The sequence below is a fragment of the Panthera leo genome, chromosome B2 (assembly GCF_018350215.1).
Source record: "Panthera leo isolate Ple1 chromosome B2, P.leo_Ple1_pat1.1, whole genome shotgun sequence".
Lineage (NCBI taxonomy): Eukaryota > Metazoa > Chordata > Mammalia > Carnivora > Felidae > Panthera > Panthera leo.
In genome coordinates this window covers 56,913,629-57,057,807 of record NC_056683.1, presented here as the reverse complement: position 1 = coordinate 57,057,807, position 144,179 = coordinate 56,913,629, and the positions used below count along the sequence as shown (strand labels likewise).

Below are 144,179 nucleotides of genomic sequence, written 5' to 3'. Positions count from 1 at the left end.
CTACTGGGTTATCTGAAGCAACTGCCTGATAAAACGTCATTGTATCCAAATATATTTTGGCGTGCATTGCTAAATGATAATTTATCTTTTTGAAACGTACCACAATATTATTACCATACCTAAAAATTGGCAATAATTGCCTAATGTTATCCATTCAATCACTGTTCAAATTTTGCTGATTGTCTCCCGAATTTTTTCTTTAGTACTTTAGAGAGAGGGTCAGGGAGAGAGGCCAAGGAAGATAATTATTTTAAGCAGGTTCCAAGCCCAGCATGGATCCCACCTCAAGGCTCGATCCCACGACCCTGGGATCATGACCTGCACAGAAATCAAGACGCTCAACCAACTGAGCCACCCAGGGACCCCAATCTCATGAGTATTTTTTAAAATTGTTACAGATTCACATAAATTCCATGCATTGCAATTGGTTGGCTTTTTTTTTTTTTTTAATTTATAGATTCTCTCTCAATTACTTTCTTTTCCTTTGTAATTTATCTGTCGAAGAAATTGAATTATTTGTCCTTATTTGAATTTTCCTTATTCTGAATGCTGCCTACTGCATTCACATGGTATCATTTAACATGCTTATCTGCTTTGTTTTTTGTGTTTTGTGTAAAGTGTTAGTGATAAAGATTTGTTCAGATCAAGATTTGTTTATTCATTTATTTACTTTGGTAAGATGTCATCATAGGTACTCCTTTTAAATTCTGAACCATGTCAATATATTTAAAAATAAACATATACAATTTTAAAACCAGTTTTCTTTCTGTGAAAAAAAACCAATCATGGTGCTCGGGGCACCTGGATTGCTCGGTCAGTTGAGTGTCTGACTCTTGATTTCAGCTCAGGTCACGATCCCAGGGTGCTGGGATTGAGCCCTGTGTTGGGTTCCTCGCTGAGCATGGAACCTGCTTAAAATTCCCTCTCTATCTCTTTCTCCACCCCATGACCCTGGCTTGTTCGTGGACATGTGCTCTTTCTAAAAAATAAATAAATAAAAAATTAAAAAAAATTTTTTTAAATCCTTAAGAAAGAAAAGCAATCACGTTGCTCAAGTAAAGCATAGCCTGAAACTTCTCCAATTTATTTGCAGACACTGATTAAGCATGATTTCATTTAAAAAAGGTGAGATTTGCTTGCCAATCCTTAGAGAGCTGGTCTATTGAAAGTTATGATGCTAGGGGTGCCTGGTTGTCTCAGTGGGAAGGCATGTAAATCTAGATCTTAGGGTTGGGAGTTTGGGGCCCATGTTGAGTGTAGAAGTTACTAAAAAAAGGAAAGAAACTTGAAAAAAAAGAAAGCTATGATGCTAATGAGTGATACGGTAAATAAGCTAATACTTTAGACTTGATAGATTTCTGGAGTGTGCCTTTCAGGACAAATATTCTTCCTCTCCCCCTCTTTTTTTATTTTTTATAAGTGTTTATACATTTGTAAAAGAAAGAGGGTAAGTGGGAGAGGGGCAGAGAAAGAGGGGAACAGAGGTTCCGAAATGGGCTCCCCTGACAGCAGCAAGCCCAACTCAGAGCTTGAACCCACAAACTGTGAGATCATGACCTGAGCTGAAGTCAGATGTTCAACCGACTGAGCCACCCAGGTGCTCCTCAAGAACTAATATTCTTAGTAGCTGGATTTGATCCTAAAATGAAGGGTCCTATGTGTTTTCTTTTCTTCAAGTCACCTGCATATCAGAACACACAATTTCTTACAAAGTTATACTTTTTTATTTTCTTTCTGTGAGTCTTAACAAAAGTATATGTGGCAAATATATAGCTGGTCTGAGATCAATATCAACCTCAGAACGCCTTTAGCATTCTATGGTTTATTTAACTGGAATATCTTGTCAAATCTTTGACAAGACTAAATGAAATTTCTAGAAATCACTTAATATTTTTCCTGATAAGGGATGTGTATGTTTATTTAGATTTTTTAAAATGTTATGTGCTCCTCAGAGGAACAGTTATTTCTTGAGCCCTGTGAAATATAGTTTGGTAGTGAATTCAAGATGGATTTACCTCAAGTAACTAAGGAATGGAAGAATAGCTGCCCTATTTATTGTCTTTCCTAGAGTTAATCAAAATGGAACATATGTATCAAATAACATATAAAATATGGTAGTGCTTAAAAATTTTATGTGATGCAAATGATAGAGATTTTAGTCATATTTCTGTCTATTCTATAGATAATCGTTAAGTGAAATAATTTAGATAGTAAAAATATACCAAAAAAACCTCACAAAAAACAAAAAACAAAACCTGGGGTGCCTGGCTGAGCATACAACTCTTGAACTTGGGGTTGTGAGTTCAAGCTCCATGTGGGTGTAAAGATTACTTACAATAAATAATATTTTTAAAAATCCTAAGACACTCTTGATTGCCTATCCTACAGCCACTTCTGTGAACTTCCCTGTACAGAACTCTTTTTTTTTTTTGTTTGTTGTGCAACAGCTCCAGAGAATGAATCATGTTTGATCTAAGCCATGGGAGAATTTTACAAATACCAGGGCACAACCCCAGAGCAATTAAATCAAAATCTGTGCAAGTTGGGCACAGGTGAAGATATGTTCTAAAAGCTTCCCAGGTTATCCTTATATGCAGACAGGAAGTAGGGCCACAGGGCTAAACCAATTATGGCAATCCAGTCTCTTTGTCAGTGGCCAGAGGAAGATGTGTAAACGCTGTTTTGTCTGAAGAGACTTAAGGAAGATTCTGCTAAGGGCTTCTGGTAAAATTTTTCCCTGAAATAGGATAAGAAGATAAAAAGAAAGATTTTTACGTGCCAATACTCCTGCTACTTGCTTGTGGCAATGTCATGTGAGAGCATAATGGTTGGTTGGTGGCCATTTGCAGCCATGAGGAAAGATATTATTGAAACAATAAAGACAACAGAGCAGAAAGATCAAAAGATTCCAAGTGTATCAGTAGGAAAACAGAGGCAGTGTGAATATAATGAGGATTGGGTATTAATTATAAGAAACCCAACTTTACACAAATAGAAGAGTTTCAAAAGTAAAGGTTTGGTAAGGGAGTCAGAGAATCAGAAAAAGAGATAAGGTGTGAGTGGACAGATTGGAGAGAAATCCAACAAAGCAAGTTCAATTGCTTGCCAAGTGAGACTGCACAGGGAGAACTCACAGAGAAGTCTCTTCAACTTGTCACCCTATAGGAAATAGTAGCGTTTGTGTAACTATCACCTCTGGGTCTGCAGCTGTGTCCAGTGGTGGGTCAGGGGCTGCTATTGGTTAGTAGGGCCAGTAGGTGGCAAAAGAGGCAAGACACTGATTGGGGATTTAAAAAAAAAAAAAAAAAAAAGACAAGGTAGGACTCACTAGGTACCTCTACCATCACCGATTCTGACAGCAATGACCTGAGCTTAATGGTTTCAGTTCCATGCACTTTGATACAAACTCTGCTTTTGTCCAATGGAATTAGTTTTGCTGATTGTTTCCTTAGCCGTGCAGAAGCTTTTCATATTGATGAGGTACCAATAGTTCACTTTTGCTTATGTTTCCCTTGCCTCTGGAGACGTGTTGAGTAAGAAGTTGCTGCAGCCGAGGTCAAAGAGGTTTTGCTTGCTTTCTCCTCTAGAATTTTGATGGCTTCCTGTCTTATGTTTAGGTCTTTCATCCATTTTGAGTTTATTTTTGTGTACGGTGTAAGAAAGTGGTCCAGGTTCATTCTTCTGCATGTCTATGTCCAGTTTTCTCAGCACCATTTGCTGAAGAGACTGTCTTTATTCCATTGGATATTCTTTCCTGCTTTGTCAAAGGTTAGTTGGCCATATGTCTGTGGGTCCATTTCTGGGTTCTCAATTCTGTTCCATTGATCTAAGTGTCTGTTTTTGTGTCAGTACCATACTGTCTTGATGATTACAGCTTTGTAATATATCTTGAAGTTCGGAATTGTGATGCCTCCAGCTTCTGTTTTCTTTTTCAGGATTGCTTTGGTTATTAAGGGTCTTTTCTGGTTCCATACAAATTTTAGGATTGCTTGTTCTGGCTCTGTGAAGAATGCTGGTGTTATTTTGATAAGGATTGCATTGAATATGTAGATTGCTTTGGGTAGTATCGACATTTTAACATTATTTGTTCTTCTAATCCATGAGCATAGAATATTTTTCCATTGTTTTGTGTCTTCCTCAATTTCTTTCATAAGCTTTCTATAGTTTTCAGTGTATACAATTTTCATCTCTTTGGTTAGGTTTATTTTATGGTTTTGGTGCAACTGTAAATGGGATTGATTCCTTGATTTCTCTTTCTGCTGCTTCATTATTGGTGTATTGAAATGCAACCGATTTCTGTTTTGGGTTTTCCATACAGAGTATCATGTTGTCTTCAAAGAGTGAAAGTTTGACTTCCTCTTTGCCTATTTGGATGCCTTTTATTTCTTTGTGATTGCTGAGGCTAGGACTTCCAATACAATATGAATAATAGTGGTGAGAGTGGACATCCTTGTCGTGTTCCTGACCTTTGGGGGAAAGCTCTCAATTTTTCCCCATTGAGGATGATATTAGCAGTGGGTCTTTGGTATATGGCTTTTATGATCTTGAGGTATGATCCTTCTATCCCTACTTTCTTGAGGGTTTTTATCAAAAAAGGATGATATATTTTGTCAAATTCTTTCTCTGCATCTGTTGAGAGAATCGTGGTTCTTGTCTTTTCTTTTATTGATGTGATGCACACATTGATTGATTTGCAGATATTGAACCAGCCTTGCATCCCAGGTATAAATCCCACTTGGTCGTGGTGAATAATCCTTTTAATGTATTGTTGGAACCGGTTGGCTAGTATCTTGTTGAGAATTTTTGCATACATGTTCATCAGTGAAATTGGTCTATAGTTCTCCTTTTTAGTAGGGTCTTTGTCTGGTTTTGGAATGAAGGTAATGCTGGCTTCATAAAATGAGTTTGGAAGTTTCTTCTATTTCTATTTTTGGAAGAGCTTCAAGAGAATAGGTGTTAACTCTCCTTTAAATGTTTGGTAGAATTCCCCTGTAAAGCCATCTGGCCCTGGACTCTTGTTTTTTGGCATATTTTTGATTACTAACTTGATTTCTTTACTGGTTATGGGTCTGTTCAAATTTTCTGTTTCTTCCTGTGTAAGTTTTGGTAGTGTATATGTTTCTAGGAATTTATCCATTTCTTCCAGATTGCCCATTTTATTGGCATATAACTGCTTATAATATTCTCTTGTTATTGTTTGTATTTCTGCAGTGTTGGTTGTGATCTCTCCTCTTTCATTCTTGATTTTATTTATTTGGGTCCTTTCCTCTTTCTTTTTGATCAAACTGGCCAGGGGTTTATCAATTTTGTTAATTCTTTCAAAGAACCATCTCCTGGTTTCATTGATCTGCTCTACTGTTGTTTTTTTTTTTATTTCAATAGCATTGATTTCGGCTCTAATCTTTATTATTTCCTGTCTTCTGCTGGTGTGGGTTTCATTTGCTGTTCTTTTTCCAGATCTTTAAGGTGTAAGGTTACATTGTGTATCTGAGACCTTTCTTCCTTCTTTAGGATTGCTATATACTACCCTCTTATGAGCACCTTTGCTGCATACCAGAGGTTTGGGGCTGTCATGTTATCATTTTCATTGGCTTCCATGTACTTTTTAGTTTCCTCTTTAACTTCTTGGTTAACCCATTCATTCTTTAGTAGGATGTTCTTTAATGTCCAAGTATTCATTGTCTTTCCAAATTTTTTCTCGTGGTTGATTTCAAGTTTCATAGTATTGTGGTCTGAAAATACGCACAGTATGATCTCGAGCTTTTTGTACTTGTTGAGGGGTGATTTGTGTCCCAATATGTAATCTATTCTGGAGAATGGTCCATATGCACTCGAGAAGAATGTGTATTCCACTGCTTTAGGATGAAATGTTCTAAATATATCTGTTAAGTCCATCTGGTCCAGTGTATCAATTAAAGCCATTGTTTCCTTGTTGATTTTCTGTTTAAATAATCTGTCCATTTCTGTAAGTGGGGTTTTAAACTATCCTACTGTTATGGTATTATTATCAATGAGTTTCCTTATGTTTGTGATTGATTGGTTTATATATTTGGGTTCATCACGTTGGGGGCATAAATGTTTACAATTGTTAGATCTTAGTGGATAGACCCCTTAATTATGACATAATGCCCTTCTTCATCTCGTTACAGTCTTTATTTCAAAATTTAGCTTGTCTGATATAAGTATGGCTACTCCAGGTTTTGTTTGTAACCATTAGCATGATAGATGGTTCTCCATCCCTTTACTTTCCATCTGAAGGTGTCTTTAGGTCTATAATGGGTCTCCTGTAAACAGCATATAGACAGATCTTGTTTTCCTATCCATTCTGTTACCCTATGTCTTTTGATTGGAGAATTTAGTCTATTGACATTTAGAGTGAGTACTGAAAGTTATGGATTTATTGCCATTGTGTTGCCTGTAGAGTTGGAGTTTCTGCTGGTGTTCTCTGGTCCTTTCTAGTCTTTGTTACTTTTGGTCTTTTTTTGTTTTCTTTCATCTTTTCTCCCCTCAGAGAGTCCCCCTTAAAATTTCTTGCAGGACTGGTTTAGTGGTCATGAACTCCTTTAGTTTTTATTTGTCTGGGAAACTATCTCCTCTTGTATTTTCAATGATAGCCTTAATGGATAAAGAATTCTTGGCTTGGCATATTTTTCCAATTCAGCACATTGAATATAGCCTGCCACTTCTTTCTGGCCTGCCAAACTTCTGTGGATAGGTCTGCTGTGAACCTGATCTGTCTTCCCTTATAAGTTATGAAACTTTTTTTCCCTTGCTGCTTTCATAATTCTTTCTTTGTGTATTTTGTGAATTTTACTATGATATGCTTTGTTGATGGTCGGTTTTTGTTGAATCTAATGGGAGTTCTCTGTGCTTCTTGGATTTTTATGTCTGTCTTTCCCACAGGTTAGGAAAGTTTTCTGCTATGATTTGCTCACACAAGCCTTCTACCCTTTTCTCTCTCTCTTTATCTTCTGGGACTCCTATATTTCAGATGTTATTCCTTTTTAATGAGCCATTGAGCTCTCAAATTCTTATGTTGTGCTCTTTTGCCTTAGTTTCCCTTGTTTTTTTTTTTTTTTTGTTTCATTATTCTCCATAATTTTGTGTTCTATATCACTGATTCGCTGCTCTGTTTCATCCATCCTTGCCACTGTGGCATTCATTCGATATTGCATCTCAGGTATAGCATTTTTTTAAATTTATTTTTATTTATTTTTTTAACGTTTATTTATTTTTGAGACAGAGAGAGACAGAGCATGAATGGGGGAGGGTCAGAGAGAGGGAGACACAGAATCTGAAACAGGCTCCAGGCTCTGAGCTGTCAGCACAGAGCCCGACGCGGGGCTTGAACTCACGGACCGCGAGATCATGACCTGAGCCGAAGTCGGCCGCTTAACCGACTGAGCCACCCAGGCGCCCCATAGCATTTTTTATTTCATCCTGACTAGATTTCACTTCTTTAATCTCCACAGAAAGGAATTCTATGCTTTTTTCAACCCCAGCTAGTATTCTTATTATTGGGATTCTAAATTCTAGTTCAGACATCTTGCTTATATCTGTGTTGATTAAGTCCCTGGTTGTCATTTCTTCCTGTTCTTTCTTTTGGAGTCAACTCCTTCGTTTTGTGGTTTTGGAGGAAATAAAAGAATAAGATTGTGGTGCCTTGATGGCTCAGTTGGTTAAGTAACTGACTTCAGCTCAGTTCATGATCTCACAGTTTGTGAGTTCAAGCCCCACATGGGGCTCTGTGCTGACAGCTCAGAGCCTGGAGCCTGCTTCAGATTCTGTGCCTTCCTCTCTCTCTGCCCCTCCTCCACTCACACTCTATCTCTGTCTCTCAAAAATAAATAAATGTTAAAAGAAATTAAAAAAAAGAATTAATAAGATAAAAAGTTGTAACTAAAAAAATAAAAACAACACAAAAAATAAAATAAAGGAAGCTAGATCCTAGGTGTGTTGTGGTCTGGTTGTTGAAAGAAGCTTGATGGAATAGAGAAAAAAGGGAAAGAATAGAAAAGAAAAAGAGTAAGAAAACGTTTAAAAATTTAAAAAAATGTATACAGTAAAATAGAATAAAATGAAGAGAGTAAAATAGAATTTAAAAATTTACAAAAAAAATAAAAAATGTAGTAAAAAGATTAAAACTTTTTGATAAAATGGAAAATAAAAATAATTTTTTTCTCTTTCTGTATGCAAGAAAACAAAAAAACCCCTGAATAGATGGACCAGTGAACAGAATGAAATTCGAATGACATTACATCCACTTTCCCCTAGAAATCAAACTATGAAGCACTTTATAGTCTGTACACTAAGCAGGCAGAGACTTGTGGTGGTCTCTAGGGCATGGTTGGCACAGTTGGATGGGGCTTGGTGTAATGGCTCTGTCCCACACTAGGTGGTGCTACTTAGCTTACTGGGGTGAATCAGTGTGGTGTGCGTGGTGTATATGCATATGCATGGGAGAGGTGAAAATGGCATCACTTGCCTTCCCAGTCTCTAGCTCCAGAACTCTGCGCTCTCACGCCCGGGCCATCAAGCACCCCTCCTTTGTCTCCAGCTTCCATCCACTTCCTGCTTCTGCATTGTCTGTGTCCAAGCCTTCAGCCTGCCAGGCGGCACCTCCTTCCAAAATTTTATCTCAGATGGGGCTGTTTCCAAACCCCTCACTTCTGAGGTCCCTGTGGCTTAGACCTGCTCTGACCCTCTGGGGGAGAATCTCGCTGAGCAATGGCCTGGTGCCAGCTTGCCCCCAGGAACGTTCCTGCGATCACACTGCTACGGAGGCTCAGAGATTGTGGCCAGGTGCCAGCTTGCCCCAGAAAGAGTTCATGTGATCATGTACCGGCAGCGGTTCAGGAATTATGGTAAATGACAACACACAACCAGTGCCAGGTTTCAGAGCAGGCTGGTGTCTTTGTTCCAATACCAGCAATTGTGGCTTTTCTCCAGGGTCTGCTGAGGCTTTGCCTGTAGGGAGGTTATACAGCCTCTACCAAATGACCTCCTAGCAGGGGAACAGCTTCTCCCTGTGTGGCCCACAAACACCTTGGACCTCACTGCCTGTTCCTGGGGATTCAACCTTCCCATCAGAGCACCACTAGATATTGAGCTGTGGAATTTGCGAGTCTGGTTTCCCCTGTATATAGAGTCCTAGTGGTAATGAAACCCTCTCCTTTCTCCCCTTCTTCTTCAGTCACTTGTGGGTGTTTCCATTCTTTCTCTCTCAGCTACTTTTGCAGGGTGGGGTGGGGGGGGGGGAGGTGCCTTTCCTGTACTCTCCCCCATTCTCTGTCCTCTCTCCACCAAAACAGCTCCCTACTCTCCGTGGTTTCTCTCACCTCCAGTTCACCTCTCCATGCCGTGTACCTGCTGAATTCTGTGGCTCGTTATGCAGATTGTTATGTTAACCCTCAGATCAATTTTCTAGGTGTGCAAAAATGGTTTGGGGTTGATCTAGCTGTATTTCAGGGACTAGAGAAACAGAGAACTTCCATGCTACTCTGCCATCTTGGCCAACTCATCTGGATTATGAAATTTCTGGCCTTGAAACATACAAAGCCAAATGTAATGGTTCATAGTTTTGATGATTAAGGGTAATTATAAATACGTGTACTTGTTCTGTGTTCTGTAGCACTGATGTGTCCTAAATGGCTACTCTTTGAATTCAGCTTAGTTTTGTTTTTTTTTTTATTTTTTTTTTAATGTTTTTTTATTTTTTTGAGACAGAGAGACAGAGCATGAGCAGGGGAGGGGCAGAGAGGGAGACACAGAATCCGAAGCAGGCTCCAGGCTCTGAGCTGTCAGCAGAGCCCGAAGCAGGGCTCGAACCCACAGACTGTGAGATCATGACCTGAGCTGAAGTCGGATGCCCAACCGACTGAGCCACCCAGGCGCCCTGAATTCAGCTTAGTTTTTACAGTCCAAGTCTGTCAACATCAGCTTGACAAGTAGATTTTATCCGTGTGCTTCTCTCCCCATGCTCTGCATCTTATCTACTATATCTAGTCTGGCAGGAAGCCAAATTATCAATGCTGGCTAGTTACTTGATAGTAAGATTAAATAGGCTTTATTTAAGCACCTTTGGTTCAATGAGCACACCCTTTAATGCCTAAACTTCATGACACGTATTTTGGTTGCTTGGAACTTTATTTCCTATCCTTGATATTTCAGCTATGTGAGACGGTACTGTGGATATACTCTTTGGGGGAGCCTGGCTGGCTCAGCCTGTAGAGCATGAGAATCTTGATCTCAAGGACGTTGACTGAAGCCCCTCATTGGGCACTGGGCTTAATTTTTTTTACTTTTTAAACTTTGAGAGGTAGTGGTTTCTGCTGTGTATTTCTGCCTTTTCAGCACAATAGAATTGCATTTGGTGCTGGGTGGCTATGTGACCAGTTCTGTACGGTGAATTTGATAGAAGTGTTATGTAGGATTTCTTAGTCAAGAACTTAATTATCAAAGCCCTTTTGGCCTTTTGTCACCACTAGCATTGTTCTAGAGAGAAGATGCTCTATCAGTTTGGGTCCCTGTGATGCATATGAAGTTCAAGGATGCATATGAAGTTCAAGGAAGTTCATATGAATTTTCAGGGTTGTTTCTGCAGCATTATTTTAGCCTATCTTGACTTACTTCAAAAAAAGTGCAAAAAAAGTAAAACGTTCAATCTAAATGAAGAACTTTACAAAAATCACATGGTTTTCACAGAGAACACTTTGTTAAGGAAAATGAGTTCCATAGGCAGTTCAAGAACTCATGAAACCTTTTGTAGTCAGGCATACATAGTCCTAGCTGTGTGGTGTTTTACAGTCACGTTTGAATCTCTGCATTCTATTTATCAGTTACCTAACTGGAGCCTTAGATCCCTTATGTATAATATTGGGAAAACAGGATTTTAAAATAATTGAATTATGAAAATTACCTGACAGGAAGATCTTTAATAAATGGTAGCTATCATAACAGCTATATTAATCAGTTAGTCTGGCAATGTAGATCTAATTGTAGAGTTACTGTTAATCCTTCCATTCATAACTTAATGCACATAACTAGCTTAATTCATTGAAGGCAAACATTTATTTTCCTTTTCTTTCCTTCCAAGATTCTGTTTAGGCTAGTTACACCAAACATAATGCAGAAACATTGTGTCGGACATTTTTAAACCAGTCTTTAATTTCCAATTCAGGTATTGTAACACACACACACACACACACACACACACACACACTCAAGAAAATCAGGGAATATACAGTATAAACATGTATAGCATATCCTACCTTCATGCATTCTTTTTAAAACATACTTTTAAAATGAAGTTCTTTTAAAAGTAAAAGAATTAGAAAACGTAGAAAGAATTACTTATTCTGCCACTTCCCTTTGGAATTCCATTGTCTTAAATTCTAATAGAAAGTGTTCTTAACTATGGAAAGGGCTAGGATATTCACTGGAGACCAAAATCTGGTGATACCATCTTTTATGTTCTCTGCTGTACTCTCAAGTGCCTAGAAACAGTAGGTATTTGTCAGATAAATAGAATAACATTTAAAAACAAATCCCAGAGATAAAGGTTCTGAAGCCTAGTTGGGGGACCACAGTATCATTTTGAAGTGCTCTGGCTAAAAAGGGGATGTGACCAAATGTGATCACATGCCTGGGCTGGATACTTCTAGGCATAGAGCTGTGAAGGTGTGGGAATAAGTGCACTGTTCTAGAAAAAGGGGGGCATTAGGAGCAATAACAAATGAAGGTTACAGTATACTGCAAAATGACCAAGCTCATTTCTAGGTTTTGCTTTCAACTAGAAGATTGCACGGTCTCCTATGATTCAGTAATCATATTACTCCTCAGCATTATGGTTCCTAGACAGGCTTAGTCAACGTTATGATTTACATCATCCTATTGAGGGAAATTGTTATCCAAAACCAAGTAACCCAATTCTTGAACACCATCTGAAAACTTTTTATATTCAAGACCTCATTATTTCTATTTTATTTCTTATTAGATATAAGGAATCTTCCAGAATGTATTGTGGGTATTCCTATAATTAGTCATATTTACAAGACACAAAATATTTGGGTAAAAAGCAAATTTCATCATTTGTATACTTACAGATGAGGTTTATAAATTGATTTTAAGCACCATATATATACAATCCAATACTACAAACCAACGTTTCAAACTCAAGATGCTTCATTAACCATGATGCCACCTCGTCTCAATAAACAAATGCTGTTTTATGGGCTATGTGAGAAAGCAATCATCATTTAGTTATCAATTACACAAAATTATCTTCAAGGGTAGACTGTATTTAAAAAAGAACAAAACAACCAAAAAAGCCAGGCTAAATAACTAGCCCCAATTATAAAAGATCAAAGATATAAAGAACTAAGGGTCCCCAGAGACGCCCTCATTCCTTTTGCCTTGGCTCTAAGTTTCAAGAATGGTGCTAAACTGGCATGAAGAGATGGAAGCAAAATCTTTAAAACACAATGTGGAGTACCTTTTTGAATCTTACTCAGTTGTAACTATTTAAAAAAAAAGTTCAGATAAGGACATCTGTCCTTTTTAGATTAACATGAACTACACAAAAGAAGCATTTTAGATTACTGAAAGAATTTTAACATTTATTAAGCCCTCATGTGCCAGATACTTATGTTCAAATATCAAAACCTACAAAGGGATCTATTATTTGTAAATGATAAACCGGCTCAGAAGTTGCTCAAAACCAGTTATTAATTGTTGGAACTGAGCTTCAAATTAAGGCCTTCCTCTAGTTTAATTCAGGATAGCACACTGGTTGGCAGTGTACTAAGCCTGTAAAAAAGAAAGTCTATAATGGAAAGTATTTTTTAATATTAAGCAGTTCTCACGACCTTAACAAATTGTATCTATAAAGAGCTTACTAAATGTCAACTTCATTTAATCCTTCATTTGTTAAAGGAATAAAAAAAGAGGACATACTTCAAATGGCACTAAGTGAAGCATACTTCATTTATATCATTTTCTACAAAATAAGTTAACTTTAAGCCAAACAATTTCAATGATGATAAATGCATTTCATTATTTATTTAGATGTTTAAGCTCTCGCACTAGATTTTTACAAGCTGGTGAACACTGACAAATTATTTCTCCCACAGAACTATAACCACACATTCCCAGACAGTATAAATATATGGTTGAACTAACATTAATACACATCACCATTTTATCAATTACATAATAAAACAAATTATCAAGTATCCAAATATTAAGTTACACAGCTCAAAAGGCATATAAAATATTAGATGTCTGCTCAATTCATTAGCAGAAACCCACTTTTTTTTTTTTTTTTTTTTTTGCAAGAGAGGTTGGGAAGAGAAGGAAAAAAAATCACACTTCAAACAAAAATAAGTTGGTAAACAACTTCAGATAAGAAAAAAAATACAAGAATTTCAGAAATTTTATGATTAAGAATTGTTTTAGCTACAATAACAAAGCATCTCTACCTTTTAAAAAAATATTTACTAAATTAAAGAGCATATTCTACATGTTCTGCACAAGACAAAGGCAACATTTTACTAAAAATACTTAATAGCCCCCTCCCATTCTTTTTTTCAGGCCCTCCCTGTAAGTTGCACCCCAAAGTGCAAACATTAAAATTAACTGTAAGGCTTTTTTTGTCTGGAGACATTAAAGACATGTGCTTCTGTACAATGTAGATTTTCAAAATGGAGGTTTTCCTTAACAGCACAAAATAAAATTTGTAGAAAGACATGAAACAATCATTGTTAAGACTTGGTAAAAATCCAAAAAAAAAAAAAGGTTGAGCAAACCTGATGTATACTGGTACAAATGTGGGAGATGTAAACATAAAGTGAGCAGGCAAATAACCATATAGGCCCTAATTTCTATGTTTGAAATGACTGAAGGAATAAACCACATAAGGTCCAGAGTGTTCATAGTTCCTGGGATTTTAGTTCTGTATAACACTAAAAATATACAAGTATTGTGCTGGGTATTTTGGCACCTAATCTTTCTAAATTTCATATATATTGATAAGATTCTGGCATGGGAATAGATTTAAAGACATAACTCAATACTGCATGATTTTAGGAAAGGTCAATTGGTACAAGTGATAAGCACATTTTAAATGCTGAACAGCAAGAATCTTTTGCTAAGTGTCCAAAACAGGTTGATCGTAACCCAAGCATGGAGGTTGCAATTCCATCAAACTTGTGGCCTGATAAAACTGCTTTCCAATACTCCTATGGAAGCTTCATTAGACTTATTCACTAAGCCAACATGTTGGCTAATATGTATGACAAATTAGGTCCTGTTTCAAGTTCCACTTCCAAGGCAATGACATCAGGCACCCCAGTTTTATTGAATGCAACAGTTGTTTCTATGACCATTGGAGTCTTTGAAGCGCAGCCGCATTTTAGGACGGTATTTCTCCAAATACAAAAGTTGCTTGCTGTTAAAAGCTCCACGCCGCTTTCTGGATGGAGAAAAACAAAAGATGAAGCAACTAAAGCAAAATCCCTCTGTATTTCCATTTACCATGTTATAGGCAATTAATTATTATCTCTCTTGTGGCAATTAATCTTTTGATTAGTATGTTGTGACTTAATGCAGAAATATGGATAGGCATACATGTGTAAATGAAAAAAGGGTAGTAAAGTTCAAAATCTTGGGTGTTTAGTTACAAAAGTCAAAATTTATATATCCATTTACATGAGGTGCAAGAAAAGACAAATTTATTGGATTAGAACCTCTGTAATATGAGCAATTACATGAAATTCAAAAAAGGTAAGATCTTTATTTCCTGGCTTTAATACTGTCTTAAAAATGAACTTAATGGTTAGGTGGACCGTGGGGGAAAAATTGTAATATAATTAAACTCACTAACAATGATGAAAAAAAATTCATTACACACTTACTGTCTTATGAACTGTACTGCATCTTCATATTTCATTCCACCTTCAATTAACGCTAGGGCAACAAGCACTGGAGCTCTGGTAAGGTAAGAATTTTGGTAAATCACTTAAAAAAAAAATCAAATCCTAGGAAATTCAATACTCCAAATATTCCCCAATCCAAAAGTACTATAATTTACTACCCTTCCTATGTAATACCTTATAATAAATCTTGACTTCATGTTAAAAAATTAATAAAGTATCAGCATTTTCCTACCAAACCCAGATTTTTACCTGGAACCAAAAATGAAATATGCCTTGAACTGTTGCAAATAAGTCTAGAAATTAAGATTTGTATTATTGGAGGGCAATTTTGAAAAAATTTAGGAGGGTAAATCTTGATAAATGCAGACAATTTTTTCCTGAATTCCAAGCAGTGAAAAGTATGTTCCGTTAAAAAAAAAAAAAAAAAAAAATTGTTTTTAAAGGTCACAAACTCCTCTCCTAAAGATCTTCTGCAAATGTTTGCTTTAACCCCCCTGCCCCCCAATCACTGGGCCATCAGTGTTCATTTTACTTCCCTCCACTAGAATAGAACTTTTTTTTTGGTGGATGGCATGGAGGGCAGTGGTAGTGATGCACAAATCTGGACATGAATATTTTGGTATTACTGGGTAAGGAGTTCTCATTGAATCAGAATTCAGGATCAAGCACTCTATCAAAAGCACACCATATGCAATGCGAATTACCTTAGAAACGATTCATAGTTCTTTTTCGCAATGAGTTTGGACCATGACTCTAATACCATTGATATAACCTAGCACACACGATTAACTCTGTAAATAATTGTGCCCACAGAGACAAGTGTAAATTACAACTATAGCGTCTGTTAGTTCCAGACTGGAATAATGTACTGGAATACATTATAGTTACATTCATTTACCTTTTTTAAAAAATTAAAAAAAAAATGTTTATTTATTTAAGACAGAGAGAGACAGAGCATGAGCAGGGAAGGGGCAGAGAAAAGAGGGAGACACAGAATCCAAAGCAGGCTCTAGGCTCCGAGCTGTCAGTTCAGAGCCCAATGCAGGGCTTGAACCCACAAACTTGAGCTGACGTTGGGTGCTTAACCAACTGAGTCACCCAGACACCCCCACCTACTTTTTAATTTAGTTTTAATATGTAACGTAACAAAGCAAAATGACTCAAAAAATGATAACGGAGTCTTTACTGGAATCAAAATCAAGTTTTTACTAGAATTAAGACCAATACCATCAAACGGATTTAAGAAATTCTCTTACCTCCCAAGACCTGCAACACAATGAACAGCAATACAACAACCAGGTTCTTCACGAAACTTAATTTTTACAAGACTTAACCAGTCATCAACAATCTGGTTGGATGGTGGTGCACCATCATCAAAAGGCCAATCCTAAGTCAAAAGAATATTTAAACAGTTTAGATTTTTTAATAAAATACCAAACTAGTAATTCTAGTTTCTAATACTCCAATGTCTTCAGAAACATTTTAATATGTCTAAACATGTGTTTTATGAAACCCTACTGTCAATGAAATGCAAATAAATGCTGAATCTTTATAAAGATCTCATTACTTCAAAGCTTTACTTAGCTTTCACCTTTACTTAAAAATTAAGATAATGCATTCTCTTGTAATAACTTAAAAAAATTAGGCATTTTGAAGTCGGTCATTTTTTTTTGTAGCATAGTACCATAAACACATAGGAACTATTATATACTTACGAGAACATGGATGCCTTCTTTCTCTACAAGAGTAGTGTCATAAGTTGCTTCACATACTCTTACTATTGTGGTAACACCATACTTCTTAAGTTCCTGGATAAAACATACATAAAACACACTTAATAAGTCTTTACAACAATGTTACTATTGCTCACCAACTGTCCAACAGGTATTGCTAGTTAACAGAAATTCATTCATGGAATCACTGATATAACCTAGGTATGTTTAATAGGGAAGTGAAATAAATCAATGTATCATTTTTTCATACCCATCCACTTTCATGACTAAACTCTGGGAAGTGAAATCTTGTTTTAAGTGACAATACCAGAGCAGCATAAAAAAGGGGAAATACTAAACATCACATATTTTTAACAAATGAGACGTTAAAAAAAAATCCTATGGCCCTTCATACATGGAAGTTGTTTATAGTTATGGTAACACAAGCTAGATGGAGATAAAGTACTACCAAAAGAGGATTAGAAGCAATTCAGGGACAAAGATAAATAAAATAGAACCCAAAGGAATCACTCATGACTATAAGTAATCTGACCTGACATGATTACATTAGTTCCTTAAACTTTTGCTCATTTGCAGTACATACTGTAATTTAGAACCTTAGAAGTAAATTCAAAGACTCTAAAATCCTGAAACTACAGTGTAAAAAAACCAACATCATTTAAAACTACAGGGTATAAGACTCATAATCCATTATTACTAATTATAATTGGTAGCTAAAAATTGGCTTCTAAGCATCAAATAGGGTCCAAAACATAAGCTAACTTTGGTTATGATATTAGTCATTAGGCTAAGCAGATACATGAAAAATGTCTAAGTGGTAGCCTTCCTCCTATAAATTTCTTGTGAAAACCATACTGTTACACCGCCCTCACAGAAATTTAAATAAGCAAACTGTGAGGCATGAACAACTAAATTATCTTATTATAAATCCAAACTAATTCAAGTACATGTCCTTCTTGAGATGTATAAAATAACCTAAAGGGAAAAACCTGATATTTCATTTCTGGGAATTGAACTGCAGTTATACCAACAGAAATTTTCTTTCTTTTTAACATTTATTTATTTTTAAAAGAGAGAGAGAGAGAGAGAGAGAGAGAGACACAGAGTGCAAGTGGGGGAGGGGCACAGAGAGAGGGAGGCACAGAATCCGAAGTAGGTTCCAGGCTCTGAGCTGTCAGCACAGAGCCTGACAGGGCCCTCGAACTCACAAATTGTGAGATCATGACCTAAGTGGAAGTCGGACACTTAACCGATTGAGTCACCCAGGCGCCCCGCTCCAAACACAAATTTTCTAAACTAATATTTTGTTAGATAAAAAGTCCCACCACCAAACTGTAATCAATATAAGAGTATCAAACCTTACCTCTATAAATTTGTTTAAGGTCGCATTGGTTGGATTGTGTGTAATGAGAAATCTCATGTTCTTGTATGTGACTTCCACAGGAGCTGGGCGGTTCATTCGAGCCATGTTAATTTTGTTAAAAACACTCAATAAGGTTATGAAAGAATTTTAATAATTGAAACAGAAATGATGCAAAGAAACTGAGTCTACTTCGATATACTCCACTTGAAATTCTCAGTGCTTTGAGTATGAAGTTGGGAGTAATGGGAAATGAAATGAACCTCCTAACAAGAAGCAGCAATTCTTCAATCCAGTAATACTGAGGCAATAGAAAGGAAGTGCACTGAGGTTTACCCCATCCAGGTCAGAACTCTTGTAAAATGCTCTGTGGATTTCAATTCAACACTCTGTGTCCAGGTTAACCACTCTTATGGGGGCTTCTTGGTGGAGTAGTAATGAATTTCTACAGTTCACTTGTCTGCATAGAGGTCGTGCTGTGCCTGGCAGTAATCTCCACTGCCCTTCAGAAACTCCATAAATGTGTGACCAAGAACACCACAGAACTGCTGTTTAAAACAAAAAAAGAGAGAGGAAAAAAAATTGTTTTCTAATTCAAAGGAATATGTTACACTTTTGTAGTATTTAAGTGCACAACTATCTTCAAATATGGGCCCAACCCACCTCTTCAACTTTTACTGAAAATACAAAAATATAAGAGTGATTACAGATTAAAGCAATAACCATAAAACAAGCATTCACAAGTAGATTACTTTAAATTGAAATTACTGCCCTAAAACAGAAAACCCTCAAATACCACTGTTACCTTTGGTCAATATCACTTACATGTATTTTTCAATTAATTATTCATTTTAAATAGTTATTGGCTTTACACTGTTATAAGCTCTACCTACGAACAGCTTTCTATGTAGAGTTTTCCAACTAATAAAATATTTTTACATATTGTAAATTTCATGAAAAGTTTGGAAGCTGTTAGTTCTTGCATAGTTTACTTACTCCTCTAAAGACTCAACCTGTGTGTGTGTGTGTGTGTGTGTGTGTATGTATTTTAACCTTTATTTTTAAAGTAATCTCTGCAACCAACATGGGGCTCAAACTTACAATCCTAAGGATCAAGAGTCACATGTTCAACTGACATAGCCAGCCCAGCCCAGCTCCCCTCAACCAATATGTTCTTAAGAGGAAAAACAGAAACTAGTTTTCAAATTCTTCCAGATACACTATCTCATTTGATTCTTAGCAACCTAATAATTCCCTTTCAACAGATTTTCCTTATCTGAGTCTTTGAAAGTCAATCAACTTATTATATGAAGTATCATAAGGATATACATTTATTAAAAAAAAAAAAAAAAAGACTTGTGTTTGCGTGTGTGCTTAGGAGTAACGACAGGAATAAGAAAAATTCATAGGTTAATAAAAGCACCAAGTACCAGGCACTGCCTCAAACACTTTATATGTATTTCCAAAGGCAAATTACCCAATAAAATGTATTCTTTTAAGAATAAAAGATTCCCCTAAATTTAAACATTTAAAAGGCTTAAAATCAAATTCAATCTATCTATTTTCATTTTGCAACTTTAAATAGCATTTTGCACCATGCCAGTTATAGGCTCCAGAATAACTTTGCTACATTTTGAAGAATTCACATATGGCAAATCATTGAAACATCAAGTCAAAAACCCAGTTCATTTTTTCTGTCAAAACAAAGGAACTAGCCTCAGGAGTCATTTCTTACAAGATTGTCCCAGAAGAAAGAGGACTTTCATTATTCCAAATTTGTTTAAATGAGCCCTCAGAGGTTATTCCTTCACCTATTTGCTAGCTGGGTTAAAACATTAGTGACTACCATTAAGGACTTTGCTCTACTACAGCAAACACAGACTGCAGTAATCTGGAAAATAATTTCAATTATATGTTTTCCTCAAATCCTAAATATTATTTCCTTAGAATTGAAAAAAAAAAAGTGATTCTGGCAGCTTTTCCATGACATACAAGGAATTTAAGAATCTTTGTAAAGTGTTAAGTGCAATGGCTCGTGTAGTTCGGTATTCTGATTTCCAGATACTCTTTTGTCAACTGAAAGCAAGTATGTAAGACAGTATTTCACATCATGATCTCCACATTTAACAGCTAAAATTCTTGTCACAGCTGAGTCTGGACACATCTCTTCATATAAGCAACTTTCATCAGGGAGCAAAGAAAGCAACAGAAATAATTCACTTAGTGGAGCCATCCAGTGGCTGGGGGGGAACTTCCACCAAAATAGCAGTGACCACAACTACCTAACACCTTTCCTTACTGCCTAAGACATTTCCTCATTACCAATTTCCTTTCCACAGGAGAAACTATCCACAATAGGCTGCTCAGAAATACCAAGGAATGTCTTTCCCCTTCCACCTAGCAGTGCATATAATCACAATAATATACACAGAGGGAAGAGAGCAATTTCTGTGCAGAAGCTTAAGTTGGTCTGTCAGACTGCAGTCAAAGCAATTAATCTGCAGGACCACTTTGTCCAGTAGTTCGTTGGAAAGTTTGTTTCAGATCTACTTGTATCTTAGGTAACGCACCTGGTACAGAGCGTATGTGAAATGCATGGGAATGATCTAGCTTTTTGGTTTTCAACCGATTTACTGCCATCAAACAAAATTCATATAAAAAGAATAACAGGAAGCATTGCCTCAGAATCTGGATCCCAAGCAGGTCGACGGTTCCAACTACAGTGCAAATAACAACTTAATACTCTTGGAATGGCAGAAGGCTTCCACCGACAGAAGATAAACCTCAGAATTCTGGCTCTGGTTGCCTGCCGTTGCCACAAGCCAAAAGCAGGCAACAACACATTACACCAAGGATTTCAGGAACAGTTCTAAATAGTCCCCTATTAAAAGGCGCCATCCAGGGCCCCAAAGATTGGCAGGGAAAGTGCATACTGGTGCCCGGCCGTGGACTCCTTCGCTTCAGTGCAACAGTAGTCCTGGCAGTTTCCAAGGCGCTCAGACCCAGACCATTTCTCCACCGACTTGTCCCAGAGAAAGGACAAGACTCGACTTGTTCCCATTATCCAGAGCCCGAAGTGGGGCGTTAAATCCGGAACAGCTCGAATTACCAGGTGGAGACTGAGGGAGCAGGGCGGGGCAGGGAGTCGGTGTCCTCACCTAGCAGAGCCTCGCACTAGCCCCCGTAAGGCTGCAGCTCGGGGAAAGCCCCCGATGGCCGCAGCTCAGCACACGCGGCCGTGCGCGCCGGGGCCCGCCCGCGGCGCTCCCTCTCCGCGCCGCAATCACGGGTTCGCGCCGCGCCTTCAGTCAGGCGCGGACGCCGAGGCCATTTTGTCTGAGGCGCCGGTCGGGCCGCGGAGCACAGGGGTGGCTGCACCAGGCTCCTGTCCCGCTCCGGGCCGCGAGCCCGGAGACCTCCCGGTCGAGACCGTTATCAGCCTCGCCCGCTGCCCCGCCTACTCCACGCCGGCCCGGGTCTGGTGGCGACCCCGCCGCCGCGCCCTCCCCGTATCCGGCTCCGCAGTGACACGCGCAGCCCTTGCCCCACCCCGGGCCACGTCTCCCGCTTCCCAGGCGGGCCGCTCTCTTTCGGCCAAACAAAGGGGACTCGGGACGCCGCGGAGCCCGCCGGGCCCCGGCCAGGCGCGCCAGACCCGAGGGCCAAGGGCGGAGGCGGCGGTCACAAAGCGGCTTTTGTGCCGCCCCGCCCGGCCTGCTGCGGTGGCCGAAACCGCCCCCGCCCGCCGCGCAGGCCCGGCCGCACCGCCCCCACCGTCCCCGGCTCGGCGGGGATGAGGAAGCCGGTGCCTCTGGCAGCCAACCGCCACTCCGCAGCCCCGTGGACCCCAGCGTTCGCCTCCCCGCAGCCAGCCCCACCGGCCGTCCACAGGCCCGTAGTCCGGACCCCTCCTGCCAGGGACCCACCGGAACTGCGTGCTGGGGCGGTGGGGAGCGGACGCCGGGCTCCGAACAAAGGCGACGGTGGGGATGGGGGGGCCGGCCGTGGAGCCCCGGCCCCAGAGGCGGCTGTGCGACGGATACTCACAGGAATATGTTTACTCATTGAAGATTGTGGCCTAATCATACAGCCGGTCCCGAGGCGGCGGCGACACAGGCGGTGGCGGCGGCTGCAGGGCAGGGGGTAGCGGTGGTCTTCGCGGGGCGGCGGCGGCTTTGCAGGCGGCGGCGGGGGCACCAGACTCTACCATGCAGTGAGCGGCTCCGAGGAGAGCGCGTAGCCCAGCCGGCCCGCAGTACGGGGAGCCAATACGCGCGCCGAGGCGCCCTTGCGTCACAAACCCTCTCCTTTATAGCCGGCACGACGTGTGAACTCCCGGCCACCAATCACGGCCGGGGGCCCCAGGCCGAGCGCCGACGAGCGGGGGCGGAGACCCGCCCCTTGCGTACGTCACCGCGCGGCGGCCGCTGCCGGTGTGAACCGGTTGATGAATGGCGAAGCGCTGGAGTCGTAGCATCTCTAGGGCGGGGGAGGGAAGGGGCAGTGGAGGGACTCAGGGGTGGACCAAGTCTGGGGTGGGGAAGGAATGGGAGCGGGAGAAGATTTCGATCGACTGTAAGGAATCACGCCGGAACCCCTGGTTGTCATAGTTAAAATCGCCGAGGAGTGCGCAGATGTCACATGGGGAGCTTTGAAGTTGCCTCAAACTTAAAATGCAATCCCTTTAGGGCTGGAACCGTGCCTTAGCCCCGACCCTACTTTCTTCTGCCATAAGTCCAACCACAGTCATCTTTGTCAGCGGTTTACCTTGGCACCTGCGCCACTACGATCTCCGTCATCAAATAATATTTATGTCGCACGGCCGCTGTACCCAGTGACTCAACACCTTGAATGCCACGGCCCTAGGCTCGGACAAGGTGGATACTTGTCGCCGGGGGCACTTTCAAGCGGGGAGAAACTTCGCAAACTTCTGCTAGGGGAGACTGGGAGAGTACCTTGTGAGGCAGATAAAGCCCCATGCTTCCTATAGTCTTTTTTGGTCACGCCTCCATACTACACACGCGGGCGACTGCAGTTGGCTCAGTTGTGGCATTTCGAAATCACATGCATCCTTTGTACTGCTGCTCACTTGATGTGTTGTCACAGATAATGAAAGGTTAGTCACTGCTAGAAGGAAGCGTTTTAAAAATTAAGAATCTTTGGTTATGTCAAGGACTGCTGTAATTCTTTGCGTCAAAGCTAAAGCTTTCTTTCTTTCTTTCTTTCTTTCTTTCTTTCTTTCTTTCTTTCTTTCTTTCTTTCTTTCTTGTTCATTTTCAGTTCTGTTGTTCCACTGTTTTCATAATTTAGGCCCTTAAGAAGTAAAGCTTTATAATTGTTCTGTGTTACACAAGGGCAACTTTGTCACAATCTGGAAACCCTTTCTCCGCTACTTTATGGAGGGACTAAACAGGACTTTTACCTGCTTTGAAGAACTCGGTTTTCTACTAACACTGAGGCCTTTTGTTTGCTGTTTTCACAGAGCAGTAGATTGAAAACGGCTTTAGGGATCAAACTGTGTTCTCGGTCAGTGTAGTGCACCATTTTAGGATTTATTAGTACTTCTATTCAGAGACCGTGCTTGGGTACTTATTCAACATTCTTATAAACATATACGCTGTAAACAAAGTAAGTAAGCACTTTTGAAAAAAGGAATTGGACCAGGCTCTTACCGAAGCAAAAATAAAATCATCTTCATTTTAAAGAAATTCCTCTCCTAGGAAACTTTGAATCCATCTAAATCAAGGAAAACTACAGAGCTGAGAAATATATAATGTCCTTTTACAAATACACTGTAACAGAAGTAAATATTTTAAAGTGTTATGTAAAAAAAAAAAAAAAAAAAAAGGAGTATTAAAAAAAATCTTGGGGTGTGAGGGACCTTCCTAAGTAGGTCAGGGAACTCAGTCACACAGAAAAGGATTTTCATTATATAAAAATTAAAAACTTGTATATGGCAAAAACTTTTAATAAAGTTTAAATATTAATGCACACTATGAGAAAATATTAACAACATGTCATGGGCAGAATTAACTTCATAATAAATGCAAAACTTGACCAACATGTACAATAGTGTAGTTGAAAAACATTCAATCAGCTATTCTCACTTCAAAGGTGGTCAACACAGTGATGCTAATTGAAATGGTGGAAAGTTTTTCATGTAATGACTTTTCAAAAAATGAATATGCTGGACAAGATATAAATTCAACAAATAGTAAGCAGAGACAAATCAGCCTTAGCCAGTTTTCCTGCAAAACTTGTGATACAAGTTGTGAGCCTCGTAAGGCACACATCTTGTAATTGCCGAAAGTAGTACTGACATGAAATATCCAGTCAGTTATGTTCATCAACCTCTAAAAGCCGGGCCCAAACTCACAAATGGATTAATCAGCTTCCCGACGTCTTAGCCTCTCAGATGAGGCACCACCTTCTTCTATTTTGAAAAGGACATAGGTCAAGGATGAAAAACTAGAGAAAGCTTTTGCTGTTGAGAGAAAGGACACACTTTAAACGAGATATAAATATGGTCTTGCTCAGGGTAGTCATGGGCCTGTTACTCTGGCAGCTGTCATGTTTACAAGTGTCCTGTGCCATTGTGGTTCACTGCTGTGCTGAGGGTGTCTGCTCTAGTCAGCCCAATGGTTTAAAGGTGTTGACTCTCACAGAGCAGTAGTCCATCCCCACATTGGTCAGAGACTCCTGTGGTCTGAAGACTCACTAACCTCTATTGATTTGCATTTGGAGCATCAGCACCTGCACTTATTAGCAAAAGGTCTCCAGACTGAGCCAATGTGCTTGCAAATAGTGGTCCAGACTTCTACAGGTAAGAAAACCTAATGCTGAAAGCCAGTGCTTTTGCTAAGCTCCAGAAGAAGCCCTGAAATGGAAGACTTCTGCCACTAAACAAGACGCCCAGCTATAAGTTACTTTACTTACCAAGCATGTCCTTGAGCTCATCAAGGTAGGTAGGACTTTTTATCAACATATTCAAAATGCAAAATCCGACAGTTGGGAGATAAAAATGTCTATAAGACCATTATGAGGAAGATCCTTATGGAAGAGGAAATACCACAGAAGACAACAAATCAGCAAATCCTGATGTTGACGAACAGAGAAATCCTTACAAGTGTGGCAGATCTCATAGTAAACATGGGATGATTTCAGTTATACCAGACATATAAGAGGAATGGAGGATTTCATCCCTTTCAATCTCCTTAGGTCGATTGAGACAATAGAATGGTGATTTGGGGCTGTGAGGAATTCTGATTAAAAACATTTAATAGGGGCACCTGGCTGGCTCAGGAAGTAGAGCACTTGACTCTCAATTTCAGGGTCGTGAGTTCAAGCCCCACATTGGGTGGAGCCTACTTTAAAAACAAAACAGGGGTGCCTGGGTGGCTCAGTCAGTTGGGTGTCTGACTTTGGTTCAGGTCATGATCTCACGGTTCGTGGGTTCGAGCCCCATATCAGGCTCTGTGCTGATGGCTCAGAGCCTGGAGCCTGTTTCAGATTCTGTGTCTCCCTCTCTCTCTCTGCCCCACCCCTGCTTGCTCTCTGTCTCTCAAAACTGAATAAACATTAAAAAAAAAAAATTAAAAACAAAAAACAAAACAAAAAACCTTCACATTTAATATGGTATGTTTATTACCATCGCAATGATAGAAAGATCAAATGTGACAATACCAACCCAGAAACAAACACTAGACTTCAATATATAATAATGTGCCGAGTATACTTAGTAGAGGCAAATACTACAGTGGGTGTCTGGATACCAGTACAGAGGTCAATCTTAAGTATATTCCCATACTTAAGAAGTGTCCTAAAAATTTAGGGACACAACCATAATTACACCACTGTAAAAGTTTTGTTTCCTTTTGCTGTTATAGAAAAGCCTATTATACTTTACATCTAAAATTAATCTTCCTATGTGAATGTAAAAAAAATGTTAAAAAATGTAGAGTACACTTAAATTTCTGTGAACATGTAATTGTCAGCATGAATGTTTAAAACTGAAGCATGCTCTATGTTAAAAAGTTTTCTTTCCTTAAGAGACTGATTTAAAGTTTTATCAAGTCTTTTTTTATGTATTTGTATGTATTTTGGTGTATTTATTTTACTGAGATATAATTGACATACAACATCATATTAGTTTTAGGTGTCCAATCTAATGACTCAATATTTATATATATATTGTGAAATAATCCCCACAGTAAGTCTAGCTAACATCCATGGCCATGCATAGTTACAATTTTTTTTTTTTGTGATGAGGATATCAAGTCTTTTTAATAAGTTTGATGAATAATAAAACCGAACAATAGTACCACATCATTTCTGTGGGAATTTTAGACACAGAAATCTCCAAACAAGCACTTAAGCTTGTCACAACAAACCTTTCAAGGTCAAAGTCCATTGGCTAATCACTGTACTTGGGCTATTGTGTTTTGTGTATGTCAGACATAGAAACTGTCAGAGACCTAGGTGGATGCTAAAGATGTAAATATCTTTAGGTAAGTGAGTCCTGCTGGATCAGAAATAAACATTTTATTAAGTCATCAAACCCAATCATTAGAAGTAATATTTTCTCAGTGAAATTAAGTTTTCAAACAACTTAAAGAAAATTGTCCACTTTAAGAAATAATTCTCTTCAGTTAATCTCTATTTTGTCCATCGTCTGTACCTTTTTTTAAAAAAAAATTATTTGTTTGAGAGAGAAATTGAGAGATTAAGAGAGAGGAGGAGGAGGAGGGGCAGAGAGAGAGAGACTAAGAGAGAATCCCAAGCAGGCTCTGTGCTGCCAGTTCAGAACCCAAAGTGGGGCTCAATCTCATGAACCTTGAGATCATGACCTGAGCCAAAATCAAGAGTTGGATGGTTAACAGACTGAGCCACCCAGGAGCCCCATCCCTCTACTTTTCATAACTAATTTTAATCAACTTAAATACAAACCTGGAAATTGCTTAGGTAAATTCAAATCAGATGAAAATGTGTTTTCACCTTAGAGATCCTGCCACTTAATATAGTATTTACTTCTGTGGAGGTTCAGCATGCATATTACAATGTGATGGACAGATTAGTCAAAAGAATATTTACATTTGCATGTTGGAAAGAACTGCTTCCTTGAGACAGTGTATAAAGGACTTATTATGGACCTATAATAATTCATAGCATTTTCATAGCATGCCATTATTATGACTGATTCACATACTGTTACCTGGAAGAATTTAGCTTGAGAAAACTCTTCTTATTTAGTGAACTTCGAAAAATTTCTTTTGCTGTTCTAAAGTCTGAATGAAAATCACTTGGGAATTGGAAATCAGGAGGGCCACACTTTCCACAGAACGGTTTAGAACATATTGAATTATGCCACAGTCTGGAGTGAGTAAAAAATTGCTTAGGAAAGGAGAATTTAATCTGGACAGAGAAAGGGAATGGAGTATAAATAAATTTTAAAGGTTGGTTATGCATGCTATGGCAAAGCTGTCACTTGACAGGTTTAATTTACAGAGTTGGCATTTAGGCTGCAGATAATCCAGACAGACACTGACCTAAGCAGCATTACTGGGGTAAGCCTTACATAAGGAGAAATGTTCTTGAACAGTTTCTGACAAACATAATAACCTTTATTTAACTAAAAGCTACAGTAGCCATACTTTTTTTTTTCCTACTCTAACACAATTTTTTTTTAATAACCAGGCATTTTGAACAAACATTGCTTTCTTAGTGCATTTCTCATTGTAAGATACTGAGTATGAGTGAAATAAGTAAAATAAGTCAGCAGAGAAGAATGAGTATCATATAATTTCACTTATATGTGGAATGTAAAAAACAAATGAACAAACAAAAGCAGAAGCAGACCCATAAATACAAAGAAGAAACTAGTGGTTGCCAGAGGGGAGGGGGTCTTGGGGGGTGGGCAAAATAGGTATCGAGGAATGGGAGTTATAGGCTTCCAGTTATGGAATGAATAAGTCAAGGGAACAAAAGATAAAGCATCGGTAATATAGTCAGTGGTATTGTAATAGCAGTGTTTGGTGAGCACAGCATAATGTATAGAGTTGTATAATAATTTTGTTGTGCACCTGAAACTAATGTAACATTGTGTGTCAACTGTACTTCAATTTTAAAAAAGGAGGAAAATTAGTATAGTAGCATTTTGAGATTTTTTTCTATTTAAGGACAGTTGTCCTATTATATAGCCCTTTAATCCTCACACATATTAATATACATAGTAGACACTCAACTAATATTTTTTTGGATATGATCAGGTTACTTTTTCACTTAAAATCCTTTTGGGGCATCCCAGTCCTAGTTTTCCCAGTCCTAAATTTTCTTTGCAGGCACCTTTAACAATGGTGTTCGCTGGTGTTTTGTCCTTCGGTCTCTAGGCCCCATTCTGTATGCTCCCTGGGGTTTTCACCTACCATAGCTTTGGCTCTTGATCTTCCCTCCCTCCTCAACACTTCCGGCACTCTGCTCTCTTATGAAGAACAATGTAAATGTTGTTTTTGCCTCCAATATAACTTATATACAGACGAGGAAAGAGAAAATAGCAAGCGACTAAGCAAAGAATAGAAGTATAAGTTGCAATATGTGTTGCGAAGGAGGTAAGCAGAATAGCTGGTGGGGTGACTTACTTTAGGCAGGGAAGTCAGGGGCGGTATCTCCCAGGAGACCCAGACCTAAATGACAAGAATGAGTCACGGTAAGAGGGAGAGGAGGAGAGATATTCTTGGTGGAGAAAAATGACAAATAACTGAGGTGGGAAAAGGTTGGTGGTGCTCAAAAAGATGAAAGACCTGAGGAACTTCAGCACAATAAGGGAAGAAAGACAGGTGTCAGCCTGGAGATCTGGCAGAGACCAAATCATGCCAACCTTGGTAAGAATTTGGATTTTTATTTTAAGAACAATGAGCAACAGCTGTAGACCAGGAAATATATGTTTTAAGAACATAATTTTTCTTATTCTGTGGAGTGTGGATTGGAGGGAGTCCTAGAGTGGAATTAGTGTCATGTGGTCAAAGACTTGAGGTTTCCTATCTTGCTAAATGGGGGGAAATGATGGTGTTGACTATCATAGGACAGCAGAAATGGACGAAAGTGGCTAGATCAGAGATACAGAAATACAACTGAGAAGGCTAGAATCACAACGTGCCCCATGGCTTCTAAAAATTTTTGTTAATATCCCAACAAGGATGTAAGTCCATTATTGTAAGCCTGTTTTATGCTATGATACTGAATTGTGGAAGCACACTGACATAAAGTTCCAAAATTCACATGATCGTTTTCATTAGCACTATGTTTTTGAGGACACACTAGAAGCTTAAAAGAAATAAAGGTACTCAAAGTATGCTTGGAGAAGGGCACTATTTGTGAGGATTTTAAGAAACATAAGAGTGGGAAATCCTAAAAATTGTATATTTAGGTTTTCAGAGAACAATCAAACTCCTGATATATAACTATGATAGTAAGAAAAACTAAAACTTATTGTGCCCTTATTGCTTTCCAAGCAGCGCTCAATACACATTTGCATTTTTTTAAATTGAACTTGTTAGAAAAATCGGACTCTGAGGTAGAAATTTGTTAAAGGAACCAACCCATAATACGTGACAGAGTTTGAGATGTCTATGTAATGAAACATCTGCATAATGACATATTCTTCAGATATTAAAAGTATCCTTTAATGATTTTAACTTGGAGAAAATGCTTACTTTGTAATGTTAAATGAAAAGAAACAGAATACACAGAATACATGTTATATAATTTGTATGATTACAACTATGTAAAAATACAAGTTAAAAATAGAAAAAAATATAAACTAAAATGTTCACCATGTTATAGCTGACATTTAAGTGCTTTGCAGATAGATGTGGTGAACAGTTTTTGTTCTTCATAAATTTGTATATTTTCTAATTTCTTTCCAAAAATGCTACTCTTATAAAGGGGAGAGATAGAAAATGAAGGACTAAAGGAATTTAATCACATCCAATATTCTTAATATTTTCAGAATTTCATGGAATATTTTCAGAAAATGAGTGTCTAGAATGTTATTTACATAGAAGCAATTTGAAACATAACTGTACGATGACTATTCAGAAGAAGAAATGGTATTGTCCAAGAAAATGTTGTTCTCATAGGTCTGTAGCCTTGTTATCCCTGCAGCAGAAATGGAGGCACCAGGTTATGCTGGTTATGCTAAGCTGACTCCAGCTGTCAAAACATCACATACATTCTTGTTTTGAGCTCCCAGAGAATTAATCTCATTATAATTTGTTTTTAATGTAGATTTATTTGCCATCAGATGTGGGAATGTAATGCCCAACCAGTGAGAAGCTCCCTGGGAACTTGAAATAAAAGGAAATATGGTTGCCTTCAGAGAATTAAAACAGAAACACTGCCATAATGAAGGTGATTATATACCATATTGTGGTTATAAACCAAACGATGGCCTATAAATGTATGTCTAAGATTTGGAAACATGTAAAACTTGAGTCAAGGTGACTTGAATGTAATCTTAGGGAAGTTGTACTGGAATGTGTAAGCTGAAACAGAATCAATTTTTGTATCTGTCCAGAGGAAGATTGTGAGAGCAGAAGGAAGAGGATAACTATGTACTCAGAAGAGTAAAGTCTAATGACTTGAAGATTGTCAGTGTTTATCCATCTCTGTCTAGGGAACACACACTGAATCTGTACACCATAAGCATGCTGGTTGTTGCAGAAATATGTATTATTATAGGATGGTAATAATAACATCAACTGACATTTATTGAATGCTTACTATGCACTGGGTACTGCATTAAGCACTGTTTCAATCCTTTTGTAAATCTGTCTACATTGATATTATCGCCATTATAAAAATCAAGACATAGAGCCTCACAAAGGTTAAGGTCACGCAAGTATCATATGATGCAATTGGGATTTAAATCCCAGTGGCTTGAGTGCAAGAGTCCCTGCCTCCGCCACTCTGCCAAGCTGCTCTCCTTGTCTTGAAATATCCCTTTAAGGTTATTTACTTTTTTATGCTCTGGTTCTTTGCTCAACCAACTTTTATTTTTATTTATTTATTTTTAGTAATTTCTATATCCAATGTGGGGCTCGAACTCGTGACGCCAAGATCAAGAGTTGCATGTTCTTCCAACTGAGCCAGCCAGGTGCCCCTCAACAAACTTTTAACTGTCATTTGGATTCCCACATATTCTAATTCTAGAAGGAATTATCCCATTGCAAATGAACTTGCATTCTGGGTTTATATGTCATCTTTTGATGAGTTGATTACGAGTGAATCATAAAATATGATTATGTAGTAAATTACTGAAAACCCATCTCTTGTTCTCATGAATATTTCAAGGGAAATTGCCTTGTAGGTAGTGCTACTCAAAGTGTAGTTTGTGAACTGGTGCCAGGTATCGAAGAGACAAGTATAGAAGTTGAGAGCAAGCATTTAGAAACTTGTATAGCAATTGATAGGGTAATTTTATGCCTATCAAATTTAATTTTTAAAATTAGATTTGTATTTTTAAGTATTTAAAATTTTTCATTTTCTAGTCATTGTTTTATTAAGAAACACTGCTGTAACAAATGAATACTATAGAAATTAATTAGTTATAGGGGCACCTGGGTGGCTCAGTTGGTTAAGCGCCCAACTTTGGCTCAGGTCATGATCTCATGGTTTGTGGGTTTGAGCCCGGCATTGGGCTCCATGCTGACAGTGCTGAGCCTGCTTGGGATTCTCTCTCCCTCCCTCTCTCCCTGCCCCTCTCCCATTTGCAGACTCTCTCTCTCAAAAATAAATAAATAAACTTAAAAAAAAGAAGAAATTGATTATAAAAAGCATTACTGTGAGTACTTTCTTTAGTCTTTTGTGAATGAGCCTACTCCATGATCTTTTACAATATTATTTATTCTTGGTCTGTCCATCCTGGGTTTCTGTCATCAGGAAGAAAGAAACTATACTGTTTCTCAGCTTCCTTCAGTAAGCTTTAAATAAGAACTATGGTTGTGGTTTTACAAATATATGAACATATTTGTGTTGCTACATTAGTGTGCATCTGTCAGGACAATTTAGAGTTACCATAGCACACTTCCATAGAGTTCAAAAGGGAACTGAAAATATTATTGACAACAGATGACAGTGAGGAAAATTATGTCTATAACAAACTTACAGACCAATGATTATATTACTTTCTGTTGCTATTTAAGCTTTTTTCCTTTTATTTAATATTCATTGTGTAAACTAAACTCACTATTTTAAAAGATGTGATGGATATGTTAACTAACTGAATTTAAATAAAAATGTAGAAAGAAAAAAAACAAAAATACTTTGAGGATCCTTATAACATTTTCTGTAACAGCATTTTGAAATATGAAGCTTGAGCCAGGTGTCACCTTGCGAATGCTTCTAAGAACTTCTACAGATTTCTCCAGAATAGATAGACATCATTGACCAGAAAAATCTCCAGTGTCCTTTTAAAAAGGGAGCAACTCAAGAAAAATGGCTCCAAGAAGTCGAGGAATTATTAAACTTCACAGTTAAAAACTAGAGCCAGGGGGCGCCTGGGTGGCTCAGTCGGTTAAGTGTCCGAGTTCGGCTCAGGTCCTGATCTTAAAAATCCTCCAGTGGCCTTCAATTAAGTTTTGGAGAATTTCTAAACATTTTAGCAAGACATTTGAGACCCTCCAAAATCATGTCTTTGCCTTACCTGCCCTACCTTCTGCTCTGCTGTTACTCTTCTAGCCTTTGAAACCCATTGTGATTTCCAAAATGCATGCTGTGCTTTCTCACACCTTCATGTCTGCAACTCCTTTTACCTGGAAAATTCTGTTTCTACTTCCCCTAAAACCTCAAAATTAATTCTTTTGTGAAGTCTTCTTGACCTTTCCATCAGCATGGATAATCCATTCCCTGTGCTTTCATAGTAACTTGCACATACCTCTATTGGCAGTATTTATGGCATTATGGTAATCATTTTTGTAAACTCCATCTGTCTCCTTTATATATTATGAAACTCTCCAAGGCAGAGGAGTGCCTGTGCCTAACACGGTACTTGGGACATGGGAGGTATTTAATGAGCAGCTAGTGTATTTTGTGCTATTATTGTTTTGTGCTTGATTTAAGGATGTTTGGAGGACAATACTAGTGTTTGGTAGGCAGAGAAACCCTGAGAAATAGGATCTGGCAGCAGACAATGAGATTAGAAGGTGAAATCAAGAAAGTGATGATGATAACAGGCTGGCTTATCTTGGATGGTATCATCCAAGAGGACAGATTGTTTACTAGCTTTTTATTTTTATTTTTTTCTGTGTTTGAGAACTTCTCCTAAAAGACTATAATTCACTTTTACATTAATGTTTAGGATAGTCTTACTTTTTACTCCTTGAAATGAATAACAAGACAAAAGAACTGACAAATAGTATCAGTGACTCAGGAATAAATTATTGATCTTGTACAGATTCACCCAAAGTGATAGTGACATGCTGATCTCTTTGGCAGAGGCTTTGAACAGAGAATTCTAGAGTTAACTTCCCCTTTAGTATCATCCTCCAATTTGTGCACTATAAGGCAGACAGAAACCATGCCTTGAGAAATTATTTAACATGGCAAACCTAAAGCAAGTTTATTGTAATATTTTTTTAAAGTGTCATATTGTTTTAATGTGATTAAACTTTTAGATTAGAAAAAAATGTGAAATGGATGAGTGGACCAACTTTTGGAAATTTAAGGGAAACATTTCCTTTGTCTTTATTTTGTTTGTTGTACTAAAGAAATGCTAATTAACATTAAAATTTAATTGGGCAGAATGTGGCACATGTTCATTTGGCTGTTGGGTAATCTTTACATACACTGAAATTGCTGACCAATAAGTGATAGGGATGGCTATTTAAGAACACATTTTACAATGTTTTAATTTTTCAATTTTTAAAAATTAAAAAAAAATCTCAGCCACTCTATTTTGCTTTATTTTTCTAATCCCTACACCCAACATGGGGCTCAAACTCACAACCCTGAGATCAAGAGTCACATGCTCTACTGACTGAGGCAGCCAGGCATCCCCAGATTTCACAACATTTTTAATAGTTTTCCTTCAATTAATCTATTTTGAGAAGGGAAAATCCTGGCTGGTGACTACTGTACATAGAGGGATTAATTTAAAATGGCAGATATCTTGGGGTATTTGCATTCTATCAGAGTTTTATCCTGCAACCATGTACAAAATCTGTATTATGGAAATCATTAAAAATGGCCCTTCATGGCTCTTAGTTGCTTTTTATTCTTGGACCCTTGGCTTCTACATAACAATCTTTCATTTAAAACATTTTTTTAATGTTTACTTATATTTGAGAGAGCGCGCGCACGCGCGAGAGAGAGACAGAGCAGCAGAGAGAGAGGGAGACACAGAGTCCAAAGCAGGCTCTAGGCTCTGAGCTGACAGTTCAGATGCGGGGCTCAAACCCACAAACTGTGAGATCATGACCTGAGCTGAAGTCAGATGCTTAACTGAATGAGCCACCCAGATGCCCCAATAATCTTTCATTTTTAAGGGGCTTTTATCTTTTCAAAGCACTCTAACCACATGGTTCAGCCTCTCTCTCTGCCTGCCATGGTCACTGTAAGGGGAAATTTGAAGTGTTTATGTCTGCATGCTGTGTTGGAGGCACTGAGATTCTGAGCTGTTGGAATGCTGAAAGTCAGGAAATGCAGCAAGGGGTTGGAGGATGGAGTTTTTCCAAATGTAAGAGGATGAAACCAATTTTGAGCCATGTAAAGATAGAACTGGAAAGGCCCGGAAGTTAATCCAATTATGCCTCAGAGAACAGACCTCTGGAGAGGATAAGTGACTCATCCAAGTGCTCACCGAAAGTGGCAGTCATCTCAGAGCCAAGGGGAAGTCCTCCTAACGGGAATGTACTTTGCATTTCCATGCAATTTGACTCCTCAGATAATTCCCTTTGTATTATCTGATCACATCTCTTACCTACTCTAGCAAGGCATTGGGAGGAGAATTGGCTATCCCACCTTATATAAGGAGAGATTAAAACAACACACTTAGTAAATAAAGGAACCAGTCAAAATTGAAAACTGCTCCCAGGCTTATTATTCTTTCCATAATTTCAGGATCCACGTGTCCCTTAAATAATGCTCAAATCTTCTCTGATGCCCTGGCTCCTTAACCCTTTAGAGGTACTGCGGCTGATTCTGATTATTTACAAGATGAGGTCTGTGAATCTCTAAAAAAAATTTTTTTATTAGTTTTCTTTTTCTTTTTGATTGGCAGAGAGAGACAGAGCGCGTGTGGGGGAGGGGCAGAGAGAGAGGGAGACACAGAATCCGAAGAAAGGTCCAGGCTCCTAGCTGTCCGCATGGAGCCCGATGTGGGGCCCGAACCCAGGAACCGCGAGATCACGACCGATCAAAAGTCAGACACTCAACCGACTGAGCCACCCAGGCGCCCGGAAGCCTGAATCTTAAAAGCTGAGGGTGCTGGCTGCTGTAAGCTCATCATTACTTGGCAGATTCCAAGCACACCTTTGGTCATACAAGGTAGGTATGTTACTCAGGAAGACAAAATCATCCATTTCTAGTACAGTGGGGCACAGAAGCTTCCTTGTGGTTCTAAGAATTATGATCGCATTAGCAGCTACAGCAGTAACAGTAATAATTCTGGTATCCCAGACCCCATGCTATTTCTACAAATGTGTATCTGAAGACACAGGAGAGGAGCTGACAGTGATTTCAAGGATTTTACCTCCTTTAGGTCTATATCAAATGAGTGTTGACAAGAAAACCCAATTCTTTTTTTTTTTTTTAATGTTTTTTTTGAGAGAGAGAGAGACAGACAGACAGAGCACAAGTGGGGGAGGGGCAGAGAGAGAGAGGGAAACATAGAATCTGAAGCAAGCTCCAGCTCAGAGCTGTCAGCACAGAGCCTGATGTGGGGCTTGAACTCACAACCTGCAAGATCATGACCTGAGCAGAAGTCCCAACACTTACCCTACTGAGCCACCCAGGCGCCCCAAGAAAACCCAATTCTTAAATACTCTGATTTCCAGGGAACTCTTTCAAGGTCCTTGTCTGTACTCTGAAAAAATCTGACTCAATCCTTTAGTGATGGAGAAGGTTGCCATGGTGAGTCATACCCGTACCTCCACCTATTTTGACAGCCTCTAAAGTTTCTTTTGAGCCTGTTTCCTTTGCTGAGCCAACTATGTTCTCCTTGGAAGAAGGGAGGAACAGTCAGCACTATGTCTATTACTAGAAATAAACAGCAGTTGTTCTGGGAGTGAAGAGATGAAAAGAAATGGAGGTACGAGTTTCCTAGGAATACATGGAATCATTGCTGCCTTGCTTAGCTCTGCTCCAATATCAACCACAAGTTAACATCTTTAGCAAAAACCATACTGTGTGTTACAGAACTGCCCAGACTGCCCCTAAAAACATTTTTCTCCTTATAAGATCCTGACAATAATTTCTGTTGACATTTTCTATGCACTGGTCTAAGAGGTGAGTGTGCAACCACGATAAGGGTGCTGTCCTCAAAAGCTACCCGTTATGTAAACAGCTACAATACTGTGCAATAAAAGGTATAATGGATGTTTTCTGTCATGTGCTATGGGAACTCTGCAGAGTTCTGCCTAGTTCTGCCTGGAGGGTTGGAATGGGGAGTAAAAGTGAAGTCAGGACAGTATTCCTAAAGAGGGACTGGAGTCTAGAAGAAAGAGTATGAGAATTCCTGGTCCCAAGTTTTGAACCACATGCTCCCAGTATTATGGTAATTGGATAAAAAGAACATAAATGGTTTTCATATGTGTTGAGATTTTCCACAGGGATCAGAAACTTGACAAGGATAGAGAAAAATTCTACTATAATGAAATGTACTTGGATTAAAAAAAAGACTGCAAGACTGAATTATAACTAAATACATTTCTGGTGAGAAGAATTGTAGTCTTTTTATTGCCTCTGCTGCGAGAAGTCTGCCATCTGTTAATCTGAAAATTTGTGCTTCCAGTATTCTGTTTAAAAAAAAAAAAAATTAGAGGTGCCTGTCTGGCTCAGTTGGTAGAGCATGTGACTCTTAATTTCAGGGTTGTAAGTTTGAACCCCACATTGGGTGTAGAGATTACTTAAAAACAAAATCTTAAAAAAATTAAATCACTGAATTATCCCTCCTGCCAAAAAAGGATTGTCTGTGGAAGTTTCTAGATTGATAACTAGAAATTTCCAGCTGTGCTTATAAGTTTCTTAAAACAAGGCCAAGGAATATGACATCATTAACTTTGATAGCTTGCTATTATTCTTTCTTATTTTCTGCTTCAAACAACTATAACCATTATCTTCTAAATATCTTGAATCAAATAAGTTACTTTTATCCCATTGCAATTACACTCCCAAACTGGACAATAGTTTTGTTTAACTATTCACACCATAATTTCTTCTTCCTTTCCCTTGTCCTACTATCCCTTGTGATTTTTATTTTACTTTTAAAAAATATTTATTTATTTATATTTGAGGGGTGGGGGCAGAGTTCAAGGGAGAGAGAGAATCCCAAGCAGGCTCTGTGCTGTCAGGGCAGAGCCTGGACATGGAACTCAGACCCACAAACTGTGAGATCATGACCTGAGCTGAAATCAAGAGTCAGACAACCAACAGAGCCACCTAGGTCCCCGCCCTTTGTGAATTTTAGATCATGCTTTGCCTTTTCTTGCTCCTTTACACAAAAGCACTGAATTCAGATTCCCTTCTGATCTAATTAGAAATAATGCAATCAATTCTTCACCAGTAAACTATACATTCCTTAGCTGTGACTCCTCATTGGGGCATCTAGATCTAAAATATGTACTAAAGGCCAGAGAAGATTGACAAATCTAGCTACACTGTGACACTAAAATAGCTGTACTACATGACAGGATTCCAAGCTTGCTGTCATTAACCCATCTTAGCCAACAAGAACTCTATTTTTAGGTTACCCATGTAATTGGTTATTTATAAGGAGGAAGCACATTGACATTTGGTTTTCACTATGGAGCATGGAGACCAAAACTGTGTGTGCAAACCATTCAGTTATTACAGCAGGTTCTATTCAAATTTGAATAACAAACTACCTTTTAAAACGGAACTTTGATATCAAGAGGTTGCATTCAGTAAAGTCATAGCACACGATTATTTGGGACCTATTTGATTAGGCAAAATATGTAGTTTAAAGTTGAATAGAATACTTTAAGGAAAAGATGGTTTGAGTTTAGTCAATATTCTAAGATATACATCTTTTCTTTACTACTTTAAACTTTGCAGACCAGTTAAATACAATCTGGTAAATTTGTATGAAAAGTTCTATACAACTATTTATGTCACATAATCCTGCTTTTGAAACAAAATATTTGTATAAACATAGAAAAAAAAAGCGTCTGGAAAGAGATACATGAAAATGTATATAGTGACTATTTCTGAAGTTGAATAAATTATGGACATTTTATTTTCTATTTTCTATTTTTCTTTATCTTTCAAATTACCTACAGTGGCTTATATTGTTTTTATATATAACAAGAACACTATCAACATTTTTTTAAAGGTCTACGTAATTATGGTCAAGTATGTTCAATTAGATTTCCAAAGAAAAATTAATTTCAGGTCATAAAAAATAAATTGTGGTTCACTTTTCAGTTATCAGATTGATTGATTTTTTTAAATTATAAAAAATACTGATTTTTAAACTTCCAGTGATGAGATATTACATTATTACATAGCACAGCTCTTACTGGACCTGGTTTCAAAGTTTGATAATCTTAGGTTAATCAAAATATAAATTTTGTGACCATAGTTTCTCCAATTATCTGGGATAGTTCTGATGTCACATATTTGTCTTACTGACTGACCTTAATTTGGGCCGTAAAATATGATTGAACACATGTGTAATCTGGAGATTAAATTACTTCTTTATAAATTGAAACTTTTTTTGATAGAAAAAGTAATCATGTACACAGTTCTACAAATCAAACACGATTAGAGATGCTTAGAAACAAACCCCCCAACCCACAGATCTACTTCTTAGAGAGAACCGCTGTTCTAAAGGCTGAGGAGCTTGACTTTGGGGCCCTCTTAACACACCAGTTGGTGTGGGTCCACTCACCTTGTCTCTAAAGTGTTCTCTTGGGGTCGGTTCGGTCGGTTATCAGGAGAAAGTTCCACACTTTGTGGCTTTTCTCTCAGCTCTCCAGGTGGATCACCCAAGCCTCTTCCAACTCCTTTTATAATCCTGAAGGAGTGGGCAAACTTTTCCTCCTCAGTTGATTAAATTATCTCTAAAGGAACTTATTTTCACACCTCTGTTGATAGCTCTGCTTGAAGAGGCACACAGAGCTCTTTGTTTTGAATTTATTATATAGATTCAAAAAGCAAACACTGTGGGTTATATGCTTGCTGTGTGGTTCCTACTTCCCAATAAGTTTTTTTAATCCTTCAAATCTTGTCAACATTTGTCTCTGGTTGCCCGAGGGAAGGGGGTGTGTGTGTCAAGGTATGGGCAAAATGGGTGAAAGGGAATGGGACATACAGGTTACCAGTTTCATAACTGGCCCAGAAATAAGTCACGGGAGTAAAAGATACAGCATAGGGAGTATAGAAAATGATATTATAATAGCGTTGTATGAAGATATGTAGTTATACTTGTGATGTACTTGTGGTGAGCATAGTAGAATGTATAGAGAAGTTGAATCACTGTGTTGTACACCTGAAACTAATGTCATTGTGTGTCAACTATACTCAGTGATGTATATGAAAGGACAGTTCTCAAACAAAAGGTTTTTTTTTTTAAGTTTATTTATTTGTTGAGAGAGAGAGAGAGCACAAGTGTTGAGTAGGGGTGGGGCGGAGGGAGAGGGAGAGAATACCAAGCAGGTCCCTCAAATAAAAATTTTTGACAGAAAATAAGTGAAGGTCAACTATTACCATTTTAAACCAAAACTTCTAAAAGCCCTTGTTTCTGGCAGGGCACCTGGGTGGCTCAGTCGGTTGAGCGTCTGACTTTGGCTCAGGTCATGATCTCATGGTTCATGAATTAGAACCCCGCATCCAGCTCACTGCTGTCAGAGCAGAGCCTGCTTTGGATCCTCTGTCCTCCTCTCTCTCTGCCCCTCCCCGGGTCACTTGCTCTCTCTCAAAAAGAAACATTTAAAAAACAAAACAAAAAAACCCCTTATTTCTGGCAACATCTTTTTGAATAATCTCTCTTTAATAACTCTTTATTTCAATCCATAATGCTTACGAGTCTTAAAAACCTATTGAGATCACTTACTTGCTCATTAAATAAATCATTATCAAGAGTCAATTAGGTGTATGGATCTTGTGACAGAAGGGGAAATAGGGTGATATGAGACCACCTTCTGGTTCAGGGAGCCTACTATCTTTGTGTCATTCCTTATTCAAGAACGCTCTCAAAGACAAAAAAAAAAAAAAAAACCTCTAAAATACTGAAGCCTTGATTATTTCAGAACTCTGAAACTACTTTCTGAATTTCTTGAATTAAGAAAGTAAGTAAATGTATTTTGCATAATGGAATCAGGTTTTTCACTGCCAGAAAAGGGGAGTTACAAATGTGGAAAATGGGAAGGCTGGGACATTGGATTGGGTTTTGAACACACCTAATGTCCAGATTTTGGTTTCTGAAAAGCATTCTTCTCTAAAGGAAAACAAGCCTCTTTGGAGAAATGAATGGTTCCTGGGCTGAGTCTGGGAAAATACAAAATGAGTCTAGAACAACTTGAGCTAGAAATTTAAAAAGTGCTCAGAGATTAAAGGAAACCTATGTAAAGGAGTTAGAAACCAGCTTGAATGGACTCCTACTGGCCAAATCTGGGATAATTTGGTATCAAAATAAGTAAGGATAGTAATCTATTATAAACCATTGAATAAAATGAGAATCCATGTGTCCATATTGAAATACACATTTGAGGGTGAAGAGAAAGATCTTCCTTATTGTACAACGCCAATTAGTATATGTGGAAGAAGTGGAATTAGCAAATCATCATTTGGCAACTATCATGGTAATAATTCAGAAAATAATCACCAATGCTAAATCTAGTGAGTGAATGTTTGATGTGTATAGGGTATATAGTCTCAAAGTATCCTGCTGGAGACACTTATTAATTCCAAAGGAAAAAGTAGTTACTTTAGCGAGGGAAACCTGATAGTTTCCCTTGACAAAATGAGCAAGATTAGTATCATCAATAATGGGAAAAGCTCACAAGTGCCTCCCGAGCACAAAGAAAAAAAAACAATGTCACTTCAGGGGTGTTCTTGCCAAATATGCATAACCCAAATCTAATCATAGGAAAACATTAGACAAACCCAAACTGAGGCGTGTCCTAAAAACAACTGCTTATACAGTAGTCCCCACTTATCTGTGGGGGATATCATCCAAGCCCCTTAGTTGATGCATGAAACTGCAGATAGTACTCAACCTTGTGTACAATGTTTTTCCTTTATAAATTAGGCACAGTAAGAAATTAGCAACAATAATTAATAATAAAATAGAAGAATTATAATACCATCATGTAATAAAAGTTATGTGAATATGGTCTCTCAAAATATCTTATTATACTGTACGCACTTTTCTTGTGATAATGTGAGATGATAAAATGCCTATGTGATGAGATGAACTGAAGTGAATGATGTAGGCATTGTGATGTGGCTATGATGGTCCTTGTGACAATACATCAGAAGGAGGATCATCTTCTGGAACTCAGTTGAACGTGGGACACTGAAAATTCAGCAAGTGAAATTGTGGGTAAGTGGGAACTAGAGATAGTACCCATTAGAAAAACCAAGGTCATGAAGGATTAGGAATAACTGAAGCACTGTCAAGATTAAAGCAAACATGACATGACAACTGAATACAGTCTACGATCCAGGATCTTCTTTTGCTATAAATGTTATTGGAACTATTGGAAAAATATGAATGTCTGTGAGTTAGCTAATATTATTGTATCAGGGCTAGTTTCCTGATCTTGATTATTGCACTGCAAGTAAGTAAGAGAATGTTCTCATTCTCGTTTTCAGGACTCTGGGGTTTTAGTACAATAAGGGGTTAAGGGCATCATGTTTGCAGTTTACTTGTAGTTTAGAGAATAAAATGATATGTATACATACATATAGTATTGTGACAGAAATCTCATTTTGTGTCTAACTTTTTTTCAAAACCAAGACTAGATTTTAAGAACTATCTATGTTTCTATGTGTACATCTAGTCTTCTGTTTCTTCTGAACGCATGATGGTATTTCAAGGAGTAATTGCTTCTACCACATTGTGTTTATCCACTCCCCAGTCATGGATACTAGATTGCCTCTGACTTTCATCACAATCTTTAAACAGGTCTCCTTTTTTCTTAGGGAAGGATAGTCAGGAGCTAAATTGCAGGGGGCACAGTGTATACCTATATTGATTTGACCAAGAAACTGGATTGTTTTCTAGAAGGTTACATCAATATACTCTTCCACCAGTAGACACAGACACTCCTGTCTCCCTCTGTATCTCAAACCCTCCAGCACTTGGCACTAGCCAGCTTCCTAATTCTTTCTTTCTTTCTTTCTTTCTTTCTTTCTTTCTTTCTTTCTTTTTGAGAGAGAGAGAGGAGAGAGAGAGACAGACAGACAGAGTGTGAGCAGGGGGAGGGACAGAGAGAGACGGAGACACAGAATCTGAAGAAGGCTCCAGGCTCTGAGCTATCAGCACAGAGCCTGACGTGGGGCTCGAACCCACGAACCATGAGACCATGACCTGAGCCGAGGTCAGATGCTCAACCAACTGAGCCACCCAGGCACCCCCAGCTTCCTAATTCTTGACCATTAAATGGATGTAAAGTGTTATTTCATAGTTTTTAAAAATTCTGTATTCCTCTAATTATTAATAAGTTTGAACATTATATGTTTGTGGATCATCTTTTGAATTTCTTCTGAAAATAGACTATTTAGATTCTTTGCCTTTAAAAAAAACTTTCCTGTTTCTTGTCAATTTGTAGTTCTTTGCAAACCATAAAGAATCACGATTAGGGGTGCCTGGGTGGCTCGGTTGTGCGTTTGACTCTTGATTCCATGATCCCAGGGTCATGGAATCAAGCCCCACGTTGGGCTCTGTGCTGAGCATGGAGCCTACTTAAAATTATCTGTCTCTTTCTCTCTCCCTCTGCCCTTCTCTTCCCTCCCCCTCAAAAATGAAAAAAAAAAAATCACAATTAAACATGGAGGATAATGATTATCCCTAGGTAAGTTGGAAGAGGAATAGAATCCAGAAAAGATATATAGGAGAAACTCAATGGCATTGTAATGTTTAATTTCTTAGAGTAGGTGGTGGTTCAAGGATATGTATTGACTTATTCTTTATGTCCTTGTAAATCTTATGTGTTATGTCATTTTAAACAAATCGTACATGCTAGAGTTTAATCAGTATTTTAAATCAGTAATTCTCAAAGTGTGGTCCCGACAGCAGTACAGCATCACCAGAGAACTCAGAAATGCAAAATTGACCTGCACTGCAGAACTCTGGACTCAGAAACTCTTGGAGGTGAGGCCCAGCATTCTGTTTTATCAAGGCTCCCAGATGATTCTTCAGCAGTTAAAGTTTTTGAATTATTGTTGTAGGGAGAAACTAAAGCACATTTTGATGTTATCTTAAAAATAAGAAATTTTCCTCTTGAAACCCCCAGCTATTCTTTTTCTTTTTTTTTTTGAATGCCATATCTTGGTACCTGCAGGATTTTATATGCCTGGTCCATATTTCAAAACTTTTAAATCATTTATTGCTTCTGTAATGCCACCGCTTAAAGACTGGGACATGTAACTTCATCACCAAGAGTCCTCAACTGAACGTTAAGCCAATTTAATTTCTATCTAATCTCTTTTAACTCAGAATAGTCGACACACATCTTTTATAATTGAATCGGTAAGTTATTGTCTCAGTGTTTGTATGTCTTTTCTTTTTTATGAAGAACGGAGATCCAACAATGCTTGTTAAACTTTCAGTACAATTTCTTGAAATCTGGGTGATAGAGAAACTAATAGATCAGCTCTGGGAGTTTCTGTTTCTTTCCCTTGATGCCAGCTTCCAACCAGAAACCCAGGAAACACTATCTCTTCAACAACCTATCATTTTGCTAGTAAACACCCCAGCTCCTATTCTGAGGAACCTTTAATGGGGATGATAGGGCACAGTTCTGCTGAGGTAGTGCCTGGAATTTGCATGTACATCTAATGTCAGCACATTTTTAAAAGTTTCCCCACTATCTGCAAAATAATTTCAGAGATAATTTATCTTTGTATCTGACTAATCTCCATTTGGCTGTACAAGGCTAGCCTCAGGTAAACTCTGCATGATGCAGAAGAGATTTGTCTGTGACACCATATCCGCTTTTTATTCTTTTAAATCCCTGTCTGGGCCTGCCTGTACTCTTATGGTAGGACTCTCCCTCATTCCCCTCCACTAGGGCTGTGGCCCTTTCTCCAGATTCTCAGTTGAGGTGTCCTCACTGTGCCCCTTGGGTCAGGATGGTCATCTTCCCCTCTTCCTTTCATCAAATGAACCTGTAGAGTCCTTATTACCTCAGGGTTAGGATCTACTGATAAAGGTGTTAATGGATTTATGTAGAATGAATCAATCCTGGCTGTGCTCAGCCTGTGGTTTTCAAATCTCTTTTAGGAACATCTATCATTGAAAAAGAAGTAAACGGGTTCAAGATTCAACTAATCCTGTTTTAAGAGGATTAGTTTTGGAGCTCAGCCAGTTGGCTCCTTTCTCTGGGGGTGAAGAAAACCCAAGACTGATTCTCTACCCAACATTTGAAGCACCTGGGGAGTGTTGAAAACCATATTGATAGCAAGGCCCCATCCCTAAAAATTCTGATATAATTGGTCTGAGATGGGGCCTGAGCATTGGTAGTTCTAAAAGCTCTCAGGAGTTACTAATATGGTTCTCCACCTTTATCATGCATAGAATTATCTGTAGAGCTTTGTTAAAACTTGATTACCAGGTCCCACCCCTTAGTGGCTGGTTCAGTAGGTCTGGGATGGGGCTCTGTAATTTGCAATTCTAAATTTTTTTTTAATGTTTAGTTTTGAGAGATAGAGCACAAGCAGGGGAGGTGCAGAGAGAAAGAGGGGGACAGAATCTGAAGCAGGCTCTAAGCTCTGAGCTGTCAGCACAGAGCCCAACGCTGGACTGCAACTCACCAACTATGAGATCATGACCTGATCCAAAGTCTGACGCTTAACCAACTGAGCCACACAAGCGCCTCGATAATTTGCAATTCTAACAAGTTTCCAGGGGATGCTGATTCTGCTGGTCCAAGGACTACATTTTAGGAACCACTGTTCTAGTGAAAAGTTGAATACCACTGTCAGGTGACTTTTGTCCCCCCCCCCCCCCCCCACCATGAAATGTTACCACCCTCCCTTTAAAAGATACTTTTTAAACTTAAGAATAATTAAGAACATTATTCTCCTTACTTCCTTCCATTTATCATCAGTCCATGAAAGCTCTTCTCATTTTAGTTTTTTAAAAAACTTTTTACCTTAATTTGCAATTCTTACTCCCATTCCTTCCTCCTCTACCAAAGACATTCCCTCTCTGTCACTGATATGTGCCCTTTTGTAATAATGTAGAAATACAATCTTTAAAAATCCTGCTTGAAGTAGTAACACCAATCCTGAGAGTTACAGTCACAGAATTTGCTCAGAGGAGAATTTAAAATCTAGAGTGCTTTAGGGGGTACTTCAAGTTAGAGAAGTGTACTATTTGCTGACTGGTTAAAAACTGTACACCCCCAAACTTTAAATTCATTATTATTAATTTAAAAAGGTATATAAATAATATAATAAAAATTACAGTTTCTTTTTTTTCCTTTAGGTTAATTTATTTATTTTGAGAGATGAGAGAGCGTGAGTAGGTGGGGCAGAGAGAGGGGGAAAGAGAGAATCCCAAGCAGACTCCGCACTGTCAACGCAAAGACTGATGTGGGGCTCGAACTCATGAACAGTGAGATCATGACCTGAGCCAAAATCAAGAGTTGGTGCTTAACTCACTGAGCTACCTAAGAGCCCCACAGTTGCTTTTTTTTTTTTTGTAGTTGGTTTTCTTGATACTTATTTTGTATAGAGCAGAAAATTGCTTTAGAGCATTTGTTATATGTAAGAATAAACACAGTAAATATGTATGTTACATTGGGGAGACATTGTAAATCATTCATAGTTTAAAAATGGATAAAATGATGTGGATAAAATATAAACAGTGATTTGTTTCCTATGGGGTTTCTGGGTTCAGATGTTTTCTAATTCCTCTATTTTAAACCAAAATTTTTTGTGTATTTTACTCTCTCAGCAAAGCTAATGAGACATCTTTAAACTTTTATGCCTGGCTTTCAAATACCAGCAAAGCATAGTAATAAAATGACTTGTGCCAAAAATAAACATGTATTGATTTTTAACTAGCCCAATGTTTTGGAAGGCTGTCAGCTTTCTGATCCTTTGATATGTGTGGGGCATAGTCCTTGTAACTAATTCATCAAAGTTACTCTCAGTGTGTTTGTGATATTGCTCTGGGTATCACACTTATTTTTATAAATATTTCTATATTTATTTGTATTAACATTCAACTTATCTCATAATATTAACCTTGGAGAAAATCGTATTGACAGGTATAATTGACAAATGTCACCATTTTTAGTTATGGAATAAGTGAAATTTATTTTCTATTTAATAAGGAAGAAAATGCATATTATTACTGGGTTTTTAAAGTTTATTTATTTATTTTGAGAGAGAGAGAGGGTGAGGTGGGGATGGACAGAGAGAGGAGAGAGAAAATCCCAAGCAGGCTCCATGCTGTCAGCACAGAGCTCAAGGCAGGGATCCATCTCATGAACTGTGAGATCATGACCTGAGGTGAAATCAAGAGTCAGACACTTAACCGACTGAGCTACCCTGGTGCCCCTATTACTGTGTTTTTAATCCTTTCAAAACCTCTTTTGCCCACAGAGAGCATGCCCTTTGTAGCTTATTGGCTGTAGTACTTGATACAAAGTTATATATAAATGTTTTACAAGTACTGGTTGAACAGACCCCAATTTTAGGCCCCTTTGACACTACTCTGACATTCCTTCCAGCCCATGGAGAAATCTAACAGATGCAGAAGCTCTGTAGTCAAATGCCTTGAGAAAATCATTTTCTCCTGAGTTAAAGTAAACCTGATCCATGAGAGATTGCATGGAACCAGACATAGTGAGAAAATATATTATTTTCTGTTTCCTTCCAATTACACTGTTGTTAAACCACCTCCAAAATGAAGCATTTTAAAAATGTAATGGCTATACTTACTGATGTGTATTCAATTTGTGATGGATGGTGGTTTCTGCGTTTAAAAAATGTTTGTTCAAGAAATTGGTACATTTTGTTTGTGTAGTTAAAAAAAAATCCTAAGTGTACTTCCTCACACATTTCTCAACACAATTGCTCATCAGTCTATTTATATGACTCTTTTTCCAGCTTTGCAAGGTCATTTAGAATTCTAATCCTGTCCTCCAAAGTAATAACCACTTATTCCAATTTGCTATTATCTGTAAATTTAATCATCGTGCGCTCTAGTCCATCAACCACACAAGTGATGAAAATGTTAAATAGCTTTGAATCCAAGATGAAACAATGCACACTAAAGTTGGGTAGGCACTATTCCTTGCACAACATCAGTATGCAACCAACCAAACTCATTTTCAAATAGTTTTAGCGTAGCCTTTATTTTTTCATGCAATTAACATGTATAATACAAAATTAAGATGTTCACAATGCCAACCTATATTTACTTTATTGTTTACTTTTTAATCTGCCAAGTATTTTAAAGCAGAAAATGAATGCCTATAAATTTTGATGCCCATATCAAGTCATTAGTTCTTCAAAATTAAGGTCTGGTGATATATTTCTATATCTATCCCCTCCTGCCTCATGCCATTGGATGTGGGATCACACCAGGAATGTGATACATTAACCACTTATTAACTAGTTAACGAAGAAGCACATGTAAATTAATCATTATAACAAAAACTATATTGTGTACTTTTTTTTTCTTTCTAGACAATAATTTTGATCACTTCTCAAATAGATTGCATTGTCATGGGACCTAGATCCTGATTTAACATGGTAATGTTAACTCTCATTGGTTAGGACTGATTTTTCATTCACTCTCCAACTTCCTCTCCATCACACTTGCCCTGCAGTTGGGTGATGTGCAGTGGTATAGGGAATTTTTGAGATCCAACTGAGGGAATGGTGAATATAGAATATTTTTGTTTGGGTTTAATGGATCATATTTAACCTGGTTTGCAATTACTCCCATGTATAGTCAGCTGCCTTGGTGTAAAAATGGCTTCCAGAAATCATTCATTGTGCTGTACCAACCAAGGCGTGGGATGTAGGGAACCATGAGCAGGTCCTGTAGTGCCTGGTGTTGGGAATGTGTGGACAGTAGAGGAGATTTAAAATTTGAGAACTATTGATCCAGAAGCTAAATGGTGAAGAAAGATTTTTCCAATAGCCACATAGCCATATGTTAAAAAAAAAAAAGACAACTTAATAGAAACCTACCCAAATTTGATAACATTCCTGAAAATGTGTACAACATCACTGGTAACTAATTGTGATGCTAAAAGAAAGTTACTGAAATTATCAATACAAAAAACTCAAATTATTTTTTGCTAGAGGAAATATTAAAATCTGTTTATATTTTTTCTTTATGAATGATTACACAATTTTCATAGGAAGAGGCAAAGAGTATGAGGCCAAAAAAATTGTAAAAGGGATGTGATGAAAATGTGTCAGGAAGTTAATGAAAATATTATATTCTCTTTTCTAGATTTCATGATGCCCACAGCATCTTGCATTTTCAAAAATACACATTTTTTTTTATTCTAAAAGTTCATTTTCATAATGAATTTGTATTTTTAAAAATTGTTTTACTAAAAGAGAACACCTGGATTGTATAAATTCCAGCCCTCACAAAACCTGTATTTGTCCTTGATTCCACCTGTTTCCCTCTGTAGCAGTGATGTAACCATCTCTGGTCCAGGATAAATCCTGATTAATCTAAGCCAATCCCTTCCTCTTGGTTGTCATTGGTTTATGGACAGTCTTTCTTTCCATTGGCTGTGAACCAGGAATCATGTCGTCCCAGTTGCTGGGGGAGGTCTGAGGTCTAAACTGAAGCCAACCCAAGAGGTAAGCAGCATTGAGAGAGCACTGGAGTTGAGGAAACTGTAGTTGAAATCTTTTACTTTTGGATGTGCAGTATTCCAGCTCTTTAGTATTTAAAATCAGAACTTTCAAAAGCAAAGCTAATCCTTAAATTTTATTGAATAGTTTAAAATGCCAAGCTAGTTAAAATGTAAACACATGAAGAAAAATGGTGCCCAGCTTTTCTAAAGGATTTTACATCTGTGGTAGAAACCATTCTAATCCTTACATCTTTGACACTTTAAAACATTGAAGCTATCAATAGTATCAATTTGGGTATTTTAAGCTACTAATTTATTAAATGCTGTTAATTGATTAAAAAGCTAATTTAGTCAATGTGAAAATACAGAAAATTAGGAAAAATAAAAAGTGAATTCATGCATACTTCCAGAAATTTTATTATTTTCACATAGCTTCTGGTCATTTTTCTATGTATATGTTTTATTAGAAAAAAAAATCACTATCAGATTTTATATATGATTTGATATCCTGCTTTTTCTCTTTTTCTATATGACTCCAGCAAGTTACCACAGAAGGCCCTCCACAGATATAGGGGTCTCCTTTCACACTGTAGTCTATGTGAATGGCACTCCCTGTCGTTGTACAGTGAATAGCCCACGTACCCATATGAAGCAATCCTATGTCTGGGTGCCTGTCTTCAAGGTAACCTATAGTATCTTCTTGGGCCATCCATTTAAACCATAGGCTTGGTAATAAAAGTCAGGGCAAACCTTTCCTGGCTGCCTTCCAGTAACACTATATAAATTCAATATTTAGCCTTTGTGCCCTTTTCCTCAGGCTGGCTTTGTCTGTAGCTGTGTCCCACAGCTCTCCTCTTACAAGGTTACACCTATATCTTTTCTTCACCTTGGGATAATCTGCTGACTCCCATGGATGAAAAGGAGTGTTAAGTAAATTAACCTCACGGCTATTTTAATGATTGCATTTCATCGTTCCTCATTTCGCATGGTTCCAATTTGACTTCCTTCTGCCAGTTTGTTTGGATTGATTTTCTATCTACTCATTTTCAGGAATCTATACTGTTATTATCCTTGCCCAATCTCTGGCAACAGTTAGTCTTCATGATTCTAATTTTCTTTTTGTCAGAAAATGAAATATTGCTCATAATCTTATAAAGGCATCTAAATAATGGTGAAAAGCCAAAGTACATAATTATTTATAATGGCAAAATATAATATTTCTCTAGTAATGGAAATACTAACTTGTTGGTAATTGCGAACATATTTTTACACCTAACTTATAATTTTTAGTCCTCTGATAGTTCCTGCTTGCTCCTCTCAAGCACATATTTCACCAACAGAGGATATGTGTGGATGAGGGATTATTCAGAAAAACCGTACCTAGTTCTCTGCTGATGGCATGAACTCAGGGATGATGGACTGTGTGTTAACATTCAAAACTCTACCCTCCACCCTTGGTTCACAAAACCTAGCTTTCTAACTTTTATTTTCTGCAAACAAGATTGGCTCCTTAGACCAGGCTTTATAGAAAGTGCAGCAAACAAAGCAGTTTCATCAAGGTTAAGTCTCTATTCTGAAAATGAAAGAAAGTGGGGAGAATCAGAAGGGTGAGAAGTAGAAGGGAAAGACCAGGAGGTTAGGAAAAGAGGTAGGAGAGGCAAGAGTGGCTGAAGGAGGGGCAGGAGTGAGAAAGGTGAGGCCATCTGGGCAACTTACACTTACAATTTTGAGAGACATTATCTACTCGATCTGATGATGCAGGAAGTTAAGTTTTACCAGGTTTGATGTTTGTTCTAATCTAACATTTGCCTTGCAATAAGGCCATCTTATGTATCAAATATATTATAGAAGAAAAGTAGACACTAAATTATAATGTTTTTCTTAGGACTCAAAAGAAGCTGGCTACCTTTTGAAATTATCTGAAAGCTCTGTGAAATTATTAGCAGATATTTTTATAAAACATGTTCTTTACTACAAGTCTGTTGAGAATAGCCCCAAAGGTGTATATTAACCCTATTTTTCAGACAGTTCAACAGGAGAGGAAAATATTCAGTGTGCACTATATGCACTATGTCCCTCTATGTTGTTAGTGTGTTTGAAATTTTGTGGACAAGTAAGAATTCCAGTGGCTCACTAGACTTTATGAAACAGCACATAGGACTGGGTTACCCAGCGACCACTCTAACTTAAGATGGGAAGGAGGAGGACATGGGAAGCCACACTTACCTCTCTGCTGCCTGCCTTCCTCCTCCCATAGCCATGCTCCTGGCTGGGGTGAAGAGGTGGATGGGGATCCTCCAAGGGCCGCTGTACTATCACCAGCTCATTGGGTTCCTTTCATAAACACATAGATGCTTTTCTAAATCCAGCAGAAATCTGACTCCCTGGCCTGATCATTACACTTGTGGTCAGAATCCTAGCACATGAACTGGCACTGCTGCTGGGAATTGTGAGTCATTCCTTTCGAGTTGTTCCTGGTGTTGAAGCGAGTCTCTGCAGAAGAAGAAGAGCAAGCAATCTGTCAGGTGAGCTCATCACTGTCATCATGATTGTCTAAGCACCAACTTCCCGAGAGACCATGTAATGTGTGTGAAAAGAACCCTTGCCAAGTTCCAAGAACATCACTGTCTCATTATGTGACCTCGGACAAGGTCACTTAAGTTCTCAGAGCCTTAGTTTCCTTGATCAAAGTGGGAAATAGCTCCACAGACTTGGCACCAAAGTTTAAACAGTTAATGTATGGAAAGTATTCTGTAGATTTAGACAAACGAAAAAATTTATTTTATAACACTGTGGACATAGTATAAGACATATTGGATATTATTCATCTTCTACATTTGTAGAAGAATTTGAGATATCTGCAATAGAGTACAGGAGAAATGACGGACTCCTAAAAAAAGTAGATGACTCTTCATAGGTCATTTATTCACTCAACAAATTTTAGTAGTCACTGTTCTATGCGAGGTCTGTGGGGGCACTGTGAGAATACACAGATGTATGATCTATGGCTTGTTCTTAAAGAATTTATAGATTGGAAGTGTCTACAAGCAATTCGGAAGATAACCTTTGCTGCATGGCAGTTCAAAACAGAATAACCCTGAGGAAGGCTTAATGTAGAAAGAAGGCAATGAAAACCAGTTCTAACATGTGTTGAGTTCCCATTATGTGCACTACTCTAGATATATATATATATATATATATATATATATATATATATATATATATTCAGTGAGGACTCCTAGGCAGAGAAAACTGCCTGAGCCAACGTGGGGAGGCAGGAATCCATATGTAAGATGTGCCAGGGAACAACTAGCCCAGGAGGAAGCAGCATCCTAATAAAGATGATTGAAATGAGTTTGAAAAATTTTGTAGGTGTAACTTCATGGGTGGCTTTTAAATATAAGGCCAAGGTTTGGACTTTGTCTTGCAGATAATGCAAGTAATGCTTCCTATGAAAGCCCTTAGGAAGAATAAATATCTTTTTTGATAAAAATTTTTGTTCTGCTCCCAGACTGATAAGTGGGCTACTCCTAGATAAAACTGGTTAGCTCTGAGTCTGGGAAAGACTATGTGAGAAATTTTCATTTTCAATAACAGAATTTCAACTTTCTTATGTGCTTATCTGGAACTCAAAGCTTTTGGAAGTTTCTTAAGGCAATAATATGTCGTAGTTGAAGCTCTCAGTACCAGGCTTTTATATACTGCTACCAAAATAGGAGTTTAAATAATTGATAAGTGAGAGGGCCCTTGGCTAAGAGATACGTTGTCACCTCCTTAATCCTTCAAGTCATTAGAACTCAATTTTTATTTTGTTTCAAATTTTAATTTGAATTCTAGTTACTTAACATATAGTGTAATATTGGTTTCAGGAGTAGAATTTAGTGATTCATTATTTACATACAACACCCAGTGCTCATCACAACAAGAGCCCTCTTTAATGCCCATCACCCATCTAACACATCTTCCAACCCACCTCCCCTCCAGCAACTCTCAGTTTGTTCTCTATAGTTAAGAGTCTCTTAAGGCTTGCCTCTCTCTCTTTTTTTCCTTTCCCTATGTTCATCTGTTTTGTTTCTTAAATTCCACATATGAGTGAAATCATATGGTATTTGTCTTTCTCTGACTGGCTTATTTCACTCAGCATCATACACTCTTAGCTCCATTCACATCATTGCCAATGGCAAGACTTCATTCCTTTTGATGGCTGAGTAATATAAAGTACTGAGTAATAAAAGTACATACATATATATGTATCTTCTTTGTGCATTCACCTGTTGATGGACGTTTGAGCTATTTTCATAATTTGGCTATTGTTGATAGTGCTGCTATAAACATTGGGGTGCATTTGTTCCTTTGAATCAGTACTTTTTAACCTTTGGGTAAATAGCTGGTAGTGCAATTATTGGGTGGCAGGGTAGAACTCAAATCTTAACATTTGTATCATCAGGGGCAACTCAGGAAAACAAACCCTGCCAGTTATTTTAAGAGAGAATGTATATAGGGAATTGGTTATATAGGTACTGGAGGACTGAAAGGGAAAAAAGGAACCAATCTCACACAGAGTAATTGCAGGAAGCAGTTGCCACCGCTAGGCCTGGGAGGAGAGCAAGGGGAAAAGGTTGGGTTGCTAGAACCTAGAAGCTTGGAGAAGGAATCCAGACTTCTGAGGTGAGGAAGCTGCCTGGATGGTGCTGGTGTCTCAGGAACTCAGAGGAGAGCCTGGTAGAGCTGGAACCCAGACTCCAGAAGATGCTGGTGCTCCAAATGAGCACCATGGGCCTTGCTTTTGTAAGATGGAAATGAAATGGAAAATGGAACCAAGTGCTACTGGAAACAGTGAGACCTACCAGGGTGAAGGCTATAGCTGGGTGACACTGAAAGGAACAGCAAGCAAACCAGGAGCATGGTCCACCTCCTTGCACCTAGCTTCCATGCTCCCTCTAAGTGCCCCCTATTGGCAGAAGTGAACAGTGAGCCAGGTGGCAAAGAAAAGATTTGGTTACAGAGACTCCGCTTCAGCATCACGAAGCCAAATATAGACGAGTGGGTTTGATCCTGATGGTGTTTAATAACCAAACACTACAAGCACACAATTCAAAAGGAATACTTACTTACAATTGAGATTCCTAAGGTCCACACCTGAAATTCTGATTCTGTAGCTTTAGAGTGTGGGCCAGAAATCTCCACGTTTGAAGAAGAACCTGGGATAATCTGATGCAGGGAATCTTCAAGTCACACTTTTAGAAGTGCTGCTCTACTTTTTCTGAGCTAAATCCTTGAATCAAGTTAGGACAAGAGATTGTGAAATGTTAAATTCTACTAATTTAGTTCTCTGAGACGATTACACTCATAAATGAGTTTTGCTTTCTTATCTGTTTCCACTTGAAGAAATGTTAATATGGAAAGTGCCTCTGTAGCATCTGTAAGTAACAACTGCATTTGAGAGTTTTGTGCATTATAATATTTGACATCTATTATTTTGGCATTTATATATAATTCTTCCCTTGATTTAATACCAGGAAAAGATAAATATATCTTTTCATATGAATTTGTATACATTCTCTTATCAGGCAAAAGGAAAGAAAGAAAATAACACTTTGAATTTCTCTTTTGCTTTGGCTGCCAGGAATCTCAGAGTCATTTAGTATAATTGTTTCCAAGGCTTCTGCTTGATCACCTTGTTTTTATACTTTTTAAAGTTATGAGTTACCTCACCTATTTTTTTTTCTTGAGATGGGCTGGACACAAATAAATAAGTGTAATAAAAATTATACCTGTTATGTTTTCTTCCAAATACTTTTACTTATTAAAAGTGAAAAGTTAAAGTTCCCCCTTGATTAATTCAAGGTGAAACAAAAGCCAAAATTGATGTCCTTTTAGAGGAAATGCAACATCTGTGGCAGTTTTGAGAAAGTACCAGGCTTGAATAAGAAATAATTTTTCACATGAATGTAAATATGTCCCCCAGGCCTCTGTGCACTCTATAAACCAAATTTAAAACCTATTTAGTAAAATTCTACCTTTTCTACATTTAATTTATTTTTACTATTTTTATAATCTAACCTGGCAACTTGGGAATGACAACAAAATACTTTTATGCTAGATATAGACGATCCCTAAAAATTCAGACAAAGAATACTCCAGGTAAATAAGATATCTTGGCCTTGTTTTCAGGGGGCTTACTGCTGATTGATATGGGATCTCATTTATAAACATGTTGTGTCTAATATCTGAGAAAGCATATAATCAACAGTGAGATAAAGTAAATACCCTGGACCCTTATATTACGGTTGTTTCTTGATGGTTCTCAAAGTTGATTCTCTCCTAAAGGAGATCATGTAACTACCGTTATGTCTAAACCCCCTTCTGTGGCAACTCAAGCAGACCCATTGCACTGCATTTTCTACTATAGCAAACGGTATTACGATATCGCCTCCACTGTCCAAGGAATAGCAACTCTGAATATATGTATGAACAAATGCTTGTTTTTTGGCTATTACACTATTTTACTTTATAGTGCTATTGTGTTCTTTTAACTAATACAAATGATATAATTTGGGGGTATATTCAACTTACAGAGTCTTTTTCTATCTCAAAGAGAAAGCACTTCCCACTGTTCTCTTTGCTTATCAAAAGCTTGTCATGGAAACAGTCTTGGTGAGAGTGACAAAGAACTCTGGCATTTGACAACACCTCAGCCTATTTCATATGAGTTGTAACTAGGATCTCTAGTGACAATGATCCACTCTAAGGATTATTTATTTGTTGTTTATCATTTTTTCCTCTCACTGGCAGGACTATTTATGATTGCTAAGATATGGTAGCAACCTAAGTGCCCATCAAAAGATGAATGGGTAAGGAAGATGTGATGTATAAACACAATGACATATTATTACTCAGTCATAAAAAGGAATGAAATCTTGCCACTTGCAACAGTATGCATAGACCTAGAAGGTATTATGCTGGGTGAAATAAATCAGACAGAGAAAGACAAATATTGTATGATTTTGCTTACATGTGGATTGTAAAAAACAAACAAAACAAATAAAAGAAAAGACAACAAAACAAATGAACAAACAAAACAGAAATAGACTTATAAATACAGAGAACAAACTGGTGGTTTCCAGAGGGAAGGGAGGAGGGGGGAATGGGCAAAATAGGTGAATGGAATTAAGAGGTACAACTTCCAGTTTTAAAATAAATAAGTCATGGAGATGTAAAATACAGCATAGGGAATATAGCCAATAATATTATAACAAGTTTGTATGGTTACAGATGATAACTAGACTTATTGTAGTGATCATTTAATAATGCATATAAATGTTGACTCAGTAATCTATACACCTGAAACTACTATACGTGTCAACTGTTCTTCAATGAAAATTTTTTTTTAGCAGATAGGTGGTGATGATTCCACTTTAAAAAAAAATTTCTTTTTATGGGAGCTTGCATTTTACTTTGTATAGCTTGTAGGGTATGACTTTTTTTTTTCAAAGAGCACATACCCCTTTACAATCAGGGAAATAACTGGAATCCTGTGATGATTCCACTTATATCATGAATATCGTTTCTGGACCTCTTATCCTCCTCATAATTATGCAAATTATTCAGCTAAGTTCAAATAAATAACAGAAACAATAGTTTAAATTTGCAGTACAGCTCTTGAAATGCTTTGGAGAAAATATGATATAAAACCCCATAACATCAAAAAAGCAAAAATGTTGCATTGAGATGAAGAAATTGAAGAGCCCAGTGTGGAAGACAGACTTCACTACTTCTTTAACAAAAGGTTCTACCCAAATGTTGTGATCCAGTATGTGAAACATGATCTGAGGGAGACTGTGGGAAAGACCGCTGGAGAGGGAGTTGGATGACTTGAGTTCTAGTCTGGGCTCTGCTGCTCAACGAGTATGTGCCCTTGAACAAATTAATACTCTTCAGCCACCACTTATTTCATCTAAATAATCAGAGAATTAGATTAGCACATTTTGCTTTAATTTGAAAGAGAGAGAGAGAGAGCACGAGCAGAAGAGGGGCAGAGAGAGAGAGGGAGAGAGAGAATCCCAAGCAGACTCCATGCTGTCAGTGCAGAGTCTGAGGTGAGCCTCGATCTCATGACCCTTGAGATCATAACCTGAGCTGAAATCAAGAGTCGGATGCTTAACTGAGTCACTCAGGGCCCCTGGGTCAATATATTTTATTATAAGATTTCCATTGGTCTCTAAGTACTCCACGTAAGACCCACGTAGGAAAATTTTAGAGTTACTTATTTGGTGAAGATTATTTGGAATTTGTTCTGCATATGGATACTGGAAAAAGCAACAAAGTGCTTGGTGGAGCTAGAAAGTGGGAGGACATAACTGAAACTGTTAATGAGTTACTTCAGGGGAGGCAGTGAAATAGTAGGCACTTATTTCGCTGCTTATCTTTCAATTTGTACAGGTCAAGGGACACTTTCTAAAATATATGCTACTTGTTTCTGAACTTTGTTCCCTTAGGAAAGAAATAATTTTGGTGATTAATGATAATATTTATAAAACTTAGTTATGACATTTAGCCATCTGTCATTTAGCCTTTTTACGGGTGGTGTTTGTATCTTTTCTGGTTTTGATGTAATTAGCTACTTTTGTGCATTTCTACACAGGAGGGTGGCTGTCTCTTTGTCATACTACATGAGCTTCTGGTAGAATAAGATTGGGGGAAAAAATTGAATTGAGAGCTGATTAAAAAAAATGATTTTATGTTAGGATATGACAAAGCCAGAAATTATTTTCTAGGCAATAATTAAAAATTACTTTGGTTTTTTCTTTTCTTGCTCAGTTATTTTTTATTTTATTATTTTATTTTCTTATTTTGTTTCAAAATGGGTTGTTCATGCAGCATGTTCTCTACAGCACATGGTCTACTTAAGTGGTCTCTTTACTATCTATTTACAAGGCAAAAAATCAAAAACAGCAGTAGCCATTGTCACATTGACAATGCTGCCATTAGCACAGGTCACAAGTTTATTAAGAAAAATAATTATGCCAAAGTCGCTGTTCAGATGTCTATGTACATTTTCATTGTTTTACTATTTTTCCTAGTTCTTACCAATATTGATTGATAAATCTCCTGAAGATCAAGGCCAACATATTTCAACATTTGAAAATAATGGGAAAATAGTTTCAGTTGTAGAATCTAGGAAGACTGAACATAAAAGGAGACTTAGAAGAAGAGAGAAAAATATCAATGCAATACTAGAGTAAAATGATGAGAGAGATTTAGCGGTTAATTTTTTTGATGAGTATATGCTTACTTGCAAATTTATCTGTAGTTTTAGAATTTGTTGGATCCAGATATAGAGGCTTCTCAACAAATGACGAATGATAACACATTAAATCACTCCACAGGTTTATACAGTTACAGGGTAGAACAAGTTATTTGCTAAATTTTATTTTATTTTATTATATCAGCTATTTTATTTTTACTTTTTTGAGATTTTATTTTTAAGTAATCTCTACACCCCAACATGGGGCTTAAATTTACAACCCCCAGATCAAGTGTTGCATGCTCTACCAACTGAGCCAGTCAGGCACCCGTTTGTTGGATTTTAATGTGCTGAATGTTTACTTCAAATCTATTTGTCAAAGTAAAGAATGGTAACAAATGCCTTTAATCTGAACAGGATGGATCTTAATGAGACATTAATGATTGAATTTCAGGGACTAATAATCTATTTACAGTAGTTCCTAATTTTCTCAATTGTTTATTTGCAAGTTAAATGTAAAACTTGGAAGTTAAGTATAGCTTTAACATTGAATTAGAACAGTCACACATGAATTACTTAATAGCTTACCTGGATTTTAGTATACTGACCTGTATTTCATTTTCATGGCCTACTTTTAAATTCAATTGAGTCACATAATGGACTGTAATTGAGTCACAAAACAGGAAACAAGCTTGTGCCAACTATATGGGACAGACTTGGCATATGTGATGTCTTCACTCTGTTAGTGGAAAGTCAGTTCTGATAATCAGTCAGTTTATCATAAGCATTTCCCTCACCTGGTGAGACAGGACATAGTATAGGTCCATGTCCTTTACCTGTAATAATGAGATCCAAAAAGCTCTGAAAAGGGGAAGTATTTTAGAAATGCAAAACCTGATCTGACCTGAACTCATTTAGCAGTAAAAACTACTGAACTGACATGTGACTTGTATAGCTTCTCATATGGTTTACTACAGAAATATTAATGTGTTTGATAAAGGGGTGCTATCTAGATCCTGCTGGAATGTGTCATAATATATGACATATGTACCCTTTTTTTCTTTCTAAAATCTGAATTCCAAAACATATAGGGCCTCAAGAATATCTTTTCTTTGATCTGAAATCTCTTAATGACTATTTCTCAATGTTGAGTCACCCTTTCGCAAAAAATCTTTTCTGCAACTTCCCAAGTACATTCATGATTATTGCATTACTATTCCAAGTGTTAAAGGCAAAATCTTGCTTTTATCCTCTCTGTGGTGGAGGCCAAATGGCTTGCTGAAAAAAGCCCAAGCTATAGCGTTAAAGAGATTTAAAATCAGATCTTGTTTGGGCTATACACAAACAAGGTGTGGGATCTTGGTCAAGTTATCTAATACCTCTGAGCATTACCTTTGTTTACTTGCAAAATTTTGATGCTGATACCTACATCCCCTCCCACCCTCTTTTTTTTTGGTCTCAGTCTCAAAATATGAATCCTGGTGAGGTGGAGTACGGTCCTTAGCCTTTACATAGTTAGATTCCATTGCTAGTTCTTTGCAATGAGGATGCTTAAAAATGCTAATTGTATGCATGCATAGCAGCTGTAAAATTTACTCCTGCCTTTTCTGCTGGGGCTTAGATACCTAGTTTAGGTATAAAAAACTAGAAAAGTAAATAAACAGAATTGACATTGGAATTATTAGGGAAAACAAGCTAGTCATCTAAGGTATGCTCTGGCAGCAGAATTATAGGAAAGAGGTAAAAATCATGACAACGGATACTTTGAAAAATTATTGGGTTGCATTAATAAAAAATCTTTTATGACATTATTTTGGACATAATTTCTGATTAGGGGTGGAGGGAGGCTGCTCTGGAATCTTCAAATTTTCCATCAATATCTCTGATGCATAGTATGTAACTTCAAAGGATTCATGACAAATTATGGTGCAGAAATCAAATATGTATTTAAATTATTTATTTATTATATATATATATTTTTCCTACTAATGGTCCTTGTTTTGAGTTTTTAATGTTTATCTTTTGAAAATTGTTTCTTTTCTTGCATAGTGCTTTTGTTGACAGGTGAGGTTACCATTAGGAGATCCATCACCAGTCAGAAGGTTTTGCTTTACAGCAAACCACATGTACATACTCCATTTTCAATTACACTCATTAATATTCAAGGTCTTTCAGACTGGGAACATTGGATGACACTTGGTATAAGAAATCATATGGTTACCATGGAGATTTGGAGCTATTCTAGGTATTTGACCTCTTTTCTTTACTGCAGGTAATTTATTTTATGACATCAAAAGTTGCTTCCCAGGATAGAGTTTACTCTTTGATAAGTGTCTTTATAATTCCTTAATGCCACTGGTCTGAAAGGTATGTTTTTATAGATATATTTTGTTCTTATGTGTTTTTAGTCCATAATATTATCTTTGAATATTACTAATAATGATAATGATAATAGGCATCATTTATTGGGCACCTACTATATAGCTCACACATGATCTTATTTAATTCTCAAAACCTTTCTTTGTGGTAGTATTATCAATTAGGATTAAGGTTGACAGAGAGAGAAGAATTATATACCACTAAACAATGGCTTAAGTAGATGGTTTATTTCTCTTTCCTGTTCCAGTATTCCAGAAACAGTCCAGGGATGATATGACGTAGTGGCAGGGATTCAATCTTTGTTTTATACTTCTGGCATACGTAGCTTTCATTCACAAGGCTACCTCAAGGACAAAGCAGGCTGTTATAGCCCTGCCATCACATCATTTTCCAGCTGTTGGAAAAAGGAAGGGTGCAAGAGGTCACACCCTCTTTCTTTAAAGACACTTCCCAGAAGTAGCACATACCATTTCCACATATATCCCAGAACTTAGACCACACCTAGTTGTAAAAGATTTTTTTTTCAATCATTTATGTGTCTAGCTAAAAAATTAAGATTCTGTTGCTGAGGAAGAAGGGGAGAATGGATATTGAGAGACAGCAGTATCTGTTGCATTTGAACTATTATTATCCCCATCTCACAAATGGAGACACTGAATCATAGAGAAAGTAAACTAAGATCTCACAGCTGGTACAGCCAAGATTCAAACCCAGATCTATCAAACTTCAGAGCCCTTAAGCACTACTTTGGAGTACCTCTACCTTAAAACAGTTATTTGACTTTATTCTGTCTCTTCATCTAAATTAGTATAAAGAAAACCTTTCTGGGGCACCTGTGGCTCAGTCGGTTAAGCATTCAACTCTTGATTTTGGCTCAGGTCATGATCTCACAGTTCATGGTTTTGAGTCCCATGTGAGGCTCTGTGCTGGTAGCGTGGAGCCTGCTTGGGATTCTCTCTCTCTCTCTCTCTCTCTCTCTCTCTCTCTCTCTCTCTGTCTCTCAAAATAAATCCATAGACTTAAAACCAAAAACCAAAAAAACCCACCTTTCTGACTAAGTTGCTAGGTCAACCTATTGAAACAATGGAATTCTTTATTTTACTAAGTGTTCTTGGCAAACGACATAGTATTGGTATCAACTTGTGCAATGAAGACTTTACTTCTGCTGACCTTTTGGGTAAGTGGATTCACAGAATTTAGTGACAGGTTTAGAAAATTGCCGAGCTGACAGATTAAAGTCTTATTGCCAGTCTTCTACTTGTTCAAGGTTGCAAAAGGTTTAAGTGTCATTAAAATATGCTTTGCTATCTTATTGATGGTTTAGATTTTAAACAAGGCAATAAAAAACAAGGTTTCCAATAGGATCAATAAGAATAAATAGAAGGAATATTTACTGTATGAAAAAAACAGTATTATTATGATTTATTCTTCAAAGATAAAATTTTAAGTTAATGATAGCAATTCTTAGAATAAATCAAACCATACTTTTTCTAAGTTATTTGAAAATTATCACATTTAGGTGGTTAACCTGTGATTCTCTAATATCTCACTTGAGTAAAAATCTAAATCATACAACATATTATGAACTAAGGCTCTCTTCCTTCCTTCAATTTCATAGTTTTTTGTTTTGTTTTGTTTTGTTTTGTTTTGTTTTTTGGCTCCAGTTTTATTCAGCTTCTTGTCTCTGCCTAGTTTGTGAGGGTTTTTAATCTTTCTTATGTCTGCCTATCCCTCTGCTTTTCTAGCGAGAGCATCTGCATGTGAATGAATACATCAACAAACAGGTAAATACCATGTTTTATAAATGTCACAACTTAATGTTACTTTGTTGCTTAAACTTTTCAACATTTTACAGAATCTCTACACATTTATCAATACTTCTCTCATCGCTCCTCGGCCTTTTGTCTAAGATCAAGTGTCTAAGATCAATCTTCTCAAGAATACTATTAAAATAAATTATATATATTATATTATATTATATTATATTATATTATATTATATTATATTATAAATATTATTCAACCGAAGTTCTTCACTTAATTAGTTACAACAATACTAGGGATACTGAGTGACTAAGGACAAGATTAATGATTCAGTGGTTTACCTAGAAGTAAAGTGACATTTCCACTGCTGTGACAATTTGCAGAAAAGACATTTCAGTATGAAGAAACAAAATTTGGGTCCAAGATGGTAATGGAGGAATCTCTTTGCAGATTCATCTTCCTTGGGGCACAGAAAAAGAGCCATGATTTAAAGGTCTCATCAGCCCTTGAGTGTCTAAAATGGCAGGGGACATGAGGACTGCTCTTGAGAGTCAGAGGGACTGGTGAGCACCATTGTTTATGCTACTTCTCCACCTTGATAGCATAGACAGAACCAGGGCCCGGGCATCCTAGCCAGCCTGTCACTTCAGTGAGTCCTGGGCCCCTAGCCCATATCACCCCAGCTGGCGCCCCAGGGCCACACACCTGCCCAAGTTCCAGCCATAACACTAAGGTGGTCCTAGCATGGTGCATACCAGAACACCTCTGGACAGTACCCCTGGAGCTCCAGTTGTCTGGCCAAGGCAACAGGTGCAAAGCACCCTGAGACATACCTAGCCCACATCTGCTTCAGCTCCACCAGGGCACCCTCTGTATGGAGTGCCCTGCAACCTCCTATCACCCGCCCACTGCAGCTCTAGCTATCCTACCAGTCTCCCTATACCCTCTGTATCTCATACCCCCATGCCCCTATATCTCAGCTCCAGGTGTCCTGCTAGGATAACCCTCTTTGGAGCACCCCAGGACCATCCAGTCTGCACCTATTTCAGTTTCAGTCATCCTGCCAGGGAGCCCTCTGCATGGAATACCCTGAGATCTCCCCTTGCTCTAGCCTGTACCTGCTTCAGCTTCATCTGTCTTGCCAGGGCATCTCTGTGTAGAGTGCCCTGTGATCCTTAGCCTGTGCCTGCTATAGCTCGAGCTAGCCAGCCAAAGCCAGGAATATGCAGTCTACCCAAGGAAATGCCTAACAAAGCTATTCCTTTGAGACAGGAAAAAGTGCTTTTCCATTTAATTCATAGAAACAAACATAGAAAGTCAATCAAAATAAGAAGACTGTGCTCCAAATGAAAGAACAAAACAAAAGTCCAGAAAAAGAACTCAACAAAATGAAGATAAACAATCTACCTGAGAAAAGCTTCAAAATAATGATCATAAAGATACTCAGGGTTGAAGAATACAATAATTGAAATGGAAAATACATGAGACGGAATCAACAGCAGATTAGAAGATGCAGAAGAATGGACCAGTGACCTGAAAGACAGGGTATTGGAAAGCAACCAAGCTAAACAACGAGAAGAGAAAAGAATTAAGAAAATGAAGATAGATTAAAAGATCTCTGGGACAAAATCAAGTCTACTAACATTGTCCTTATAGGGGTTCCAGAAGGAAGAGAGAGAGAAGAGAGAGAGAAAGTAGCAGAAATCATTTGAAGAAATAATAGCTAAAAACTTCCTTAACCCGGGGAAGTAAACCAAATCCAGGTCCAGGTAGTGCAGAAATACTATAAAAAGAAAAAACAAGGAAACCCCCCCAAAAAACCCCAAACCCAAGGAGGTCCACACCAAGATACATATAATTAAAATGTCAAAGATTCCAGATAAAGACAGAATCTTAAGAGCAGCAAGAGAAAATCAACTGTTATGCACAAGGGAAACCCCATAAGGCTATCAGCTGATTTTTCAGCACAAACTCAACAGCCCCATTGGCTCCAGGTGTCTCTGATGCCCAGGCATAGGCAAAGGATATGAGACTAGCACAATTGGCTTGAATCAAACAAGACTGATTTTCCTGGGACCAAAGAAGGGTCTGTCCTCCCTTGGATAATGTGCTGAAGGATAAAAAAATTTGAGCTTTTGTTAGCAAGGATAAAGCAGTGTAAGGCAAACAAAATTTGCATTGCACATTTTATTTTTAGAGAAATTATACTCAAGATAGAAATTCAATATAAAATAAGTACAATATCTTTATCACCCACAAGTTTAGGTATGGTGCTTGGTACCTGATCTAAAATCCATTCATTCTTTAGCCTTTCAATAACTATTCTTTGACCACTTACTACATGTCAGCCGCTGTTCTCAGTACTAAAGTTAGAGAGATGAACAAGTTAGATATTTATCTGTATTAGCAATGCTTTCAGCAGCAAGTAACATAATAAACATTTTAAAATGGCTTAACTCATAGACACATGTAATGTTTACCTAACAGAAATTGAGGGCAGGCAGTCCACAGTCCAACCCCCCTAAAATGTTACCAAGGATACAGATTCTTTCTTCTCTGTGTCCTTAGCATGCTGGCTTTTGTCTTTATTCTTGCCACCTCATTGCTCCGTGGTTGCCACAGCTCCAAACATCTCATCTGATTTCAAATCAGAAAGAAGTAGTAAAAGGAAGTTCTTCTCCTATTGCTGTTTTTACAAGCATTGAAAAAGTCTCAGAAGCCTCCTGACAGATTTCCATGAAATCTCATTGGCAGAACTGTGCCACATTGGTATGTTTAACAGAAATAGGGTCTGGAATAGTAATTATCTTACAAAGTACTATGGGCTGTACACGTTATTGCCCCAAATAAAATTGAGAATCTGTTCATAAGGAATGACCTGGATGATGGTTAGTGTATTACAATGTCTTCCACAGTCCCCTTCTTTGTGGAATTAGTTCTCTGTCCACTTCGTGGAAAGGTAGAGATAAAACATGTATATTTTTTACACTCTAGTCTTAGAAATTCTATCTGAGGGATTTATTTAGTGTTTTTTTGTATAGTTTAGTGTTTGTTTTCTACATTCAGACAGAAAAGCTGTTTGCTTATATAAGCTTGACAGGAACTGGGGATTGGGACCCGTAGGGCTTCACTTGGTTTCATCCTGTGGCTCTAAGATGTCATACAGAGGGATAGAAATGTGGAGCCAGCCACTTGTGTTAAGTATCAGCAGAACATTCCCTGGTTTCCACATAGTACCACCCACATCTTGTTGCCATCATCAGCTTATTTGTGTAGCTGCTTCTTCACTAGATAACGAGTTTCTTGAGGGAAGAGACGTTTATTTATTTCTATATTCCTACCCCTGAGGATGGTGTCTGGCATGTAGTAGGTGCTCAGTGAAGGTTAGAGGTTACAGATTATCTCTCAGAAAGTAATAAAATGTGGGGAGGAAAGTTAGAATATTATATATTAAGGAACTAAAACTTGAAGCGTTTTGAAAACTAATTTAAAAAATGAAGAATAGGTGAAAGAGTCACAATTAGCATTTGTCTTTTTTATTTATTTATTTATCTATTAGTAGTTTGTCTCTTTTATTTATTTATTTTTTTCTTCTCTCTGGGAGGTACAGTTGAGGTCATGTGGTGTTTGTGCAAACTGCTTGGGTCTACATGGCACAGAAGTGGGGCTAAAGTACGAATGAGGTGGAAGTCAGAAGCAGCCTGTCCAAACAAGCATGATCGAAAGCAGTTGCCGTGTAGGCTTTATCATTTTTATAGCAATAAAAGCAGTAATGATGGACTTTATTGCAGTCACAAGCTACCATTACCATGTTAGATAAGTGAATTCAAGCAGGTCTTCTAGAAGTCACAGAATGTGTTATTGTTCTTGCTTTCTTTAAAAAATTCAAAAATAAAATCTCTCCAATGTTAATTTTCAGCATTTGCTGTTGCATTACAAATTTACATTTTATTGGTAATATTGCTCAATGATAATTCTCATAATACTCGCGTTCTGGGAAAAGTCAGTAAAACTTTTCTTAAAGAGCAAGGCTTTGTGTTCACCCTCCATGCAATGCATATATCAGTGTGAGAGGGAGGAGAGAAACTGGGCCCTGTCCCAGGTCCAAGACTACCTAATCTTGGACCGTGGCCAAGTTCAGTTAGCCTATCTGCTGTTTGGTTTCTACCTCTGAGAAATAGAGGTATGTGAGAAGATGATCTCATGATTTTTCTCTAGCTCTAAAATGTTATGATTATAACCCATTAAATGCCTACCTTGATGGGCACTGAAGAAGGAGAAGGGTTAACACAGTGCTTACCTGGCAAGTTAGATTTATCACCTCATCTCTGTAATATTATCTTACAAATTATGATGTTGTACATTTAAGCCAAGAGAGCAGCTATATGAAATAAGAAAAAAACGAAATACAATTCACGTTTGGTATAGTTATTGTAATGTCTATTTCTGCAAATATCCACTGTGCATACGCATACCTGGAATCTACAGAATTGTGTACCTGCCCTTTTTCCACTGAATTTTATATTGTGAGCATTTTCCCAACCCATTAAAAAATCCTTCAAAAAACAAGAGTTTTCTTGAGAATGTTTTATATTGTGAAATATAACACAGATACAGAAAACTGTATAAAAGAATCAATTAGTGTAAGGTAAGCACTCTTGTAGGAACCACCTCTCTCAGCCACCTCTCTCTACCTCAACATAACCTTCTCTACTGCTGCTGAAATTTTATTGCCCCAATGACTTTTATGGTAATAATTTCTTTATTTTTGTTTGTATTTTTACCACCCAGTGTACATCCCTAAATGTTATCATTTAGTGTTGCCTAAAAACATAATTTTTACCAAATATTTATTATTCTTTCATACAAAGATACATCAACACAGTTTATTGGATTATTTACTTGCTTTTCTGAAAGCTGATGGTTTTATTTTATGTTTTGAATTGGCATCTGTTAACATAATGCCAAATTTTATTTATTTTTATTTTATTATAATTTTTTTAATGTGTATTTATTTTTGAGACAGAGAGACAGACAGAGCATGAATGGGAGAGGGTCAGAAGAGAGGGAGACACAGAATCTGAAGCAGGCTCCAGACTCTGAGCAGTCAGCACAGAGCCCAATACGGGGCTCAAACTCACAAACTGTGAGTTAACCGACTGAGCCAGCCAGGTGCCCCAACATAATGGCAAATTTTAAAGCCTCAAAGGAATGCATTGAAAAGTGCTCCTCTCACTTCTGTTCTCCAGCAACCTAGCTATCTCTTTGACTAGTTTACAAGAAGGTGTTTTGAGGAAAAAGGAGTTTAAGAATGATATTGATATTTTCTCAGTTTTAATGTCCTAATCTAAGTAGCTACAAAAAATATAATTCTCACTAAAGCATAAAAAATCCATGTAATTGATTCTTTTTTTTTAAAGTTTATTTATTTATTTTGAGAGAGGGAGAGAGAGAGAGATAGAGTGCACACACACAAAAGCAGGGGAGAGGCAGAGAGAGAGAGAGTGAGAGAGAAAGAGAATCCCAAGCAGGCTCTGCATTGTCAGTGGTGGAGCCCAATGTGGGGCTTGAACTCACGAACCATGAGATAATGACTTAAGCTGAAATCAAGAGTCAGTTGCTCAAATGAGTGAGCCACCCAGGCGCCCCTGTAATTGATTCTTTTATATGAAATTAACAGAATTTCAGGAGTGGATATGTAGTTTCACACTTAGGTTAGTTAAATGCATAGCATTGAATGTTGTGTGAATTGGATGTGAAATAACCACAGAAGGAAGCCTAGGATCAAATTAGATGTAAACAGTGTTGTTGTTTTACTTTGCTTTATTGTAGAGGCACGAGACCCAAGTTGCTTTTTCTCTTTGGCACAATGGGAACTCAGTTTTCTTATGTTTTGCTGTAGCAGATCAATAAATAATGTCATGATGATAACATATGCTAATGTGAAAATACATAATTCAGAACAAAGGAACTAACCACTACATAACTACCTAACCTGCCTGACCAGTACACAATTTTCATATATCAGAGATTTTTGGTTGCAAGAAACAAAAGCAGACTGCTTAATTTAAATAAAAGGAATTTGCTAGAAGGATTCAGGTACTCATTGTTTAGGAGAAAGGCTGGAGAATCAGGCTTTGAAGTGGGCACAGCCAATACAACTTAGGAGGTTCAGGAAGAGGAGATAACAACAGTGGTCTCAAATGGTATTAAGTTGGTTTTGGATGTTTTACTAGATGCTGGTCGAAATTGTGTGCCCGATCACGGAACGTCAGGTGACTAAACAACTAGAACTGCTGTTATGCTATTATCAGACACAATGAGTGATAAGTTTGGTAGCTGTATCAGCAGACTTATGATAGAAATGAAAAATTGGGGTCCAGCCTGAACATGCCCAGAAGGCACAAATAAATTACACATCCATGTATTTCAAACTCTCATGGCACCTGCCACAATGGACTTCCCTCAACTCACATCTGGGGCCTCATGAGGTGTGAGAGAGAAGGATTGATCCCCTGTGACCAAGTGAGAGAAGAAGAGATGACAGGGCCAGTTTACACATGAATTCTCACCATACATTAGTGCCAGCAGAAAAATAGATTACTCATTACAGCCCCACCCAGGGATGGAAGGACAGGCTTGAAAGGAAATTCTCCCTGTAGGCAGTGTCATGAGCAGTACAAATGGTCATTGACTAGTATGGAGAGAGAAAAGTGTACTGAGTTGTAGGTATACAGGGACTCTGGGGCCGGTGGGAATGGCTTGGCTGCTTTGTCAGGGTCTTGGAAGAAGCAAAACTGGAAGGTTGTCCTGGTAGGTCATCCTTGGACTGGCTCTCCCATCTTTCTGTCCTCATTCTTCTGTTTTCTCTTTCTGGGATTGCAGGGATACTAATAAAGGTAGTATGACATGAACTTTTGCTTCAGCTTTGAGGGGAGCTAACCTCTCTGAAAAGTTCAGTGAAGTATTTGTGGGCAATTCAGACTCCCAGACCAAATCATACATGCTGTGCCCAAACAAAGATACATATCTAATGATGCCTCAAACTATTGTTAGGACTATTTCTTAGCACTTGAACTGAGAAAGAAAATGAAGAGAAGCTTGTCCAGATTATTTCTGATAACTTTCAAGTATACTCCTCTGAAAATCTAACTTAACCATTTATGAAATAATTGGGTTAGCAATCAGCAATAGAATCGTATCAATGAACAGACTGGATAAGAAAATTGGCTCATCAACAAAACAAGAGGCTACCTCATTCTCCTTATCCTAAGAAAAATCAATATGTAATCAAAATTTTTATTTTTTTCTTAAAACTATTCCACAGGTTGAATTTGACTATTTCTCAATACTGTCAACTCTGCCAAAAACCTAAGCAAAGAATGTAATTACCTTTTAAAGTATTTCTCCTATTCTGCTCCTTGATGAGTCTGAAACTGTTAAACAACCAGCCAGCGTTCTCCTGAGTTTAGTGTTTGGCACACACATCTCCTTTTTAAGGTTTTCTGTTCCCCCTATAAAAATAAAGGATGGCAGGATTTCCTTACTAAGAAGATAGTTAAGGGGCACATAGCTGGCTCAGTCCATAGAGCATGTGACTCTTGATCTCAGGGTCATGAGTTCAAGCCCTATGTTGGGTGTGGAGCCTACTTAAAGAAGAAGAAGGAAGAGGAGGAGAGGAAGGAGAAGGAGTAGATATTAACAAAGTGGAGAAAGCAAGTTACCAGCAGGAACAAGGAAGCAACAGAGGGAATCAAAATGTGGGATGAACTGGACATTCTGAATTAATACAGGACAGCAAAGAAGAGAAGGAAGGCCATGTCCACGGTGACGACTGGCCAGTTGGCGATATGAAAGAGGAATGAAGCATAGCTGATCATATTGTTTTGGGTGACATCATTCATACCTTTCACACTCAACATAATGCACAACAAGCCACTTCATCAAATCAACTGGTTGTGTCGCCACTCAGCAATGGGGAGAAAACTCCATTAGTGAACTGACTGTATCATGAACCCTAGAGCTTTCCATGATCAGAACTCCAGCTTGAATAAAAGCCACTTAGCTCCTCCCGTACTTCAGTGACTGAGGCCATCAAGCAAATGATAAGGAGCTTTCTGATTTTTCAGAATGGCTGCAAAAAATTATTTCATTTAGCCATGAGTTGAAAATAGGAAAGGCAGTTTACAGAAAATGGTTAAGAATGGTGTGTTGGGCATCTTAAATCTGTGACTGCCAACCATTCATTTCCCCTTCTTATTTTTTAAATGTTTGTTTATTTATTTTGAGAGAGAGAGAAAGAAAGTGCACACGCATGTGCACATGCATGAGTGGGAGGGAGGGGCAGAGAGAGAGGGAGAGAGAATCCCAAGCAGGCTCTGAGCTGTCAGCACAGACTCCAACATGTGGCTTAATCTCATCATGACCTGGGCCGAAATCAAGAGTCAGACACTGAACTGAATGAGCCATCAAGGTGCCCCTCATTTCCCCTTCTTGACACCACATTCCTTTTAGAGGAATTATAATTATAATTATTATTACTATTATTATTAGTTTAGCCTGGTAGGATTGTACTCCAGGATGCCTACAGTTTCTTAACCAATATTTGAGTATATGATTGAAAATAGGTTAATGAAACACTTATTGCCTGGAACTTAAATCTTGGAGGAAGATTAAAGACAGAAAATGGTAGGAATTCATCTAATCCAGGAGTGAGAGTCTAGATTTTTGCCACCATGACACTATTCCTGTCATCCCCAGATCCTGGACTAATAGGGATACCTTGGGTCTGGTTCTTTAGCCTTACTGTCTGATAATGAGGGCTGATATCTTTCAGTGTTTTCTTTGTGTAAATCAACTGGAGCCTATTTCTGTTGTTTGCATCTATAGGACTATGACTCATTCAGAAAGTGTACCTTAGCAATTAGGCAGGTTAAAGAAAAGTTGAATTTATTGCTATAAGATAAGTAATATGGGACTATAGCCAGAAGTAATACTTAATTATTTATACTTAATTATTTAAACAATTTTTTAAAAGCTTTTAGAAAATACTTATTAATAATATAACAATTTCATAGAGAAAAAAACAGAGTGGAAAGATATGCAATATTGAACAAAAACCAGGAAATACATTTCAACAATTATCTCATGGCAAAAATATGAAATAGATGACAATAGGTTTTAAAAAATATCTGACATTGATTGATTGATTGCCATTGACAGATTAAAGCATAGGTCTTATTCTAGCTGGAGTGATTTCCTCATTACCACTCATTCCTCTTTATTTAAATCCCACACACATTTTTTTAGGTAGCTCTGTATCATTAGGTATAGAGGTATAAAATTTCAAAGCAATGGAACTTGATTTGACTCAAAGCCTCCTAGAAGTGAGAATTGAATAGTGAGTTTAGTCAGATGGGATTTAATAGGATCCAGAGTTCAGGATTTATTTCTTTTTCCCTTTGAAATGGTCAGCAGCATTGATGATTTTATGAGGGAAGAATCTCTTGATGTATCATATTAAAAAAAATGTGGAGGCCTGATTGCCTGTCACATTCCATCTGTATCATTATTGTTAAGGGTCATCAGGTATAATCCTCTTTATCAACAGACTTAATGTATTTTATTACCTTTCTTTGTTTTCCATGTGCTTTTTTTTGGCAATGGCAATGAAAGCTTATTTGTATCCTGTATCTGAATTTCATCCTCACAGAAATTATGTAAAATAGAATAGAATGAGCCATAGAATATCAAATACCATAATCTTTTTATTACAGAAGGACTTTGAGAATTATTGCCCTAACAGGTAACCAGTTAGCGTAAAGAAAAGACTGAATGGAGTCTGATGTGACAATTCCACCTAGACTTAACTCTGCTTTTTCTCAGAAAAGCCTCTTCAAAAGACACCTCTATCTAAGGAGAAAACGTTCTAAAGTCTTTGTTCTCATCTTACAGTGATAAATCTCCCTTTATCTGATGTCTGTGTGATTATGAATTTGTCATATGAACTGTACTCAGCATAGAAAATTTATAGTAATGTCTAGTTAGTGGTCAATTTTCCATATTGTATAGAGAGCTTCCTTAAAAGGTCTCTCAAACAGCAGGATCTTCCTTAAGAATGACTTTCTTTAAGGAGTGCCTGGGTGGCTCAATTCGTTAAGCTTCATTGGACTCTTGATTTTGGCTCACTTCCCAATGTCACAGTGATGAGATAGAGCACCCCATCCCCCTAACAGTGAGATAGAACCAGGGACTCAGCATGGAACCTGATTGGGATTCTCTCTCCCTCTACCCCCCCCCCCCCACACACAAAAAAAGAAAAGATCTTTAAAATATGATCACACGACTACTTTGCTACATCAGGAATGTTTTCAGCTGAAAATAATAGAAAAATCTAAAGTTACTTAAGAATAGTGCTTTTTTTTTCCTCACATGAGACAAAGTCTGGCAGGCAGCAGATTTCAGGGCTGTCCAATGACTCAATAAGTTCATCAAGGATACATCTTGTTTGCATTTTTTTATTCAGCGACACATAGCATGTTTGCTTGTTGCTTCATAGTCTTAAAATAGCTGCCACAACTCCAGGCATCACTTCTACACTGAAGGCAAGAAGAGGGAAGGGGCAGTGACAGTAAGCTCTCCTTTCGAGTTTTCTGCTTTAAAAAGAAGCAAAACTCTTACAGAAGCCTTCTATCATATCCACTTGCCAGAATATAGTTTCACACCCGCCCTGAAACCAATCACTGGTGAAGGGGCATAGCATTACCATGATTGGTTTTAGGAGGAAGAAGTTTCCAGGGAATCAACAATCCCTACATAAAGGGATTTTATGTGCGCTGATTACCAAAACACAAAATTGGAAAGAAGAAAGGAAGAATGTTGTTCTGCATGGAGAGATATTCTTTCCACTCTTTGCTCATCTGGTTTCTTCTCACTCTTTAGGTCTCTATTTTTTTATTTTATTTTATTTTTAAGTATATTTACTTTTGAGAGAGAGAGAGAGAGAGAGAGACAGACAGAGAGAGAGAGACAGACAGAGAGAGAGACAGAGAGAGGCGGAGAGAGCACAAGTGAGGGAGGGGCAGAGAGGGAAACACAGAATCCGAAGAAGGCTCCAGGCTCTGAGCTGTCAGCACAGCCTGATGTGGGGTTTGAACCCACTAACCGTGAGATCATGACCTGAGCTGAAGTCAGATGCTTAACTGACTGAGCCACCTAGGCGCCCTAAACCAGAACTTATTTATCTTTGGATGTGGCAAGAAAAACAAAACAAAACAAAACAAAACAAAACAAAAACCAGAAACAATATGTGCACAAAGGAGATTCACCTGACTCTTACACGTTAAAAAAAAAAAAAAAAATCCTAGAAGAATATAGGATATGGGAAAGAAACTCTAAGGATGTTATATTTAATGTGAAAATTTTGATAAAGTGTGTGTTTTAGGTAGGAGCTGATAATAAATTACTTAATGAATTAACGTAAACTCAGTGTAAACCAGATAAGTCCCGAATGACCTTTTGGTATACTGCTTCTATCCCGTTTGCTTTCTCCGTACGTCTCGGTTACCCTACAATCTTCCCAGCATTACTCAATCCAAAACCACTTTTCATTGTTGGGAAGAGTTTCCCATAAAGTCCCCCAATTAATTCCTGTTTTCTTTCATTCCCTGCCCACATTACCTCTTGTAAATGAGCAGTTATCTCAGAGCTGGAACAGTGGGAGGGGGAGAAACCGCAGGAATGCATTGCTCCGCTGTCCTGCCCGGTTTCAGCCAACTTCCTCTGCCAGTGATGAGACTACAGGCTTGGGGATTTGGGCTTCGTTCACTTCTGCAAAAAACCTTGAGTGAAGGCCTACTGCTTGCCGGACATTTTATAGGTAAAGATTGTAGAATGAGACTGACCCCGACCCTGCTTTCATAGAGTTTATATTCCAGGGGAGCAAATAGAAAGTAAACACAATGTAGCGGTAAGCCATGGGAAGGATGAATGCTGTGTTGCCCAAGACCATAAAAGATGAGATAAAGAGCGATGGGGTTTGAGTGGGGGTGGCTTTAGTTTGTGCTGCCAGGTAGGGGCGGCTACTCAGACTGGGTTTCCTGTTAAACTGAAATCTGCATGACAGTGAGCCAGATCAGGCTTTGACCTGCTTGCGGGTCTATTTAGGGGAGAAACCACTGCCAAGTCCCTAAAACTCTGAGTCTCAGTTTTTTCTTCTCCAAACCAAGAAACATAATGACTTTTATAAAACTGTGAAGAACAATGAAATAATTTGTCAAATAACCTTGTATATGAGTTCAGTTACTGAATTTAGAATGTATGTTAATTACCTCACTAAACACAATTCCCACAAAATATAAAGGGCTATGCAAAGGTCTGTTGTTGTGGTTCTTCTTATTGTTAAGCTCCCGACCCTTTCTTCCAGGTCAGGCTCCTTTCCTAAGATGGCTTCCAGGGAATGTTCTGAACATTACTTAAGCTGAATGTGAAAAAAATGGCACCCCTGCTCATTTTCCCTTTTTGCTTTTCCCATTCCAACTTTCTCTCAGTGTTAGGTAATACTATATAACTTTCTGACATTCCAGCCCTGAATTTTTGTTGTAACCTTTGAATCATTGTTCTCCTTGAGTCTTAGCATCCATGTGGATGCTCAAAGTACTCTCAGATCCTCTATTTGGCCAAGGGCAGAACAAAACTGCATGGGTTCTTTATGCAACCACTTCCTGCCTGGGTGATGTTAAATTACTTATCCTTGTGTGTTTCATCTATAAAGTGGGAATAAGGATAGTACCTACCTCACAGGATTGTTATTGTAAAGAGTAAATGGTTTATTACCTCAAAAGCACTTCAAATAGTAAGTGTTTCATAAAGGTTGCTTATTTTATAACCCACTTCCTGACTCTATCCATTTTTTCTAATCTGCCTTATCCAGGCTTTTCCTATCTCATTTTAAGCTGTTGCTATCCCTTGCATATAGCCACTCCACACAACCATATGCAAAATTGTCTTATTTGCCTATTATTCCTTCCTTTCTTCCTTCCACAAATATTTGTAAAGCACTTACTATGTGAATGTCATTGTACTAAGTGCTATGGCAGATTCCTAAAATAGAAAACATGGTCCTTCATTGGTAAGGTCAGAATCTAGCTGAGGGAGGATTCATATACATGTAAAATGCCAAACAACAATATGTGTCAAATAGCCATAAAATGAATATAAGGGCAGTCACATAACATTACCTACTTTGTGTTTCCTACTTTGCAAATATGCATGCAATCCTTTATTGGCTTAATAATTTACATGCATGTTCTCAGGTGTATGCAGTATTTATTTGATTTTCCCTTTGATCCTTATATTAATCCTCTCACACTGAAGTACCCTTGACAAGAGGGAGAAGATCTACACCAGAGTTGTTAGTGCATAAGCTCCAGGGGCTCTGCTCTGCTCCTTGCTAACTGTGAGATGTTGGGAAAGTAGCCCAGTTTCTCTGAACCTGATTTCCTCTCTATGAAATGGGGATAAAATGTTGATGTGGGTTGATATGAAGATTGAATGATATAATCCATGTAAATTCTTAATGCCAAGCCTGGTATTTGTAAGTGCTTGATAAACACAAGCTATGCTCATAACTGTTTTTTTATAGAACTTGCAATAAGTGAAAATTCGGTATAGTTCACATGGTGCCTAGTACAGTGCTTTGTAAAATAGTAGACAATGAATTCATTTTGTTATTATATAGGTTATCAACCATGCAAACTCTACCTTCACCCTCAAAAGCTTAAAATGCCCTTTTAATATTTACTAAAATAAGAAGAAAACTAGTAAATATAGGAATTATTGATATTGAAACCAGTAGCCATTGTTCTCTTCGCAAGTATCTTGTTTCAGATCATTGTTCTACTGATATTAACAAATACAATGGAATGTCAAGTGTTTGTTACCAGACTCTAAGTGAAATAATAAACTAACTTATCAGACTGTATAACATTTAAAAAGATAAAGCAAGGTAAAAGTTTTTGCCTATAACACAGGTTTTCTATAGAAGCAGAGCAGAAGAGGGGTGCCAGGGTGGCTCAGTTGGTTAAGCCTCCAACTCTTGATCTCAGCTCAGGTCTTCATCTCAGGGTCATGTGTTCAAGCCCCACATTGGACTCCATGCTCGGCCTGGAACCTACTTATCAAACAATAAACTTTGTGGGGTGCCTGGGTGGCTCATTCGGTTGAACATCCAACTCTTCATTTTGGGTCAGGTCACGAACCCAGGGTCATGGGATTGAACCCTGCTGTCAGGCTCTGTGCTAAGCATGGAGTCGGCTTGGGATTCTCTCTCTGTCTCTCTCTCTCTCCCTCTCTCTCTTCCCCCCTCTCTCCCCCTCTGCCTCTCTCCATCTACTCCTCCCCATAAAAAAAAAAAAAAAAAAAAAGAAAAAGTAGAGCAGAAGATTTAAAATTTCTCCAATACTATTTCTTTTTAGAAATTAGATGATGGGCCTTTCAGTAATTGGTGGGATGCCAATCCTCAAATAACTTCAAATGTGGATCTATAATTAAAATCAGAAATTTGAACCATAGAAACATATGTTCTTGATATGTTCTACTATTTCTCTTCATTTTTATGATCGTTTTACTCCCCTATTGCTTTCATATATATATTCTGCTTACACTACAAATTTTACATTGAGTTTTAGTGAATACATAGAATTGATAATGATAAATTGCTATAGGCTGCTGCTTTGGGGGTAAATATAGGCATCCAAGGAAACATGGAGATGATTCCTTCACTCTCCCTACTCCAAGGGAGGCTGAAATGTAATGGCTCAACTGTTCCATCATTGGAAATTCAATCTGCCTCTGAAAAGCAATTTCGGTTTTATAAAGCCACAGTTTATAGAACTTCAGATATCATTCCCAGGGGCCATTTGAAAATGAATCATCAAAGAACTGATATTTGAATCAGAAAGAATGATCATTCATGAAGCTCAGGCATGTCAGGCCAGCAGGCTCATGATTTTGCTTTACAAGAAACAGAGGGCAGGAAGAGATGGCTGAGGGGTTCATGTCGTACAGGCAAGGTCAAGGTGGAGTCTCCCTCTCTGGGCAGGAGTTGTTTTCCTCAAGAGAGACCTGAGATTGAATGCACAGAATGATTTAGTGTCCCAGGGCATGGCCTGAACGCTTCCACACTTGGATTAAATACCAGAAGCCAAGTTACTAGACTGAAAACCGGGAGGGTGCAATAGAGCTGCCAACCCCAAACGACCAGGGTTGAAATCTAAAGAATATTTCTCCCATCCACTGTGAAGGGTTGTGAAAAAGAGGCGGGGAAAAAGGGTTTTGTAGCTGAATCAGACTGCTGATTGCATTTTATTAAAGTTGGGTAAGAAATCTATATTCTGTAAAATCATTGCTTTCTACACTTTTGCATTTCCTTTACTTCCCCTTAGTTTTATAATGGAAACACTTTTTTACTTAAACTCATAGGGAGTCTTTGTGACCTCATTTTCCTAAGACTCATTTCTGTTGAAGCCACCAACCAAAGCGGATATTTGGAAAAAAAAATAATGTGATGACAAAAATTTTCTCATCAAACCTGGAGAGGTTGAAAAGGAGTTTGGGAGAAGAAAGAGAAGCCCAGAAGACATTGGAGAAATTAAGAGTGCATCATAAACGTAACCCAAAGCAGAATATTCGGTAAAACGTGAGGTTCAAAGTCAAATCAGCACGTCAGGCAAAAATGACACTTCTTTCTTGGCTTTACGAGACAGAATCCTAAGGCCACATACCTTCAAACACCTTTAAAACCACAATCATTTCTCACAAGTAGTCGGCCTGAAGTGTGATCTTAAAGCTGTATTTAGACATAAAACTCAAGTCACTAAACCTGTGTGTTTACTGAACTTTTTATAGATGTGTATTTACTGGGCAACCATTGATATTGTCTTCTGTGAGTACACCCTGTTCTGTGCCTGGAAAAGGTGTGCTGCCTCTGTGTGGTTGTCTTAAATGTCAAGGCTGTTGGTGCTGCAAGAGCCCTCCTGCCTCAACAGGGCTGTGTGCAAACCCACTAGCGTTAATAAAAAAGCAAAGTTCTTGGGGAACAAAGCTAGGATAGTAAAATGTCCTTTTAATGCACAAACCCTGTCAGAACTCCGTCTGCCTCGGTGCTGAGCTTGCTAATAGCTTCAAACATGTAACACCAGTTAATCACACAATTGTTGGGAGATGCAAAGTCACTGTATAATTACTGACGTTTTCAAAGGAATTAGCATGTAGTTACTATGAACAACATGTTCTATTTTGTGGAAACTATGCAATTAACTTGTCTTAGGCTAATAAATTAAGTGTAGCATAAGCCCATATAACAGCTGCTTGAAAGGAGGGACTGGCTGGCGATGCGTTTATTGAGATCACTTTGAACTCACTCGCCTCTGTACTCAGTGCAGAGATAGGTGTGTCCTGCTTTAGGGAAGTTAGACACAGGCCCACATCCACTCAACAGCTATTTTGGGAAGTTTGAACACACTTGGTCAGGGGAGAGAAGGTGAGGTTGGAATGAAGAGGGAGGAAAATGTAGCGAAATGATGTTAAAGCGTTAGACACTAACTTGGAGTTGACATGGAACAGGACCTATACTGGGAGTAAATTCAGAAACTCATGGTAAAGGCCATTTATCAGGGACACGTCTATTGCAATTGGAAAGGCGTTCTCGTACCGTGCTCAGGAGGTTTCGGATTATTCACAATGAGGTAAAAAGCAGGTTAGCTCCTCTTTTATGTCTTCTGCCCATTCAGATAGAATAATAATTGGCCTAGATTTGGTTGAAAAAGAGGAGATAGTCCTCAAATTCATTTTTCAGTGGAGGGTTTGAGAGGGTTCTGAAGGAATTTATTGGTCACTTTTGGGCCTCTTTTAGAATTCAGTGTTGATGTGTTTTCAGGAAAAGATCTAGTGTCTCCCACTTTTGGTAGGAATTGCTGGAACCGGACGGCTGACTTTGCAGTGCTCAGCCCTGAAATGTCCAGGCCTAGAATTCTGAGCTCTCTCAGCTTCCAGCCAGGGGCACTCCGCTGGCATGTTAATGTCAGAGAGGAGGAAGTGCCCCTCTGCCATGTGACAAAGTTCCTGACTCTGATTGGGGTATAGTTAAAGGTTAGGCTTAATAACTGGATGGAAGAATTTTCTTTCCCTATATCGCTTCTTGACTGGAAATCCTATGATTATATACCTTATCTCAACATCTGCCAGCAACCTCTCTCTAGGAGATGGTCTGTCGTGGAGGTGGGTATCCTACATTTTTATTTAGAAATTGCCCCTTCTAAACTTTCCTCCGACTGCCCACCGTCAACCTTACACAGATTACTAGTGAAAGCAGATGCGGAAAAGGTACTACTTGCTGTCTAACCGCAAGTGAGACAGGCCGTATACTCTTCAGGTAGCTGTGTGAAGACTTCACATCATGTATTTTACTTTTGGTCGAACCTTCTGCACATGTGTTGGAGTATTTTCCTATGTTAACAGAGCATATGCAACAAAGGGTCATATCAAGGTTTTCCACTGAGGTGAAACCCAGTGGCTAGTGCAACAGTAAAAGGGACTGTAGGTCAGGTGGTATTTTCTTGATTATTTTTATATTTTAAAAGTAAAATATAGGCTTAGTTTTTGAATTAAAGAGAAATGCTAATTCCTGCCTAGTTAGACATACTTGTAGCAGAATCTTAAATTGTGTAAATATGGTAAATAAAGTTCTTGTCTTTTTTTTAAAGATTATTATTTTTTTTATTTTTAAGGAATCTCTATACCTAACATGGGGCTCGAACTCACTACACAAGAATCTCACGCTCCACTGGCTAAGCCAGCCAGGTGCTCCAAAGCTCTCACGCCTTCAAGCAGAATGTAACTATTGAATATGTTCTATGAAAAATTAATTTTGTAGCGCAAGATACTCATTTGGATTAAACTATTCTATGAATTGTTTTTATAATCCATTTTCATTACTGACTTTGTTATTCAGATGTCCACCCTCTGCTTTTTTAAAGTTTGCCTTATGCCACTTCACTTTCACGAAAGATCTACATCGGTACCTGTTTTTGCTAACTGTAAGAAATCTAAAGAGGATTTTCACTTTTCAAACAAAAAGGGTGCAAAGCAAAAATTGCTTTCAGCGTTTGTTTTGCGGTGAATGGTTATAGAGGCAGCGCGAACCCCAACAGCGAGAGTGGCCTTGCTAAGCTCTTTCCCTGGAACGACACCCAGCATCTTTGCGTCAAGCCACCATAGCTCTGAACTCTGTCTGTGAGCATCCACACTCTATCTCGACTTACTGTGCGTATCTACTAGCAAGACGTGTCCCAAGGTTTCAGAAAAACCTCAGAGATTATTTTTTTTGTGTCTGGGAACACTTGGAAAAATTTCCATATAAATTAATGGTAATTGTTTCTTCGGTTTATGCCATTTCAGCCTACAAAAGCGTTCATTAGGCATGCTCTATTTTCAAATACTGTGGGAAAACTGTATTTTATTTTATTTTTTAACGTTTATTTATTTTTTGAGAGATACAGAGACAGAGTACGAGCGGGGGAAGGGCAGAGAGAGTGGGAGACACAGAATCTGAAGCAGGCTCCAGGCTCCCAGCTGTCAACACAGAGCCCGATGCCGGGCTCCAACTCACGAACCGTGAGATCATGACCTGAGCTGAAGTTGGACGCTTAACCGACTGAGCCACCCAGGCACCACTGTAAAACCTGTATTTTAAAAATGATTCAAAGACATGCATTTTTGTTGAGTAGTATGTCAACATTATTTTAATGACTCTTAGCAAAAAATTAAAAATAATATTACCTACTCTAGTATCTGTTACATTTATTTGCTATCTTCTTTTTTTTTTTTAATATATGAAATTTATTGTCAAATTGGTTTCCATATAACACCCAGTGCTCATCCCAAAAGGTGCCCTCCTCAATACCCATCACCCACCCTGCCCTCCCTCCCACCCCCCATCAACCCTCAGTTTGTTCTCAGTTTTTAACAGTCTCTTATGCTTTGGCTCTCTCCCACTCTAACCTCTTTTTTTTTTTTTTTTTTTTTTCTTCCCCTCCCCCATGGGTTTGTGTTACGTTTCTCAGGATCCACATAAGAGTGAAACCATATGGTATCTGTCTTTCTCTGTATGGCTTATTTCACTTAGCATCACACTCTCCAGTTCCATCCACGTTGCTACGAAAGGCCATATTTCATTTTTTCTCATTGCCACGTAGTATTCCATTGTGTATATAAACCACAATTTCTTTATCCATTCATCAGTTGATGGACATTTAGGCTCTTTCCATAATTTGGCTATTGTTGAGAGTGCTGCTATAAACATTGGGGTACAAGTTCCCTTATGCGTCAGTACTCCTGTATCCCTTGGATAAATTCCTAGCAGTGCTATTGCTGGGTCATAGGGTAGGTCTATTTTTAATTTTCTCCACACAGCTTTCCAGAGCGCTGCACCAATTTGCATTCCCACCAACAGTGCAAGAGGGTTCCCGTTTCTCCACATCCTCTCCAGCATCTATAGTCTCCTGATTTGTTCATTTTGGCCACTCTGACTGGTGTGAGGTGGTATCTGAGTGTGGTTTTGATTTGTATTTCCCTGATAAGGAGCGACGTTGAACATCTTTTCATGTCCTGTTGGCCATCCGGATGTCTTCTTTAGAGAAGTGTCTATTCATGTTTTCTGCCCATTTCTTCACTGGATTATTTGTTTTTCGGGTGTGGAGTTTGGTGAGCTCTTTATAGATTTTGGATACTAGCCCTTTGTCCGATATGTCATTTGCAAATATCTTTTCCCATTCCGTTGGTTGCCTTTTAGTTTTGTTGGTTGTTTCCTTTGCTGTGCAGAAGCTTTTTATCTTCATAAGGTCCCAGTAATTCACTTTTGCTTTTAATTCCCTTGCCTTTGGGGATGTGTCGAGTCAGAGATTGCTATGGCTGAGGTCAAAGAGGTCTTTTCCTGCTTTCTCCTCTAAGGTTTTGATGGTTTCCTGTCTCACATTCAGGTCCTTTATCCATTTTGAGTTTATTTGTGTGAATGGTGTGAGAAAGTGGTCTAGTTTCAACCTTCTGCATGTTGCTGTCCAGTTCTCCCAGCACCATTTGTTAAAGAGACTGTCTTTTTTCCATTGGATGTTCTTTCCTGCTTTGTCAAAGATGAGTTGGCCATACGTTTGTGGGTCTAGTTCTGGGGTTTCTATTCTATTCCATTGGTCTGTGTGTCTGTTTTTGTGCCAATACCATGCTGTCTTGATGATTACAGCTTTGTAGTAGAGGCTAAAGTCTGGGATTGTGATGCCTCCTGCTTTGGTCTTCTTCTTCAAAATTACTTTGGCTATTCTGGGCCTTTTGTGCTTCCATATGAATTTTAGGATTGCTTGTTCTAGTTTCGAGAAGAATGCTGGTGCAATTTTGATTGGGATTGCATTGAATGTGTAGATAGCTTTGGGTAGTATTGACATTTTGACAATATTTATTCTTCCAATCCATGAGCAGGGAATGTCTTTCCATTTCTTTAAATCTTCTTCAATTACCTTCATAAGATTTCTATAGTTTTCAGCATACAGATCTTTTACATCTTTGGTTAGATTTATTCCTAGGTATTTTATGCTTCTTGGTGCAATTGTGAATGGGATCAGTTTCTTTATTTGTCTTTCTGTTGCTTCATTGTTAGTGTATAAGAATGCAACTGATTTCTGTACATTGATTTTGTATCCTGCAACTTTGCTGAATTCATGTATCAGTTCTAGCAGACTTTTGGTGGAGTCTATCAGATTTTCCATGTATAATATCATGTCATCTGCAAAAAACGAAAGCTTGACTTCATCTTTGCCAATTTTGATGCCTTTGATTTCCTTTTGTTGTCTGATTGCTGAAGCTAGAACTTCCAGCACTATGTTAAACAACAGCGGTGAGAGTGGGCATCCCTGTGGTGTTCCTGATCTCAGGGAAAAAGCTCTCAGTTTTTCCCCGTTGAGGATGATGTTAGCTGTGGGCTTTTCATAAATGGCTTTTATGATCTTTAAGTATGTTCCTTCTATCCCGACTTTCTCAAGGGTTTTTATTAAGAAAGGGTGCTGGATTTCATCAAAGGCCTTTTCTGCATCGATTGACAGGATCATATGGTTCTTCTCTTTTTTTTTGTTAATGTGATGTATCATGTTGATTGATTTGCGAATGTTGAACCAGCCCTGCATCCCAGGAATGAATCCCACTTGATCATGGTGAATAATTCTTTTTATATGCCGTTGAATTCGATTTGCTAGTATCTTATTGAGAATTTTTGCATCCATATTCATCAGGGATATTGGCCTGTAGTTCTCTTTTTTTACTGGGTCTCGGTCTGGTTTAGGAATCAAAGTAACACTGGCTTCATAGAATGAGTCTGGAAGTTTTCCTTCCCTTTCTATTTCTTGGAATAGTTTGAGAAGGATAGGTATTATCTCTGCTTTAAACGTCTGGTAGAACTCCCCTGGGAAGCCATCTGGTCCTGGACTCTTATTTGTTGGGAGATTTTTGATAACCGATTCAATTTCTTCGCTGGTTATGGGTCTGTTCAAGCTTTCTATTTCCTCCTGATTGAGTTTTGGAAGAGTGTGGGTGTTTAGGAATTTGTCCATTTCTTCCAGGTTGTCCAATTTGTTGGCATATAATTTTTCATAGTATTCCCTGATAATTGTTTGTATCTCTGAGGGATTGGTTGTAATCATTCCATTTTCATTCATGATATTATCTATTTGGGTCATCTCCCTTTTCTTTTTGAGAAGCCTGGCTAGAGGTTTGTCAATTTTGTTTATTTTTTCAAAAAACGAACTCTTGGTTTCATTGATCTGCTCTACTGTTTTTTTAGATTCTATATTGTTTATTTCTGCTCTGATCTTTATTATTTCTCTTCTTCTGCTGGGTTTAGGCTGCCTTTGCTGTTCTGCTTCTATTTCCTTTAGGTGTGCTGTTAGATTTTGTATTTGGGATTTTTCTTGTTTCTTGAGATAGGCCTGGATTGCAATGTATTTTCCTCTCAGGACTGCCTTTGCTGCGTCCCAAAGCGTTTGGATTGTTGTATTTTCATTTTCGTTTGTTTCCATATATTTTTTAATTTCTTCTCTAATGCCTGGTTGACCCACTCATTCGTTAGTAGGGTGTTCTTTAACCTCCATGCTTTTGGAGGTTTTCCAGACTTTTTCCTGTTGTTGATTTCAAGCTTCATAGCATTGTGGTCTGAAAGTATGCATGGTATAATTTCAATTCTTGTAAACTTATGAAGGGTTGTTTTGTGACCCAGTATATGATCTATCTTGGAGAATGTTCCATGTGCACTCGAGAAGAAAGTATATTCTGTTGCTTTGGGATGCAGAGTTCTAAATATATCTGTCAAGTCCATCTGATCCAATGTATCATTCAGGGCCCTTGTTTCTTTATTGACCGTGTGTCTAGATGATCTATCCATTTCTGTAAGTGGGGTGTTAAAGTCCCCTGCAATTACCACATTCTTATCAATAAAGTTGCTTATGTTTATGAGTAATTGTTTTATATATTTGGGGGCTCCGGTATTCGGCTCATAGACATTTATAATTGTTAGCTCTTCCTGATAGATAGACCCTGCAATTATTATATAATGCCCTTCTTCATCTCTTGTTACAGCCTTTAATTTAAAGTCTAGTTTGTCTGATATAAGTATGGCTACTCCAGCTTTCTTTTGGCTTCCAGTAGCATGATAAATAGTTCTCCATCCCCTCACTCTCAATCTAAAGGTGTCCTTAGATCTAAAATAAGTCTCTTGTAGACAGCAAATAGATGGGTCTTGTTTTTTTATCCATTCTGATACCCTATGTCTTTTGGTTGGCACATTTAATCCATTTACATTCAGTGTTATTATAGAAAGATATGGGTTTAGAGTCATTGTGATGTCTGTATGTTTTATGCTTGTAGTGATGTCTCTGGTACTTTGTCTCACAGGATCCCCCTTAGGATCTCTTGTAGGGCTGGTTTCGTGGTGACAAATTCCTTCAGTTTTTGTTTGTTTGGGAAGACCTTTATCTCTCCTTCTATTCTAAATGACAGACTTGCTGGATAAAGGATTCTCGGCTGCATATTTTTCCTGTTTAGCACACTGAAGATATCGTGCCAATCCTTTCTGGCCTGCCAAGTTTCAAAAGAGAGATCAGTCACGAGTCTTATAGGTCTCCCTTTATATGTGAGGGCACGTTTATCCCTTGCTGCTTTCACAATTTTCTCCTTATCCTTGTATTTTGCCAGTTTCACTATGATATGTCGTGCAGAAGATCGATTCAAGTTACGTCTGAAGGGAGTTCTCTGTGCCTCTTGGATTTCAATGCCTTTTTCCTTCCCCATATCAGGGAAGTTCTCAGCTATTATTTCTTCAAGTACCCCTTCAGCACCTTTCCCTCTCTCTTCCTCCTCTGGGATACCAATTATGTGTATATTATTTCTTTTTAGTGTATCACTTAGTTCTCTAATTTTCCCCTCATACTCCTGGATTTTTTTATCTCTCTTTCTCTCAGCTTTCTCTTTTTCCATAACTTTATATTCTAGTTCACCTATTCTCTCCTCTGCCTCTTCAATCTGAGCTGTCGTCGTTTCCATTTTGTTTTGCATTTCATTTAAAGAGCTTTTCAGCTCCTCATGACTGTTCCTTAGTCCCTTGATCTCTGTAGCAAGAGATTCTCTGCTGTCCTCTATACTGTTTTCAAGCCCAGCGATTAATTTTATGACTATTATTCTAAATTCACTTTCTGTTATATTATTTAAATCCTTTTTGATCAGTTCATTAGCTGTTGTTATTTCCTGGAGATTCTTCTGAGGGGAATTCTTCCGTTTGGTCATTTTGGATAGTCCCTGGAGTGGTGAGGACCTGCAGGGCACTTCCCCTGTGCTGTGGTGTATAACTGGAGTTGGTGGGCGGGGCCGCAGTCCGACCTGATGTCTGCCCCCAGCCCACCGCTGGGGCCACAGCGGTGTGTACCTTCTCTTCCCCTCTCCTAGGGGCAGGATTCACTGTAGGGTGGCGTGGCCCGTCTGGGCTACTTGCACACTGCCAGGCTTGTGGTGCTGGGGATCTGGCGTATTAGCTGGGGTGGGTAGGCAAGGTGCACGGGGGCAGGAGGGGCAGGCTTAGCTCGCTTCTCCTTAGGTGATCCACTTCAGGAGGGGCCCTGTGGCAGCGGGAGGGAGTCAGATCGCTGCCGGAGGTTTGGCTCTGCAGAAGCACAGAGTTGGGTGTTTGCGAGGAGCGAGCAAGTTCCCTGGCAGGAACTGGTTCCCTTTGGGATTTTGGCTGGGGGATGGGCAGGGGAGATGGCGCTGGTGAGCGCCTTTGTTCCCCACCAAACTGAGCTCTGTCGTCCGGGGGCTCAGCAGCTCTCCCTCCCTTTGTCCTCCAGCCTTCCTGCTTTCTGAGCAGAGCTGTTAACTTATGACCTCCCAGACGCTAAGTCGCGCTTGCTGTCGGAACACAGTCCATCCGGCCCCTCCGCTTTTGCCAGCCAGACTCGGGGGCTCCGCTTGGCCGGCGAGCCGCCCCTCCGCCCCGGCTCCCTCCCGCCAGTCCGTGGAGCGCGCACCGCCTCGCCGCCCTTCCTACCCTCTTCCGTGGGCCTCTCGTCTGTGCTTGGCTCCGGAGACTCGGTTCTGCTAATCCTCTGGCGGTTTTCTGGGTTATTTAGGCAGGTGTAGGTGGAATCTAAGTGATCAGCAGGACACGCGGTGAGCCCAGCGTCCTCCTACGCCGCCATCTTCCCTCTCTCCCCTGCTATCTTCTTTTAGTTCAAAATTGAAAGAGAATTCATCTCCAAGAGACTTCTTAAAAGGTTTTTGTCATTAATAAAAACAAAAATGATTTCATCTGTTCAAAGTTTTGTCAAGATTTAATACTCTGAATTTCTATCAATTTATTTGCTTTCTTTATTGCACAAGAGTCTTTTTGAATAAGAAAAAGGGAAATTCATGTCTCAATTCACTTATATTCTCATATTTCTTTTGACATTATTGAGAAAAGAAAGATGCAAGGAGCTTATTGTCCAGAGAAGCTGGAAACAGATGAATTTCCTTTTATGGTGAACGCTCAAAGGATGATTGAGTAAAGAGGTGCTGGCAATGGCCTCTTGCTCATCAAGCATGGAACAGTTTTGAGTAGCCCGGGAATGGAACTGGACAGACTTCAATTCTGCTTCCTACTTCCTGTAGCATGTTGGGCAAGTACCCAGCACCCCTGACCCTCCCTTTTTTTACTTGCAGTAGTAGGATAGTACTTAACTCATCAAGTAGTTCTGAAAATTAAGCTAAATGATATACTATATCTAGAGAACTTAGTAGATCTTATCATTTTTGACAATAGGTGAATATAATCAAAAGCAAGCTTCTAGACCCTTCCCTAAGAAGAAATTTTCTGCTTAGGTTATTTATAATTATCAGTTTATCTTGTTAGAAAAGCAGCTGGATATTATTAATATGGATAATCCTTCCTATAGCACAGTTTGGTTAGCTGCTGGGAAAATTTAAGGATAATAAGAGTATTTAGAGTTCATAAGATTCAGTGCGTTCAAAGCCGGTAGATTAAAAAAAAAGTGTCCCTCAAGCCTTTCTATTTTCTCCAACATGAAGAATTGTGCATATTCTTGGTGACCATCTTAGGCAGAAAAAGTCAACTAGCAGAAAACATCATAGAAACACATCATACCCTCTTAGGGCACATGTGTGTAAGTTTTGTAATTATAAAAATAATAAAATATTTTTACTTAGGTAATACTTGCTTCCATTTATCCCTTCTTTGGGATCATGTCTTATTAACTTTTGTGTACTAATAATGATTATCAATATTAATATTCTTGCTGAGGGGTGCCTGGGTGACTCAGTCAGTTGGGCGTCCAACTTTGGCCAAGGTCAGGATCTCATGTTCGTGGGTTCGAGCCTTGCACTGGGCTCTGTGCTGACAGCTCAGAGCCTGGAGCCTGCTTTGAATTCTGTGTCTCCCTGTCTTTCTGCCCCTTCCCAACTCACACTCTGTCTCTCTCTGTCTCTCAAAAATAAATATTGAAAAAAAAATTTAAAAAATTATTCCTGCTGAATTAAATAAATGAGTAAGTAGGTAAATGGGTACAGAGGTGAATACTATCCTCTAAGGCCACCCTTAGACATATTTCCTATTAACAGAAACAATGCAATTTGCCTCCACACCTTAGTGACTAATTAAAAATACCAGTTTTCCTCTGTCTCCACTAATGCCAGGAAGAACTATTTTTTATTTATTCATACCTGTATGATCCCTTCTATCATTGCCTGATTGGGGGGGGGCTGGTAATTATAAAACATCAATCACTGTGATGTACAGTACAGTGATGGTTTTCACCTGTTTTTTTTTTTTTTTTTTTTTTTTTTTATGGAGGATGAGGTTTTGAGGATGCTTAGAGGCCAAGGGGGAGGGGGACAGAATCTAATGCAGGGAAGGTGAAGGCAAGGGGGCTTTGGAGAAGTCCCAGCTCATGACAGCATCACCTCATCCCCTCGGAGGGAGCAGTTCTGTTTTGATCTGTTTTATATATTGAAGCTGTATGAAAGAACCTGCTTGAGATTAGGATACACCACTAAAAAAGTTTGAAGCCTGAGTTCATGACTGTGCAAAGTATTAAACAGAAAGATTTATCTTCTGAAGTCAACGAACGAAGACTGGCTTGAGTTATTCTGACATTCAGGCTAAATTTGAGTCATCAAGGCAAGACATATTAAAAGGTAGTGTTGAGAGATAATTCTGGCACTTCTGGATGGCTTTTGGAGCAAAGAGCACTGACAACTTTGTTCAACGATATTTGCAAAGTTGCTCCAGGCAGGGAGCAGGTTTGCTTATTCTCCAGGATAATGAAGCTCGTTTCCCACCCTCCCTGGAGATAGTCCAGGGTGATAAGGATAATATCTCCCTCTGAGTCAGTAGGCAGATTTGTTTCCTGATCAGAATAATAAAGATAATGTCTCTCTTTGCAGGGATGGATGGACAGGTTTATCAGTAGTTCCTTGAATAGACGGGGGTTTTTCTAAGCTCAAGTTTCCTTACTATGACACAAACCCATTGCGTGTGCAGTGTCTACCTGGGCCTATCTCTGCATGGCTGCCATGGAATTTGGGGTGCAAGAGCAACCAAAGTGAACATGGAGCTCATGCAGTCTTCTGTGCCACGTGTACTAAACTGTACAGATCCATTTGGTCTCATTGCCTCCCTACTGGAAGAATCTAAGGAAGTTTGGCAAATTGACCTAGCAGTTGCAGTTGTGGCAGGTGTTCAGGATCTGCTTGGTGGCTTGACAGGTAGGACTTTCGCCCTTATCTTAGAATCTTGACCAGGAGTACCTTACCTGAAAGATAAGTTCCCACTCTTTCCTGTGATTTTCACTTTGTATGAGAGCCCTTAGTCATGTGATAGACTTTAGTAACAGCCTTCCTGATGACATTTGAGTTAATGTGTTCCCTATGTACAACTGTGTTCAAAACAAAACTATTGCTGTTAATATTTCTTTTCCTGCTATCCTATGGAGCATCCCTCCCCCACCCCCATCTATCCACAAAAGTACTAAAAGACTGGGATTCCCTAGTCATCCCAGGTGTCTGGGATCAAGAAATCCTTGGAAGGGCAATAAACCACACCCATTATAATTCAACTTAAGGACCCCTATTACTACCTTCACAAAAATACCCTCTCAGACCTGAAGCTAGACAGGGACTATAGCCCATAATCACCAAGTTTTAAAACATGGGCTTCTTGTTCCCACAACTCTACCCTACAACACTCCCATCCTAGCAGTTAAGAAAAAGGACAACAGCTATCACCTAGTACAAGACCAATGAGCTTGGTCTTGTAAATAAATAAGTCTTGTAAATAAATAAATAAATAAATAAGTCTTGTAAATAAATAAATAAAAAAAATAAGACCAATGAGCTTGGTCTTTATAAATAAAATGAGGCTGTTATACCTCTACACCCAACTGTACCAAATCCATATGTCATACTGGGTACCATATCTCCAAAGAGCCTCTGCTTTATGGTCCTGGACCTTAAAGATACTTTCTTCTGCATTCCATTGGCTCAACAATCCCAATTTCTGTTTGTGTTCTGTTTATATTCGACAGTTCCCAACAGCTTACCTGGACAGTACTCCCACAGGGATTCAGAATAACCTCCATCTGTTTGGCCAAGCACTCTCTAAGGATTTGCAAAACTTACTAATTGAGGGGGGGACTATCCTCCAATATGTGGGCAATTTGCTCATTTGCTCCCCTACTCAAGAGTTGGCCATTCCTTAAAATCTTCTATGGAAACTAGGCAAGGCCCTTTATAACTCCACTCATTTAGGATGAGATGCCTTACAAACTCTCATTTCCAGAACATTCAAAAGTAAAAGGCTTTCTCAAGTGGTTCAACAAATAACCCTCTCTTGCCCCACCTGCACATATATCAACCCCCAGGGCATCTGTTGGCCTCAATTAATCCAACCAATACCGAGGCATGGATCCTACCCTGGGAAAGACTGGCAGATGGATTTTACTCAGAGGACACCCTGAGGAGGATACAAATACCTCCTTGAGCTTGTTGACACCCTTACAGGATGGATAGAGGCATACCCCACAGGGACTGAAAGGGCAATTGCAATAGTCAACAAACTTCTACATGAAGTCATCTCCCAATGTGGCCTTCCAAACTCACTTCAGACTGACAATGGACCCCCCCCACCCCCCACCCTTGGTGGCCACTGTAGTTCAAACTGTCCCCTAAGCACTGGATGTCAAATACCACCTCCATTGTGCTTGGAGGCCACAGTCCTCCAGGAAGGTGGAAAGGGCCAACTGATACCTAAAAGGTATTTAAAAAACTCACATAAGAAACATCATTAAACTGGAAAAAAGCCTTGCCAATTGTCCTTCTCCATAGTTATGCTGCTCCTAAGGAAGCCCTGGGTTTAAATCCTTTCGAGGTCCCCCATGGGTGACCCCTCCTAACTACAGACTTCTTGCTAGATTTAGAGACTCTAGGAATACAAACTCACATTATCTCTCTATCCAAATTTCAACGGGCTTTAAAGAAATACGGCCTAACGGTTTCCACTACCAAACAGGAGTCACCTCGTCTATGTGAACCTGATGACCAGGTTCTAATCAAAGTCTGGAAAGACAGCTCCTCTAAGTCCTAACTAGAACGGACTTGGAAAGTGCCTTTCCTGGTTCTTTTGTCTCCTTCTACAGCCATCTAGGTACCAGCTATCTCTGGCTGGATCCATCACTCCAGAGTCAAACCCTGGAATCAACCCCAGCAGACATCACAGATGCCTACTCCTGTGAACCCCTCAAAAGCCTAAAGCTACTCTTCAGAAATATCCCTCATTACAGATAGGTCTCCCATCTTTTTCTGAAACATTCCATTAGGAATAAGGCTTGCTATAGCCATTTTTTTCCTTTTTTACAACTCAGTTGTCTCCTTCCCCCACTATGGAATCATTTCTCCTACAAACCCTTCACTTCCCTCCTACAAACCCTTTAATTAAAATTAAAAAATTTTAATACCAGGTAACACCTGTCTTCCTGGGTAATCTGTTTGTAACTACTTACAATTACACCCTTACTCCCTTTATTCCCCTTGTTCTAGGGACTCTTTTAATGGTACTTCTTGGACTACAACTAATCAATATGTTGGTATCCTTTGGCTTCTCCTGGGTACAAGCCATCAATTTCCAATTGATCCTCAGGAAGGATATCAACCTTTAGATACCTACAACTTTTTCCCTTTTGGAAGTCCCTTGAATGGATACTGGCAACCACCACCCTCCTTGATAGTCATCAAATGATGGACTCCCAGAATCTTCACAACGCCCCCTAACACCTTGAAGAAGCCAGAGCGGTCTGGATTTGGAGTCCAATCACTTGAAGGGGGAATGTTAGGCAGTTAATTAGTCATGAGGGAGGAGGGATAAAGCAGAAGCTGGCCACACCCTCAGAGCCCCAGCACCAACCCCCCCCCCCCCCCCCCCCCCCCGGACCCAGCCCCGCCCCACCCCACCCAGGGTTAACAGTCACACGTTCAGAGCCACCTCTAAGGGCTAACAGAACAAGAAAGGCTTAGCCATAGAAAGGCTCTGGCTCAAAAGCCACAAGGGGACTTGGAAGAGTTGAGCATGTGCACAAAAGGTGCAAGTTGCCTTTAAGGTCACAGCAAAAGCTCATTGAAAACTCGTAAATATACCATACATAAATACATACAGTTGTAACAGAATGCATCACGTAGGCGCATGCTCAGGAGCCAAAGTGTTATAATCACCAGCTGTCAATCAAAAATGTCAATCAAATCTAAATTTGCATGATAGAAAGCAAGCTTAAAAGGACGCAGCTAGAACTTCTGGGTATCATTGCCACTCTTGCTCTGGCAGTGGCCTGCTTTCTCTCTTGGAAGTGTTCTATACTTTTCTATTCGGTAAATTCTCTCTCTCCATTCTGGTCTCGGGTCTCCAATTCTTTGGTCCATCTGGGACAAAAACCAAACGACCCTGTAATAAAAAGTAAGTATTTTGGGTATGAGATCTTGGTCACCTTCTAAAAACAATGTTCCTGAAGTTTTATTATACATAAGAATCTTGAGAACTTATTACGAAAGCAGATTACTGGGTCCTATCCCTAGGGAATCACCTTCTATGGGTTTGGAGAGCCACACTGTCTGCTAATAATAAGACCCCAAGTGATTTTGATTTTGCCGAAGAAGGTTACATTTTAAGAAACAAGATTTTAAAATACCAATAGTATCTTTTTATAAGTAAAAAGAAGTGGATGAAATTCACAATTTCCTTCAAATCCTGAAGGCCTGATTGGCAAGGCAGATAAGGAGAAGCAGGGTGCTCACATATTCTTGTGCATTAACTTAGCACTTTACTTCTACTTTAGGTCTAACATACTGAAACCACTTCAGCATTTCTTTTCTAAGGAGCCTGCTATTTTTTTTTTTCAACAATAATAGCAGGTATTACTGACACAGCTGGTCCAAAAGTTATTCACCTTTGGCCAAGTCCTTCTACAGTATGATGTATTAGTAAATCATCCTTTAGTATATGCCTTGGTGTAGAATTCAGGTTTGCAGTACTAATTTGAAGCTAAATTTAGCTTGTCCATTTGCCAGATAACTGAAAGCAGACCAGAAAGGCTCTCTAGTTCCTTTGAAATACTTAAAAAAATTTAAAAAAAAATTTTAATGTTTATTTTTTTTGAGAGAGAGAGACAGAGTGCAAGTGGAGGAGGGGCAGAGAGAGAGGGAGACACAGAATCCGAAGCAGTGTCCAGGCTCTGAGCTGTCAGCACAGAACCCAGTGCAGGACATGAACTCATGAACTGTGAGATCATGACATGAGCCAAAGTCAGATGCTTAACAGACTGAGCCACCCAGGCCCCCCTAAAAACTTTTTTTTTAATGTTTATTTATTTTTTAGAGAGAGACAGTGTGAGCAGGGAGGGGCAGAGAGGGAGATGCAGAATCTGAGGCAGCCTCCTGGCTCTGAGCTGTCAGCACAGAGCCTGACACAGGACTTGAACCCGTGAACCGTGAGATCATGACATGAGCTGAAGTCGCACTTAACCGACTGAGCCACCCAGGGGCCCTTTGGCTCTCTAGTTCCTTTATTTATATGCTGTCAATTAGCTTTCATATGTGGGCAGTCCTCTGGGATTTTCTATGTGGTTGATGCTCATTTATTTTAGGGTCAGTGTATGGTATATGAATTAATTTAACATCTATTTTGTTATTTATCCTACTTGATTTGTAGAAACTTGGTTGTATGTTAAGGATTGCATTGTTTCCTGCGCTCCTCCCAAGTTCATGTTGAAGCTGGAACCCCTAGTACCTCAGAATGTGACTGTATTTGGATATAAAGTCTTTCAAGGGGTAATTAAGTTAAAATGAGGTCATTAGGGTGGGCCCTCAGCCAATAGGACTGGTGCCCTTATAAGAGGAAATTTGGGCACAGACATATCAGAAGACCATGTGAAGACAGGGAGAAGACAGGCATCTACAAGCCAAGGAAAGGCCTCAGAAGAAATCCATACCATACACCCTTCTAGCCTTCAGAACTGTGAGCAAAGAAGTTTCTGTTGTTTAAGCCGCCAGTCTGTGGTACTTTGTTGCAAAAGCCCTCGAAACTGAATACATTGTGTTTTCTTTAAAGGTCTCTCAGGGCAGGTCCCTCCTACATTAGAGTAAGTTTGCTTGCATTTCTTCTACCAGCAGGAGAGGGCATCTTCATGAAGTCAAATTTTAGACAATACTGAAGTTACATTAATGTTCTTGTTTTACTCTGGTCACTAAGTCTTTTTGGATAGTACCTAAGAATCCTAGCCTTAAACAACTAAATTACTATATTGTTTCCGTGGGTATTTCCCTCAAATAATGGATCTAGGTGGCAGCCAGATTTGATTTACTTGCTCAATAAATATTTCTTGGCTGCCTACTCTGTGCCAAGAATTGTTGTATGTTATAGGTACTGGGATCCTAACAATTTGAATTAAACAAAGTTTGGGCTTGCATGTGGTGTGTGTGTGTGTGTGTGTGTGTGTGTGTGTGTGTGTGTGTGATGTGTAGATAATATATACTTAAATGTATAATATGTTAACTGGAAATAAAGCAGGGCAAGGGGAAAAGAAGTCTGGGGTTGTGTTTAGGGGCTAGGAATGGGGATATTTTACAAAGGATGGGCAGAAAAGCCTCTAGGAAGAGGTAAGGTTAAGGTGCACACAGAGTCTACGTGAAGTGGGGGATGTGTGGATGCGGAGATGTGTCACCCAGATTCCCCTTCAAGGAAGGATTTCTACCTCCGTTGTTAGTGAGCTTTCACCAGACAGCCTTTAATATCAGAACTTTCAGGGATTGCTTCAGCTGCAAAAAGCCACTTTTTCAAGGGCACATCCTTCCTGTGGATGGCCCATGTTTAATGACTGATCAAGGTGTGGGGGTATAAAAGCCTCAAAATAAAAACCCAAACAAGACCTACCTGATGGGCTGTTTTAGTTTCAGAGTCTCCCCCTGGGGCAGTTTAAGGCTACATAGCTTCCTTTCTCTCCTTTCCACAGTTGATTCCAAACATATTCCCTCCTAAGCACCCTGTGTGCAGAAGGCTGTTTCAGAGTAAGCTTCTTGGAGAACCCAGTCTGTTACGTGGAGGCATCCATGTGGAAATCTGAGGAAGGACATTTCCCTGCAGAAGAAATAGTAAGTGCAAAGTTCACCAAACTATCACTCATATGGTAATGACATGGCTACACAAGGAAGGACAGAACAAATGTGCTTGGCTTTGTGAGGACATCCCAGAGGGACCCAGATGGGACAGAGATGGCCAAGAAAGGTGTTAGGTAGCAAATGTCTTGCAGGGGGTAGTCAAAAACTTCCTAGGGAGGAGAAAGTAAAAAGGAGACAGAAACAGAGACGGTTTTGACTTTGAATTGATGTAAATCCAACAGGCAGGCTTCTTTGAGACTTCTGGGACTCTGAGGAGGACCAGAGTCCTCTGAGGACTCTGAGGAAGGAAACAGCTTTGTCTAGACTAGGACACTAATCAATCTGTTAGAGCTTCAGAAATGCTATAGTTATAAAGAGGTTATAGAAGTTAACCGTAGAAAACAAGCAATGCTCCCTCAACCTCATCCCCCTGCCCGCAGGACAAAATAAAGCACAATGTCTTGAAACAAGCTCAAAGAGAAGACGGTTAAAGAACCAAATTTTCTTTACAAAGGGAAATAATTCCAACAGTGTCTTCTCTTTATTTACATAGGACACAGGGAAAAGGTTTGCATGAAAATTATACACAGTTTGAATTTTATATGACTAAACAAAATGAGCACTTTCAGTTTGGGATTATTTTTGGCTCTTTGTTCCTCAGACACTTCTTTCCTACTTGACTTTCACAAACCCACCAGGATGGTGTAACACAACCTATTTAAGATTGATGATAGAAATTTAGGATTTTGTCAAATTAGAACAAGTCCTACGGTCCATGGGAGTATTAGGGAAAACAATAGATGAAGAGTTGAACTTTGTTACCAGAACATTTTCATCACTCAAAAAAGAAATGCTGACCCATTAACAGTCATTCCCCATTGTCCCTCCCCCAGTCCCTGACAACCACTGATCTATTTTCTGTCACTATAGCTTTGCCTATTGCCTACTACATATTTTAAATCTCTTTTGGCTTAATACTCTGCTAACCTTTTAAAATCCTCTCTCTTTGCTCTAAATAGTCTTTTTAGTTTAATTTAAATGACTGTCTACTAAGCTGAAACTCTCCTAATTTAAGATTTAGTGAAGAACCATACATTTGATTCCACAAATCCTTACAGTGAAAGATATACAAAGCTTCACGTTTTGTTTTTCCTCTTTTATTTTGATTTACCTTTAATAGAAATCCAATTCAAGGATACAGGATACGAGAAAAAGGGAAAAGAAAATGTGAGAAGCATATGGAGGAGGAGGAGGAAGAGGAGGAGGAGGAGGAAGGGGGAGGAGGTGGAGGGATATGACAGTAACGTAGAAAAGAAATTATACTGAAGAAACTTAAGAAACAGCCACTGACTGATTCCTAAAAAAAAAAAAAAAAAAAAAAAAAAAAAAAAAATCTTTTACCACCCCAAGACCAAAAACAAACAAAAAAGGATGAAAAAAGACAACCAGATCGTACATGATGAAAAACATTTTTTGTTTCACAGTCTAGGTCAGGGGCCCCCAAGACATATTTGAAAGGAAGTCTCCATTTCCATGTTAAGCTCTAATTCCTTTCAATAAGGCATCTGATTTGTGGTGTGGATTTTGAGTGCTTTATTAGCCACGAGGAAAGAAGATACAGCAGTTTCATCATTTGGGGGAAGATAAGAACATCCTTTTCCTCTTTTTAAGGTTTTGGAGATCAGAAACATCTTTTTACATGAGAACAAAAGACAAAGAATTTGATTAAAAGTGATACGATAAGCTTTTATTGTATAAAGGTAATTTGAGATGAACGAGGAACAGACTACATAACACCAAGTGTACTAGAACAACATGTAACAAAGACAAGTCTACTGCCTGTCTTTCCTGATTCCCAAGCTTAAGCAACTTCGGTTTGTATTATTTCTTCAAGGGAGATTAACTGAAATTCTAGACATTAAATTTAACTCAAAAATAACATTCCTGTCACAAACTGTGGATGGGAAATGTTGCTTCTAAAAATTTTGGTATTTTAACACAGCAAATTGAATGTTGGAAACAAACAAAACATAGAGAACATGTTTTCTGTATCTTCAGGCTTGACTAGTAGGAAGGGTTTCAATTAAAGGCCATGGCTTTAATGTAAAGGGTATCCATTTCCAAATTTAAATGGGAATGGATAACATAAGAAAGGTAGAAAAAGCAATTATGGAAGATTTACAGAAGCATGATGGGAAGGCATTTATGGTGGGTTAAAGATGGTGCCAAAGTCTTTGATACTCCTTTCATAGAATGATGGGATTCATTGAGTCCAGACTAGTCTTAGTGATTTCCTTGACCAACAGAGTTCAGTGCCAATGACACTGAATGACTTTTAGGGTTCAGAAGTCAGAAGCCTTATAGCTTCTTCTTTGGTCTGTTGGACTGTTTGCTCTTCGCACCCTTCGGACTCTTCCTCTTCAGGTACTGACTCTTCAAAACCAGAGGCTATGCGGTGAGAAGACCCAACCACACTGAGACAGAGGATGGAGGTGCTTGAGTCGACAGCTACAGCTGAACTCTCAGCGGATGGCCAGAGCAAACTGCTGGCTGTCTTGGACATCCCATCCAGCTGAACCTTCAAATAATTGTAGTCCAGCCAATATCTGGACCTCAACTGTGTGAGGGTCTCTAAGGAGAACTACCCAACTGAGCCCTGCTTGAATTACTGACACCTCACATTGCAGCCAATAAATGGTTGTTTTAAGCTGCTACATTTTGGGGTGATTTATTATGCCCTAAGATTTAACCAGAGCTGTCCTGGTTTTGTCAGACTGCTCTAGCAACTTCTGTCACATTGGCTTGATGATGAACTTCTCGGGTTTCCAAGAATAGGAGAAACCGGGTTTGGAAACTTGCAACAGACAAGTCATATAATTATGAGGTGGTACTATAACACCAAAGTGAACTTTTAATGATTTTGTTGCTAGGTGAAGTATCTCTCCTTAAGCCTCTATCTCTTATGTCTTCATTACATCTAACAGCATAAATAAATAAATAAATAAATAAATAAATCTACATAACAATGTCCATGTTCTTCACTATGTTCTTTATCTGAATGATGCTAGCCAGAAGGAGTTAGTACTCTACCTGCTTGAACTTTGCTCCAGACCACCTGTTCTCTCCGTCCTGGGAAGGGCTGCTTTTGATTACAGCACTCCTTGGGCCTGCCAGGATTTCGGCAGCCCCGGCTCATAGTTGATTCCAGGGCAGACTGTTCTGAGCATGACCTGCTGGCATCCCAACACTGTGTGTGACTACATGCTGATCTGCCCAAAACATTTTTTGACTTTCTCCCAGGCCGCGTACACTGCCACTGCCTCTTCCTCCTCCTCCTTATTGCCTAATCAGTGCTTAAAGGATTTATTTCACTATCTTTAGCCCAAATGTTAGAAATGTGTTGCTGCCATATCAACCAGCCTTTGTCTATACTCTGTATCAAGTCTGAAATACTCTATACCAAGTTTGAAGCATATTTCAGTCCTTATTTCCATATGGTTCTTCACTTGTCTAGGACAGGAGATAAAATTCACCACCAACCTATTTGAAGTATCCAGTTGTATAAATGCCTCAGGTTTTGTTTCACCATTAAGTCACTGAGCTTTTCCAGGCATCTGAAAATATACACATGTGAATTCTCCATGATTTGTAATCATTAGTAACCTGAAAAATACCACGTTGTTATGGTATCTTTAGATGAGAAGTATGGTGGGTCCATGGGGTTGATAGGAGGTAGTTGGGTGTCACTTCATTTTATAGATCAGTTGATCAATTAATTTAAAGATTTTATTTATTTATTTTGAGAGAGAGAGAGAGAGAGAGAGAGAGAGAGGGACTGCAAGTGGGGGAGGGACAGAGAGAGGGGAAGAATCCCAAGCAGGATCCACACTGTCAGTATAGAGCCCAACTCTGAGCAGAGCACAGAACTCAGGACTGTGAGATCATGACCTGAGATGAAATCAAGAGTTGGATGCTTAACTGACTGAGCCACCCAGGTGCCTCTAGGTTTATTCTTGTAGAGCAGAAGTTGCAAACTGAAAAGTCAGTGTGGTAGGATGGGAATAAAGGTGGGAGTTTAGGGTGTAGGGAGCTGTATGATGAGGTATACGAATGAAGACAGCCCGCTTTGTAAATGTATATCATAGCAGCATTATTATAACCCCAAACAAACCCTGACACCTCAGTTCCTTTTATTATTATTTATTTCTATTTCATCACACTTGATTTTTCCTTGTAGATGTCATAGTTCTTATAGAGGTTTGTTTTCTAATAATGTCCTAAGTTGAATGCCTTCAACTTAAAACATGCTTTATATTAAACCTATAAAGATAGGGATGCCTGGGTGGCTCAGTTGGTTAAGCGTCCAACTTCAGCTCCGGTCATGATCTCCCGGTTTGTGGAGTCGAGCCCCACATTGGGCTCTGTGCTGACAGCTCAGAGCCTGGAGCCTGCTTTGGATTCTGTGTTCTCTCTACCCCTCCCCCACTTGCTCTCTCTCTCTCTCTCTCTCACTCTCTCTTTCTCTCAAAAATAAATAAACATTAAAAGAGAGAGAGAGAGAGAGAGAGAGAGAGAGAGAGAATAAACCCGTAGGGATGATTTTTTACTTCCACCAAAGTATATACTCTTATCTCATTTTTTACAAAATCTATGAGGAATCCTATGTTTCATTTTTCTACCTTTGATGTAGGCATGAATGCAAAGACATATTTCTGTATTCTAAGAAAATCAGCAGCACAAGTATAAATGATAAATGGCAGTTCACACTGGGTTTGTGAGTTAGAGAGAAAATGGAAAGTGGTTATTATTGGATTGAATTGGAGACAGGAAGCAGCATCTAAAGGAGGCATTGCCACTTAGCTCTGGATGTGTCATGTGGGAATGTCAGAATATGGGCCAAGCTTTGCCAGATCTTCTGATTTTTCATGAAAGGTTAGATATTTGGATAAAAATCTTCTGATCCAAATATGGGCTACCAAGTCAACTTATAAACAAATGTATGGGTCAAACGAAGCACAGTGCAGGCGATATATGGATGAGGGCTGCCTATTGGGGATCTTGGCTTAGAGCATGTATCTATATCTGAATATGGAAGGTTATGAGAAAGAATTTTAGTTCTTAGCTTTTCTACATAATTATGATGCATATTGTTATTTTCAGCTAACACTGAGCAATTATAACCAAGGAAAATTTTCCAGAGACAGAATGAGACTCAAATAGGGAAGTGACATCCTAAGGACTTGTGTGAAAGAAATCCATGTGGCATATGCAGAGGAATAAATGGAATGAGAAGGACCTGGACCCCAGTCTGAAAGACAATAAGAGACTCCATTCAACCGCATTGGCCAAGGGTCTTTTCATTTGTTATATGGTGATGAGAAATTAAAAATTGATATGAAATCTGTTGTGATCTATTTCTCTCAGAAAATTATGTATGTGGGGGGTATGTGGTTGGGGCAGGAGAGCAGAGCTACTGCAGATGAGATGTTGGTGAAGGACTAAACTTAAGCATGAGCTGGAGTTGGGAGTCTCAGTAAGAGATCTTGTGATGGAAGGTCTAATGTGGCCTCCCCTCAATTGAGTCCAGGACAATGTGTCAAACTTTCTTTCCCGGAGCACAGCTAATTGGTGGACTTGGCTAAACTGGGAGGTCCCATCCTTTACCACATCCTGACTGGTAGAAATACCAACACTTCGAAAAGATAGTCTGGAATTGAACATAATTTTCAAGGAGAGAGTTGCCTTTTTGCCTTTACTGGTTGGTGGAATAAGAGGCTTCTCCTAAAATAGTGGGTTGTAGATATATATGTGGTCTTGCACTAGTATCTATGGGTGTTCCATAAATTTATCCTTGAATCTCTCTGGGAACCTGACAGAGGTAAGAGATTCCATTGATTCATGAAGATGGTAGTTTTGAGTGCCTCTATTAAGCACCTAATGTTGAAGTACTTCAGACATCACTAAAATCCAGTCTATTTTCTCCTGAGGAACTTTAGAATCTTGATACATTTCTCTACCAGCTGTCCCCACCCCCATCTCTATTTTTTTTTTTTTTTTTTTTTTTGAGAGGGAGAAAGAGAGAAGGCACATGCACATGCATGTGCATAAGCGGGGAAGGGGCAGAAGGAGAGAGAGAGTCTTAAGCAGGCTTCACGCTCACCAGGGAACTCTGAGGGGCTCTATCTCAATGAGGGGCCTCATCTCACTGACTGTTGGTTGAATCATGACCTGAATTGAAATCAAGAGTCAGTTGCTTAACTGGGTGCTGCCTCCAACTCTAGTTTTTAATAAATTCTCAACCAAGAAGGGGTCAAGCCTGATTGAGTCAGGTGTGAACTAATGGGCTGGTGTTTGGAATAGGTTTCTTAGGGAACTAGAATAAGGTTTCTCACTGGACACAAGAATTGATAAGATTGTGCACCATCAAAGCTGTAAAAAATTACAAAGAGGAGGTGAATTTAGGAAGATTGCTAAATCTGTGGCTGCAGAGGCAGGAAATAAGTTGGAATTTGAGGATTAGAGATGGAGAAACAGAAAAAATCCTGGATCAAATTGGGGTGTGATTGAGTGGAAGAGTAAGAATGATTCTGATCAATTGCTTAGAAGAGTGTGACAAAACCTGTCGGTGGGCACTGCAAGAAAATCTGCTAGAAAAACCTTCCTGGAGCACTATTTAGAATGTCAGTTGTTTAATGGTAGTTTACATTACATTACTTCCCACATTACAGCGTCAAATGCAAATTTTGCATGAATTTTTAAGACAAAACGTAGGACTTCAAAGACAATTTACCCTTGCCTAGGCTGCTTTGGGTTGTGCTAAAGCCATCAGGGTGGCATGCCCAGTCTCTCTCCTTTGTTATTATAAAGGATATTTCAGTGGGAAAGTCTGAGAGTCAAGGGAGGAACATCAAAGAGTGGTCTAGGCTTGCTCTAATGGGCAGTAGGTGCATGGTCATGTGGATGGATCAGATGATTTTAAAGGCCAAGGAATGAAACGTTTTTGTTTTTTTTTTTTAATTAAAAAAATTTTTTTTAACATTTATTTATTTTTGAGACAGAGAGAGACAGAGCATGAACGGGGGAGGGTCAGAGAGAGAGGGAGACACAGAATCTGAAGCAGGCTCCATGCTCTGAGCTGTCAGCACAAAGCCCGACACGGGGCTCGAACACACGGACCGTGAGATCATGACCCGAGCTGAAGTCGGCCGCTTAACCGACTGAGCCACCCAGGCGCCCCAAAAGTGGTACTTTTTAAACAGTGAGTTACAATGGTTTAACAGTACATGAAACCATTTAAGGGCATTGTTACTCGTGTTGGAAAAAAAAGAGAAACAAATTAAAAAATTCACATTTTTAGCATTTTTTGTGAATATTTTGTTATATGAGGTGACTGCAATGGGTTGTAAGGTATAACATATTTACAGTGGATTGTGCTAAAAAATTAAGTCACTATTCTAAAATTTTTTTTAGTTTAAGTAAAACTGTTCCTTGGTTAAGTAAATTTGACCCTGTAAACAAATTTAAAGTCTTTTAACAATTTTAACAAGAATTTTTTCTTTTTTTAAATTAAAAAAAATATTTTTAATGTTTATTTATTCCTGAGAGATAGAGAGAGACAGCGTGAGCAGGGGAAGGACAGAGAGAGAGGGAGACACAGAATCTGAAGCAGGCTTCAGGCTCCAAGCTTCAGCACAGAGCCTGATGTAGGGCTCGAATCCATGAACTGCGAAATCATGACCTGAGCCAAAGTCGGACATTTAACCAATTGAGCCACCCAGGAGCCCCTCAAGTATTTTTTTGAACAATAAATATGCTAATGCAAATTAGAAACATCAAGCTCATTTTTTTTTTTTTTTTTTTTTTTTTTTTTTTTAAGGTTTATGGCTTATCAGAGCAAGGAAACCAGTGGAAATAAAAATGCCTTAGTACAGCACAAGATGTCACAGGTCTCTAGCATCTTTACACATTTATTTTTGGGGGTTAAAATAAATACATGTGTTTAAACATCTCCTAAAGAATAAAGGAGTCATGTTTTCAACAGATAATTTTCTTAATACATTTTATGACTCCCCATCATGTCTTAAATCTTAGTGTTCCTGCTCCACAGACTTTTTCTAGGTCTTTGATTTTTACTTTTATTTCTGACTGTGATATTTGCAGCATTACCTCCCAGCATCTGGCTTGGCTTTTAGTAAGGATTATGTAGAGTTTTTCCTTCCTGATTACCCCTCTTCTCAGTATCAAAGCCTAAAGATGCAATCAAATCAGAAAAACAGCAGCCTTTATTTCTTAGGACATTTGCACTTCTGAAGACAGCACACTGGTGCATACCAAGTTCCTAGTTCCTCTGCTCAGCTCAGGAACATTCCTTCTGGACACTTTCTCACATGTACATTCAATAAAATCATTGAAAAGTGATAGTAGGGCAAACCAAGAATTCTATAACAATATTGACTTAAAAGGAATAATATAATATTTATGTGTCTCCCGGCCCCACCCCCATCCCAAATTCATGTGTTGAATTCCTAACCTCCAATGTGACTTTATTTGGAGATAGGGACTCAAAAAAAAGGTAATTAAGGTTAATGAGGTCATAAGTGTGGGGCCTTAATCCAAGAGGACTGCTGTCCTTATAAGAAGAGGGAGAGGGGCACCTGGGTGGCTCAGTCGGTTAAGCGGCCGACTTCAGCTCAGGTCATGATCTCAAGCTCCGTGAGTTCGAGCCCCGCATCGGGCTCTGTGCTGACAGCTCAGAGCCTGGAGCCTGTTTCAGATTCTGTGTCTCCCTCTCTCTGACCCTCCCCCGTTCATGCTCTGTCTCTCTCTGTCTCAAAAATAAAATAAATAAACGTTAAAAAAAATTAAAAAAAAAAAAAAAAGAAGAGGGAGAGACACTAGGGTGGTTCATGCACAGAGAAGAAGCCATTTGATGACACTGGAAGAGGGTGGCGGTCTGCCAGCCAAGGAGAGAGAGGTCAGAGGAAAAATCAAACCCGCTGACACCTTGATCTTGGACTTCCAGCCTCCAGAAATGTGAGAAAATTTATTCCTCTTGTTGAAGGTACTCAATATGTGTGTGTGTGTGTGTGTGTGTGTGTGTGTGTGTGTTTATGGCAACTCTTGCAAACTAATACATTGATTGTGTTTCCTTTTTGCTGTGTGTTCTACAAAACTCAGAACCAAACATGAATTTCATATAAACCATACTGTTGTTTCTCATTGTTCACATGTTTTTGGCCTTTCTTTTGTGACACAGATTTTTTCTATTTAAATTTTATTAGCTTATTATTTGTTTTCATTGTTTACTGCCTGAAAGCCTTGCAGGACAGAACCAGGACAAAGAAATAAATAGCACTTTAAATGAATTCTTTGTCCTTATAAGTTCTTCTCCTCTTTTACAGGCTTACCTTCTCAGTGTCCTGTGTTGGTCCCTTTTCATTTTCTAGACCCTTTAATGTTGGAGTTCTGCAGGGCTCAAACTTAACTTTGTCCTGTGTAAACTGGCTCCCTGCAGGATCTCCCTCAGTCTCCGGAAAATTTAAGTACCAGGTATATATACATTCAGCCGAAACTGTTCCCCTGAACTCCTCACACAAATATCCAACTGTTTATTCAATATCTTCACCTGGATATCTAACAGGCATCTCATATTTAATCTGTCCAAAGCCAAGCCAAGCTCCTAATTCTTCTCATCCCTTCCTAGGGTTTTGATAAACGCCATCTTGGTCTTGTCCATCCCAGTAAACAGCGACTCATCCTTCCAGTTGTCTAAACCTAAAACCTTGGAGTCAACTTTGACTTTCCTTTCTTTCATCTCCAATTTTAAGTTTCATCTGAACTGTTGACATTTTACTCATCATCGTCTGAAGTTTAGGATGTCCATCAACAAACAATAAATCAAGCCCTGATTTGATGCATTTATCAAATTTCCTGGTGTAAATATTCCCACCATGGCCAACCAGTTTGAGACTTCTAGAGTGCTGTTATTTATTTATTTATTTATTTATTTGTTTATTTATTATTTTTTGATTTTTAAAAATGTTTTATTTATTTTTGAGAGAGAGAGGGACTAGCAGAGAGTGAACCTAATGTGGGGCTCCAACTCGTGAAGTGAGATCGTGACCTGAGCCTGAGTCTGAGGCTCACCCAAGGGAGCCATCCAGACACCCCTACAGTGCTGTTATTTAAGATGGAGTTGGGAAGACACTACAGCAGTAGCACTCCCTTACATAGCATTTCTACCCTTCAGATTCAGGAGGCATGCATAACCTCAAAAGCATGGATAATAATAAAATGTAGCCAAATAGGAAGTGATTAGTTTTAAATATTTATTACCTTTGTTTGTATGAAATTAATTTAATTTTAGGTTGATAGAATTTAATTTTTAGTGACGACTGTTTTACAACTGGCTTGCAAAATTCCTGGAAACTTAAATAATTGCTTTTGTGAGCTGGCAAGAGTGGGCTCTGGTACAATACTGGCAATTTTGCTTATCATCCTGTATCAAATGGCTATCCCTTCCAATCACTCTTTATCCTCCTTATCCTGCTATATTTTTCTCCATTAGTATTTAACACACACACACACACACACACACACACACACACACACACATTTTTTTTTTTTCTTGGCACTGAAACTTCAGGGATGTAAAATTTGCTTATTTTGTTCACTTCTGTATCCCCAGTGCTTAGAACAGGTCTTGCACAGCCCTTAGGTGCTTATGTATTGAAAGAATGGATGAGTTTATTAATATTTTGTTCAAAATGGATATTAGCTTGTTATGGAAAAAAGCAAAGAACTGGGAATCAGAATACTATTCTGTGCAGTCGCTGCATGCAACAGTTACTCTCACAACTTCCCTATGAGGGAAGTATTATTATTATTACCATTTTACAGTTGAGGCAACAAGGCACAGCTTTGCCCAATGACAAATAGCAGATAAACAACACAGCCAGGATTCACACTCTGACATTTTGGTTCCAGAAACAACACAATAAAGAAAAACGTTATTTTTTTTTAATTGTTGAAAAATTTAAAAATGTACAGAAGTAGATGGAATAGAATAATGAAATTCAAATATCCATCATCCAACTTTAATATTTATCAACTCATGGCCAATTTCTTTTCATCTATACTCCTTTTCCTGACTACATTATTTTGAAAGTAATCCAAATAATCATTTTATTAATATTTCCATGTTTATCTCTAAAAAATAAATACTAATCCACATTCTTGTTGGAAATTTTGTACTGTCCATTTTTGGCCTAGTGTTTGTGGGTGCTATTTAATTTTTTCTGAAATAAAATTTCCTCATCTGCAGAATGGATACACTATTTTTTCTCAGATTTTTTTTTGAATATTGATTAAAGCAATATATTCAAAACACTTCGTTCAACTACAAAACATTATATAAAGGTTGGGTTTTCAACTCCTATGTCATTACCCACATTGTGCTATTCACACACTTAAAGGCTCTACATCAAAGCCTAGGTTGGCTGAGTACAGACAAGCATGACCTGCTTTTTCCCAGCAATGTGGTTTCTCAAATAACATCATGCCTCATAAATACGCCAGAGTTCTTACAGAGAGTCAGCAGTTACATGGAATGTATCAGTCCTTACAAGACTGCAAAGCCTTAAGAGAAAACAATAAAGTATTACTTTTATATTATAAAAAAGAAAAGCTGTTGAGCATCATAAATATTTACAAGAATCTATCACAACTTGCTTCCCAAATAAGAGTCTAAATGTATGTAACATTGTACAAGGGTGAGAGACAGAACAAAATGAGAGGCACACCTTCATGGAGCCTCAATTGTATTCCATCATAAATAACATAAAACATTCTTTTAAATAATAATCATATCAATATACACTTTTAGAGTTCTTAATATGTGTCCAGCACTGTTGTAAATGTTTTTGAATATTAGCTCATTTAACACTCACAACTCTATGAGGTAGATGCAATTATCTCCATCTGGCGGTTGGGGAAACAGAGGTACAATGAGGTTAAGAAATTTGTCAGCGTCAGAGAGCAAGTAGTGGGGAAGCCATCATTTAAATTCAGGTGTCTGCTTTAGAGCAGCTTCTGCTCTTGTGCTATTTCTCCTATCAAAAGAAAAAGGAGGGCTCACTTCAGCAGCACCTATACTAAAATTGGAACTACACAGAAGATTAGCATGAGCCCTGTGCAAGGATCACACGCAAATTCATGAAGCATTCCGTATTTTTCTGGATTGATGCCAAGTTCAGAGTATTTGTGGTAGTCATGCTCCGCTGTTAAGTTAGAATATTTGGGTGAGAGGTCATATATCATGGTTTACTAAATAAATGACTTTGGGTAAATAAAAAATAAAAAAAAAAAGAAGACGAAGCAGAAGAAAGAGAAAGGAAAAAGGAACCAATAAAGCAATGGCTTTCAAACATCTAGGTATTCAAGTACTCCCTTTGCAATTCTTATTCATAAAAAATATTCAGGAAATCAACACACTGGTCAGTTGCTTATATTTTCTTCTAAGACACACTTGAAAATAAATTCATATTTACTAAAATAAAAAGAAATACAGGTGACCCTTGAACAAGATGAAGGTTAGGGGCACCAGGCTCCATGCAGTTGAAAATCTGTGTATTACTTTGGACTCCCCAAAACTTAACTACTAATAATCTGCTGTTGACTGGACACCTTACTGATAATATAACCAGATTAACACATATTTTGTTTGGTCTGTATATGACATACTGTGTTCCTTTTTTAAAATATGTATTTTTTAATGTTTATTTTTTATTTTGGAGAGAGATAGAGAGACAGAGCATGAACAGAGGAGGGACACGGAGAGAGGGAAACACAGAATCCAAAGCAGGCTCCAGGCTCTGAGCTGTCAGCACAGAGCCTGACATGGGGCTCAAACCCACAAACCATGAAATCATGACCTGAGCTGAAGTTGGATGCTTAACTGACTGAGCCACCCAGGTGCCCAACATACTGTATTCTTAACAATAAAATAAGCTAGAGAAAATAAAATGTTATTGAAAAAATCATAAGGAAGAGAAAATACATTTACAGTACTGTAAAAAATATGCATATAAGTGAGCTCATGCAGTTCAAACCTGTGTTGTTCAAGGGCCACCTGTATATTTACATGTACTTCATTCCAGATGATCTCATTTATCATGATCTTGGACGCATTGGATTATGGAATAGACTGCAGCAAAACTGAAACAAATCAGTAATTAAGGTGGCAAAATTTTAATTCATGGCAAGTGTGTTGTGTAGAGTTGGGCCTTCTGGGCACATTATTCTGCTGTCAGAAATGTGTGTAAGAAGTGTGAAATAAGCTGATTAGGGACTGAGGCTTAGAAAACAAAAAACAGGGGCACCTGGGTTTCTCAGTCAATTAAGTGTCTGATTTCGGCTCAGGTCATGATCTCATGGTTTGTGAGTTCTAGCCCCACGTCGGGCTCTGTGCTGACAGCTCAGAGCCTGGAGCCTGTTTCAGATTCTATGTCTTCCTCTCTCTCTCTCTCTCTCTCTCCCCACCCCTCCCCCCACTTCCGCTCTGTCTCTCAAAATGAATAAATGTTAAAAAAATTAAAAAAAAAAACCGAAAGACAAAATCTAGGGATACATATCTGTAAACAGTGGATATTGGTCATGGGGTTTCTCAGGAGTTCTTATTTCCTGACACTAGGGATACACCCTGAATAACAGTCCTTGTTCTCAAGTACCTCAGAGCCTACTGGGCAAGACAGATCTGTAGATATTTTAGAGCAACGTGATATGGAGTTCGAGAGGGATTTGCAAAGATAGTAAGTTTGTAGGGTAAGAAGTGTTCCTGTTCTGTCTGGGAGAATAAGAAGTGGCTTATTTATGACTTTTAGAGAAAATGTGGAAGAAAGAGAAAGACTTTGAATCTTGCAGAAGGGTAAGAAGGGAAAAGCCTAACAGTGCCATTAGTCAATCGCACGGAGGAAAAAAAAAATTGCAGCTAAGGGATCTATGCCAATACATGCAGAACATGTGTCCATGTTGAATCTTTTGTCTCCACAGCTCAAACTCCCTTGACTTTTACACTTAAGAATTGGAGGTGGAGCTAGAATTGTGTTTGCTTCAAGAGCCTATCATGTTTGGGCTTGTCTTATGACGAAGTGATGTGGGGCTACCAAGACTGCCTGACATTGAGACAGTATAATATCATGTTTAGGAAATAACATATTTGGAATACAAATCACTAGAAAGTAGAGAAGCCTGCATATTAATCTTTGGGGTTTTGGGGTCTGGAGACCAGATTTAATTCTGGGCTCTATCTCTTGCCAACTGTGACACGTGGGTAATTAATTTAATTTCTTGATGCCTTTGTGTTTTCATTTGTAAAACTGGTGGCACCACCAACTTGGGGGGTGGTTATAAAGATTAAATTAGATCATGTGTATGTAGAACACATTCTGGCAACAAAGAACTTCATGGAAAATAACTTGTTATGTGGGAAAAGTTACCACTGTTGGTTAGATTATGTGTGGGTTGGGAATGGCCAGCCAATGTTTTGAGGGAGGAATTATCCTCTAGTTTAGGTTCTTGGAATTCAGGTTTAAATTCCAGGATGAGGGAGTACAAATGGAGGACAAGTGGAAGTCAAAAAAGCAGAGGTATCTATACTTCCTGATGGCAGTGGCAGTGGTGCCAGTAGCTATAGAAGTTCAAGCTCCATTGGGGAACACTTGGCCCCTTCAATACCAGGCATTCAGTGTAAACTTCAGTGGGCTGCAGTAGTGTGCATGCTTTTGTGTGGGACAGTAGAGACCCCCTCAGTAAACCCCATTCTGGCTACTGCATTGGATGTCAAGGGCGACAGGAGACATCACTTCAGTAAGCTAGAACAGAAGAGTACAGCCAATACAATATTCAGAAGAACACATTCTTAATTTTTTCGGTGGCTCAGTTTTCCCCAGAGCATGCTAGGACAGAACCAGAAAAATCCTGATGCTTGATTACCACTGTGATTATTTTTTCCCTTGGGCTGGTGTGTTCCGGGAAACATAGTTTCCACTTAAGTAATAGTGGAAAGGAAGGAAGTAAGAAGATTTCTCCTAATAATAGAAATGAACAAGAAAGTGGCAAATAATATTCAGTATAGGCAAGGGTAATGGTTAGCATCCAGTAATGAGTAATACAAAGTATGATTTTAAGGTAAAGGATTCTGAGATATCAATTTGAATTCAAGGGTAGATTTTCAAGTAATCATTCAATGTGTTCATTTAATATAAGGCAAGTGAAATATTGGGAAGTTAGGGAAGTTATTATAATGAGAAAATAAAGCATAGTTTTCTTTTATTCAAAAAACCATGGTGTGTTTTTTTGGCAACATACTTAAGGAAGACAATAGAGCTAAAAATAAATAAAGGTCGGTGGGAGAAGGAAATGAAAATGAAAATGGAAACCTTCCACGTAGAAGCAGATTTGAAAGACTGGAGTCTAATGTGGAAAAGACCCAAAGACCCAGGAGATAGAATCAAAGTCTATTGCACAATAAAGGGTGTGGATGGGGAGAGTGCAGACTTGGTCATCAAATCCCTAAAATTCCAGCATTATTAGATAATCACTAAAGCTTCAAACAATTTAATTTAGGACAAATAAAGGGAAAATCTATTTTAAAAAGTGAGTACTATACATATAGAATTTATCCTGAACAGGTTGAAAACTTAAATATCAAATTTAAAATTTAGAAGAGCATGAAAATCAATTTGTAATGAACTTTAGTAAACATTTAGGCAGCTTGGTGTTTTTCAAATCTTTCTATATTAACACACGGGGAACAATTAATATGGTCTCTATCTGTCTACAGACAGAATTGGGGTACTTGGTTGAATGGCATTGTTTCCATCTTTTGAGAAAATTAAAGTGGTTTGACACTTTACAGTCTCCTAAGTCAGTAGCTGAGTTAAGAATATAAACCCTGTTATCTGACTTCCATTTTAGGATGACTTAGGGAATAGCGCCTATAATTCATGAGAACACTATTGATATTTTGAATTATAATTGTTAACAATATTAACAACAAGAGATATCTATATTTTTAGGTAAAATCACCATCTTATGTAAAGCACTTCATTCTTTGGCAAATCATAAGCCTCTTAGTCTGAGAGCAACTTGCTAAATAATTCTTAATATAATATTTTAGTCTGTGAATAAACAGAGGGCATCACATATAATTATTGCTCTGGTATGAACTTTACATAATAGTAACAAAGAACCTGAGCCTAATTAGTCTCTTCCAGTAAAAGTATTTGAGAAATTTTCCATTGCCCAATACCTTCCCATAATGGAAAATACACTGCATGGGAGGTATGTGTAAATATTTGATTCGTGTTTTACTGATTTCAGTGTCACAACCTATCAATCATTAACACTTCAAAAAACATATACCTGGTTGGTTGTTTCCAAAGTACATTCTTTCTCTGAAGGATTTTTAGACTCTTAGAGAGGTCCCTGGTGAACACCCAGTCTAATTTTTAATGTCATGGGTGGTGAAAATGTGACTAAGAATGCTGAAATGACTTTCACAGAGTCCTCTACCCAACCTTAGCTCTTCCTAAGACCAAGGTCTTTAGGATCCCAACTCAGGGTTCTTCTTAAGATACTAAGAAGTATCTGAAAGAAGGTGTATAGAAATACAACAACATTGTCATAGTTATAGAAACTAAAGTGAAGAAATTTAGAAAATTATAGGCGCTACCCTTTATTTCCAATGCTATTATAGTTGGTCACTTGATAAAATTAACTAATAGCCTCTATAGGAAGAAGTGTGAGAATATCAGTTTGACATTTTACTACTCTAACATAAATAAAAGTTTCCAACCTACTGCCTAGTTTATGGTCAGCATGTAAAAGTGTTAGTTAAATCTTATTGGACAACAATGGGCTAGGGCCTGATCTTGTGGCAAAATAACTTTTTCTTCCCTTCTCTGCTTGATAAAAGGGCCTCTACATATCAATTTCCAAACCCCTATTCCCTGGCTAGTGCCAGAGCTAATGGCCCACCATCATACTTTCAGTTTCTTAGGGGCAGAGGCAATGTGGGATGACAGATTGGAGCCCAAGCTCTAAGGAGCTCCTGCCAGATGAGGAGGTTCCACTGAGTTTGTCGGGCAATGTGGCATATTCCAGGGGGCCACTGCTCACAGTGTCACTCTCTTCTGAGGCATAAACTAGTAACTGAGATCCAGATGGTGTTATTCGTGGGATGCTTTGGCTTAGTTCCTTAAATAAAATAACCGTGGAAACTTCTAGTTTAGATCTTGGCCTTAAGTTTATTATCTGCCAATACATAATTAGTTAACTTAAACAGAAATTAGTTGCAGTGAGGAAAACTTACCACGATTTTTCCCCCAGAGCCGATTCAGGAGAACAAAAATGTTTTAAACCATGTTTTTATTTTCCTCATGCAAGATGGTAATAACCTTACTGGGTTCCATGGTGATTATACAAAAATGTCTACATTATTTTCATATTTTATTTATATTGAAATGTAAATGAAAATATTATGATCTAGACATATTTGAGAAGTTGCATCAGGAGAAGACAACCAGGTGCTTTGGAAACAGGCTGAGTGGAGAGGCAGTGCAAGATAGGGTTGAATGTGCTATCTTAATTTTCTCACATGGGAATGGTAATAGTACCTAATTCATAGAGTTGTTTTGGACATTAAATATAATAACATGTTGGTTAAAAATAAAAAGACAGAAAACAATATACAATGCAAACACTAACAAAACAATCAAAACAGAGCAAAAAAGCTGGGGTGGTTATATTAATAACAGGTAAAGTAGATGTTATGATAAAGCATATTATCAGGGACAAAGAAAGGTATTCTATAATGATAAAGGGGTTAAATCATTAAGAAGATCTAACAATCCTTAATGTACATGAACCTAAAAACAGTTTTTACTAAAAAAAATTTCTTTTAATGTTTATTTTTGAGAGACAGAGAGACAGAGCATGAGAAGGAGGGGGGCAGAGAGAGAGAGGGAGACACAGAATCTGAAGCAAGCTCCAGGCTCTGAGCTGTCAGCACAGAGCCCGACACAGGGCTCAAACCCACAAACCATGAGATGACCTGAGCTGAAGTCCAAAGCTTAACCAACTAAGCCACCCAGGTGCCACTAAAAACAGAGTTTTTAAATACCTGACACAAAAACATTGATGGAACTGAAATGAGAAATCTATAAATTCACAATCTTAATTGGAGATTTCAATCCTCTGTCTTAGTAATTAATAGAACAAAATAGAAAATCAGTAAAGATATAGAAGATGTCACCAACACAGTCAACCAATTTGAACTATTCATTGTTTATGGGAAACTTTTATGCAACAGCATCAGAATACATATTCTTTTCAAGTGCACATGTAACAATCACCAAGACAGACCATATTCTAGGCCATAACACAGATCTTGATTAGTTTAACTGGATTGAAATAGAATAATACAAGTTATGTTCTCTGGCTATAAGGAAATTAAAATAGAACTCAGTAACAGAAATATGTGGCAAATCTTTAAATATTTTAAAATTAAGCAATATACTCTAAAGAAAGCAAATATCACAATTGAGTTTATGAAATATTTGGACTGAATTAAATGAAAATATAACATATCAAGATTTGTGGGTACACACCTATACCGTACTTGGTCAGAAAATTTTATCATTAAATTCTTATATTCAAAAAGAAGAAAGATGTCAAATCAATGATAGAAGCTTCAATATTTAAAAACTAAAATAAATAAATAAATAAATAAATAAATAAATAAATAAAGCAAATTAAGTACAAAATAAGCCTAAGGAAATAATAAAAATAAGAGAAAGAATTAGTGAAATAAATAAATAAATAAATAAATAAAGCAAATTAAGTACAAAATAAGCCTAAGGAAATAATAAAAATAAGAGAAAGAATAAGAGAAAGAGCAGAAAAATATAAAGAAAAAAATCAATGGAATGTAACACTTATTTACAAAGGTCAATAAACTTATAATTCTGTAGCCAGACTAGCAGAGGGGAAAAAAAGCAAGAGAGAGAAAAGATTACTTACTAATATTAGGAATGAAATAAGCGACACTGTAACAGTTCCTTCAGATGCTTTAAAAAGAATAATAAGGAAGTATTATGAATAATTTTGTGCCAATAAATTTGGAAAGTTAGGTGAACTAGGTCAATTCTCTTGATGTAAGAAACTACCAAAGTTCGTGTAAGAAATTGAAAACTCAAACAGTTCTATATCTATGAAAAGTCATAGAAGTTACAGTGAAAAACTGTTCTATGAAGGAAACCCAGGCTCAGATGACTTCATTGGTGAATTCTACGAATTAATTGATTTGAAGGATGGAACAATACTAATTCTACACACACACAAGCTCTTCCAGAAGATAAAAAAGGAGAGAACACAACTCATTTTATGAGCCCAAATTACTTCAATAATGACATTAAGAGAAAAGAAAACCAAATTCCAGTATCCCTCATGAACATAGATGCAATACAAAAATCCTTGGCAAAGTATTAGAAAATTGAATTCAGTGATACATCATGACCAAATGAGTTTATCCCTGGAATTCAAGTTCAGCTTAAAATTTGATAATCAATCAATATGATACACCTTATCAACAGACTAAAAATCAGACGATCATTTTAATGGATCCATTGAATGCAATGAAGTATATATTTCTCCGTATGTTGCTCTTTTCACTTAGCTTTGTGTTTTGATTTTTTACATTTTCAATCTATTTTAATTAATGAATACTTTTCCAGTGGTATTATCAAACCCATATAAAAAGGCAGCCCTCTGTCCCTTTTAAACTTTTTCACTTTTGTTTTTTGCTTCTTTGAAACAATAACTTTCAAATAGTTCAGCTATTTATTTTGGTATTTACTTTCATGTTTGTAGATAACATACTTCTTAAGGTTTTTATTTTTTACTTTTAGACATTATCTATTGCTTTTCTTTTATTAAAAATTTTTTTTTATTCTGTATTTTTGAGAGAGAAACAGAAAGACAGAGTGCGATTGGGGGAGGAACAGAGAGAGAGGAAGACACAGAATCCGAAGCAGGATCCAGGCTCTGAACTGTCAGCACAGAGCCCGACAGGGGGCTTGAACTCACGAACTGCGAAATCACAACATGAGCGGAAACTAGACGCTTCACTGATTGAGTCACTCAGGCCTTTTCTAATAAGGAAGATGATCATTTTGTTTTCTGTCTCTTTCACACACACATACTTCTTAAAAATTGCAGTATTGCTTATTTTTAATTCAATCAATAATCTGTGTTTATGTTTTTATGTGATTATGATTTACAGCTAAGCTACATAGTGTACTATGCTCACACCTCTTGTTCAACTTCTTATATTTCTTGGAGTTGGTGTTGTTCAGTCAGTGCTTTGTTTCTGTTGCTTTCTAGGATTCAATCACTAATTCATCTCCAAATTCTACCTATGCACTTAAAAAAAAATCTCTTCTGAATAGCCCATACATCATGTATTAATTTTTTCCAAGATGATACCCTTTCTTTTGTTCTTGATCCAATTTGGACTGGTTGCTTTCTAGGAATTTGAACAACTATAATCTTTGGATTTCTATTCACTATTATCCTAGATGTTTCTTCCCCCTTTTTCTCTCTTTTTCCTTTTTTTCCTTCTATTTCCCCTCTTCCCATTTGTCTTACATTAGCTCTCCTGTTCACTGCTGTCCCTGCCGGTTTATCTATTTAAAAATTTGTAACTGTCGTATAGATACTTGGGGCAAAGCTGGAGATAAAAATATGGGTTCAATGCATCATGTAACTGGATTAAAGCTTTTAACTTTTCATAGATTTGGCTTGAAATACCTCAAAAAGTTGTTCCTTTGACTCATGCATAAAGATATTTAATCTTCCATAGAACATTCAGTAAATGAGGGTGAAGTCATGGGAGATTTAGGTATAAGTTAGTTTTTAGTTTTTCAAACAAATCTGAATTTTTGATTCTTTGATAAAGGAATGTAAGGTGTCCAGATTTCCTCTTTATATTTGGAGAGTCTTTTCTAAGTTTATTTATTTTTTCCTAGTACAACAAAAAAGTATTTAGGACATTGTGAAATAGCATAGTGAGATAGTAATGTTCTATATCTTCAAGGTGTCTTTTATTCTGAAGGTTTGCCAAGTACTTTACAACTTGAAGATGAGATTGTTTTGTTCCCAACTTAAAAGCACCTCATTCTGTGATGAAATATTGTTATGTACTGAAATATTATTATGTTATGAGGTACAGCTGTACGAAAAAATATTTTAATGAAAGAAATACAACTTTGGGGTAGCAACAAGAATCAGACAACCTTTGCTGACAAAAATTTTCAATGGTCACAGCTCACTGGGCTCTCAGTTTCTCACGATGGCATCTGAACTCTAGTTGGATCTCTTACCTTGAGTTAGGGATAAATACCATCCATCATTTAATTATCGATAATATGCCTTCAAGCATTATAATACCTGAAGTCAGCATATACAAACTAACTCTAAAAGGGAGTTCTATGAAGACTGCCCATAGGTTATAGGTATAAATAAATAATAAAAGCGTGGGACACGTGGGTGGCTCAGTTGGTTAAGTGTCTGACTTCCACTCAGGTCATGGTCTCACTGTTTGTGAGTTTGAGCCACATCAGGCTCTTCTGCTGTCAGCACGAAGCCTGCTTCAGATCCTCTGTCTTCCTCTCTCTCTGCCCCTCTCCCACTTCTGGTCTATCTGTCTCCCTTAAAATAAATAAATATATATTAAAAAAAGGTGGGGGAGAGGATGTGCCTGGGTGGCTCAGCTGATTAAGAATCTGACTTCGGCTCAGGTCATGATCTAATGGTTTGTGACTTCGAGTCCTGCGCTGGGCTCTGTGCTGACAGCTCAGAGCCTGGAGCCTGCTTGGGATTCTGTGTCTCCGTCTCTCTCTGTCCCTCCCCTGCTTGTGTGCTCTTTCTCTCTCAAAAGTAAATAAACATTAAAACATTTAAAAAAATAAGTAAAAAGTTTAGACATGAAAAGTATTATTTTATAATATTTATAGTTTCCAAAGTAATACTAACCCTAAGAATAACAAGAATATTCATATATATGTCTCAATTTTTTTAAATCCCAAATGAGTCCTAAGAACATGGAGCCGCATAAGGTAGCAAAACCAGATATTCTATTTTGTAGACCACTATTTAAATTCTATAGTGACACTGCTTACTTAGTAGTCAGACTTCTGGCAACCCCAAACCAAACCTGCAGCTGGGAACCTGCACATAAACATAGAAAACATCTGAGTGGTCACAATAGATGTCAAAAAAGCTAGCACTTTATTTGTGGTAGAGACATGCCAGCCCTCCATTTAGCAGATATTCCATTCCACAACTGTTTATAAAAAAGGAAAGGCTGCTATTGGTAGGCACACTGACAGCAGTCTACACTATTTTAGAAAGATCTCCAAAAATGAACAAACAAGTCTGTTATGCTAACTAATATTAAGCAGAGAAATGATTCTTGTTGGACATCGCTTTCTCCAACCATGTTGGAATTTTCTTGCATCAAATAAAATCCCTGACCCACATCAATTTGAAATCAGTATTAGCTGAAAAGCTCAAGGTTATGTTAGAAATGCATCAAAACTCTTAGGTATAGGAAATAAGATGGGTTATGCTTTACACTGTTTAGGGTGATTTCATTCATGCATTCAAGAAATATTTTACTGGGCGCATACTCTAAGTGCTAGATACTGCTCTAGCGAGAAAAATACATTAGTGAACAAATGAGACAAAATCCCTGACCTTGTGGAACTTATGTTCTACCAGAAGGAGACAAATGACAAACATAATACATTCATGACTGATAAAGTGTGTCAGAAGCTGTTAAGTATTATGGAAAAAAAATAAAGCAGGGTAGAGGGTGATAGGGAGGCTGGAGCCATGGAGGGCGATTGCCGTTTTAATTAGGGTGGCCAAGGTAAGCCTTACTGAAATGGTGTGATTTGCACAAAGACTGGAGGAGGTGAGGGCTGCAGAGAAGGCCGGTGGGAGTGTGCTTGGTGTATTCCAGAAACAGTAAAAAAGCCAGTTTGCTGGGCAGAGTGAGGGGGAGGAAATCTAGTCAGTGAGATGAGAAGGGGAGTGCCCATTGTGTGCATTTTTAGACCATCTTTAGAACTCTTGCTTTTACTTGGAGAGAGATGAGGGAGCCATGGTGGGTTTTGAGATAATATGACATGCTTTAGGAAAAATCCTTATGGCTGCTGTGTGAAGAATAGATAGTAGGGGAGCTTAGGGTAGAGAGAAGAACATGGTAGGCAGACAGCTGCAATAATTCAGGTGAGAGTTTATACAACTGCCACATACATTAAGTATTTTATTAAAACATAATTGCCTACATCTATCCTTATATTAAAGGTAATCACACATGTTCTTAATTCTTATATGAAGCATGACATAATACGAGTGTTTGTGATGCACAAAGTGCTTTTCCAGAGAAGCTACCTACACCCAGGGTTTGCTTTAGCTCAAGTGTTTTGGATGGAGTGACTCTGTCCACTCCCTTCCTCTAGCCTGTTCTGAGTTGACTGGAGAGGGAATTGGCCTAAGGGCAGCCATCCATAGCCTGCTAGTCCTCCAGAAGTGGGCCTGGGACAAAAGGCTCTCTCACTTTTGAGCTCATTCAACTTGATCCTACTCAGGATTTTGATTGAGAATGATGCAAGGAAAACTAGTTGACAACATAAAGAGAAAGGGACCCAGGAGCAGGTGGGTTAACAGTGGAATGGTAGAGTAAAGACTACTTGTGAAGTCCTGTTCCTCAGACCCACAGAGAAGATTAGGAATTGCAAAGACCTTATAGTTTCTGGCCCTATGAGGTTGATTCTAGATGGTTCCTGCCTTTTTTGGGGGGTTCCCACATGTTTGAATTTTTATTACCAGCCCTCCTCATCTTACACTGTTTCAGGTAAATTGAAAAACAAAATCTCTATTTCTTACAAATGAATGAGTCTAACGAATTATAACCACTTATGTGGTAACAGTCTTCTGCATTCATGGTCATCTTTAAATCATTTTAGGCTATCAAATCTTTAAAAAGATGTTCACTTTCTATATCTTTAGATGTAGTGGTGAATAACACAGACTTAGGAGCCAGACTGCCTGAATTCCAAGGCCAGCTCCTTCCCTTACCACCTATGTGATTCTGGGCAAGCGATTTAACCAGCCTTCCTCAGTTTCCACGTCTATAAAAAGGAGGTAACAATATCTCTTGGAGTTGTTGAGACAATTCACCGTGTGAATATGGAAACCTCAGACAATACCTGGTATGTAGTAAAGACTCAGTAGACATCATGTCCTGATGATTAAATAAACCATTACACCTAGGTGATAAAAAAGTACTCCAGGTGACTGCTATCGTGGGTGAGTTAACTGGTATTTGCCAAGACAGTGGTATTGACTATTACTTAGGTGCTTTCAAATAGACAGTCTCTATAGTCTTTTGACATGTTTCAGTTAACAAACCTGTGTCAAATGCAGAAGGACAGTTCTCTATGGGAAAGGGGGAACAGGCAGGCAGAACTTTTGATACCTGCTCTGTGCAGGAAGGAACTTGTGTTTGGTGCTGGGGAAAGTGAAACTGACTCTCAAGGAACTTAAAACTTACTCATGACTAGAGTCTATGAGAATTTAGAGGACTTTGCCTTTTTTTTTTTTCTTTTATTGGTACCAGCATCTCAAATAAAGTAGCACTCAACCAGTACTTTTTGAATGAATGAATGAATGAGTGTTGAATAAATGAAAAGTAATCACAACGAAGGCATTTCAAAGTCAGGAGGGAGTTATAAATAAAGGGCTATAAAAACACAAAGGAAAGGTAATAAATTCTGACCAGGTTGTTGGACCATGTATATAGGGATGGAAGATTTGACATCTGGATTGGACCTTGATAACCAAAGTTTTGATAAATGGTCCAATGGGTTGGAGCTCAGAGGGAGACTGTTCCTACCAGAGGGATCAAAGGATCAGAGATGTGCAAGTGAATATTCAATTTGGAGAACAGAAAGTGGTCTGGGGTGGTTGGAACTAAGGGAAACTTGTGGAGGACAAGAACAGTTCAAAGGGTATGACAAGAGGTTAGATGAAAAGGTTGTTTGGAACCATAATGTAAAACGACCTCCTGTCTCATAGTTTGGATTTTATCATATAGGCATGAGATTAAAACAAACATAATTTCTATTGAATTATATACATACAGTTCACAATATTTAAATAATACCAAATATTTATTAGTACAACATAGACCTGATAATCTGGGATTTTTTTTTTTAAGTTTATTTATTTATTTATTTTTCAGAGACAGAGAGAGAGAGAGAGAGTGCGAGCACCAGTGGGGGAGGGGCATAAAGAGAGAGAGAGAGAGAGAGAGAGAGAGAGAGAGAGAGAGAGAGAGAAGGAAAATTCCAAGCAGGCTCCACACCACCAGCACGCAGCCTGATGTGGGGCTCAAACCCATGAACTGTGAGGTCATGACCTGAGCCGAAGTCAGATGCTTAACCAATTGAGCCAATCAGAGGCCTCATTCTCTGAAATTTTGAAAGGTAATTCTCATGATACTGTGGACAGAGAATAGAGTAGGAAGAGACTAGATTTGGAGGGACAGTTGGTTACTGCCCTAAATCTTATGAGAGAAAAATGGCTTTAGGATTTCCAGAATTTCAACAAATAATGTTAACTCCATTAATCATTTTCAAATTCTGCCACAGCTTCTATAATTAATAGTGCTTTTGGACTCCTTTTCTTCATTAGAGAGTCAACTCAAGAAATACATGCTGTGGTCCTATTAGGCATTGTGTACTTTGGGGTAGGCAGAGCAGGACAGAAGAAGAAGTTCCCCGTCTGAGGGAAGACTGATTTTAGCCTCAGCCTTAAGGAGTGAGTTATCAAATGTTTAGATCTTTGATAATCTGATTGGTTAAAAAAAAAAAAAAGATATTTCAGTGCAGTTTTAACTTCTTTTCTCTTTTTAAGAAGGTGGATGTCATTTCATATTTCTAAGGGCTGTTGTCTAAGAACTGTGTTCTAGGCTTTGTCCATTTTGTCCATTTGGATTGTTGATCTTTTCTCTTGGTTATACATTAGGAGGAGGAGTTGCTCATGTTATGAATTGTAACATTTCCCCCACTCTCTCATTTGCCTTTGTTTGTAGTTTTCTTATTCAGAATCTTTAAATATACTCAGATATACCCATTTTTTCCTTTTATGGCTTCTGAGTTTGGTATCTTATTTTGAGTGACATTTCACAGTTATAAAAATGCATCTGTGTTTTGGTATTTTTATAATTTCATTAACCCATTTAGAGTTTATTTTGGTTTACCTTGTATTTTTTTTCCCCCAGTGGTGACCCAGTTATCGCAACACTGTTTATCAAATAATCTATAATCTATCTTTCCTGTACTGATCTGAAATTCCATCTTTGGCTTGGTTTAATTTGATCCCTGCATTACTGTATAATTCTAATAGTTTTTAATTTATGCTATTTGTAATATAAATTTTAATGAAAATTTCTCCCTCTTTACCTCTTACTTCCAATTCAATCCTCCAATTTTTCCCTGTTTTTATTAGTATCAACTGTGATTTTTTCCCTTGATGATTATTAATTTTTTTACATCATAGTTCCTCTCTTTTAAGAATCATTTTGGCATTTGCATTGTTTCACAACATTAACAGCATGTATTTTGGACTGAGTGCATATTTGATCTGGAGTGTGTGATTTCTCTGATCTTTTCTTCAATTCTCCTCCTTGTTCACCAGGCTCTAGCCATCCTACAAGCTTGTTTATATTTCCTTAACTGTTTTTTTAAGGTTTATTTTATTTTTGAGAGAAAGAGAGCACGAGCAGGGTAGGGGGAGATGCAGAATCTGAAGCATGCTCCAGGCTCTGAGCTGTCAGCACAAAGCCTGATGCAGGGCTTGAACCCATGAGCTGTGAGATCATGACCTGATCTGAAGTCAGACGCTTAACTGACTGAGCCACCCAGGTGCCCCACAAGCTTGTTTCTATTTTCAGGGCCTTTGTGTCTGCTGTTCCTGTTGCCAAGAGATTACTTTTCTCGATCTTTGCATGGTTTTGATTCCTTTTCATTACTCAGATGAGATGTCACTAGACACACAGGCCTTCCATGACCTCCTTGGCTAAAGTAACTCCCACCCAACCCATTCCTGTACCCAGGTATTTAATTTTATTTTTTCCATGGGCTTATTTCTATCTAATAGGATTCTATTTTATTCATGGCTTACTTGTTTATTTCCTTTATTTTTTCACTAGAATATAAGTTTATGAAGGTAGATACCTTCTCTATTTTGCTCATAATTTTATCCCTAATGCTTAGAGCTATGAGAGGCATGTTAGGCCACTAATATTTAGCAAATAAAGATTTGTTGAATGAATGAATTAATAAGGCCTTGCTTTTTTTTTTTTTTTTTTAGAATGTTTCCTTATTCTTCTAAACTTCTTATTCAGCGTGCTCTGGGCCAATCCTCCTTCTGCCTTTCTGTGTGGGGAATGGTGGTCATTGCTTCCTTCCTTTTAAGAACAGGCACAATTGGCCAAGAAGGCCAATCTGGGGTAAAAGGGCAGGAAAATCTAGGGGTAGAGGGTCCTTGGTCATAAGGGCCAGCATACATGCAAATGGAGTGGACCAATTCATTTATTTTGAAAACAATTTATTTTGAAAACTCAGGTTGTGGGATTGAGCCCTATGTCGGGCTCCATACTGAGCATGGAGTCTACTTAAGATTCTCTCTCTCTGTCTCTCTCTCTCTCTCTCTCTCTCTCTGTCTCTCTCTCTCTCTCTCTCTCTCGGGGCACCTGGGTGGCTCAGTCGGTTAAGCGTCCGACTTAGGCTCAGCTCATGATCTCATGGTTTGTGAGTTCGAGCCCCACTTCGGGCTCTGTGCTAATAGCCTGGAGCCTGGAGCCTGCTTTGGATTCTGTGTTTCCTTCTCTCTCTGCCTCTCCCCCACTTGTGCTCTGTCTCTGTCTATCGAAAATGAATAAATGTAAAAAAAAAAAAAAAAAAAAAAAGATTCTCTCTCTCTCTCTCCTGCCCCTCTCTCCTGCTCATGTTGTCTCTTTTTCTCTCTCTCTCTCAAAAAAATAAAAATAAAAAAAAAGACAGATAAAACACACAAGCAAATTCATAATTATTTCATTTGATAATAAAAGTCTTGGAGAAAAATAAAGTAGGGTAAGGAAAAAGAAACTGAAAATGTTGGTAGGGCTACTTTATATAGGGTGTTCAGGAAAGTTCCCTCTGGATATGTAACATTTGAATTTGAAAACAAGACGGGGTGGCCTTAGTTGTAGGTTTCTGGAGAAACTTATTTCATGACACATTAATGAGCCATGATGCATGGTCTGGAAAATTCTGATAAGACTTTGTTAACTTGGCAAGGTTTGAATTTATTGTAAATGAAGCAGGGAAGCATTAGAGGATTTCAAGCAGAAAAATAACATGATCTGACTTACATTTCAAAAGAATTGATGTTCTCTGGATAATAAATAGACTTGGTGGGTGGGTAAGTTGGGGGAATGTGGACGCTGGGAGACTTGTCCATTCAGTCCTTGCTGTAACTTTATTTACTTATCACCATTATAATTCATCAAATTTCTTTTATCAGATATGCTAAAAATAGGCTAGTAATAGCCAGCTTTAAGTAGAAGTTTCAAAATGTGTGTTTTCAAATGAAACAACACAGGTAAAACCTGACAGAATTGGTGCTCAGTAAACTTCAATTTCCTATTTATCCTTCAGTCTTAATTGAATCTTCTCCTTGGCTGAACAAGGTTTATCTGGAACAGAGTCTAGTTTCTCTACAAATCTCATTTAGTTGTCCCATCTTGGTTGGCCTCAGGCAGTCTTCCTTTGATGCCACACTTATCTTCTGGGATCTCCACCTGCACAGCCAATGTCTTCTGACTCAGCTGGCATCTCCATGGTAGATCAGAGCCTTCTGTCCTTCATAAATGGCTCAAGGCACATGATAACTTTGCTGTTGCTGCTGATTGCAGAGAAGCTCTTAACTGTGTACATCTTGCCCTTTAACACAAGTAGCTAATGAACAGGAAACTGCTTTTTTTAAGGAGAAATTTCCCTTGCAAAGAACAGATAGTGGAAGCTCTTTTATCCAAGACTATGCTTGTTATTTCTTGTTTCTTTCTCCTTATTGGTTTTCCCTCCTTTGTCACTCTGCTTTGTGTCCTGGGAGGCTGACTTTTATGGACTACACCAAAGGCTCCGTCCCTCTCTGATTACAGGTTAGGTCTGGCAAACTGGAAACATCAGTGAGATCTGAAAATGGGAGGGAAAGGGGTTTGGAGTATTTATTCTTCCAGCTTCCTTTATGCTGGGCTGCCACTGGTTGGGTTTGTCCCTCTACTAAATGTCACAATTCCTGAGGACAGCCCCTTTGTTACAACTACAGACGTACTTCAGAGATATTGTGGGTTTTGTTCCAGACCATTCCAATAAAGTGAGTCAAACGAAGTTTTTGGTTTCCCAGTGCATATAAAAGTTACATTTACACTATATTTTAGCCTATGAAGAGTTCATTATGTCTAAAAAAGCCATGTATATACCTTAGTTAAAAAAAAGTCATTATTGCTGGGACGCCTGGGTGGCTCAGTCGGTTAAGCATCTGGCTATTAGTTTTGGCTCAGGTCATGATCTCACGGTCCATGAGGTCAAGCCCCACATCAGGCTCCACACTGATGGTGCAGAAACTGCTTGGGATTCTCTCTTTCCTTCTCTCTCTGCCCCTCTCCTGCTCGTGTGCGCCCGCGCTCTCTCTCTCTCTCTCAAAATAAATAAATAAATAAATAAACTTAAAAAAACACATTTTATTGCTAATCAATGTTAGCCATCATCTAAATTTTCTAATCACAGATCCCCATAACAAACATAGTAATAATGAAAAAGTTTGAACTATTGCGAGAATTATCAAAATGTGGCACAGAGATATGAAGTGAGCAGATGTTATTGGAAGAATGGCACCAAATGGTTCTGATAGACTTGTTCCACACAGGGCTGCCACAAACCTTCACGTTGTAAAAAACCACAATATCTGCAAAGCACACTAAAGTGAGGAGCAATAAAAAGAAGTAGGTCTGTATAGCTTCTCTCTCTGTGTTCTAGTAGCTCTCTCTAACCCTTAAGACCAAGGGGTGGTAGTGGCTCCTCATAGGGTCTGCTACTGGGGAGCTTCACCAGCCTTTGTGGGTTTCTCTTACCACTGTCTACTCCTTCATAAACAGATGGTTTATTTAACTCTTCAGTTGTCCTGTTTCCTGCTAGTCCCAGATGGAAACACAGAGGTTTCTCTGCAGGAGTAGCTGAGTGGAAAAGTATAAACTTCTGTACAGGGAAATACTTAAAACTATTCAAGTATCAGAGACAATTTTATCTTAAAGCAATAGAAAAAAAGGGGACTTTTCAAATTAACCTATCAGTGTAGCCTATGGCCATCAACATACGTATACTTTGGCTTGTATGTAGTCCATTCAAAGAAGAATTGGCATGGGGGTGCCTGGTTGACTCACTGAGTGGAGTGTGCAAGTCTTGATCTAGGGGTCACGAGTTCTAGCTCCACACAGAACTTACTAAAAACAAAGCAAAACAAAGAAGAGTTGGCAGAATTATTTTGAGGACTGAATATTTTATATTAAGCATTAAATAGCTACTTGTATACTTTCAAGACCCACAAAGACTAGGCAGAAGGACAATTTCTTTATAAAAATTTTTTCAACTGGCAAAGAAAGTAATTGGATATGAATGAATAGGAGATTTCTAGCTGTGAGACAGAGTGAATACTGGTTCAGTGTGAATCATGAATATTCAGTGAGAAAGATTGTTGGTTAGAAGTAGCGTGGCATGGTATTTTAGAGCAAAGCTCCTGGAACTATCCTTTCTCAGTTCAAATCCTGCCTCTGCTATTTACTAGTTGGGAGGCTTTGGACAAGTTACTTAATATCTCTGTGCCTCAGTGTCCCATGCTAATGCAGGAAAAATAAGAGAACCTAACATAGTATTGTTATGAGGAATAAATGAGTTAATTTATGTAAAGCACTTACGATACTGCCTGGTGAGCAATATTTAATAATTCTGTTTATTTGTATTATCTTGAAAGTAGACATGAGTTTCTGGGATAGGGACAGATTATTACTTTTTTTACAAAAATAACCTTTATTTATTGCGTTTCCCCCTAATTTCCCCCCTTATGGGATGATGCAGTGACACCCAATGGACAGGCCTATACATGGAAGTTTATGTTGTACTTAGGACAGGAACCCCCCACAAAAAGAGCTTGGAGCTTATATAGGGGAGGGATGGCCAAGACACTTTCCTTCCTACTGTAAACAAATTCTCCTTGGAAAGAGAGAGGGAAGGACCCTGGGTTTTTACTCTCTGGAATGTAAGTAAATGTCTCCTGGGGAAGATAAGACAAGTGTTTTTAGGTTTACAACCCTTGGGATGTCTCTATGGCTTGGGGTCTCATCTGTCCCTAGAAGTGCAAACACATATCTCTGGGGACGTGAATTGTTATCTATTCAATAATCTTTTAGATTTCAAGGCTTTTCCTTTAACCTAAGTCCCAGTAAAATTTTTCCAGAAAGTCCTAACTGTTAGAAACATTAAAAATTTACTTCCTGACACCTGGCACATAGCACACTTATGTCAATGTCAGCTTTCAGGATCGTGTGAATGGTTAGAAGCCATGGAAGTTGTGTGGTAACTTGAGAGATTTACTCCTACTGAGAGTTGTTTGATAAGCTTATCAGCATTAATGTAGAAGTATAGAGAAAGCAGTAATGAAAGGCAAAACAAAAAATGTATAAAATCCAAGATCATTTTTAATCATAATAGTTATGAATGTAAGATGTCACATTTATTGAGTTAAAGCTAATCACGCTGAAAAAATGATCTCACTTAGGCCTGATGGCAATATTGTAAGATTCGTACTTAATACTTGCATTTTATGGAGTATAAAGCTCATGAAGGGTAACCTCGCCCCAAAGTCATATAACATATAAAGTGGCAGAGCTATTCCCAATGCACGTTTATATGACTTCAGAACTCATGCTCTTTACTGATTCCGTCGGAAACAGCATCTGTGTTTTTCAAGGTAAACTGAGTCCTCCATTTTCTCTGCTGGCCCACATCTGAGAATCAGAGAAGCTGTGGAAGACATTGCTCTTTCTCTTCTGCACTGCCTCACCCAACATCTGGATTTAGGTGATGTGCCCTAAACCTGCAGCCATACATACTGACTAGGGCTTAGCTTCGGCACCCTGATTTTGGAATTAAAAGAAAGCTGACTTTGCTTTCGAATTCCGCCACTTACTAATTGTGCGACCCAAGGCAAAATGGTTCTTCTCTCTGAACTTCTGATACTTCATATATAAAATGGGGATAAAAATGCCTGTCTTGCTTTACTCACAGGATTATTTATGCGGATCAAATGGGATAATATACATGAAGGCACATTGTAGACTGCAAAGCTTTCTGGAAGAATAAAATATTATTATTTACTCACTAGCAGACATGTATTTTGTCAGATACTGAGTTAGTTGAAGGCAATACAAAATTGAAAAAGATACTATTACTCGAGTTGCTTTTTAAAGTATCTCTAATCGTAAATCATGTATTGAAGGCAATGTTGGGCACCTATTAAATTGCCGTATCCCTACTTTTTTTTTTTGGTTAACTTACTTAAACATTTGTCTGGAGAGGCATGTGCCTGATCCCAGCTGCTTTTCCAGCCTCCTTTGCAGGTAAAGGTCAATGAACCTCACTTGGAGTCCTGGTTTAGTACAGAATTTTACTCAGATGGCCGATTAAAACTATTTTAATAACAAGTCCATTTACAGAGCTGTAGGTGGGGTTAAAGCTATTAGTAAGGCACCCAGATATCAGCTACGGTGAAAGGCTGTTATGACTCTAAGGCCTGAAAAGTCAAGAAGTGAAGTGTGTTGCCAGAGTGCAGAGACAGCTGGAGCCATGGAGGCATGTGCCCAGAAGGCACTGTAGTTATGGGAAGATATGGCCACTGACAGAACTGCAGTGCTGAAAAGGGACAGGGGGAGGAATAGGGAAGGAATTCCCTGACCTCTCTCAAATTTCACCCTCCAATCTTTGCTCATATCACTTACTTGCCCAAACCTCATCAGGAACCAGAAAGCAAAGAAGCTCATCGTGTGACTTCATTCTGTTCAGTAAGATGTAAGAGGAAGTCTGTTGTAGTCATTTCTGGGAAAATTTGGCCTTCCTGATAGGAAGGGGTCAGGCATGGATGGCAGTTTTCCCTTATTCTTCCTTTCTTTCCTTGAATGAAGACATGATGGCCAGAGGGCAGCAATCATCTTGCAGTCAGTCATGAGGCAACAGGCATGATGGTGAAGGACAATAGGCTCAGGGTAGGAGCGGAATGATAGGAGGGGACTGGGTCTCTGGTAGCATTGTTAGGCAGTTGAATAAGCTTCTGTAATCACTGCCTTCAGGCTTCTTTTGTAAATAATTTTTGAGTCTCTTTACTTTTATCTGGTCTGAGTCCTACACGATATAGTGTATAATTTTCATAGTCGGTCTGAGGAGATACAATAAAATCTGTCCTATTAAAAAACAGCCCAAAGTAGTGAGGATAAAGGATGCTCGTGATTTAGGAAGTAAAAATATGGCATCTGGGTTCGTACAGTCCCAAAACATAAAAAGTGAAGCTTGTGTTCAAAAGCACATTTTTCCCACTACAACGTTTTGGTCACACTTTTCCCACTTGTAATACCTGCTTGATAATTGCCTTTGATTGGACTGCAGGCTCTGTGCTGTTGGGACCATGCCTGTCTGCCTATTCCTGGAGCCTCATGCAGTTTGCCTAACAAAGTGTATGTTCCCCATAGCTAGTTATTGACTTAAACCCAAAGTGTCAGAGCCATTAAAGTCAAACGTTGACTTTTCTCTGCTTCCCTTGACCTTTGCTGAGGTCAAGAACTTGCTATAATTTTCTCAGATTAAAAATTTTCTGAGTCACAGCTTCTCAGGCAAAATTTTATCTTGTAAGAGCTGAAACATCAGAGACTCTGATATTTCTACCGGTCATTAATATTTGAGGATCTTCCTTTGACTGTGAGTGACTGAATAGGGACAGAAATGTACAGATAGTTCTGGGTCACAAGATCGAGCATCTAGAGTTTGTGCTGGCTGTGTTGGAATGTCCTGCTTATTTAAAGGAATTATGCCCCTCTTCGTTTGTTTGTCCAACCCTGTAGACAAATATCTCATATCCCAGCCACAAAACTAAATGCAGATTTACTTAAGGAGGAGGATGAAAACTTGAACACAAGCAACATTTTACTGGAGAAGAAGGTGGGTGGGTGACCTTCTTTATTGTGAAAACATTTTATTTTTATATTGAGGTGTTATTAATAGTAGAGTTTGGTTACAGAAAAAAAAACACCTAGTGCAACTGGAATGTTGGTCTAAGCATGGGGAAGAGTCGCATAAATAACTTTTATTTTTTTAATGGCTTACTTTGTTATGAAAACAACATAATCTAAATGCTATAATTTATGTTCTGTCATATGGATGCAATTACACGTGGAGTTAGAAATGATTACACTAGCATTTATTGTGCTGTCTTGTGAAATAGTAGAGATATAGAGATAATTAGGTACATGTTATAGCTTTTCAAATCAATAACTTGAAGAAAATGGGTCTCCATTGTAGGCTACAATTTATTTGAACTGACTGGTATAAATTTTATCTGCTCATTATATCTCAGGTTGATTTTAGGTGGGAGCAGAATTTTGAGGGAGCAAGAGTATTTTTAACATTTAGGTAATTTGATTATTGGTTAACAGTTCTCCATCATCTGGTCACAAGAAGACAGTGTCCCTTTTCATAATCTTATTTTAACCGAGCTATCCACAAAGAGAAAAACAAATTTATAATAATTTAGTAACTAAAAAAACTCTGAGTTGCTAGGAAAAGGGTTAGAGAGTATATAATTGAAGGGAACCAATTTGACTGGCAAACTACTATGAACTGTTTTCATGCTCTGCGTGTTTAGTTTCCAGACATTTCAGATTAGCACATTAAAGAATTGAGAATCTGTGTTGAGGTATTTTACATTGTGAAGGCACATCAAAAATAGCTTATTTTCCTTCCTATACTCTTTCTCTACTTATAGTTTTAGTTTTCTACACCTGGGGTGAGTAAAAAAAATACAAATTTGCAACAGAACAATGGCATTAGTATTTGTTATCTTGGGGGGAAAAAAGGAAAAGAAGTAACTGCAATAAAAAGGGAAGGTCTGTAAATTCCCAAGTGCCAGTCTTTTTTAGGTAAATGTTAGGAGCTTTGGGCTCCTCATCTGAATACAAAAGGACAGTGTCTAAAAACTATGAAAGATGGAAAAACGTAGCATGTTCGTTTCATGAGCTGTTCTATGCTGTAGTTATTTAGAAAGTCAAGGTAATGGTTTTTCTTGACTTATACTTAATGGAGGGAAATTTAAAACCAATACCTTTATGCAGCTGATGGTGACCCGGAATACACTCCTGGCACATGCATACAAGAAAAGCACCGTGTGCGTGCTTGTGTGTGTGTGTGTGTGTGTGTGTGTGTGTGTGTGTGTAGTGTGTGTGAAGGAGGTGGAGGGTGGGAAGGGGTTGTGGGTTGAATAGTTAGCTCTAATATCAATTTTACAACATCTCCTTATGACTATAATTGCTTTTATGGGGTTTATCAACTCCCACCTGGATCAGCTTAAATTTAATTTGTATTAGAATTCCAAAATTTGGTAAGGGAAACCAAATCCCTGTGGATCATAAAAAATTGGATGCTAGGGAGGTAATATGTCTTATAAAATACAATGTGAAATGACCACTCTGTATTTTGAGAAAAAGTGGGGTATCATGGTCCATGACCTGAAGGAACTGTACCTTCTTTCCGAGAATTTTCTTGTCATGTCAACTGGCTGAGAACTGTGGTCTTTTTCCTTGCATTAAAAAAAAAAAAATTAAAATGTTTATAATGTTTGATTTTGGGTAATTGTAGATTTACATGTAGTTGTAAGGAATAATAGATCTTTCTTACCCTTTACCCAGTTTTCTCCCATGGTAACATCATGCAAAACTATAGTACACATCACAGTCGAGATATTGACATAGAGAGAGTCACAGAACATTTCTGTCACCACCAGGATCCCTCATGTTGCCTTTTATAGCTACATCTACTTCCCTCCTACACTCCATCTCCTCTTTAACTTCTGATAACTACTAATCTGTTCTCTGTCTCTATAATTTTATCATTTTAAGAATGTTATATAAGTGGAATCAGTATGTAACATTTTAGGATTGGCTTTTTTCCCCACTAAGTATTATTATCTGGATATTTATCCAAATTGAGGCATGTATCAAAGGTCCATGTATTTTTATTATGGAGCTGTATTCCATGATACAGATATGCCACAGTTTGTCTTATTGTTTACTCACTGATAGATAGCTGAGCTGTTTCCAGTTTTTGGCTATTATGAATAAAGTTGCTATAAACATTCATATGTAGGTTTTTGCGAGAATACAGTCTTCATTTCTCTGGGATAAATGCCTAGGAGTGCAATTGCTGGGTTGTGTAGTAATTGCAAGCTTAGCTTTTCAAGAAACTGCCAATCTGCTTCCCAGAGTGGCTGTACCATTTTATATTTATACCAGCAGTCAAGTTTCTCCACATCCTTGCTAACATTTATTTTTTGTCACTATATTTCATTTAGCCATTCTGGTAGGTAGGTAGTGGTACCTCGCTGTGGTTTTCATTTGCAAGTCCCTGATTGCTAATCATGTTGAACATCTTTTCATGTGCTTATTGCCATCAGTAAAAGGTCTCTTCATATCTTTTGCCAATTTTCTTCTTGGATCGTTTATTAGTTTTTTTACTAGTGAGTTTTAAGAGTTATTTTTATGTTTTAGATACTAGTCCTTTAGATACTAGTCCTCGGGGGCACCTGGGGCTCAGTTGGTTAAGTGTCTGACTCTTGATTTTGGCTCAGGTTGTAATCTCACAGTTTGTGGGATTGAGCCCATGTCAGGCTCTGCACTGACAGCATGGAGCCTGCTTGGAATTCTCTCTCCCTCTTTCTCTCTGCCTCTCTCCTGCTCGTGTGCTTTCTGTCCCTCAAAATTAAATAAATTAAAAAAAAATAGATACAAGTCCTTTGTTGCATATGTTGTCTGCAAATAGTTTTTTTTTTTTTTTTCTTTTAGCTTTCTTTTTTTATACAATATGTCTGGTGTTGGTATCTGGGCAAAACCAGCTTTATAAAATGAATTGGGAAGTGTTCCTTGCTCTGCTCCTTTCTGGAAGATGTTTGATAGAATTAGTGTTAATTCTTTAAATGTTTGGTAAAATTCTCCAGTGAAGCCATCTGGCCTGGAGATTTCTTTTTTGAGACTTAAAATTATGAATTCAATTTCCTTGATGGTTATAAGGATATTCAGGTGATCCATTTCATACTGGGTGAGTTATGGTAGTTTGTGGTTTTGTTTTGTTTGGGAATTGGTCCACTTTATCTAGGTTTTCAAATGTATGTGTACAGACCTATTCTAGTAATCTCTATTACTCTTTTGATGTCTTCAGGGTCTATAGTGATATACCCTTGTTGACCTAAAAAGAAGTAAACCAAGGCAAGCTCAAAATTGTCAAGAAGATGAGTTTATTTGGGAATAACAGAAAAATTGTAATTCGGCAAACACAAACTGTAGTAAGTTACAGGTGAGCCCATTGAGGGTTTGAGGTAGGTTGTATTTATGGGCAGGGAATGTAAAGAGGAGAAAGTTCAGTGAGGATCTGTGAAAATCAAAAACAAACGGAGACCAGCTTTGAAAATTCCCCAAGTAAGCAAAACTAGTCCAGTCATACAATTAAGCTTAATTTAACTTATTTAGTGAGATCAACTTGACCTGGGTCATTTCTTGTTCATGTCTCTAGAAACCGTAAGTAAAAATTTCCCAAAAGTTGATATGAGGTAGCTCCCAGCCAACTCCCTGACATTTAAGAAAATTTCAAGATTATCAGTTTTCTATAAATCAGGCATTTGTGGAAAATCATTCTCTCAGTCCTTAAGTTTTGTTTTTCGGAGAGCACATGTGTGAGATTTTCTATTTTGTATCCTCCAGTTTCATTTTAGATTGAAGTTCTTTTGCATTCCTATTTTATTTCTGATATTGGTAATATTGGTAATTTGTATCTTCTTTCTCTCTCTCTCTCTTTTTTTTTTTTTGGTCAGTCTTGCTAGAGGTTTGTCAATTTTATTCAATTTTTCAAAGAGCAAGCTCTTTGTTTCATTGATTTTTTTTCTATTGTTTTTCTCTTTTCAATTTCCTTAATATTTGCTTTTATTTTTGTGATTTACTTCTTTCTGCTTTCTTTGGGTTTATCTTGTTCTTCTTTTTCTAGTCTCTTGAAATGAGAAATTATATGATTGATTTAAGACTTTTCCTCTTTTTAAATATATGCATTTCGTGCTATAAATTTCCTGCTCCGCACTGCTCTTACTGTAGACCACATATATTTGGTATGTTGGATATTCATTTTCATTCCGTTCAAAGCATTTAAAAAATTCCCTTTGAGACATCCTCTCTGACCCATGGATTACTTAGAAGTGTACTATTCAGTGTCCAAATGCACAGAGATTTTCTTAAAATTGTTATTGATTTCTAGTCTGATTCCATTGTAGTTGGAAACACACCAAATATAATTTTACTTCTTTTAAATCTGTAGAAATTTATTTATTTATTTATTTATTTATTAAAAATTTTTCTTTCAGGGTGCCTGGGTGGCTCAGTTGGTTAAACGTCCGTCTTTGGCTCGGGTCATGATCTTGTGGTTTGTGAGGTTGAGCCCCCCATCGGGCTCTGTGCTGACAGCTCGGAGCCTGGAGCCTTCTCGGGATTCTGCGTCTACCTCTCTTTCTGCCCCTCCCCCACTCACTTTCTCTCACTCTTTCTCTCTCTCTCTCTCTCTCAAAAATAAATAAAACATAAAAAAATAAACAACATGACAAAATAAAATAACAGTCAAGCTTTTAGTCATTTAGTGTGATAATGTAAACAAAAGGCTAAACTGGAGAAAGTGTTGGGTCCTCCCTTTTCTGTTTTACCCCATGGAATGGGGAACCAGTTGAGGGTCAGATAGATCAACACAGATGTGGGGGGTCTGGATATAATCTTACTGTTGAGGATTGCTGAAGAAAAGGCTACTACTGTTTTAAGGATCCAAGGGTCAGGAGGAAGGAGAAGGCAAAGGACTAGGAATAGAAAAGTACTCAGTCCTGAGTCTGAGTAGAGAATTGTCTTCAGGTTTCCAAAGTAAGAAGACGTCCAAATGGATGCACCTGGGCTAAGGATGCAGCTATGCATAAGAGCAAGACCAGCCAGGTGGGCCTGAATTCTTGAGTCCCTTTAGAGTCTGCAGTGCATTGACTGTGTACCAAGTCTGGTGTGGGGAGGGAAGCTTTCCCTGCTGAGGCTTGCTAGGCAAAGCATTGTAATTTCCTGTGATCAGGTCTGAAAAATCACAGATTTTCTCCTGGAGCCAGCATCCTCAGTGCCTTTCTAATGTTCTCTATGTAGCTTCCACAGATATCCTAAGGTGGGTGGGTGGGGGGAGTTCTCATTATCTCTGCCTGGTGGTGAAAATCCGAATTCTTCACTAGACATCCTCTGGTACCACCCCAGTGGGGAAGAGGAAGGGTGCTTCATTTTTGCTGGGCTGTGGTGAAAGTACAGATCCCCCAGGCGGTCTCCACTCACACTGTGAGCATGGAGGTTGAACTTCTGTTGCTGGCATGAGTGGGGGGTAGGGCATAGCGTTTTCTGTTGTGTTTGGCTGGAGAAGAGCAGCTATTGTCTATAACTTCTCTGTCTTGGTAGGTTGACGCTTTCCTGATTCTCTGGGTAGAAAGAGCAGACTTGCTGGGGCTTTTTAGTTTGTGCTCATTGATGTTTTCCTAGTTGCTGGCTTCTTCACTTCTATGTCTGGAATATAGGAGGTGGAAAGAAAACCCAGGGATCTCATCAGTGTGCTATTCCTTGGGTCCTAACTTTCCTAGCCAGTCTACCTTCTTCCCTCCATCTTCTAGAGCTTTGTTTTATGTTTGTTTTAAATATCTTCAGGGTTTTTAATTGTAATTAGTGGGAGGACTTGGGAAAAGTATTTTTCTCCGTTATTGCAAAAGTGAAAGTCCCTTTCCTTGCATTTTTAAAATGTAAATTTGAATAAATTAATACTATACTAAAAATTGAATGGAAACACTTACGGGAAAGACGAGTATCCTTTGTCCTTTGTCCTGCTACTGCATGTCTCCACTAAGGACCCTCATAGATAAACACTTTCATCATTTGTTTCTAATTTTTTGAGGTTCATCTTTATATAGGTAAATGATGTGCTTATTCTATTCCTTTTTTTTTTTTAATGTTTATTTATTTTTGAGAGAGACAGAGCATGAGCAGGGGAGGGACAGAGAGAGAGGGAGACATAGAATCTGAGGGAGGCTCCAGGCTCCAAGTTGTCAGCACAGAGCCTGATGTGGGGCTTGAATCCATGAATCATGAGATCATGACCTGAGCCAAGTTGGATGCTTAACCGACTGAGCCACTCAGATGATAAATTAAAGCCTAGAGATGATAAATTAAAAAGTAATAGAACTGACAACTTGGAACCTGGAGCCTGATTCAGATTTGTGTCTCCTGCTCTCTCTGTCCCTCCACCACTCATGCTCTGTCTCTCTTTTTCAAAAATAAATAAACATTAAGGGCACCTGAATGGTTCAGTCGGTTAAGCGTCAGACTTCGGCTCAGGGTATGATCTCCTGGTTCATGAGTTCAAGCCCTCGTGGGGCTCTGTGCTAATGGTTTGGAGCCTGGAGCCTGGAGCCTGCTTCAGATTCTGGGTCTCCCTCTCCATCTGCCCCTCCTCCTCTCACACTCTGTCTGTCTGTCTGTCTCTCTCAAAAGTAAATAAACATTAAAACAATTAGAAAAAAAATAAATAAACATTAAAAAATTTAAAAAAATATATCATCTCTAAACATCATCCTACTCTAAACATCATCCTGTTATGTTATAATGTAATTTGCTTACACTCGATCTTCCTTATGTCCTGTCTTCATTTTGTTGTCCTATGTCATTTTTCTACTTCTACAGGTCACCTATGCACTTCAAATTATATTCAGACTTCTGTTACTGCAGCTAGATGGACAGTATTTCTTGTCTTACCTCTTTGTAAGACAAAATATTAGCCCTCTCTTCCTTTTCTTTATCATTTTTCTCCTCCACTCCATCTTACAAACTCTGACAATTACACATTTATTTTACCTTTTTCCTGGCCCATTTGAACATACATTTTATTTTAAAACAATCTCAGTGTAGTCAGTTTATATGCTACCACTCTGTATGTGTTAAGTTGTATATCAGTCACGGTCCAGACAGGGGACAGAAATCATTCCTGCCATCTCAATAGAGAGAATTTGAAGAGTTGTTAACTAAATATAAATTTGTTAACCAGGTAGCTGAAAGGGTAAAAGGTGAGTTCTAGTTATCAAGTAGGTGACAGCTATCAGGTGGCAACTACTCATAGGACTGAGAGAACAAAGAAGGCTCTAGAATTAGAATAACTCAGAAACTCAGAGGACAGGTCCTGCAGAGCTGAAACTCAGACTTCTGCTGCTCAGCTGGTGCAGATGCCTTGAGGCGGAAGGTGTGGGTGTGCTGGGCTGGTTCTGTGAATGTTGGTAAAACTGCAAACCAGATCCAGTGACAGCCATGGGAAGGGACTGCTGTTCCCAAGGTGAAGAAGCATGAAAGGGGTGAGGCTCACAGGAATGGGAAACAAACAGGAAGAAGCACATCTCTCTTCTTCCTCCTGCCTTGTAGGCTCTCTCTACTGCCTCCAAGAATCAGTTGAAAAAGCAGATGCGTGGTCTTCAAAGTCCCAGATTCAGCATTGCAAAGCAGCATCCAGAGGGTGGTTTGGAGCCAACAGACAGGAACTTAATAACTGGCACTAGCTGTGCTTGGTAATCCTTTTAGTGTTGTTTGATGTAAGTTTTTGACAAAGACTCTGTTCTTTATTTTTCTTCTTTGAGTTCAACATTCCTTTAATGTATGTATTCATTTCATCGCTTCTTGGCCTTTTGGTTAAGATCAAGTGTAAAGTATATATTCACTTCATTTGTTATGGGTACAAAATACTGAAACCACTAATTTATAAGCAGACTTAGTTCACTTGAAACCATATTCAGCTATTAGAATTTTTTTCGAAAAAAAATTCATTTGTTAGTGGCAGCCTGAAGGGAGTAAGGAGAGATATAAAGCAGGACTGAGTGACTTGAGAGAGGACAGGATTTGGTACGTCAAAAATATGTATTCATCATTTCTCATTTTGGCCCTCAATGTCATCTTGTAGGTTTCCTTGGGCCATTGACTGTTCACCTGTTCTCTAGGGAATGCTAAATTCTTCTAATATAAACATGTATTCCAGTGTTGGCAGAAGTTCTCTATCTTGGGAGCCCTTGAGACAGTGGTAATGAATCATGCTACCTCTCAGTAATTTTTTTTTAGAGAGGAGGCATGGAAGACAACTCTAGCTAAACCCTACTCTGTTTTCTTCTTCTTTTTTAAAAATTTGTTTGTTTGTTTGTTTATTGGTAGTATGACGAGGGAGGGGCAGAGAGAGAGGGAAATAGAATCCTAAGCAGGCTCCTTACTGTCAGTACAGAGCCTCAAGACGGCTTGATCCCATGAATCAAGAGATCATGACCGGAGTCAAAACCAAAAGTCAGTTGCTCAATCAACTGTGGCATCCAGGTGCCCCTTTTCTCCTCCTCCTCCTTCTCCTCCTCTTCCTCCTCCTCCTTCTTCATGTTTGTTTATTTATTTATTTATTTATTTATTTATTTATTTATTTATTTATTTTTAAGAGAGACGCAGAGAGAGAGAGCATGATCAGGGAAGGGGCAGAGAGACAGGGAGACAGAGAATCCCAACCAGGCTCCACACTGTCAGTGCAGAGCCCGACACAGGGCTTGAACCCACAAAACGTGAGATCATGACTAGAGCCCAAATCAAGATTTGGGTGCTCAACCGACTGAGCCACTTAGAGCCCTTTTTCCTCTTTTTTAAATTGCATCATCTTTGGAAATGGAAGAGGAAGATGAAATGTGAGATAAAAATAAAAGGACCTAGGTACATAAGCTTTCTTCTTCCCTCAGTGGCTAAGAAAATAGGAAATGAGGAAAAATTTTATCTCACCTTTTAGATCAAATAAATGGCCTCACCCCAACATACGCATTCTCCATGTATCTGACAAAATTAGATGAAAAAATAATAAATGCCCATGTGAACCTAAAGAAAGTTCATACAACACCACTTATCCAACATCTGTGGTAGAAAGTAAAATCCATGTGGAAAATAAAACCCTTCAACAGGGGCACCTGGGTGGCTCAGTCAGTTGAGTGTCGGACTTTGGCTCAGGTCATGGGCTCGCAGTTCATGAGTTCAAGTCCCACATCGGACTCGCTGCTGTCAATGCAGAGCCCACTTTGGATCTTCTGTCTGCCTCCCTCTGTCCCTCCCCCACTTTCTCGTTCTTTCTCTCTCAAACATAAATTAAAAAAACATTCAAAAAGCTAAAAGTTAAAAAAATCCATCAGCAATTTAGAACTTCATGAAGTAATGGTATATTAGGAAGGCTCTTTTGACTTCTAGGTGCAGGAGTCACTCTAGCTATCTCAAGAAATTGGGAGATAGTTTCATGGTATATATGGCAATAAAAGGATCAAGTTCTGATAGAATTTCTTGAAAGACTATAAAACTGGACGTTTTTGAACACCTGATGTGCATCAGGTGCCAGTTTACATCCACGAACTCACTTAACCTTTCTAAAAGAGAACAAAACAAAACCAAGATAGTATTATTTTCCTCATTTCCTCTAGGCTAGGGATATTGTAACTTGACCATGGCCACCAAACAGCACACTGCAAAAGCAGTGCAGGCTTTATGATTCCAGTGCCACTGGTCTTGATTGCCCCCCTTATACTTATTACAGCCACCAAGACTAATAATAGCCACAAGACTAGTGAATCCCCTTACCTCTAACATTTAAGATAATTGTGATCATTTAGCCGAATATAAATGGATTGCATATACATGCGTGAAAGCTACTATATATTTTTATAAGAATTACTAACTTTAAATAATAATCAAAACTCTAATCTTTTTGAGCTTATGATCTTATCTTATGAAAGCCAAATCATTACAAGTTATTAGATATGGCATTAATGTAGAAATAATTTTATGATATTTTACTTTTATTTGGAATAACTCATTTATATAAAGAAAGATAGTAATTTAACAGCTCTTATGCAATATATCTTGTAGATGGAAAATGACATTTTAGTTTTGATTATGATGATTTGAGATTCTTGCTGAGAAGGTTGCCTAAGGTCACAGAACTACTAAGAGCTAGAAATATAGCACAGGAATCTCTATTTCTAGTCCAGTGATCCACTTAGTTAAAACAGGGCTCAGGCTATTCATAAAGCAATGTTATTTGTCACAGATAAATCGGTTAAGTAAGAAGAGAGTAAAAATTAGATGTTAGGATAAACAATCATTTATGTAATAAATGCCAACCAATCTTTTATTGAACTAATTTTATAATATCATCTATCCATTTCTTAGAAAAAAGGTTTTATAGATTTAAGAGAAGTATATAACTATTCTTATTATCATTTGCCCTTCTTGAGATGCAGAAGTTGTATTCAGGGTTCATTTTGTAGAGACTCAAGGATGTCTTGCAGGATTTGATGCCAAATAATTAAAGATTAGTATTAAATTACAGATCGTTCTGCTAATGAATAACATCTGTAATATATGTTTCTACTTTATATTTTATTAATTGGGGTGTTCAACATTGGTACTTTAATTCAGAAATTGTCTTTTTCAAAATTTATGTAATGATTTATGGGGATTATAATGCCCTCTAAAATTTTCTATTCTCACCCAGTATACTTAAACCAGGAAATAATTTTCTAATCAATACCTTTTGCTCCTAATTTGCCCTCATTTATTAAGTACCTAAAAACAATCCTCAAAAATCACTATTTTTAGTTTTTCTCTTGGCCCTTACTGTTAGGTTATAATAAAAACTCATTTTATTCTTATTTGTTTTGTTTGTTTATCTTACCTGTGTTTCTACATAAAATATTTTCTTTTGGAGTTTTTAATTGCCAAATATTCATTGAGCGCTAGATCGTTTAATAATGCCTGAAAAGTATTTTAATCCAATATTGGGGACCTCATAAAGCCTCAATAAAAGATCATTTTATTATTCTTAGAACCATTAGTAGTACAAAAGCAGTGCAATAGAACTGTAGATCAAAGGTTCTGTACTCAAGAACAGATCCTGAAATTCAGTAATGAAGGAGAGAGATACAGCATTTAGAAAGCAGGTAACACACAAGACAAGCTATGTCCTGGTGTGTCTTATCTCGGATGCCCTTGCCTACTTTCCCTTTACTTTCTATCCCCTTACTTGATACCTAACTTGGAACTGAAAACTGAAAACAATGGGGAGAGTGCTGTGTCCAGGTGTTAGCACAGATCATAATTCCTCGTGCTTGGGGAAATTCTCAATCACAGACTTTAACCAAGATAATTTTGGAGATCTTTGGGGCAGACAATATTATTCCTTAGAGAGCTAGTCAGATTTTTTGGTAAATTTCAGGAAGGAGTCCTTGGTGTCTTGAGGCCATTCAGAGATGGACTATCATTGTGCATCCTGAGAAATACTCAGGAATGCATGAGGTAATAGCTGCTTGCTAGTATATGGGGCCACTCTAAGATTTCCTTAGATCCTTTTGTGCACCCAATCCTAACAATATTTACTCAATGTTCACTTAAGTGGCCAATACTGAACTAAATGTTTGGTTAAGATATATTTCATAAAGTTCTTGTCCTCGAGTGGCTTACAGTTTCAAAGGAGGGAGTTTTAAGCTGTGTTTATTGTACTTTATGGTTCACTATGGGGTTGATACAATTTTAGAAGTGTACCTGGCACATACTAGATGCCCACTAAATTCAGCCTTGTGGGCTTATCATTCTATGAAGGAACTTCCCTTTTATTTGCTTTATACACTTGAGATTATCTATCTATCTATCTATCTATCTAGTCTTCTAAGAAGAATTTTGTTTGGAAAAAAGGTCTACTGCTGAATACAGTTTAAAAAACTAATGGTCAGGGTGCCTGGGTGGCTCAGTTGGTTGAGCGTCCAACTTCAGCTCAGGTCGTGATCTTGCAGTTAGTGAGTTCAAGCCCCCACACTGGGATTGCTGCCGTCTGCCTGTTGGCACAGAGCTTGCTTCAAATCTTCTGTCTCCCTCTCTCTGCCCCTACCCCTGCTTGTGCTTTCTCAAAAGTAAACATTAAAAAAAAAAAAAACCCTAATGGTCTCAGGTATCTCATATTTCAAGGTCATATTAAATATTCACATATTCATTCCAACAAAGCTACTCAATTTTATAGTATAAATCCTACTTTTGATTAAATGGCTGCCTAGAAAAAATAAAAACATGTGACAAATATATATTATTTACTGAGTTTTGAAATGGTCCAATTATAGATAATAGTAAAAAATAGTTATAGCCAGCAACATTATGAAACCTTGTACGTGTATATGAGCCTTTTCCAACATTACGGAGGCTGACATTTATTGCATGCTGAGTACTAATATAAATCATTTTATACATTTTATGTCACTTAATCTTTTTTGGAAAATTTGTTATTGAAGTATAGTTGACACACAGTGTTATTTTAGTTTCAGGTGTGCAATTAAGGCATTCAATCTTCATAGCCACATTATGAGGTAGGCATTTTTATTATCCTATTTTACAGATGAGGTAATACTGAAGACCAGAAATATTATTTAACATGCCCCAACTCATATAGTAAGAGAGTGGCGGAACTCACACAGAAATACTCTGTTTGCCAGAACCATTAAGTACTATTATCCCCGTTTTATAAGTCAGGAAATTAAGGTACAAAATATTAGAATTTTTGTCTTAGGTTATACAACTATTAACTGTCATGCTAGAATTCAAAATAAGGTCATCTGACCTCAAAGTCGGTGGATAAGAACTACCATAATAATTGGAAATAGTTCAAACTTAGCAAAAGATAAGTTGTTTGTTTCCAACAGTGATGTAAAATGAATACATGATCATGAAGTTTAGACGCATATAAAACAATCTTAAAGAGCTTGAGAAGACTGAGCGGATAACATTGGATGGCCATTAATGTTCTCTAATGAAAGATTTTATCAGTCTAGACAGACATTTAATATCTTTTTGTCAGATATACCTACCCTAAGTATTTAATATTTTTCATATTATAAAAGATGCCCTTAAGAATTCCAGTTCCTGATTATTTGTTGCAAGTATATAGAAATGCAATAGATTCTTTGTATACTGATCATATATCCTGAAATCTTGCTAAGCTTACATATTAGTTCTAGAATCTTCTTTGTAGATTCCATATATTATCTATTTCTTCTTGGGAGAGATGGGGTAAGTTGTATTTTTCAAAGAAATTGTCAATTTTGTCTAAGTTATCAAATGCATGAGTATAAATTCACCCATAGTTCTATTCATTATCTATTGCTATGTAACAAATTACCACAAACTTAGTGACTTAAAAGACACATTTAATAGCTCACAGTTTCTCAAGACTGGGAGCCTGGACCTTTTGCAGGGTTCTCTGCTTAGGGTCTATGAGGCTGTAGTCAAGTTGCAGACCTGGGCTGGGTTCTCATCAGAGGCTTGGCCAGGGAATGCTTTGCGTCCAAGCTTTATCAGGTTGTTGGCAGAATTTACTTCCTTGTGGTTGTAGAATCCATGGCAGCTTGTTTCTTAAAAGCCAGCAATGAAGAAAGAGACACTTCAGCAAGATAGTCATGATCCTCTTCTGTAATCATATCTATATAATCATGCACATCCTATTGCCTTCTCTACATTCCTTTGGTTAAAAGCAAATCACATAAACTTCTTTTATGTTAGCAAAAGGGGAAGCAAGAAGAGGTTTGAGTCAAAAGGTGACTGACATCTGTAGACATCTGAGGGTCTACATCTAAAGGT

At 38.2% G+C, this 144,179-nt stretch overlaps 1 protein-coding gene, 1 long non-coding RNA gene and 2 other non-coding genes across 7 annotated transcripts; 2 read left to right on the top strand and 2 right to left on the bottom strand.

Annotated features, from left to right (window-relative positions):
* Positions 1 to 13,028: 13,028 nt before the first annotated feature.
* On the bottom strand, positions 13,029 to 22,593 carry PTP4A1 (protein tyrosine phosphatase 4A1). Of its 4 annotated transcripts, none has more exons than XM_042939114.1 (6): positions 22,074 to 22,593; positions 18,030 to 18,574; positions 16,649 to 16,741; positions 16,190 to 16,320; positions 14,913 to 14,987; positions 13,029 to 14,466 (listed from the first exon to the last, which is right to left on the bottom strand). In XM_042939114.1, exons 2-6 carry the CDS (start codon positions 18,132 to 18,134, stop codon positions 14,265 to 14,267), a joined length of 606 nt encoding a protein of 201 aa, XP_042795048.1. In that variant the 5' UTR covers positions 18,135 to 18,574; positions 22,074 to 22,593; the 3' UTR covers positions 13,029 to 14,264. The 4 variants fall into 4 exon arrangements, with proteins under 4 accessions (XP_042795048.1, XP_042795045.1, XP_042795047.1 ...); XM_042939111.1 differs by having other exon boundaries at positions 14,338 to 14,470; XM_042939113.1 differs by having other exon boundaries at positions 14,338 to 14,470; positions 18,030 to 18,571.
* A 19,177-nt stretch (positions 22,594 to 41,770) lies between these two features.
* LOC122219062 lies at positions 41,771 to 98,576 on the top strand. Its single transcript, XR_006202244.1, has 4 exons — positions 41,771 to 41,802; positions 80,437 to 80,542; positions 95,782 to 95,920; positions 98,351 to 98,576. It is a non-coding gene; the product is annotated as an uncharacterized LOC122219062 (long non-coding RNA).
* TRNAR-UCG lies at positions 42,750 to 42,834 on the bottom strand. Its single transcript has one exon. It is a non-coding gene; the product is annotated as a tRNA-Arg (tRNA).
* A 9,478-nt stretch (positions 98,577 to 108,054) lies between the features above and the next one.
* Positions 108,055 to 108,159, top strand: LOC122220814. The gene has a single exon (XR_006202994.1). It is a non-coding gene; the product is annotated as a U6 spliceosomal RNA (small nuclear RNA).
* Positions 108,160 to 144,179: the final 36,020 nt, after the last annotated feature.

Coding starts and splice junctions, on each gene's coding strand:
- PTP4A1 (XM_042939114.1), bottom strand. CDS start 18,134: ATGGCTCGAATGAACCGCCCAGCTCCTGTGGAAGTCACATACAAGAAC. Junction 16,321..16,648: donor AAGAAGGCATCCATGTTCTC/GTAAGTATATAA, acceptor CTTTTGACTTAG/GATTGGCCTTTTGATGATGG. Junction 14,988..16,189: donor TGTGTTGCAGGTCTTGGGAG/GTAAGAGAATTT, acceptor TTACCTTACCAG/AGCTCCAGTGCTTGTTGCCC.